At 44.0% G+C, this 144,179-nt stretch overlaps 1 long non-coding RNA gene across 1 annotated transcript; it reads right to left on the bottom strand.

Moving 5' to 3' along the window:
• Nucleotides 1-27,862: 27,862 nt before the first annotated feature.
• Nucleotides 27,863-29,760, bottom strand: LOC118148388 (uncharacterized). The gene is made up of 3 exons (XR_004735198.3): nucleotides 29,623-29,760; nucleotides 28,490-28,736; nucleotides 27,863-28,013 (listed from the first exon to the last, which is right to left on the bottom strand). It is a non-coding gene; the product is annotated as an uncharacterized LOC118148388 (long non-coding RNA).
• Nucleotides 29,761-144,179: the final 114,419 nt, after the last annotated feature.

Here is a 144,179-nt window from a genome sequence, read left to right as displayed (position 1 = left end):
TGTGAAGTGTCGGGCTCTGTCTACTTTTTATATTGTACACAGTGATGTGATAAGCATGTCTGTAAATCTTCATGTATATTTCAAATTCCTTCCATATATTCTGTTTTCAAACTATGTTCACATGCAGGATCACAGTTTTGGGGTTAAAGTAAACCACAGTGATCGCCTGTGGTTTGATACTCCGTTCTCTCTGTGGACGGTTAAGGATGGCGCCTCATTTTACAGGTAATCAAGCACGAATATCAGGGAACATTTGGCCATCTCTTGCCCACACGCAGACTGCAGAAATTCCCTTCCTGCAAATCACTTTTTGCTAAAGGGAGGCTTTCTCACTCGTGCCAGATGACATCATCTCCAGGCCCAGCTGTCCACAGAAACTCAAAGCTGTGAGCTCTAGAAGTCACAATTTCCAATCCTACTTTGAGCTTCTGAAGCTATGACAACAAAAAGTTACACACCTTGTTCTTCCTCTCCACAAGTTCTGAATGCTTAGAGAGTTCAGATGGTTTTAGAATTCTGCTCTCAGCAAGATCTGAGGCGCACAAGATAAGCACTGTATTATATTGGTTGGGCCGTTTCCCTCTTTAAAGCATGTTTATATCCGGAAACACATCTGATCCCCATTCCATCTCTGCAAGGTCTCAGAGCCAGGCTTGCTGTCCCCCTTGATGATTAAATGGTCTCAGAGTGGGGTCAAGGTCACACAGTGATTTCAGGGCAGATCTGGGTCCTGATCCCCGGCCTTCCCAGCCTACCTCCAGCTGGTTTTGCTAGGTAGCATAACTGGGGTGCTTTTTGAAAACAGAAAGAACCATCAGAGAATCAGATAGAGTTACTGGTTAAAATAAAAAAGACTTAGGATCTCTGGAGTTAGGAGGGACCTGGGTGTGAATTCTAGTAAATCTCATCCTGTCTGAGTTCCATGGTATGTATTTTTTTTCTGCAAGAAGAGAATAATGCCCCCTGTCCCCATTTAAACATGAGCATCAGAACATCTGTCATAGAGCCTGTCATATAGCTCGTATCCCAGCCTTTCCAAATGTCCTATTAAACATGGTGGCTCACGGCTCCCAAAGGCATGCATCCTGACAGAGGGTTGGTGAGCTGGGGGAAGCCTACCATGCAGCATCTCTCCTACCAGATTTTAGTGGTTGAGGCAGTTACAGAAGTTTGCCTAGGTTCAAAGGGAAAGGGGGAATAGGGCCTCCTTCTTGATGAAGGGGAGTCACATTGTAAGAACAGTATATGTGATGAGATTTATATTGGTGCAACCATCTTTGGAAAGCACAATCTGCACCCCACCATTTGCATCTCTCTTGGCTCCTGCACCCACAAGTTTTCTAGCGATTATTTTCCTGGACAGGGATTGTAGTTGTCTGCTCACCAGCCATTCTACTTCCTTCTGGCAGCTGCACCCTGGTTTACATTTGGGAGTTGGTCTCCTGTATGTGAAGTTTCAGTGGGGCTGTCAAACATGGACATCAGCCTCAAGCTTAGCCAGCATCTGAGGACATGAATAAAGTTGTTCTGTGAGGGATATGTAAATAGAAGTAAAAGGCTTGAGTCAAAGCCCTCACAGTCATGGACTGCATGGTTAGAATGGGTCTCCCATATGGCAGTCCAGACTTAGGAGAGAGGAGGGGCCCCCTTAGGGGTTAGAGGCAGAAATTGGATTAGAACCAAGTATCCATCTTCCTGTCTGCTGTTCTTTATAGCACCCACAGGGACGGCTGGACCAAGTGTCCCCCATGACCCTATTGTGGACAAAGCAATGGACACTGCGGCTGTCGGCCTCCTCGGTCTCTGCCTGCAGCATTTGGCCCTTAGGACCATTTCTGTCTTCTCATGATGCTCTCCTCCTTGGGCTCCTGTGACTTTACAGACTTCTCATTTTCATCCTGCTGCTTTGCTGCCCAATTCCATCTTGATTGGATTCCTCTTTCTTTGTCTTCCTGAAATGTTCCTATCTTCGTGGCTACCAGAGTCCCTTCACTTCTCATCTCAATTTCTGTCCCCAAAGGTCTCAGCCACGTTCATGGCTCCATGGCCCCACATTTGCTGGTCCCTTAGCCTGTGCTTTTGCCTCAAGAGTTCCCATGGCTGGGTCTACCCTTCAAATCTCACGGTAACTGTCATTTCCCTGAGAGGCCTTCCTTCACCCCACCTATGGAAAGGAGGCTCCATCTCACCACCTTCTTTATCTCTTCTGTAGTGCTTTGCACGATCTGATCTTGCTGATTTATTTAGACACAGTCTTATTTGTTGCCTGCCCAACTGGGATGTAAATTTGGGAGCACAGAGGCCTTATCTGTCCTGTTTACCAGGGCCTGGCAGTCAGTGGTTTGTGGTTCAGATTCACGAATCTAACTCTGTACTGAATGGTTCCAGCACTGTGTGAGCTACTGCTGCCACACAAGTGATTATCTTCCTGGTCCTGTCTCAGCAAGAAGCATTGTCAGCTGGGTGCGGTGGCTCATGCCTGTAATCCTAGCACTTTGGCAGGCCAAGGTGGACAGATCACCTGAGGTCAGGAGTTCAAGACCAACCTGACCAACGTGGAGAAACCCGGTCTCTCCTAAAAATACAAAATTAGCCAGGCATGGTGGTGCATGCCTGTAATCCCAGCTACTTGGGAGGCTGAAGCAGGAGAATCGCTTGAACCTGGAAGGCAGAAGTTGCAGTGAGTGGAGATCATGCCATTGTACTCCAGCCTGGGCCATGAGAGCGAAATGCTGTCTCAAAAACAAACAAACAAAAAACAAAAGAAGCATCATCATCTGCCAAGTTGCATGTGTCAGAACCTCGGAAGCACTTTTTAGCTCTGATTTCCAACCACCCACCAAGCTTTGATCATCTTAGCAAAGCTCCCAACTCAGGGGAGGCAGTGCTGCCACCCAGGGAACATCTGGAGGGTCTTTTATGGGTTGTCACAAAAACTGGAGTGAAACCAGCAGTTGGCAGGCAGGGGCCAGAGATGCTGAATGCTCCTTCATGCGTGGGGCAATCCTATCCCAAATGGTAGTTGTACCCCCTTTGGTAGATACTTATGAGGGTCTAGCTCATTCATATCTCATGAGTTGGTCCAAATATTTCCATTCCATTGTCATGACCGTGGTTCAGACCATCACTGTCTCATGCTAGAACGTAGCCCTTTGAGCTCTGGAGGCAATGAGTTCAGAAACAAGACACAAGGGCCCAGGGCTGGCCTTGGGGAGCACTGGGAATATGCATGTGGAGGAGAATTGTTGGTGAAGGAGGCTTTGGAAGAAGATCCTCCCAGTGGGAGGATGCATGTGAAAGTGCTTTATGAACTGTAAAACATTTGACTAATGGATGAGTATCACATAACGTGATTGCTAACTCACTGTTAAAATCGCAGTACTGCCTGTTCCAGTTACTGCAGTTGGGTAAAAAGTCACCTCAAAACTTAGCGGCTTAAACCACAATAATCCTTCTTTATATCTTACACTTTCTGTGTGCCAGAAAGGTAGAAGCAGCTCAGCTGGGGGTTCCGGTTTGGGTTGTCAAATGAGGATGCAGCCAGATAGTGGCTGAAGCTGGGACAGTCTTGAAGTCTTCTGCACTCATGTAAGTGGTACTTGGGCTGGGGAGACTCAAATCCCGAGGCTCTTTGGACTTCTGTCTGTGTCTCTGTGTAAGCTTTCCATATGTCCTCTTCAACATGGTGGCTCACAGATCCTAAAGGCATGCATCCTGGCAGAGTGTGGGTGAGCCAGGGGAAGCCTACCATGCAGTATCACTTCTACCACATTTGATTGATTGAGGCAGTTACAGAAGTTTGCCTAGGTTCAAAGGGAAAGGGGGAATAGGGCCTTCTTCTTGATGAAGGGGTGTCACATTGTAAGAACAGTATATGTGATGAGATTTATATTGGTACAGCCATCTTTGGAAAGCACAATCTACACCCCACTATTTGCATCTCTCTTGGCTCCTGCATCCACAGGTTCTCTAGTGATTGTTTTCATGGACAGGGGTTGTAATTGCCTGCTCATCAGACATTCTACTTCCTTCTGGCAGCTGCATCCTCAGTCCCATTTGGGAGTTGCTTACCCTGTAGGTGAAGTTTCAGTGAGGCTGAACTTCATGTGAACATGAACCTCAAGCTTAGCCAGTCATGTTCTCTTCCTCAAAAATTTGAGTCTTGAGTAGAGTTACAGGAAGCAGAAACTGGGAAACAATAGATGTCTGGAGCTATTTCTCCTGGTGGTGCCCAGGACCTGCACACTGCTCTCCTGGCTGACCTTTCTGAAGCTGGCTGTTCCGCTTTACTGTGGTTGCTTAGAGTTACTCCATATCCTTCCATGAGTTTATTTATTTATTTATTTATCTTTTACTAAAGTTAGCCAGAATTACTTTCTGTTGCTTGCAATGGCACCATTGTTTTAAACTTGCTATTTAAAATGCTAATAAACCGTCATCATTACAATGCAGTTAACTGCCATTAGTGCTGTGTTTCACCAACCAATAGCTAAAACAAAAGAGTGAGAGGCTTTGCCACCTGCTCCAAAGTGAAGATGGGGACGACCTCCTTCCCTCTGGATTCACCGCAGTGAGATGTGTGGAATGAGCACTCCCAGATGGAGGCAGGAGACATGGTCCTGAATTTCAGCTGTTTTGTTTGACTTAGAACAAGTCATCACACTTCTCTGAGCTCAGGTTTCCTCACTGGCATATGGGTCCGGAATCTTCACCAGATATAAATGTAACAAGAGCAGGCATTATGTCTTATTTGCTCTGTATCACAAGGAGTAGCATATAAAACATGTTAAATAAATAATGGTTACTTTCAGGAATAATGGACATTGAAGAACTACTTTACAGAGCCACCAGATAAGCCCCCCTTTAAGTAGGGACTTTTTCTGTTTTATTGGTTTAGGTACAGGTCCAAGCACAGCCCTGAAACATGAAGTAATTAGGCTAAATATATTGTATACTTATAATACATTTGTTAATTTATAGATTATATTATGACATAATATAGTAATGTACGTACCAGGTGTGCATTTGCAGGTGCACAGACTCTTGCTTAGGAAAGACAAACTTGGAGAAAGTATTCATTTCCAAAGTTTGCTTTTCCAGTTTGAACAGTGCATCAGTCAGGATGTCAGAAAGGGAACTTTTAAAGACAAACTCAGTTGTTTCTGCTTTTATTTTCCTCCTCTGATTCCCATCTTAGGTCCTCTCAGCTCTAGAATGAGTTGGAGTTGCTTTGCTCTGCTGCCAGTGATGCAAAAACTGTATGCGTGTGTCCAGATGTGTGTGCATGTAACATGTGTGTGTGTGTATGTGTATATGTGCATATGTGTGCATGGGTGTGTGCAGGGCAAATGGAAGCCCACCAGTTATCTTTTCTTCTTTTCCAGTGCTCAAGGTTTTGGTGAGAGCTGACCCTCTGAGGGGTACTGGACATTTCAAGGCAGTTCTTACCTACAGCACTCCATGCAGGTAGAGAAAAAGAGGAAACGATCTACTTTCCCATTTTCATTTTCCCAGGCTCACAGGAAGGAAGGCTTTAGGGGATGACTGGCTGGAGTTTATCTGTGACAACTTTAGGTTACCTAATTCTCAGGAAGGTCTGTCATGGGTGACTGTACACATGTGTCAGTTAACTTTTGCTGCCTAACAAAGCATGCCAAATGTAGTCAGGGAAGGTAGCAAGCATTTCTTATTCTTTTTAAAAAGTTATTATTCTGTGGGTTGGCTGGGTGGTATTCTGTTTTGAGCTGGTGTGGCTGTGTTTGAGTGGTATGGAATGGCTTTCCTCTCTTGTCAGGGTCTCTAATGCAATAGCAGGGACTCTCCACATGGTGCCTCATCCTCCAAGAGGCTAGCCCAAGCTTGTTCACATGATGGCAGAAATTTCCTCAGGAGCAAAGAAGAGCAGATTCTTCCTCAGGAGCAAAGAAGAGCAGATTCTAATGTACATACGCTTTTCAGGTATCAGGTTGTATTATGTTTGCTGTTGTCCTGTAGGCTAAGTCAAGTCACATGGCCATGCCTAGATTCAGGGGGAGAAATAAATTCCACTATTTGATAGAAACAATGGTAAGGCCCATTGCAATGGATCATGTGCAGAAGTGGAGGGAATGCACAGCCACTTGCAAGCTACGACAGCATGGATAGATGGGCAGCGCAGGCAGTAGGATGTGCAGAACAGGGCAAGGTGACAGCCATCCACCTGGTTAGCTCTGGAGGACACAGAAGCATGCCATCTGTTTGTTAATCAAGCAGAGAGACAAGCCTTGCTTTCTTCTCTGTTCTCGGTTGGATACTGGAGAAGCAGACAGTCCTTGCCCTTAAGGAGCTCTCAGCCTGGTGAGGAAGGCACAACTCTCCCTAGGAAAGATCATCATGGGCAGCTGTCAGAGACCCTGGAGAAACAAGTTGGGACCTCCAGGAGCTGTGGGAGCAGCCAGCATCTGTAGGGGCTGAATGAGGCAGGAGTGGATAGCAGGCTGAATCCATAGGGGATCCAGGGACGAATTCCAGCAGCACCTCAGGTTTGACCAAGAACATCCCTGATTAAGGCCTGGAGAATGCTGAAATCTTTAAACTCTCCAGCTTGAAGGAGGTTGGATTTTATTCTTTTCAGTTATCTTGTTCTATAGCACCATGACCATGGTTCTTATTATGTATTTTTAGAACATGGTTATTAGTCAGGATAGGTTAACTGCTATAACAAGCCAACCCCTGAATCTCAGTGGTTTACCTGTTAAAGGTTTACTTCTTATTCTCACCAAGTCTGTTGCAGATGCTCCTGGCCACGGATGGCCTTCTATGGAGTCATTCAGGGGCCCAGGTCCTTTCCATGTTGTGGCTTTGCCCTTGTCCTGGGCCTGGGGATCCTCTGTTAGACCCTGCACTTGGCCACCAAAGGAGGAAGAGGCTGTGGGAGCATTTTGTGGGCCAAGCCTGACCACATCCCCATCATATACATTCACTGGGTGGAGCTCAGTCGTATGGCTCACATTGCAAATAAGCCAGGGAATGTGGATTAGCTGCATGCCCATGAATACAGTGAGATGGGCTAGGGCACACATAGCAGTGCCTACATGTGAACACCTCTTTGCCTGGAAAGCAAGTTCGTTAGGTGACTGGGAGTGTGTCATATTCATCACACAGTCCCAGGAGCTGTCCCAGCCTCTTAGGCAAGGGAAGGTGCTTGCCCTACATGGACTGAAGGCACCCAGCTCTTGAACCTTGCCTTGACTTTGGGCCCTGTCCTCATTCATTGGACTCAGTGCCTAAGCCCAGCTTTCTGCTATTCCCTGGCCATAGCTTTCTCGAGGCTCATGCCACTCTAGCTATTCTTGATCCTAGCCTCTATCCTGACTCCAGCTTCTTTCTTGCAAACCCCAGCCCTGGGTCTATCCAACTCCCTATGAAGGCCAAGACAATCAGACAACCAGGAGTTTCTTCCATCAGCCTCTCCTCTACTAAAGTGTCATGTATCCATTAGTCGTGTCAAGCTTCTAGCCCTGACCAGGGCTTCACCAAAATGACACACCCAGAAAATTTCTCAGGAAGAAGAGAAGCCTGGTCCATCCCAGGACTGTCTCTGTCATATCAGAGATGTGCCTGCTAGAACACATAATCAGCCTGACCCACAAAGCTGTCAGGGCCCTGAGGCGTCTGCAGCGGCAGCGAGGCCTGAGCAGACAATGCCCCCTCCCCAGGTCATGCCAGTGGGCAGTCTCTCCCCCTGCCAGTCCCTTGTCAGCCTCAGACCCAGAAAGGGCAACTCCAGGGAGGAGAGATAGGAAACAAAACACTCCCAGCACGCTGCCCAGTGTTATTTCTCAGCATGAAAAAAGAATGCCAGTTCAAAGGGCTGCCCCAGTTTCCAGCAACAAGGTTTCCCTCGGGGAGGAAGGGGCATGTTGTGTTGATGAAGCCCAGGGGAACCATTAAAAGAGATGTTTTGGAGACAGTGAGCAGGCTTGCTTTTGATGAAGAACTTCGGCTTCTTTTCTGAAAACAGATATTTGGAATTAAAGATCAAGACAGCATTGGAATAAATAATAGCTGCCATATTTTTATCTCTATATGCCAAGTACTTTACTTCTTATGCTATTGAAATAATCTTCCAAAAATCTTGTGATTTAGGCATATTAACAATATTCTATAGATAAGCAACTGAAGTTCAGAGAGTCTGAGTAACTCTGTCAGGGTTATATGCTTCCATATAACCAATGTCCCAGTGGCTGGGACAGGGCTGGAACCTGGAACTTTTTTGATTCCAAAGCCCATTTCTCTTCTACTATTTCATACTTTCCAGATTCCAGGTTTTTCTTCCATAGTCAGAAAGGGTCACTGCTGCCCTGACTTCGGCCTTATTATCTTGGGGTATTTGTGCCTAGTGGCACTTTCCACTGTACCTCAGTTAAAGCTTACAACAGTCCTATGAGAAGTGCACTATTATATTCCAAGCCTTTTGAGGATAAAATAAATGTAGAAACCTTAAATAACTTGCTCAAGGTCTTGGGGCCAGGACGAGGTAGAGGCAAGAATGGAACGCAGCTGCTGGATCCCAAATCCATTGCTCTTCCTCCACACCAGGGATTGTCCAACTACAGCCCCCGGCCAAGTTTGTTGAGTTGCCTCTTCTTATAAGGCCTGTAAGCTTTTCTTTTTCTTTCTTCTTCTTCTTCTTTTTTTCATTTTAAGGGGTTAAAAAAAATCAAAAGAAGAATAATATTTTGTGGCATGTGAAAATTACATGAAATGAAAATTTCAGGGCCCATAAATAAAGTTTTATTGGCACACACCCATGTCTTTTTGTTTCTTTATTGTCCATGATGCTGTCCTTCTGGCTGTTAGATATAGTAAACCCCAAGTTTCTCTTCAAGGAATCAGTATGTTCAGCTCTTATTATTTAATTCTCAATTTTAAAGATTAACTTCCTTGTAGTTTCAGTAAACAACCTTTTCCACCAGTTCTAATTGGTAGTTCACATCTGTTCCCCTGGTCCCCTGCTCTGTCCTGACTCATTGCGCTCATCTTCTCTGGTCACCTGCTTTGACCCCTGTTTACCTGCTCTGACCTGCCCATAACCGTCCTTCCCACCAAACTACCTACCCCACCATTCTGGCTCATACCTCTGTTCCCTTTGAAATAGCCAATTGGAATTAGACTAGACTGTGCAGTCTCACCCTAGCCAACAGGGGAACAACACAGCAGTAGGGACAACCTCTATCAGGCATAAGTACCCCTTCCCCTCCCTTGTCCAGGTGTGTGCTAGCCATTGTTCCATCTGTGAGCTGCACCTTTCTATAGAAGTAAATTGCCTTGCAGAGGAAATTTATATTTAAGTGCTACTTCTTTTGTGGCACTGAAAATTTTACATATAACAAGGCTCTGCTCTCAGATAGTTCTCACAAGCACCCTGGTTGGAGCACTTCCTTCCTCTCTGTGATGTGCTGGAATGATGGACCATACCTGTTTCCCCTCACTTTCTAGGAGATCTGAAGAAGGCTTTCTAGGAAATACATTGTTCTGTAAAATGTTTAGGCTCTGGGAGTAGTGAATAATCAAAATGCAAAAGTAAGGAGGTGAGGACTTGAGAGAGGACAAACTTCTGGGAGCAGGAAGAGGTGAAGACTCTGCTGGCCAGACTCAGAGATTTCTCTGAGCAGGGTTGGGTAGGGTAGGAGGAAGGCTAAGGGTCTAGGCTCCCAGAGAATGAGGAAAAAATGGTGTGGCCCATGACCCCAGCATATCAAAGAGAGGAAGGAAGGACCACAGCAAGGGTGCTCACAGAGCAAGCAGAGCCTGGAGAGGAGGAGGAGCAGAATGACAAGAAAGGATGTCGCAAAACAGGGCCCTGGGTCTTAGGGTGCTGATGTCATCAAATGTTCCCCCATGCCCATGCTGTGCAGCTGCAGCCACACAACTCTGAGGGGCCACCATGTGCTTGGAGGATGAGAGTGGCATTGGCCACCAGGAATGAGTGTGGAGGAGATGCTGCTTGCTGTTCTCCGGGAACCACATGGGATTCCTGGAACTGGGTCCACCTTAAAAAATAAAGGGGCCTAAAAAATGATCAAAAATAAATTTCCTGACAGTCCATATGGGATAAAAGGTACAATGCTGAAATTCAGTTGAGTTTCAAGAAGATACATATTTCTTAAAACAGCTGACTCTTTGGACTGACAGCCATGTCTGCTACAGCTGTAAATGCTTTGAATAGCCAGGCCCATGCTGGACGCTCAATATTAGCTCCTCCTCCTGGTCCCCCTCATTTTTATCATTATTATTGCTAAGACAAGACTGAATTTTGACTCCTAGTTTTCCTGATATTGTGGTTCCTCCTAAATCAATAGCTACTGAGAATGTCCTGGGTGCCCAGTTGTTTGGTAGGTCTTGATGGGAAGATCTGAATAGAGACATGGTTTCTGGGTAGATCAGAAACTCTGGAAACTGGAATAATGATGAATGATGTAAGAGAGCATAGATGTGTGTGGCACAGCCCAGGGAGGGGTGTTCACAGAAAGGATGGGTCAGCGAGGTCTGCAGGAGAAGCTGAGTCTCAGGATCAGGGATTGTTAAAGGAGGAAGATGTGAAAGGAAAGGAAATCTTGGGAGCTCCAAATCAGTAAGCTAAAGGGAAAAGTGACGTTGGTAACTGCTTAGGGCAATAATGATGATAATAGTTAACATCTATCAAACACTTACTCTGTGTCAGTCATCATGCTCAGAACTTTATTCGAAATCATCTCCAGTGAATCCTTAGAAACTCCCCCGTTTATAGAACAAAACCTGATTTCTTTAGCGAGAGCCTCATAGTCTGACCTCAGCCAGCCAATTCTTCCTTTTCTTTTCTTTCTTTCTTTCTTTCTTCCTTTCTTTCTTTCTTTCTTTCTTTCTTTCTTTCTTTCTTTCTTTCTTTCTTTCTTTCTTTCTTTCTTTCCTTCTTTCCTTCTTTATTTTTTAATTTTTTATTGGATTTTAGGTTTTGGGGTACATGAGCAGAGCATGCAAGACAGTTGCGTAGGAACACACATGGCAGTGTGCTTTTCTTTCCTTCTCCCCTTCACCCACATTTGGCATTTCTCCCCAGGCTATCCCTCCCCACCTCCCCCTCCCACTGGCCCTCCCCCTTTCCCCCCAATAGACCCCAGTGTTTAGTACTCCCCTTTCTGTGTCCATGTGTTCTCATTTTTCATCACCCGCCTATGAGTGAGAATATGCGGTGTTTCATTTTCTGTTCTTGTGTCAGTTTGCTGAGGATGACGTTCTCCAGATTCATCCATGTCCCTACAAACGACACAAACTCATCATTTCTGATTGCTGCATAATATTCCATGGTGTATATGTGCCACATTTTTCCAATCCAGTCTATTATCAACGGGCATTTGGGTTGATTCCAGGTCTTTGCTATTGTAAACAGTGCTGCAATGAACATTCGTGTACATGTGTCCTTATAGTAGAACGATTTATAGTCTTTTGGATATATACCCAGTAATGGGATTGCTGGGTCAAATGGAATTTCTATTTCTAAGGCCTTGAGGAATCGCCACACTGTCTTCCACAATGGTTGAACTAATTTACACTCCCACCAACAGTGTAAAAGTGTTCCTTTTTCTCCACATCCTCTCCAGCATCTGTTGTCTCCAGATTTTTTAATGATCGCCATTCTAACTGGCGTGAGATGGTATCTCAATGTGGTTTTGATTTGCATCTCTCTGATGACCAGTGATGATGAGCATTTTTTCATATGATTGTTGGCCTCATATATGTCTTCTTTCGTAAAGTGTCTGTTCATATCCTTTGCCCACTTTTGAATGGGCTTGTTTGTTTTTTTCCTGTAAATCCATTTGAGTTCTTTGTAAATTCCGGATATCAGCCCTTTGTCAGATGGGTAAACTGCAAAAATTTTTTCCCATTCTGTTGGTTGCCGATCCACTCTAGTGACTGTTTCTTTTGCTGTGCAGAAGCTGTGGAGTTTCATTAGGTCCCATTTGTCTATTTTGGCTTTTGTTGCCAATGCTTTTGGTGTTTTGTTCATGAAGTCCTTACCTATTCCTATGTCCTGGATAGTTTTGCCTAGATTTCCTTCTAGGGTTTTTATCGTGCCAGGTCTTATGTTTAAGTCTTTAATCCATCTGGAGTTAATTTTAGTGAAGGTGTCAGGAAGGGGTCCAGTTTCTGCTTTCTGCACATGGCTAGCCAGTTTTCCCAACACCATTTGTTAAACAGGGAATCCTTTCCCCCTTGCTTGTTTTTGTCAGGTTTATCAAAGATTGTATAGTTGTAGATATGTTGTGTTGCCTCTGGTGCCTCTGTTTTGTTCCATTGGTCTATATCTCTGTTTTGGTACCAGTACCATGCTGTTTTGATTACTGCAGCCTTGTAGTAGAGTTTGAAATCCGGTAGTGTGATGCCCCCCGCTGTGTTCTTTTTGCTTAGAATTGACTTGGCTATGCGGGCTCTCTTTTGGTTCCATATGAAGTTCATGGTGGTTTTTTCCAGTTCTGTGAAGAAAGTCAATGGTAGCTTGATGGGGATAGCATTGATTCTGTAAATTACTTTGGGCAGTGGATAGCATTGATTCTGTAAATTACTTTGGGCAGTATAGCCATTTTCACGATATGAATTCTTCCTAACCGTGAACATGGAATGTTTCTCCATCTGTTTGTGTCCTCTCTGATTTCGTTGAGCAGTGGTTTGTAGTTCTCCTTGAAGAGGTCCCTTACGTTCCTTGTGAGTTGTATTCCAAGGTATTTTATTCTCTTTGTAGCAATTGTGAATGGCAGTTCGTTCTTGATTTGGCTTTCTTTAAGTCTGTTATTGGTGTAGACGAATGCTTGTGATTTTTGCACATTGATTTTATATCCTGAGACTTTGCTGAAGTTGCTTATCAGTTTCAGGAGTTTTTGGGCTGAGGCGATGGGGTCTTCTAGGTATACTATCATGTCGTCTGCAAATAGAGACAATTTGGCTTCCACCTTTCCTATTTGAATACACTTTATTTCTTTTTCTTGCCTGATTGCTCTGGCTAGAACTTACAGAACTATATTGAATAGGAGTGGAGAAAGAGGGCATCCTTGTCTAGTGCCAGATTTCAAAGGGAATGCTTCCAGTTTTTGCCCATTCAGTATGATATTGGCTGTTGGTTTGTCATAAATAGCTTTTATTACTTTGAGATATGTTCCATCGATACCGAGTTTATTGAGGGTTTTTAGCATAAAGGGCTGTTGAATTTTGTCAAATGCCTTCTCTGCGTCAATTGAGATAATCATGTGGTTTTTGTTTTTGGTTCTGTTTATGTGGTGAATTACGTTTATAGACTTGCGTATGTCGAACCAGCCTTGCATCCCCGGGATGAATCCTACTTGATCATGGTGGATAAGTTTTTTGATTTGCTGTTGCATTCGGCTTGCCAATATTTTATTGAAGATTTTTGCATCTATGTTCATCATGGATATTGGCCTGAAGTTTTCTTTTCTTGTTGGATCTCTGCCGGGTTTTGGTATCAGAATGATGTTGGTCTCATAAAATGATTTGGGAAGTATTCCCTCTTTTTGGATTGTTTGAAATAGTTTTAGAAGGAATGGTACCAGCTCCTCTTTGTGTGTCTGGTAGAATTCGGCTGTGAATCTGTCTGGACCTGGGCTTTTTTTGTGTGGTAGGCTCTTAATTGCTGCCTCGACTTCTGCCCTTGTTATTGGTCTATTCATAGTTTCAGCTTCCTCCTGGTTTAGGCTTGGGAGGACACAGGAGTCCAGGAATTTATCCATTTCTTCCATGTTTACTAGTTTATGTGCATAGAGTTGTTTGTAATATTCTCTGATGATGGTTTGAATTTCTGTGGAATCTGTGGTGATTTCCTCTTTACCATTTTTTATTGCATCTATTTGGTTGTTCTCTCTTTTCTTTTTAATCAATCTAGCTAGTGGTCTGTCTATTTTGTTGATCTTTTCAAAAAACCAGCTCTTGGATTTATTGATTTTTTGAAGGGTTTTTCGTGTCTCAATCTCCTTCAGTTCAGCTCTGATCTTAGTTATTTCTTGTCTTCTGCTGGGTTTCGAGTTTTTTTTGATCTTGCTCCTCTAGCTCTTTCAATTTTGATGATAGGGTGTCAATTTTGGATCTCTCCATTCTCCTCATAATGGCACTTATTGCTATATACTTTCCTCTAGAGACTGCTTTAAATGTGTCCCAGAGGTTCTGGCATGTTGTGTCTTCATTCTCGTTGGTTTCGAAGAACTTCTTTATTTCTGCCTTCATTTCATTGTTTACCCAGTCAACATTCAAGAGCCAGTTGTTCAGTTTCCATGAAGCTGTGCGGTTCTGGGTTGGTTTCTGTATTCTGAGTTCTAACTTGCTTGCACTATGGTCTGAGAGGCTGTTTGTTATGATTTCAGTTGTTTTGCATTTGTTGAGCAGTGCTTTACTTCCAATTATGTGGTCAATTTTTGAGTAGGTGTGATGTGGTGCTGAGAAGAATGTATATTCTGTGGATTTGGGGTGGAGAGTTCTGTAAATGTCTATCAGGTTTGCTTGCTCCAGGTCTGAGTTCAAGCCCTGGATATCCTTGTTGATTTTCTGTCTGGTTGATCTGTCTAATATTGACAGTGGAGTGTTAAAGTCTCCCACTATTATTGTGTGGGAGTCTAAGTCTCTTTGTAAGTCATTAAGAACTTGCCTTATGTATCTGGGTGCTCCTGCATTGGGTCCATATATGTTTAGGATCATTAGCTCTTCTTGTTTTATCGATCCTTTTACCATTATGTAATGGCCTTCTTTGTCTCTTTTGATCTTTGTTGCTTTAAAGTCTATTTTATCAGAGATGAGAATTGCAACTCCTGCTTTTTTTTGCTCTCCATTTGCTTGGTAAATCTTCCTCCATCCCTTTATTTTGAGCCTTTGTGTATCGTTGCATGTGAGATGGGTTTCCTGGATACAGCACACTGATGGGTTTTGGATTTTTATCCAATTTGCCAGTCTGTGTCTTTTGATTGGTGCATTTAGTCCATTTACATTTAGGGTTAATATTGTTATGTGTGAATTTGATACTGCCATTTTGATGCTAAGTGGCTGTTTTGCCTGTTAGTTGTTGTAGATTCTTCATTATGTTGATGTTCTTTAGCATTTAGTGTGATTTTGGAATGGCTGGTACTGGTTGTTCCTTTCTATGTGTAGTGCCTCTTTTAGGAGCTCTTGTAAAGCAGGCCTGGTGGTGACAAAATCTCTGAGTACTTGCTTGTTCACAAAGGATTTTATTTTTCCTTCACTTCTGAAGCTCAGTTTGGCTGGATATGAAATTCTGGGTTGAAAGTTCTTTTCTTTAAGAATGTTGAATATTGGCCCCCACTCTCTTCTGGCTTGTAGTGTTTCTGCCGAGAGATCTGCTATGAGTCTGATGGGCTTCCCTTTGTGGGTAACTTGACCTTTCTCTCTGGCTGACCTTAATATTTTCTCCTTTATTTCAACCTTGTTGAATCTGACGATTATGTGCCTTGGGGTTGCTCTTCTTGCAGAATATCTTTGTGGTGTTCTCTGTATTTCCTGCATTTGAGTGTTGGCCTGTCTTGCTAGGTGGGGGAAGTTTTCCTGGATGATGTCCTGAAGAGTATTTTCCAGCTTGGATTCATTCTCTTCATCCCCTTCTGGTACACCTATCAAACGTAGGTTAGGTCTTTTCACATAGTCCCACATTTCTTGGAGACTTTGTTCATTCCTTTTTGCGCTTTTTTTCTCTAATCTTGGTTTCTCGTTTAATTTCATTGAGTTGGTCTTCAACTTCAGATATTCTTTCTTCTGCTTGGTCAATTCGGCTATTGAAACTTGTGCATGCTTCACGAAGTTCTCGTATTGTGTTTTTCAGCTCCTTTAATTCATTCATATTCCTTTCTAAGTTATCCATTCTTGTTATCATTTCCTCATATCTTTTTTTAAATTCCTTAGTTTCTTTGCATAGATTTAATACATGTTCTTTTAGCTCACAAAAGTTTCTCATTATCCACCTTCTGAAGTCTAATTCCGTCATTTCGTCACAGCCATTCTCCGTCCAGCTTTGTTCCCTTGCTGGTGAGGAGTTTTGGTCCTTTCTAGGAGGTGAGGTGTTCTGGTTTCGGGTATTTTCCTCCTTTTTTCGCTGGTTTCTTCCCATCTTTGTGGGTTTATCCACTTGTCGTCTGCGTAGTTGCTGACTTTTCGATTGGGTCTCTGAGTGGACACCCAGATTGTTGATGATGAAGTATTTCTGTTACTTGGTTTTCCTTCTACCAGCCTAGCCCCTTCGCTGTATGACTGCTGAGGTCCACTCCAGGCCCTGCTTGTCTGGGGTGCACCTCTAGCAGCTGTGGCACAATGAGGGATGCTACCAGTTTCTTTTTCTGCTATCTTTGTCCCAGGATGATGCCTGCCAAATATCAGTCTTTTGGATATAGAGGGGTCAGGGAGCTGCTTGAGGAGACAGTCTGTACTTTTTAGGAGCTCAATTGCTGAGCTGTGAGCTCTGTTGTTCATTCAGGGCTATTAGGCTGCTATGTTTGATTCTGCTGCAACAGAGCTCATTAAAAAAACCCCTTTTTCCTCAAATGCTTTGTGTTGGGGGGTTCGGGCTTTATTTTTCGATGTCCATTGAGGTGTCCTGCCCAGCTAGGAGGCGGACTAGCCACTGTTTGCCTGCCGAGGCTCCGCCCTGCTGTTGTGTGATTCGCCCTGTTCCTGTAGGCTCTGCTGTGGTCTCCGCCACGCCCTGCGGCGGAGTCTCTTCGTTGTAGCATGTTGCCTTGGCAACAGCAGGCTGCATCAGCAGTGGGCGTGTATCTCAGTAGGGACGGGTTGCCTCGGCAACGGGAGGCTGCGTCAGCAGTGGGCGTGTATCTCAGTAGGGACAGGTTGCCTCGGCAATGGCTGGCTGCGTCAGCAGTGGGCGTGTATCTCAGTTGGGGCGGGTTGCCTCGGTAGTGGTGGATGCCCCTCCTCCACAGAGCGTTTCAGACCGTCTGCTCAAGATAGTTTGAAATCGTGGTTTTGTTCGTCCCACTGGGTACCCCAAACGCTCTGTCCCTGCAATCCCCTTGCCTACTGTCCAAGTCTCATTCAGTCTCAAGTCCAGCCCTCTCAAGTCTCAGGTTGCCGGTTCAACAGGGCACCCGGACAAGCGCGCCCTGTGGGGATTGCTGGGTAGGGCCGGCCGCCGCCGCCCCGGCTGCCGGCTTTGCCAGGCAGACGTACTGCCTGGCATCCCGTGTCTTTTTTATACTTGCGAGTTTCCCTGTTCTGTGGGCAACAAAGATCAGTCTGGAAATGCAGCTCTGACTCACCTCTTTGTGGATTCAATGAGAGCTCCAATCCTGGGTTGTTCTCACAGCGCCATCTTGAGTCCTCCCTTGTTTTTTTTTTTTTTTTTAGAGACAGATTCTTGCTCCATCGTCCAGGCTAGAATACAGTGGTGTCATCTCAGTTCACTGCAACCTCTACCTCCTGGGTTCAAGAGATTCTCCAGCCTCAGCCTCCTGAGTAGCTGGAACCCCAGGCACACATTACCACACCTGGCTAATTTTTTGTAATTTCAGTAGAGACAGGGTTTTGCCATGTTGCCTAGGCTGGTCTTGACCTCCTGACTTCAAGTGATCCACCTGCCTCTGCCTCCCAAAGTTCTGGGATTACAGGCATGAACCACTGTGCCCGGCCCAGCCAGTCAATTCTGGCATATTTTCTATCACTCCAACTTCTGCAGTCTGTGCCTGTGTTGACAGCTCGCTGACCCATTAGTGTACATATTTGCATCCTTCACTTTTGCCCTGTTCCTTCTTTCTTATTCAGGCAAGGCCAGCTGGAGCTTTGACTCTCCTTTGAAACCTCCCTCTCAGGACTTGGCACCTGGCAGGTTTGAAAGTGCACATCTGCAGATGCTTGCAGGAGAGTGCGGGAATGGTGCTTCTTGGCTGAGCAAGAAGGTACGGGCAGAGTGGAGGATGGTGGAGACAGGTCAGAGGAAACTGGAAGCTACACAGAGCAAACATTATCCCTCTCTTCCTTTGTGCGCTCATTCTATGAATATTTACCAAGTCCCTGCTGCTCCACGCAGTAGGTAGTTGGGGAGTGGGAGAGGTAGCAGGCATAAATGATTCTAATGCAGGAAAGATAGTGCCAAGAGCCATAAGGGAGCTCATTCATCATGAAAGCTGAGAAGGGATTGGATATTTCTGTCTTTGCTGTGAGAGATGCTTTCTGAAGAACTACCATAGCTTCTGAGTCTGGGTGGAGGGGTAGGTTACAGAGGTGCAGAAATTCAGGGGAAAGGAACTCCAAGTGTGGTTATTAAAGGCACATAGGTTATCCAAGGTGCAGGGGTGGAGGTGTGTGAATTGTGGGAGGGTATGTAAGGTGAGAGGAAAGCCGAGAAGGACTGGAGTATAAGACTATGCAACTAAATTGGATACAAGCGAGCTGAAGGCATCTGTGAGGTGGGGATAGCAATAGAGACCTCTCATCCTTACTGAGCCTGTGTGATAAGCTAGACACACTCCTAAGAGCTTTCAAAGTGGTAGCTCCCATTTTCTGTACGACATGGTCCCCATTTTACAGATAGGAAACCAGAAAACAAGTGAAGTGGCCTTCAGCCAGGAAGTGATGGTCACAGAAGTCAGACCCGAGCAGTCTGGCTCCCACTACCTCTGCTCCACCTCCACTTAGCATGGGGTAGAAGCGGATGGAGGCAGAGAGGCAAAATGAACTTCATTCAGAGGAATGGTGGCTACTTCTTATGTGTAAAGTGGATCTTCCCAACCAGGAAAATCAGGGTCATTGGAATCACAGGCTCAGTCCTGTCCCTGAGGGTTGCCGGGTTGCAGTCCTGCAATAAATCAGGTGAGGAGCACCAGGAGGACTGCGGGCCTCAATGACCTTCCAGTTATACATCTGACAGAGCCACAGCTCCCCTCGCTCTGTCATCCCTAAGCCCCTGTCTGTCTCCCTTTGTTTTTGGTGATTACTAAAGGCATTTGCATGAAAACAGGCTTTTCTCAGTCTTCTGAGGGCTGGGCTTCCTGCAGGTTTCTCACCTGAAGCCATAATTCTCCATTTGTGGCTCTATAACCATCTCCCAGGTGGCTAATTACAGGCCATGTGCTCCTGGGTGTGTGTTGGAAAGGCAGTGGATCAGCTTCCATGTCTGCTTGCTTCCCATTCCTGTTTTGGACTCGCTTGCTCGAAACCTGTCCTCCACAGCATCTCTGCAGGGCCTCCGTGAGACTGTTTTCCTCTGCAGGTAGTGTTCCATTTTGCAGATGACCCCAGCTGGGCTTAACTGGGCATTCACAAGTCAGCTTGCCAGCATCTCAGTGTCCGCCAGTTGGCAAAAATCAACAAAAGGGCAGGTGACGTCTGCTGCTTTGATCTCATGCAGGTGGGGTGATGAAGTGGAAAGAGCTTTGGCCTGGGATTTTGGAAGTTGAGTTCTGGCCTTAACTTTGGAGAAATCTCTTTACCTCTCTGGTTCTTAGTTTTTCCTGTTGTAAAATGAGATTTGATTAGATCAGTGGTTTCTAACCTGATTCCTAGGTGTCTGGAAGATAGTAATGGTCATGGGGGGCTTTAAAACAGCTTTGAACTCCTTCCAACTGCAAACTCCTGGAGAGAGAGAGAATGGCTGCTGATTCATCTCTGAATCTCCATTATCTAGGACAGAGCTTGGCTCAGAGGGTGCAAACAATAACGTTTGTTGAAACATGAAGGCCTTTCAGAAAGTCTAACAAAACCTGTTTCTTGACCCTGACGAAGCTGGGTAGGCTAACAAAACTTTGAAATCTTTAATGATTAGAATTACATTAAGGCTGAGCTGCTCACGGGTTTTTTGACTGTGTAACTGACTCTGCATAACTTAAGCAAGAAGATGACCTCTGGGAAGTGTGCTGGCGAGATACGGGACTGATGAAAAGGCTGGGAACCAGGCTCACAAAAATGACAGATGCCATGGGAGGGAAGGGAGCTGAGAACAAGGGGGAGCCACAGAATCCAAGACAGGAGAGTCCCGTTGGATAAGCCCAGGCTGTGTGGCTGCCCAGCTGCTGGGTGATGTGGAGAGGGGTTACCCGGGCTCCTCAGGTTTCTATATACTCTGCTTATCCCCAGGACTACAATACAGTTTTGGGATTACTGTCAAAGAGGAAGGAAATTTCCATTTTGTGTAGCCAAAACATGATAAAGGACCACTGCACCTAGTGCCTCTGGTTTTTTCCGTTTATCTGGAGCTCTGCTTGGTAGTTATGAGTGGCTTTGGTGAAAAGGAATGGAGAAATACATTTACACATGCATTTTGATATATAAAACATTTGTGTTCTTCGAGTCTACGCAAAAGAAATTATAACAGGATGCTTATGGATAAAGATGGGCATATTTTTAGTCTACAAGGCTGATGTTGTCTATCTCTGGGTCCAAGATAAATGCCCATGGAATCCCCTGTAGAAATGCAGACACAAGGGCTGAGGGAGACACCTTTTCTTTATCTCTAGATGTTTAGCAGGGTCTCCTGTGATGGCTATCTTGTCTATTCTGACCTCTCTCTGAGCCTCAAAATTCTGAGCAGTTTACTTCACTGAGATTTCATGAGGTCCAATGAACAGCAATGTCAACGATACTTATTTCTGTTGTGGTATTATTCTGGACAGGGTAGGTAGGTGGTCACTGGGGAGAAACACCTTCACTTTTTCTTCTCACTAATTTGTATTAATTATGTTCATTTTGTCTCTGAGTTGACATGTCATTTGTAGCTGCCCAGTGTCTTTTAAATAGCCTCACTATCTCTTAATTATTTCTCCTACTTTCTCAAAATAGAAGCCAGATTATTTTATTCTGAGGCCTGCTTCCAGCTGGATAAAGGCAGGAGACCTCAGTCCTTATAGTCAGATGAACCTGGTTGAGAGGTGGAATCCGAAACGAGCAATGTGAAGCTTTAGTCTGGAAAGGGAAGGTTCTCGTTCTGAAAGTGGTGGAGTTATCGGGTTCTTCTGGGGCAGTGGTGATAGGATGGCTGTCATTCAGCCTTGATTATCTAGCTGCTCTGTTGCAATGGTTGTGATGACTTGGTTAGGTAATCCTCATAAGTATGTTTGGACTTCGTAGCTTCAGGGTCAGTTTTTGGCTCTTCTCAGAGATGTCTTGTGCTATCCACCAGCTTTTTTTTTTGAGACGGAGTTTCGCTCTTGTTACCCAGGCTGGAGTGCAATGGCGCGATCTCGGCTCACCGCAATCTCCGCCTCCTGAGCTCAGGCAATTCTCCTGCCTCAGCCTCCCGAGTAGCTGGGATTACAGGCACGCGCCACCATGCCCAGCTAATTTTTTGTATTTTTAGTAGAGACAGGGTTTCACCATGTTGACCAGGATGGTTTCGATCTCTTGACCTCGTGATCCACCCGCCTCAGCCTCCCAAAGTGCTGGGATTACAGGCTTGAGCCACTGCGCCCGGCCTCCACCAGTTTTTACTATGTCTGTCTCATGCTTGTATTAGTCAGAATGAATTACATTGTTTACACTGAAGAACCCTCCCTGATACACGGAGTGCTCCTCCCTGGTATAGGAATTGCACTTGGAGTGGGTTCTGAAAGTTACAGAACCTTATACCTTGTGTGGAAGTGGCTTCATTGAGGTAGTCAGGCAGCAGGAGGCAAGAACCCACCTACTGCCGGCTAGAAAGGAAGTCCTCTATGCTGTGTCGGCAAATCCGTGCAAGTGTCCCCTACATGATAGTCCTTTGTCTGTTGTTCTTTGGAACTCTGACCTCTGCCAGTGGGGGCTGAAGAATTAAGGGAAAAGCAGGAGAAGCATTTTCAGAAACAAGTCATCGGTCTTGTCTCAAGCAGTGGTCTGGGCATCTCCTTTGTTGCTTTGGTTCTTGCTGAACTCATACTTCGCAGTTTTCTTCTTTCCCAAGTAGCCTATTAGGGGTATGTCTAGATATTCTCTATATAAATCTTTCCTTGGTGCTAGCTATGAACTCTATAAAATTTTTCTCTCTTTTACAAATGGATGTTGTAGACCTTGGAAAAATGTAGACAGATAAAAACAAATGGAGGAGCTATATGTGGCAGGGGAGAGAGAGAGAGAGAGAGAGAGAGAGAGAGAGAGAGAGAGAGAGAGAGAGAGAGAGAGGAAGAAAGTGACATAGACAGAGAAAGGGCCCTGGCCACGTCCAAACTTACCACCAGTTAACTCGCTTCTGTGGTAGTCAGGCTTTACTGTGGCCTTGGTGATCCCCGCTTCTAGTGTTTATGCCCTGTGTAGTTCTTTTCCACAGGGAAACAGGGCTGGCCTGTGTGATCAACAGAATATGGTGGAGGTAATAGTGTGTGATTCCCAGATTATGTCATAAAATGTATTGCAGCTTGTACCATGGCCTCTTAGATCATTTTCTCTGAAAGAAGCCAGCTGCCATGTTGAAAGGACACTCAAGCAGCTCTGTGGAGAGCCTGCCTAAAGAGAAACCAACTGGCCAGTTCCAACTTGCTGGCCACGTGGGTGAGCATCGTTGGAAAGATGTGGGGCTTCTAGCTTCGGTCCATGGTTATAAATGACTGGAATGCCACCTGCTGTCTGACAGCAGTCATCCAAGAGACCATGAGCCAGAAGTGCCCAACTGAGCTGCTTCTATGTTCCTGATCTGCTGAAGTAAGAGAGATAAGAAATGATTGTTGTTTTAAGCCATTGAATGTTAGATTATCTGTGGCACGGCATTATATACTTGATACAGTTCTCCTGCTGTCCTTCCCTTTGATAAAGAAGCTATGGTGTCTGAAGTAGGTGCGTACAGTGGAGACGTTTGGGAATCTATCTTCTTGCTGGTGTTATTTTTATGCTTCATAGACTTACTCATTGTTCACTTAGTAGAAATTCCTCTTGGGCTGTGGTAGATAGCTGAATATTATTTCTGGCTTTCACTGTTATTCTACCTTTAGCTCTCTTGGGTCTATTTTCATAAGTATTTCAATGGGAAGGTAGATGAGGATGAATCAGGTGCTCTTATCTTGCTGTACTCTTAACCAGGAAATCTAAAATCTCTAGGATTTTGATTGCACATTCTATCAAATTTTTGAGCACATATCTCCAAAATATATTTTCTTGCATATTCCTTCATTTATTATTTACAAGTGCCACCGTATTATTTTATTATACAAATTATAAGGCATACATAAAATACGAACAGAAAATAAGAGAGAAAAATAAATAGAAGTTTGAATATTTTCTTTTTCTATCCAAGCCGTCGTCTTGGGTACTGCTGGTAAATGTGCCCCTTCTTCTGCTTTGGAGACCCCTGCTCTATGGTTAGCCTTTTATGTTATTGTATCATCTGCATGTTCTTTAAGGGAAAATATTGTGCCTTATTTATTTCTTCTAAGATTTCAGGGTAGCTGCTCTATTCATGTTTTTTAAAAGACAGAAAAAAGGAATGAATGAATGAGTGCATGGCTGAATAGAGGAATGACATTTATGGTTCAGCACAGCAATAAATGCAAGATGAATAAAAATTGGTAACATATATGACATACATGAAGCTTACTTTGTTTTTTTTTTTTTTTGAGACGGAGTTTCGCTTTTGTTACCCAGGCTGAAGTGCAATGGTGCGATCTCAGCTCACCGCAATCTCCGCTTCCTGGGTTCAGGCAATTCTCCTGCCTCAGCCTCCTGAGTAGCTGGGATTACAGGCATGTGCCACTGTGCCCAGCTAATTTTTTGTAATTTTAGTAGAGACGGGGTTTCACCATGTTGACCAGGATGGTCTCGATCTGTTGACCTCGTGATCCACCCGCCTCGGCCTCCAAAAGTGCTGGGATTACAGGCTTGAGCCACCGTGCCCGGCCGCTTCCTTTTTTTTTTTTTTTAGCTCCCTGTATATTCTCAGTGGTTAGGATTTAAGCTTGGGTGTATGATTCTAAAATCACGTTAACTGCTGAGCTAACCCAAAATTAAATTAAACCCCTCTCTACCACACTCACTGAGAATTGCCCCTGTGCAAACTACACCATTGGAGGAAAGGTTCTGGACTTATTTCTAGGACAAATAGTGGTCTATTTTCCCTACCCATCCTGACCCTCATGCTGACATACACAGACCCCACTTCACATCACACCCCCCCACACAACAGTTTTCTCCTTTTCCTTCAAGCTGTCTTCCAGGCTTGGCTCTCTTGTGAACACCCATCCTCAGTGAGGACCTTTCTAGTGAGTACATACGTCGGGGAGGATTTTCCTGGCCCTTAACTAGCTTGCCTCACCAGGACTCAGGCTGTCTGGATTTGTCTTCTTACATTTCCTGGGGCTGCGGAGTTGTGGCAGACACAGTTATAACCAGCTTGTCAAGTCTATTTGTTCAGCTGAGCATCTCTCTTTCCTGTCAGGTGACTTAGCTCTTCATCCCCATTTAGGCTTCCGAGAACCTAGCACTGTTGTCATTTCTCTTCTGCAGTCCACTGGATTTCCTGGCCTGGGGTGGTGTAACAGCTGGGAACCTGGAAGAAGGTAATGAAGGAGCAGCTTCTCTGTGATGATGGATAGCCTTGTTCTGTGTGTGTGTGTGTGCATGCATGAATGCATTCAGGAGTTATGGGAGGGCATGCCAGGTTGCATTGAGAAGATTTAACCTTTTGAATATTTCTAAGATTGACCTTTGAATTCTTTAATTGTTGCTGGATCTTGACCGAGTTAGCTCCATTGCAACCACTGGATAACGGTTTTTAGAGACATACGTGGAACCATACAATTACAAAATAATGTGTAGTAAACATGCTTTTGGCTGTCCTGAATATTTTGAACACTGGAATGGGCTCATTTAGGCCCCCAAATCTTAGTAGCTTAACACAGCAAAACTTATTTCTCATCAATGCTGCTTGTCTATCACTGGTCATCTGGGGGTTCTGCCTCACTCTAGGACTCAGGTTGGTAGAGAGGCTGCTGTTTGCCAGTGAGTATGGTGGGAAACAGAAAGAGCATGATGAACTTTGCACTGCTAAAAGTAAGGCTGTCATCCACTTCTGCTTGTGTTTTGATGGTTAAGGCAAGTTGCGTGGGTATGATTCTTTTCAAAAAGGACAAGTATGTAGAATATCCTATGTAACCAGAAAGAAACAGAAACATAATACATGTGTAAGCAGCACTAGTAAAGTCACTGATTTTTCTCCCATTTTTGAAGACTTTTCTATTTTCTGAATTCTATCTTTCTAAGATTAAAGTTAGAAATTCACTATGGTGGGCAAAATAATGGCCACCCAAAAAATGTCCATGTCCTAATCCCCCGAACCTATGAATATGTCAACCAGCATGGCAGAGAAGACTTTGACGATTTGATTAAGTTAATGATATTAAGATGGGGGACTATCTTGGATTATCTGGGTGGGCCCAAAGCAATCACATGCATCCTTATAAAGAAAGGAAGCAAGAGAAGCGTATTCAGACAAGGAGACATGAGGATGGTAGCAGAGGTCAGACTGATGTGAAGGGGGCCATGAGCCAAGGAATGCAGGCAGCCTCTAGAAGCTGGAAAAGGCAAGTAATGTGTTCTCCCTTAGGGCTTCCAGAAAAAAACACAGACCACGCAATATCTTGAGTTTTAGTCCATTGAAACTTGACCTTCATACTGAAAGAAAATAAATTTTTGTCACGTAAGCCACCAAATGTATAATTATGGTAGAAATAGCAAACCAATCTACTTACTTTTCAAGATTTCTTTAAAGGTAGGACATAGCATATGACCCTGTTTCTACTCCTCAGAAGGAATGACATCAAATTTGGATTTAAATGTGGGACATGAAGAAGGAGATAAAACTTGAAATCCATTCTAGTGATCATGATGAAGAGACATTCAGCTTAATGGGTGGACAACTTGGCTGTAGTATACATGGTATTAGCCAAGGTGACCATGTTAGCCCAGCAACACTGGGACTTCATCAGAATCGTCAGTGACATAATTAAGATTTTGTTACAGGATATATAGCCTTCAGGCATGATTTTACAGCCCTCTTAGAAATTATTCCATTGTCTACATTTCCTTTAATAAAAGACTGAATCAATTCTGTTGTTTGCAACCGAGAACCCTGACAGAAAGAGGTGTTTAGGTTATATCTCATTGCATAATGAACCACCCTCAAATTTAATGGCTAAAATAATTAGTGGCATGTTACTATTAATGATTTTCTGGGTTTATTGAGTAACTTTTCTTTTCCACATTGCCTTGCTGGGGTGCTGAGAAGACTTTCCTAATCTAGAAACTCAACTGGGAGCTCGGTTGTGCTGGAACTTCAGGGGTGTCTAGAAGACGGGAATCCTTGAGAGGCTTGACCAGAGATTAGCTGGAGTTGTCAGGCAGGGGCCACAGTTCTCTCATTCACGTAGTCCTCTCCACATGGCTGCTTGGGCTGCCTCACAACATGGTGGCTGCGTTTCTAGAAGAAACTTCTAAGAGGGAGGAAGCAGAAGTTGCCAGGCTAAATTAAAAGCTAATCCTAGAAGGGTACAATGATAATTTTGTTATAACCTATTAGTGGGTTATAGGGACTCTGTAGCCTAGGCAGTAGCCTACCACAGAACTGGGTACATGCTCAAAGGATTATGAACTGTGGGAGCTAGAGGAGAGAGTGGCTGGCTCTGCCTAAGGAAGGCAGAAGCAGCTTCATAGAAGAGGTGGCACTTGGGAAAAAGCGATGCCTTGTCTAAATACACAGAGGGTAAAGGTTTTGAGGTGGTTAGGGAATCATTTTTAGTGCAGTTTTGGCTCTTGGGAATATGCAGTGAATCATCCATGGGGTGAATGAGAGGCCAAAGAGAAGGTGGGAGAGGCGTGATGAGACCACGTTGAAAGCCGCCAGTGCCTGACAAGGCTTCTATGACACCTTGTAAGTAACAGAGAGTTTTAAGTACAGAAGGGGCATGAGCAGATCTTTGTAAAAAGACTGAAGTAAGGCATGAGGTAATATAATTTACTTTACTCTTTTGTTTACATTTAATTGTGTTCTTCTTTTCACTTCATTTGAGACCCATTTGAATTATTTACCTAACAACAGTAAATAAATGCCTTACATTTGTCATATGTTATAATGCACAAGAGACTGTGTCTATCATGACTTCTGATTCAGAGCCTGTTGGTAAGAGTTCGTCAGAATTGATGCTGCCCTCATTCCACCAGTATTTAGTCTTTTCTGCTGTGTAGCAATCAGCCATAGACTCCCACTGGTATAAAACAATGAGTATTTATTCCCCTTGTTCATGGGTTTTCTGATTGACCGTGGATAGGCTGATCTCAGCTGGGCTCAGTAGGGTGGCTCTGTGGGTTTGGCTGAGCTTCGTTTCAGCCTACAGATTGAACTCAGTTCTGAGTCCTGGGCTGAAGAATAGATACTGCACCCCAGGGAAGCTCGGGTCAAGGCAGATCACCAGAGCACAGAAGCAGGCACAATGGCAGCCCGGTCTCGTTTCAATTCTCCCCTCCTATCATAACAGCTAACTTTCTGTTGCCTAAGGCAGGGCACATGGCCGAGTCAAGGAAAAGGGCTGGCAAAGGAGGGTGGATGCAGAGTACTTGTACTGGGGTGTGAGAGCTGGTCCAATTCAGTCTGCCACTATGGAGAAAGAAATTTAGGCTTGAAGAAATTCAGGTTATTTCCATGGATTACATAGGATCAAAAGGTAAGTCTTCTGAGTCAAAGCTACTTCTCCATTCATTACCCTGCCCCACCACCAAGCCAGATCTCCAGAAAACCTCCAGTAGTATTTATCCCTGTGTCTGACTTACTTCGCTTAGTGTAATGTCCTCCAACTCCATCCCTGTTCTCACCCCTGGCAAGATTTCCTTACTTTTAATGACTGAATAATGTTACATTGAATGTATGTAGCATATTTTCTTTATTCACTCATCTGCTATTGACATGTTGGTCATTTCTATATATTAGCTATTGAGAATAATGTTGCAATAAACATGGGAGTGACAATAGTTCTTCGAGATCCTGATTTCCATTGCTGGGTATATAGATCCAGGAGTGGGATTACCAGTTGCTATAAAAGAAAGACACAAGTTAAAAAAAAATAAAGGGAGCAGGACACTTTTGGAGGTGGTGGATATGTTTATGGCATTGACTATGGAGATGATTTCACGAGTATATACTTAATCTAAAGTCATTAGGGTGGCTCACACCTGTAATCTCAGCACTTTTGGAGACCAGGGTGAGAGGATTGCTTGAACCCAGGAGTTCAAGACCAGCCTAGGCAACATAACAAGGCCGTCTCAAGAAACAAAACAAAACAAAAATACAACTTATCAAGTTGTATACATTAATTGTGTACAGGTTTTGTATGTCAATCATATCTCAATATACTTGTTTTAAAAAAGAAAACCTCCAATGACTCATTTTGTTCTAATCTTGTCTTTCTGTTTCTGGAGGTTTATCTGTTTTCAAACTACAGAGCATGAAAACTACAGCTCACTGTTTATCCCTCTGGGGGACCCCTTCTCTCTACAGTCAATTCCATACCCCATTCTTGAGATGAGAGATGACACATCCCTCTCCAGGCTTTTTTCTACTCATCTGTAAAGAGATTTATTTTTTATCACATGGTGGTGGAACAGCAGCTCTCTCCATGCACAGGAAGCATTCCGTTAGCTTTAGTCGGCTGCTCCAGAGCCTCTTCCTTACAGGTCTGTCCCAGACTACAGGCAACGAGGTGATGGTGCTGTCAGAGATGGTGCTTGTCCCAGGCACATGCAGAGAAGAAGGCAGTCTACAGGGGAGAGAAAAGTCTTGCACTGAGGGCCTTGGGCTGCTCAACCTTTTGTGGAGTATTGTGTTTGGATGGGGTCACTATACAATGGGGACTTGTTCCCTAAAGCGACTGTGGGGTCAGGAGGGCTGAAGACACTGTGGTACTTTTGGGGAAGAGAAAACTCAGGAGTGGTGGCATGCCAGGTGCTGCTGTCAGCAGATTTAATTCATTTCAACCATCTCTTGAGCTCTAGCCACATGCCAGGACCCATGCCAGGAACTGAGGTCTCAGATGTGCACAGGACAAAAGAGACTCAGCCCTTGTGAAGCTTAGGATCCAGCAAGGAAGATGAGGGCATTAAACAATTACATTCCCTTCTTCACGCCTGGCCAAAACCATGCAGACAACAGCAAGGGTGTTGTCCAAACAGCTTATGGACCTCGTCTTCAAAGGATAAGCAATTCCTTTTCAGTCTTGTTGCAAAGTGAATGACTGCATTGCTAGGGAACTATCTCCAACTCTTAGTGTTTCTGTAGGGAGAATGGAAATCCTACTTCTCAAGAGGAAAAGGTTTTGGAGGAGCACTTCTGGCACCTTTCTCCACACCTACAACCCACTCATTCCTCACCAGAGATTAAAAAAGCAATTGGAATCCAATTAGTGAATTCAAGGGAAAGAAGAGAGGGGGACCTAGAGTTTCTGGTGAGTGATAAGACCCCTGACGTGAATAGGAACCTGTTTGGGAACTGAGGTTCAATGAGGTGAAGTAACTTCTTTGCCATGTGTAGCAGAGTCTGGGGCAGCCATCTCTCATGATTGCCTGTATGCACAAAGAAGGGAAAGGCTTGTGTCTGGGAACTAGCTGGCCACCATGCTGATGATGGCAAGATAGGTGGGTACACACCAGGCAGGTCCAGGAGATGAACAGAGGACTTGAATCAGGAGAGGTTCTGAGAGTCAGTGGATAGGGATTTGGAAATGGATCCAGCAGGAGTTGAAGGGAGGAGTTGATGGAGAGTGCAGGTTCCCAGCAGAAGTGAGCATGTGGAAAGATGGCAACACCAGGGGCCCCAAGAGGGCTCATTATGGCATCACTTTAGAATCACGATGCTGGTCTTGGGTTCCTCTTGAGCAGCTATGAGACATCTCCCCAAGTGACTTCAGAATAGAATTAATGCAGTGGGGTCTTCAGATGTGTTGTATTGAATCCAAACAATTTTTTTTAAGATGGAGTCTCACTCTGTCGCCCAGGCTGTAGTGCAGTGGCATGATCTTGGCTCACTGTAACCTCCGCCTTCTAGGTTCAAGCAAATCTCCTGCCTCAGCCTCCCAAGTAGCTGGGATTACAGGCATGCACCATCACACCTGGCTAATTTCTTTTGTATTTTCAGTAGAGATGGGGTTTCACCATGTTGGCCAGGCTGGTCTTGAACTGACCTCAGGTGATCCACCCACCTCGGCCTCCCAAAGTGCGGGCATGGCAGGCATGAGCCACCTCACTCAGCCAAACCCAAACGATTTTAAAGCTGTGAATTAGCTAAAGGAAAGAAAAAAGGTAGATGATTATAAATAAAAATCTGGATTTTCTTCTTTTGTCTTAAAGCCAAACAAAGACAGACTGAGCAGAATGGCAAAACCCTATCTCTATTAAAAAAATACAAAAATTAGCCAGGCATGGTGGCACACACCTGTGGTCCCAGCTGATCTGGAGGCTGAGGTGGGAGGATTGCTTAAGTCCAGGAGGTCGAGGCTGCAGTGAGCTGGGGTTGTGCCACTGCACTCCAGCCTGGACAATGGAATGAGACCCTGCCTCAGAAAACAAACAACTGAGAAAACAAGGAATCGGGCCCTTGAGCCCACATTCCTGATTGACAGTAATCTCAGAGCCCAGCAGTGGCTATTGCCTTTTGTTGGGCCCGGAGCTCCCAGGTTGCCACTGTCCACACTGGTCCATTTGTTTGGTTCCTTGCCCAGCTTTCACCCAAGGGCACCTACCTGGATTTGGTGGGCATCTGAGTTTGAAGCCTCCTTCCCCACCTAGAATGTTGGGTTAAACTCTCTAAATGCTTTTGATAATTTTCCCCCAGCTTTATTTAGGTGTAATTGAAAAATGAAAATGGTATATATTCAAGGTATACACGTGTTGATCTTATATATGTATGCATTGGGTAATGATCACCACAAGCAAATTAATTGACACACCCTTCACTATACATAGTTAGCATTGTGTGTGTCTGTATGTGTGTGAAAACACTTAAGATCTGCTCCCTCAGCAAACTTCAAGTAAACAATGTGGCATTATTAACTATAGTCTGTGCTAAACACTAGATGTATATGTAACCCATGCTATACGTTAGATTCCCCTGAACTTATTCACCTTATAACTGAAAGTTTGTACCCTTTGAACAACATCTCCCCATTTCTTTTTTCTTTTTCTTTCTTTTTTTTTTTTGAGACAGAGTTTCTCTCTTGTTTCTCAGTCTAGAGTGCAATGGTGCAATCTCAGCTCACTGCAACCTCTGCCTCCTGGGTTCAAGTGATTCTCCTGCCTTAGCCTCCTGAGTAGCTGGGATTACATGTGTGTGCCACCACACCTGGCTCATTTTGTACTTTTAGTAGAGACAGTGTTTCTCCATTTTGGCCAGGCTGGTCTCGAGCTCCCCACCTCAGGTGATCCACCTGCCTCGGCCTCCTAGCATGCTGAAATTACAGGCATGAGCCACCACTCACTACCTCCATTTCTTTTGAGATTTTGATATAAGTTAAAGACCTTCTCTCTAGAGAGATGCACCCTGCACTTCAAATAATGCATATGGTTACAGATAGTTCTCAGGCCCATTAAAGCTCTTTAGATCTTCAACCTCAAGTTAAAAACCCCTGCTTTAAGAAGGATCCCTCAAGGTCTCTGAAATGTCACTTGCATGGGCACCTAACATCTCATAAAAGAATCTCCCACATTTCCATGCAAAACATGTACATGTCCCTGTCTTATTTCCTTTGCCAACTCTTCCTCATCCTCTCCATGCCCCATACTTGCTCCCTCTTTAGGGAGGTGGGCGGGGGGACATGTATCCTCCTTTATAGATTAGGACTTGGGGCCAGAGACTGAGTGGCTCCTCCAGAGCTGCACAGCTGGGAGCTGGAGGGGCTGGCTCTCAGCTCACCCCACTAATCTCAGATTTCTTCTTAGCTCCCATCCCACTATCTTCCATTTGCCAGTCAGTTATAAACAGCTCTAAGATTTTATTTTCAATTCTGAAGTGACATGTGCTGTCAGCAACACCACAAAACACTTCATTGATGTTTTCAAGGGGGTGGGGAAGAGGAAATAAAATTGCTTATTTGCCCAAAGCAATGTTCATTGAATGAAAATCCATTGACTCTTTGGGAGTCTCAGCTTTTCCCCAGTGAATGGATTTTCAAATTTGGAGCACAGGTGGCCTTCAGGCTGAATGGCTGCCATCCGCCTCTTGGATTAATTCAGTCAATGCCACAGCTCAGGGATGGTTAGGAGTTGGCGCTCCCCACCCCCGCCTCCGCCTGGCCCCAGAGCTTGGGGAAAAGCACCTGTGATTGGGAGCCGCGGAGCAGGAGGGGCAGGCAATTCCTAGCAGATTTGGGGGCTTGTCTGGAAAGGATAAGTCTTTGTTTTTCTGTCTCGATGCTTGTCAGGGCAAAGGCAGGAGAGGGAAGGCATTTCTTAATGTATGGAATCTTCCTACCAGAAGGGAAAATCACAACTGAATCTTTGCGATCACAGAGAGAGAGAGAGAGAGAGAGAGAGAGAGAGAGAGAGAGAGAGAGACAGACAGAGAGAGAGAGAGAGAGAGAGAGAGAGAGAGAGAAGGGGTTATGTTAGACATCAGGGTGAGACTGTGGTGAATTGGCTAAAGGAAAGAAAAAAGGCAGATGATTATAAATAAAAATCTGGATTTTTTGCTTTGTCTTAAAACCAAATAAAGACAGATTGGGCAGAATGATGAAATCCCATCTCTACAAAAATTTTGGTGATATTATCCCAGGAATAAACAAATGGAGCCTTAGAAAACAGCAGTGGAGGAAGGAACATAGGCACTAATCGAAATGGGAGGCAAACAGGCCAGGATTGCCAGCTGAGCCTGACAGAGCCCAGCATCGAGTGCCGATTTGTGGGGGATGCTTTGACTTGATTATGGCCTCAGAAACTTCCTGCCCTGTTCGACTGGAAACACCTGGCAGTTAAGTTAGAGCAATCCATGAGCTACCTCTCCGTAATCCTTTGAGATGAAAATCACTCTTATTGCACCCATTTGACAGATGAAAATATTGGGCTGTGCAGAGGCTAAGTCACTTTCTCAAGGTCACAAGTGACTGAAGCTGGCAGTTTGGCTCTGGAGTTTGTCTTCCTAACCTTTTTTATTATCTCACTGGGCAAACCTTAGAATGAATAAAGAGCAGCCCCAATACCTAGTGGGAGAGGAACATGGAGCAGGGGGCAGTTGGGGAAGAAAGCGAAAGAGAGACAGATGGCTGCCCACTTTCATATCTGACCCTGAGCTGGCTGAGTGTGCCTATAGGAGGAGAAAACCTTGGGAGGGAGGGAGAGATAATGAGACCTGAGCTCAGGGCAGCTGGCCTAACCCTAGCTCTTAGCACTAACCCTAGCTCTTAGCACTTCGGATTCTCAGAAGGAGGAGAAACAAGAGCTCATTCACGACCTGACCCTTTAACTCTACTCTCTGAAATCTTCATCACTGGCGACATTGGTTTGTTGTCCTGGAATCTGCTAACCAGAGTGGCCTTCATCCCTCCTTGGAGAGATGGAGAAGGGTAGGAGCAAAGAGGGACCTGAAATACAGCTCCCAGTTACTATTTCTAGCCCCTGTTCCTGCCTCTGCCTCCTCCTTAGAAACCCTTTGTGTCAAACCTGGGGAGGGGGAGGGGAAGAACCTAAATGTATGCACCCCAAAACCTGTGCAGGTGCTTCTCCTGGCTGGGCCATGAGGAATGCCCACTTTTCCCGTTTGACAGATGAGGAATCTGAAATGATGGTTTTTATTTATTGGCTTGTTTTTATCTCCCCCACTGGAATAAGCTCCACGCAGTGATGACCTTCATGATCTTTATGTATGTTTTTCGTGGCTCACACAGTAACTGGCACCTTGCAGTTGCTCATGAAGAATGAATGCATGAAGTAATTTGCCCAGTGCCAGGGACCATAATGTAAACACAGGTCTGCAGGATTGCACTGAAAAGAATCAGCTGCATGTATTCCTTTCTGGGTGCTCAAGATAGTGAGAATCAGCCAAAGCCAGGTGCATGCACCTGGGTGTAGCTAATTTGCAGCACTTAGGACAGCAGCCCTTTGGTTCCCCTCAGGACTGGGAAGTCTATAGCATTACTATTCAATTCAACTAAATGTGTATTTATAGGGCTCCAACCATGTACCCAGCCCTGAGTAACATCAAAGAACTATATGACAAGTGAGGTAAGGAAGGGAGGACAGTCTTGTTGAGTGGTGACTGGTGTCAGCAGGTGACTGGGACTTTGTCTCACTGGAGACCTCTGGGAGACTTATTCCGGTGCTTCCTAATAAACTGTTGCTTGGGATTGGCAGGAGAATTCAGAGAACCTGAAAAAGCCAGAGCTCAAGCCCAGTTTGCTCCCAGTGTGGCAAGGATGGACAGGGGAGGCGACAGGGAGGCAACAGTGAGCCACAGAGGGCTGAGAGTGCACAACTAATGACATCTGAGAAAGTTCTGGCCCTCATTTCCTCACTGGAATCTTAGGAGACTTGTTTTACCGCTCTAAATGTGGTTCCTTATTTGAAACGTGGATCTAATAATCCCTTGCTTGTTACTTTCTTAAAGAGTTGTGCCTAATGGATGAGAAAGGGCTCTGTGGAATGGAGTGAGGGGGTGTGTGTGTCAGGTTATTCTTGTTATTGTTGTTGCTGTTGAATTTTTCTTCTCTCCGGCTCTTTTTTTTCTTTCCACTAACACTACCTTGATTTTTCTTTGTGGGGACCACTCCTCCTCGTTCTGAATTTATGAGATCTGGATTAGGCTACTCTGCTCACCTGGATTCAGGAGGGACACAGTTTCAGCCAATTGTCAAATTTGATTTCTCTGGATTTATCGATTGGTTTAGGGATGGATGTGAATCCCAAATCAGTCTGATGACTGAGTCTATGTTGGAACAATCAGGAAGAGAGTCTTTCTGCTGCAATTACAAGCTGGCAAGATCCCACAGGGGTGTGGTTAAAGGTGCCTGTGAGTTGTATGGGCTGTGGAATCAAACTTGGGTTCTTACTTCAGCTCTGCCATTTACTAGCTCTTTGTTCATTCTTGCTGCCAGAACAAGGTGCCTTAGACTGGGTAATGTACAAACAACAAAAATTAATTTTTTTGCCATTCTGGAAGTTGGGAAGTCTAAGGTCAAGGAGCTGGCAGATTTGGTATCCAGTAAAGGCCCGTTTACTTTCGGGAACTCTTTCTGTGTCCTTGTTGCAGAAGAGATGGAAGAGCAAAAGGGACCAACGGCTTTCTCAAATTTCTTTTATTAAGTCATTAATGTGATTCCTGAGGGCTCCACCTTCATGACTTACTCACCTCCCAAACACCCCAACTCTTAATCACACCAACAATTATGTTTCCATATGTGATTTTGTGGGGGGGACACATTTATACTGCAACATTAACTGCATGATTTGGGGCAAGTTACTCAACCTCTCAGCACCTCAATTTGTCATCGATAAAAAAGGTTAAAAAGCACCCACATTATGAAGTTATTTTGAGTTCTAAATGGCTGAATGTTTAGAAAACATTTAGAATAGTGTTAGATGGGGAAGGCAATCATGCATGTTAGGTAATACCAGCTGTTAGGTTGGCCTCCAACTACCTGCAGGTGCAAGGAAAGGGTCTTTCTGATGTTGAAGCTAGTACAGATCCTATGCACGGTGAGACTGAGTCCTGGTGTTCTCACTGGAGCACCTGAATTCATGTATGCTTGAATGCAACTGAATCTCGAGTTTCCTGTTTTAAGCCAGTTAGAGTTGAGTTTTTGTAACTTGTGACTGGAAGAGCATTAACTGTTGCAATGAATATTTCCACATAAGAAGGCTACTTGCTATTACAGTGTTAGAACTTCTTTTGATCCCCTTGTTTCTTCAGGCTAAAGTTCCGATTCTGTCACTAAGCCTCCAAGCTTCACCGCCCTGCCCTGCCTCATGCGTTGGCCTCATTTCTCTGCACCTACTTGTCTGCAAACCTCCAGCCTCTCCACACTTTCAGTATTTCAGTGTTTCAAATCCAACCCACTTTATCCTCCTCTGTGACTTTGCATAGGCAGTTTCCTGCTCCTGGAAATGCTTTTCCTCGTAGGTTCCTTCTTCCTTGGGTGTTCTTGCTTTGAGAAGCTCTCTTAAACCCCTGAGCTTGAACACCCTCCTCTGACTCTGCATAACAGACCCTCATCCCCAACCATCACACTCTTCCACAAGGGTCAGTTTCCTTCTTGGCTTCCCTCCAATACTCAGATTTTCTTGAGAGCAGAGACTTTAGATATGAATAAAATAACTCTGTATCTCCAGGGTATGGCACAGTGTCTGCTACATCGAAGGTGCTCAACACACATTCATGAAATGACTCACAACCACCGCTGTGACTGGGAAAGGAGAGATGAAGATAGATGCAAGGTGCCAGTATTTGGATATGCTAAGAACCCTTAATGTGGTTTGTTATAGTTGAGCCTTTAGGGTGCTAACAGAGGCAGGCTGTTCAGAAGCTTGCAATTGGGGTGCCTGCTGGATATCCACTGGTGGCCGGTCTGGTCAGGCATTGACAGTGAAACAAACTTCCACCTGACAGGTGCTTGATTTAATAAAAAACCCTAAACTCACATCAGCCCTGACATGCCCAGGGAATAGGATGGCAAATGAAAGAGACAGAAACTCCACTCTGGTGCAAAGCAAGATTTAAAAGGCCCTAATAGCCCTTATTTATTGAGTTTGGATTTCCCTTTAACCCTTGGGTGAGAATGGGAGAACCTGCTTGCCCTAAACACTAATGAATTTTGTGCCGTGTTCTGGCTCCTGGCATGAAGTGCCTGATGAATGTTCCCATCTTTCTGCAGGGAAATTTCTCTCTCTGCTAATTGCTGTCAGCATCCATCAGGATCACTGAGAAAGCAGTATCCCAGCCAGAGGGATCTTAGGGCTGAGCTCTGTCACCAGGAGGCAGTCTCTTTGGGGGGATGAGGGACTCATAAAGGGCTGCACCAACAGGACATGCCCACCATAGCCAAGGAGTCTAGACCAGTAGCTTCCAAACTGTGTCCCATGGAGCCACAGGGCCCTGGGAGAGGCCTGAGAAACGTGTGGAGGCCTCTGGGGCACTGAGCTGTAGCGTGCTGGATTCTACCAACCTCTTAAACCAGCCCCATTGATCTATTTTATATCTCAGACCAGCACCAAAATTTTGTTCAAAAGGTTCTGCTAATTCAAAAAGAAAGATTGGAAAACCACAGATTTAGTCCACCTTTGGCAGGTGAATAGACACAGCCTGGGCGGTGGGAGGCAGAGAGGGGGGAGGTACAACAAGGTCACATAGAGGATCCAGTTCAGACCTGAGCTGTGTGCACAGACCTCCTGATTGCACAGGCACCTTTCTGCCTTTGTGTTTTTCACTTTCCACATCCCACGTCTGCCTGTTTTATACTTTGACTAATGCTCAAGCACCCACCCGCTCTGTCGACCTCAGAGATTACAAGTGAGGAAGAATGAGGGGGGTTGATCTTCCGCAGAGGAGGGCATCTCACACATGCCAGACGCAGGCTAGGAACTTCAGACTTACTCTCATTTATTTAACAAAGGTTTACTGATGCATATAATGCGTTGGGGGTTCAGTGCAAAACAAGATGCAGGTCCTGATCTTAGAGCCTTTGTGTTTCTGTGAGAGGGAAGGGTAAGGAAACAAATAGATGAGTGAACACATACACAAAATAATTGCAAGTGCTGTCTGGTGCAGTGGAAGAAGGAAACTGTGTGCATTGTGATGGAAAATAACGGAGGGCTGGAGGAGGCTGATGTGTCACAGGAAGGTCATGGTGTGGTAGAGGAGGGGGCTCCTCTGAGAAGGAGACCCTTGAGTTGGGACCTGAGGGTAAGAAGCAGACAATTCAAAGCTGGCGATGAGGATCCAGGGCAGAAGCCTCCAGGCAGAGTCTAGCACCTGTAAAAAACAGTACCCCGGAACTCACTGGTCTCTGCATTCCACCGCCTCTTCCCCTAGCCACTCACTCCAGGGCCACACCCTGGTGTTTGCAGCATCTTTGGAACCTCCCTTTAGAATACAGTGCTTTCTGGGTACACCCTTGACCCTTGCAGGTGACAGGTGACACATTCAGTGCCCCAGCTCCCAGTGGCTCCACTTCATTGGCATTCATTCATGTGCCCCATTTTCATGATCAGTCACTCCCTCAGTCCTTTTATCTTCTAAGGACCATCATTAAAATCACTCTTTGAGGCTGAGCGTGGTGGCTTATGCCTGTAATCCCAGCACTTTGGGAGGCCGAGGCAGGTGGATCACCTGAGGACTTTGAAACCAGCCTGGCCAGCATGGTGAAACCTTATCTCAACGAAAAATACAAAAATTAGCTGGGTGTGGTGGTGCATGCCTGTAATCCCAGCTACTCGGGACTCTGAGGCAGGAGAATTGCTTGAACCTGGAAGGCAGAGGTTGCAGTGAGTTAAGATCGCACCATTGCACTCCAGCCTGGGCAACGAGAGTGAAACTCTGCCCCTCCCCCCCCACCAAAAATCACTCTTTGCAGATACATCTAATGTCCATGCACCTCACCTCTGCTTAACTGACCCAGCCAAAAACCTCAACCCTGATTAAGCCTAGATCTATATTTCCGTTTTATCTGTACCTACGTGGCTGAATTGACTGGAGATGGTGCTGAGATGGGTCCTGCAGGAAGACCGTGGCCTCTAATTGAAGTGGAACACTCAAGCGTGACTGACAACCTGCTACACTTGGATGTTATTTCTCATGCTCAGAAAAGGGCTCTTTTTGCAATACCCCACTAGGCCTTGCCCATCTTCCTTCTCAGCTGGTTTAAATTGCTTACGAAATTAATGAGAAGCAGTCCCATTGAGAATCCTCTTCCCACCACCAGGCCCACCTTCATTTCCTGCCTTTTCCGCATGTGACTGGCCCCAGCTTCTATCAAAGGGAAGACTTTCACTGTGCTCTGGATTATAGGACTTTACTCCTATATTTAGAATTATTCTTTCAGAATAAGTAACGTGCTACTATCTCCTGCCTTTTCATGTTCCCCACTTGCTTCGTGGCTGTCCTCTCCATCACAGAATCACTTCTTTCATGCGTTTGTACTTCTAATCTCCCATTTCCTTTCGCACCTCCTCCGGTTGGGCTGAATGGGACCCTCCACTTGTGCTTTGTCAGGTCACGGTCAGCCTCTAGACCAGCAGCTGAAAGGGTCTCGTCGGTCATCTCCTTTATTTCCCTGTAACATTCCACGTGGATAATAACGTTGGCTTCACGCACACAGCACTGTCCAGGCCGTGCTCTGCCTTCCCTGGCTGCGTTCCCTCGTTGTCTTTTCTGGATCTCCACCCTCTGCTCTGGGTCTGAGTCCCAGTCTGAAGACCATGCCAGGGTGCAGTTCTGGGTCCTGTTTTTCTTCTTTACCTATGCATGCTCTCCTCAGGTGACCCCGTCCATGGCTTTAAATACCATCTTCATGATAATCACTTCCAAATTTCTATCTCCAGCACTAACACCCTGCTGCAGATTCACATCTCTTGCTACTTGACATCTCCACTTAGATGACTAATGGGGACCTCAACTTAATACATCAAAAGTCTTAAGTTTCCCACCTTACCTCCACAGATGTTATACCCTTAGTGTTTACCATCTTGAAATGTCACCACCATCCCCCAGATCACTTAAGCCCAAGTCCCAGGAATCCTCTGTAATTCATGTCACCACTTCACCCCCACATTCAGCCCACAGGTGAGACCTGTGGGTGCTATCCTTCAGAGAGATTCGGAATCTACCTCCTTCTCTTCATCTTCCCTGCTGCTCTGAATGTGCCAAACTCCACCAGCACTCACTCCGACTTTGACAGTGGCCCCTTAACGGGTCTCTATGCTTCCTGTGTTGCTTTCTATAATCTATCCTCTACACAGAAGGTTGAGTGCTCTTTTAAAAATGTAGATCTCATCATCACTCACCTGTCTGAGGGCTTCCGAACACTCCTGCTGTGCTGCTCTTTACAGCGTTATCACCACTCACTTTGTCGGTCCTGGAAGGAGTGGCACACAAGCCACTGAATGGTTTTAGAAATTCCACAAGAGCTAAGCACATTCCTTCCATCTTACCTGATGTTTGGGGTTCAGAAGCTATTTTGGTGTGGAGAAAGAGCAAACACTTTGGAGCCAAGCAGACTAAAGTTGAAATCCTAGCTATGTTAACCACGATCTCTGTGATTCAGACAAATCGCTTTTCCCTCCGAGTCCCCATCTGTAAAGTGGAGATGCAGATGATGATATCTGTTTCACCGAATGACCACGGGGACATGTGAGGTGTCATATGGTGCCCAGCATGTGTTCCGTAACACCGGCTGCTGTTCTCCCTGGTTCCCAATCTGACATGGGTAATAAGCCATCCCAGGGGTGTGGGGTGGGGTACAGGGGAGAGCTTAATAAAGGGGCCTGAAGAGGGAGCAGATTAAAGGCATCTAGAACCTTTTTTCTTTCCTGAACTCTTTCACAGAAATAATGCTCTGTGGCTAATCATGAGCAGAAGTCTTAAGGGCAATGGAGGACAAGGGGGAATAAAAATGTTACATGAGGATAATGGCACCGATCTGAGAGCCCCATGGTGAGGAGTCTCTCTCACTCTGTAATTGTCACCAGGCTGTGTCAGTGCCCACGGCAGGGAGTCACTTCAGAGGGCCTGCCAGGAGGAGGGATGTCATATCTGCGGGGGATGCCTGCACACAGGTCAATCCTGCAATAGTGATAGGCCAGCTTCTGCTGCAAGCGCAGCTCTGTGCCAGCTGCTGACAGGGCAGGCAATGCCTGGGGAGAGACGGGAAGAGGAGATCAGCCCTTTCTGGGCACCTTCTATGGCCAGGATGCTGGGTGCAATACTCCAGCTCTCAGCACCAGCCAGGCCAAACAATGTGCAGTTCTCTGATATGACCAGCTTGTATTGACCATCTGTTTGGAAGATATTTCTTCATCCCTGCTCCCTGGAGAAACAGTACAGATTCTTTCAGCTTTTCTCTGATAGTACACCCCACAGGGAGCCTTTTCTGACTCTCTTCTATCCTAGTCTGGGAGAAGTGCCTCTCTATGCTCCATATCCTCCAAGAACTTCCTTCTCTCTCACTATAGCTTGCTGCTTACATTTTCTGAGCTTCTAAAGGCCAGGGACCATGTCTTTTTTCATCTTTCTTGCATCAACACAAAGCACATTGCTTGGCAATTAGTAGGTACTCAGCCTCTGCTAGTGTAATAACTTTCTTTTTTTTTTTTTGAGACGGAGTTTCGCTCTTGTTACCCAGGCTAATGTGCAATGGCGCGATCTCGGCTCACCGCAACCTCCGCCCTCTGGGTTCAGGCAATTCTCCTGCCTCAGCCTCCTGAGTAGCTGGGATTACAGGCACACACCACCATGCCCAGCTAATTTTTTGTAATTTTTAGTAGAGACGGGGTTTCACCATGTTGACCAGGATGGTCTCTATCTGTTGACCTCGTGATCCACCCGCCTCGGCCTCCCAAAGTGCTGGGATTACAGGCTTGAGCCACCGCGCCCGGCCATAACTTTGTTAATGCTACTTTCATGGTGAACCTGACATATAGCCTGTGAAATAAGCACTGTAACCTTCACATTTGAAATGAAGAAACAGCATGACAGCGGTAACATTATCACCGAGGACATAATGTTAATGAATCATGGTGCTTGAATGAGAATCACGATGTTCATGGTGATGGTTTCAGTTTGCTATCTGCTAGGCATTGTGTTCCGTTCTCACATGTATTATCTTTTGTCTTCCCACTAACCCTGGAAATTATATGTTATCCCCATTGCATAGGTAGAAAAATCAAGGCCTGAGGAGGCTTATTACCTTCCCAAAGTTATATAGAGAATGTAGTGGTGAGATATAGGATCTGGCTATGTCTGGTAACTTATTTACCCTCCTATTGCTGTAACATGCTTGTTTCCATTCTATTAAGGGGAGGCAAGGTAGATTCAAAGAGGGAACAGCAGACGTGGTTGATGAGTTCAGGGTGTGATGGCTGAGTGTCTTCAAAGTCAGTGTATGATATGAAGAGACAGAGAATTGTATAATCTTTACTGACGGTCCCTTGATTGTAGCTTAACCAATGATAGCTTAACCAATGATAGAAGATAATTAGAACAAAGGATGTGTTCCCCAAAGGGATTGGTGGTCAGCACAAGAAAGATTGCAGTTCAGAAAAGCAAAATTGATCAGTGTGTAGGGCTGGGAGATGTGGTGCTTTGGGGCATGAGTGTGGATGCTGCTTAGTTGCTGCTGCTCTCTGCCAGCCATCTCTGCTGGAGTTTGGAATATTGAGAGCAAGGTCTTCATTGTTGAGTCCCCGACATCTAGCACAAAAATAGTGCATAGTAGATACTCCATAAATAGTCTGTGGACACAAATGAGCACAATCCTTCTGTTCACCACAGGATGTTTTCTGGTCTGTGACTAAATATTTCACTGGGTTTTCCCAAGTGGAGGTGAACTATTTTTGACCTTTACCACACCATTTTATGTTTGTTGCTATTTTCCATGCTCCATACTGCTGAGGTATTTTTTTTGAGACAGGGTTTCATCATATTGGCCAGGTTGGTCTTGAACTCCTGACCTCTCAGATAATCTGCCTGCCTTGGCCTCCCAAAGTGCTGGGATTATAGGCATGAGCCACTGTGCCCGGCCTGAAGTACTTTTTAAGAAATGACCTTTAGTAAGGCATAATTGATACACTGTAAACCGCATATATTTAAAGCACAATTCAGTGTATTTTGGCATATGTATTGACAAGGTCTGAATGTGTCCCCCCCCCAAATTCATGTGGTGGAAACTTAATCTCCAATGCAAGTGTTGAGAGGTGGGGCTTTCTGGGAGGTGTTTAGGTCATGAGAGCTCCACCTTCATCATAAATTAATGCCTTGATAAAAGGGAGTGAGTGAGGGAGTTTGGTTCCTTTTTCTCTTCTGTGTTTTCTGCTATGTGAGGACACAGCGTTTCTTTCCTCTGGATGATGCAGTAACAGGGTGCCATCTTGAAAGCAGAGAACAGTCAGCATCAGACAGAACCTCCAGGTGCCTTGATCTTGGACTTCCAGCCTCTGGATCAATGAGAAATATATTTCTATCCTTTATAAAGTACTTTGTCTCAGGCATTTTGTTATAGCAGCACAAACTAAGACATACATATGCTGTGAAACTATCATCACACCTGAGGTAACAAACACATTAGTCAGCCCCAAAAGTGTTGCTCCAGGCCCCTTTGATTTTCCTCTCCTGCTCCTTTTGCCATCCTCTCCTGGCAACCACTGACTAGCTCCCTGTCACTGTATGTTAGTGTGCATTTCCTAGATTTTTATACAAATGTATGATATGTTCTCTTTCTTGTCTGGCTTTTTTCACAAGTATAATTACTTTGAGATTCATCTGTGCTGCTGTGTGTATCGATAGTTCATCCCTATTTACTGCTGAATGGTATTCAGTTGTGTAGATGTACCATAATTGTTTATTCATTTGATCAGCTTTGGGCTCTGTCCAGTTTTTGGCTGTTACCGGCACCACTGCTATGAAAATTCATATACAGGCCTTTGTATGAACACATGCTTTCATTTCTCTTGGGTAGTGGAATGATTGGATCATATAGTGGGTATATATTTAACTTTTTTCTTTTTTTTTTGAGACGGAATCTCACTCTATCACCCAGGCTGGAGTGTAGTGGTGTGATCTTGGCTTACTGCAACCTCTACCCACTGGGTTCAAACAATTCTCCTGCCTCACTCAGCCTCCCTAATAGCTGGGATTGCAGGCATGTGCTACCACATGTGGCTAATTTTTTATTTTTATTTTTAGTAGAGACAGAGTTTCACCATATTGGCCAGGCTAGTCTCAAATCCCTGACATCAAGTGATCTGCCCACCTCGGCCTCCCAAAGTACTGGGATTACAGGCTTGAGCCACGACACCCAGCCTGTATTTAACTTTTAAAGACATTATCCACTCTTTTACAAAGTGGTCTTACTATTTACATTCTCATCAACTGTGTATAAATTTCCAGTTTCTTCACATCCCCACCAACTTTGGGTATGGTCAGATTTTTAAATCTCTATTTGAATAGGTGTATAGAAGTATCTCCTTGTGGTGTCAATATGCATTTTTCTAATACTAATTGAAAAGTTGCTAATGCAAATTGGAAATTGATGTTGAGCCACCTTGTGACCATGAGGGTGTCTGGTCTGAGAAACAAGCCATCAGATCGACGATGGCATGCTGAAAATACGATGCAGGGATCGTGAGTTGTTGTTAAGGTCTTTGAGCTTTGATTTAACCTGTGCAAGAAAACCTAGGTTGAGATTTGGATTATGTGAACTCCCTTATTGCCTAAGCATGCTGAGGCAGGTGCTCTGTTCCTTGAAGTAGAAAGCATTGTCATTCATTGATCTGCTTGGTTTACCCAGCCTATTCCTCACAGGCTGAAAGGGGTGAAAGCAACAATGACTTTCACCCTAAAAAGGCCCCTGGTGAGGTCATGGTGATAAGGACACTTTCTTACATTTTGATAGCTTTCCATAGCCCTTATATCTTCACTCTAAGCTCCCAAGAGTGTGGTATTATCTTTGTTTTGTAGATGAAGAAACTGATATTTCATTCAAATTAAAGTGTAACAGCTCCGCGATAACAGTTTCAAGTGTGACTCCAACCAGGATGTTTTGTTGGAGAAGCAATCAAAACCGTGATCTTGAAATTTCAGGCCTCAGCCTGCACAGGGGAGAAAGAATTTGAGGGGAATTAGGACTATTTGTGTGTCCCTGAGAAAAAATCATGTAAGAAATTGTGAGCTATGCTTCTCTGGGTGGATCTGTGGCTAGGAATGATGGAGATTCTCCTGGATTCTTATGGGCTCTGCAGGAAAATGAATTTTTGCAATTTTAGAATAGTGTGTAATTTCACAGAAAGCCTGAAGACCTAGAGCAGAAAAGAAGCTGCCTCTGACTTGGGGAGAGGTGGTCCAGTCTGCCCATCACTCTTTTGTGAGGATATTTCTAGTTCCAGTGAAAAGGCTTTGGAGTAAGGGATATCTTGGCTCGGGCTCTGCAGTTGCAGATCTCTATTGGAGAACTCGCATGCAGGTGATTTATTAAGAAAGTGCTCTCAGGTGAAGCTGATGAGGAAGTTGAGGAGAGGAAAATACCAAGCAACGGTGCAGTTTCAGCAAAGCCCTGAGATGGGCACCTTCAGCCTGATCCCATAAAGAAGCTATGGACACTCTCAGCCTCAGAGTGGCCATGGCTTGAGGCAAGGGGAACAGGGCGGTCAGTCTCCGGCACCCATGCTTGTGGTCATGGTCATTGGCTAAGGGCCACCACCAGGGAGATACGAACTCCCAGGCACATCCCACTTTCCTTGAGCATGGGACAAAGTGGTTCCAGTACCTTGAGGAGACTCTTATTTTGAAGTTTCAGGTTTAGGGTTGCAAACACAAAGCACACAGAAGCCTGGGGAAGGATGCTCAGGAGAGTTCCAAGGGGCTTTGGGTGGAAGACGCCAGTGCCTCCCACAGAGGAGGGAGCCCATCTCCTTCAGGTGGGCCAGAAAACTAACAAGGGGATATATCACACTCCCCATGTAGGTGAGAGGTATAGAATTAATGCAAAGACACACAGACCTGGCAGGTAAAGATTAGTGTTTGATTCTTGGCTCTGTTACTCATAATGCAAATATGTTGGGCAAAGTAATTAATCTGAGCCTTAGTTCTTCATCTGTAAAATGGAGACAATCACACGTTCCCTCCCAGGGTGGCTGTGTTAAATGAGACTAAGTGCTGTGTAACCCGTTCTTTAAACATCAGGTATCAATGTTTTATTTTATTTTTTATTGATATATAATAGTTGCATATATTTTGGGGGTTGCAGCTGATATTTTAATATCTCTATACAAAGTATAATGGTCAAATCAGGAAAACTGGGATATTTATCACCTTAAACATTTATCTTTTCTTTGTGTTGGGAACATTATAATTCTCTTCTGGATATTTTGAAATATACAATAAATTATCAGCTGGGTGTGGTGGCTCATGCCTGTAATCCCAGCACTTTGGGAGGCCTAGGTGAGTGGATCACCGGAGGTCAGGAGTTTGAGATTAGCCTGACCAACATGGGAAAACACCATCTCTACTAAAAATACAAAATTAGCTGGGTATGGTGGCACATGCATATAATCCCAGATACTTATAAGGCTGAGGCAAGAGAATCACTTGAACCTAGGAGGGTTGCAACACTGGAGGTTGTGGTGAGCTGAGATCAGATGACGCCATTGTACTCCAGCCTGGGCCACAAGAGTGAAATTCCATCTCCAAAAGAAAAAAAAAGAAGCAATTATCAATGTTTTCTATACATCCTGAGTGGCTAGTGGAAATCGACTCTTGCTGTAAACCAGGTCATTCCCAGGGGAGATTCTGGGTGAAGAGATGTATCCTGATTTGGGTTGAGGCAGAATCAGACAAGCACAGGGTACGGGGTTCTGGTGGAAGAAGGTCTAGTCCAGCTCCTGCATGCCAGATGCCACAATAAGACATTTGCATATGTTATTTTGTTGACTTGTCTTGATAATCCTATAGCTATTGTTCTCTTTTACGGGTGGGGAAACTGCAGTTTAGATAGAGTAAGCTGGATGTCTCCTGCCCTCTCTCCAAATTCTTAGCCCTGTGCTCCCAGAGCTGACCTCTATAAACTGCTTCCACAGGCCCCCTGGTCCTCTGGCTTCTGGTTGGGTTTGTCAGTGGAAGAGAGTATGCTATGGGATTATGCTGTGGGTTGGCTGTGCCCCTCTACTGAAGGCCACAGCTCTCGTCAGGCAGCTGTCCCCAAACAGTAGCCACTCCTCTTAGCCCTTGGAGCCTTGGATGATAAGCATCCCTGCTTGTCATCCATCCTTTAGCTTTCCTCAAATCTGGCCTTTCCTTGTAAATAGTCCTCTGTTAAACTCTCCTCACCATACTCAGCTTGGGCGAGACACCTGTTTCCTGCTAGGAAACAGAAACAAAGTAATTGACCCAGGTCATGGCTAGAGTGGTGGAGCTGGGATTGGAGCCCAGGTCTTACTTTAGGCCTCCACATTTTCCATGTGGCATCACCAAACTGGTGTTGGGGCGGTGCCTGGATGGCCGTCAGTGGGCTGATTAGCTGTGGTTCCCATTCCTGTCACATCCAACACATCTGTGGGTTCAGTCAAAGCAAGGAAAAGAATCACCATGACGAAGAAGAGAGAGAAGACCTCGATGGGAGGCAGTGAGGGTGACAGGTGGCCTGTTATTTTATTGTATAAAGAGTGTGGAACCAATGCATGACAAGTTAGAAGCAGGTGTCACATGTCACCTTGGTCATCTCCTGGATAAAAGGCCACCCAGGCACTAGACCTAGACATGGAGATCTGGCCTGAAGCTTGGTGTTGTCATTCACGTATGGTGTGACCTCAGGCGGGTTGCTTAGTTTCTTTCGATCCACTTTCTTTATCCCAAACATGGGGCACCATAAATAGAGTGTTGCTGAGGAATGAATGGGATTGTACTTCTCCAAGTGGGGGGTGTATTAGGCTTAGGGAGGACACGGATGTGAGAATGCTGCTGAGTCCTCAGTGTTGGGATACTCTCACAGCCACAGGCCAGCGAGGCTCCCAGGGAAGTTCTGGGTTTTGTCCTTACTGCCCCCAACCCAGTAGGAAACATGAAACAAAGCAAAACAGAGACCTGGGATGAAGTTCTAAGGCACCATAAAACATTCATCTTTACTACTCTGATGTTTGGGGTTCAAACTGAGGAACCATATATGTAAAAATCAGAGGTCAAATGAGAAAGTGCAACTTTATGACTTTGGGCAAATATATTAGGATTTCTAAAATATGGGGCCTCTGTAAAACGGAGTTGGAGACTATGGCTTCTAATTGAGATGAAATTTCTAAAATATGGGGCCTCTGTAAAACGGAGTTGGAGACTATGGCTTCTAATTGAGATGAAATTTCTAAAATATGGGGCCTCTGTAAAACGGAGTTGGAGACTATGGTTTCTAATTGAGATGAAATTTCTAAAATATGGGGCCTCTGTAAAACTGAGTTGGAGACTATGGCTTCTAGTTGAGGAAGAATGCCAGGCCTGCAGAGCAGTGCCCTCTGACTTACCCACCCACTTGGGGGCTATCTGGGAGAGCCCAAGAGGGCCAGCCCCTCTGGGTCCAGGTGGTAGAAGAGGAGGTCTGGCCTGTGGACCCTATTCATCAGCTCCATTTTTTGGCTACCCCATTGCAGCCCCCTAGGTATGCAGACAATTTCCATCAACATTGAACATCAAAAGATTCAGAATTGGGGTCTAAATAATTTTATTCTCAAGAGGCTCTTGGGTCCCTCAGGCATATTCCTGTGTCCTTCTTAGAAGAGAAAGACCATGTTAGTCAAGTTAAAAAAGGACCATGTTAGTCAAGTTAAAAAAGCCCCAGTGTCATGCTCTAAGACTTTAGAAGGCTGTAGCTTGCGGCCAGGAGGGGTTGGAGAAGGCCTCACAGAGGAAGGAGAAATCACCATGTGTCCTCAGTAACAGAGAGACTTCAGAAAGGAAGAACACGGGGTGGTACAGAGATTCTCAGAGGCACAGCATCTTTAAGGCAATTCTCAGAAGTATAAATGCTCCGTGTGTGTTTGGGGAGGTGCTATGCAGACCGTCTTGTTCAGAATGGAGGGTATGGGAAGGTGCTGGCTTTGCTGGGGAAGGCTTGAGACCAGGAAAGGAGTATGACCATAGATGTCTGTGACGCGTGTGTTTTCAACCTGACTATCATCATTCATGGGTCACCTGAGCCCAGTTGTGACTTAAGCCTGAACACCCCTGTACATCTCAGGCATGGGAGTCAGTGAATTCTTCCTGTTCAGCTTGTTTGAGTTGGGTTTGTTCCAACTGAAATTGCTCTATTTTAGCAATGATGGGAGAGACTGGGGGAATGTGTGTGTTGGCTTCATGGTGGGGAGACACACAGGGCAGGGGCTCCAGCAGTCTCTGGTGGATTCCTCTCTAAGATGATCAGGATAGAGTGTGGTGGGGAGGAAAGACCGTATAATTCTAGGAACATGGAGTTGATTTCCAGTCCCCCTGAGCCTAGCTGGGGTTCTCTGGGAAAGCCACTACAGTAGTGGAGACTCAGTTTCCACTTTTGTAAGTTGGAGGAAATATTAAAATATTGATATTGTCCAAGGGCCAATAAAAGATGAAGCAAAACGTGTGCAGGGGCTTCGGTGCTCTGCAGTGCCATACATACATACACACATACATACATTCACATATACATACATACACATACACACACACATACACACATACATATGCACACATACACACATACATACACACATACACACATACATACATACGCACACACACATACACACATACATACACATATACACACATACACGCAAGCAGCGAACACACAGGCTCTGGGCACTGCACTTTTCCTTTGTATGATGCTTGTTTTTAATTTTGTTTTCTTCCATAGTAATGATGGTGATTACACTTTACACATTGGAGTTTTACTCATCTCAGAGAACCATCCATACAGCATCTTGTTTTCTTTCAAGATTGCATTTTCCCTGGAGCTCAGGTGGCTGCTGTGCCAGGGGGAAGTAGCTGGGAGATGGAGAACTGACATTTAGAAATAGTCTCGTGTTCTGGGTTTCATGCATACTTTGCCTCGTCTAGTTGTCTCAACAGCCCTGTGAGGCCGGGATTACCACTTGCATTCTTAAATGGGAAACTGGGTTTCTGTGGGGTTGCTTGATTGGCCTTGGGTCATGCACTTGGCAATAGTGGGGTCTGGATTCAAATCCAGGCTGGAATGGCAGCAACGTCCCACCTACAAGTGGGAGTGAGACTGGAATGGTGTTGGCTCTGTTTTGCAGCTTCATCCAAGGACAGAGTCCCAGGGCTCCCAGGAGAGGTGTAAAGTGGTAGTGGATCACATTGCCTTCCTGTCTTCAGCTTCACTAGGACCCTTGGGCCTGCGGTGCTGGTGCCTCTGCTATGGGGTTGGCACACACTTGTCTTCCGCACCCCTCTACCTGGATCTCTCTTGGACCTTCCCTGAGATAGTGGGAGCGGCCCCAATCTCCGCCTAATGAAGGCTTCCTTTTCTCAGTCTAAACACTAGCAAAACCACCTCCCCTTCCTCCCACCTCTCAGGAGGCTGCTCCAAAGCTGTTGAGTTGACAACTCAGAAGAGAAGGCAACTTAGGCAGCTGCAAACTTTCTCTGGCAACTGCCTGAGGGAGCCTGAAGCAGGAGAGCCATATACTCTCCAATTGCTTTTGTTTTTAAGAAAAAAATTTAAACAAGCCCCCACACACCCTCTTCTACATGGAATACATTATAAATGTATCTACTTCCCTGAGGGAAGACTGTTGGTGGAATCTGCTCCCTGCACGTATCACTGCTGCTAGAAGGACGCCTGCCCACACTATGTATACTGATATATATTAATAAAATGTTATATATGTTAGTATAAATCCACCTACCACACACGGGGCACTGTGCCAGATATTAAGGGCATGAGGGTGACTTCACATATAATTCTTGACAATAAGAAGGTCACCGCTCATAAGGATGTAGGATGGGAGACAAGTAGGCAAACAGGAGACTGTAGTCAAGGTTGACGCAAGTTTAGTGGGGGGTTTTAGGGGAGCTTGGAGGGAGGGTGAGATGGTGGATGGTCACCTTGCCTTGGAAGGGAGCCTGGGAGAGCTAGAAACTGAAAAGTGCATAGGAGGTAGGAACTAGCAAGGTACAAGAGTGGTAGATAGAAGGTGGGGAGGAAAAGATGCTCCAGCCGAAGAAACAGCCCAGCCAGAGGCTCAGAGGCAAGGAAGAGCATTGCTTTGGGGGTATGAAAAGATCTTGGCTAGTTCTCCATGTGTGACTCTCTAAGTAGGTATGAAGCCCACTCTGGGAACTTTGTGGTTAAGTGTGTGTAAGGAAAGGGAATGCTACCAACCAGCAGCCTTATGGTGTTTGGCAATTTACAAACCCTCCTGAGGCTAACATTTCAGTGGGGCTTGCAATGGTCCTGTGAAATAGGGCTGTCTGATCCTGTTATGGTTCCAACTTTACACGTGGGAACACCATACTTGTTTCCCCACAGTTTGTATTAAGTTTCCATTGCTGTGTAGCAAATTGACACAAACTTAGTAGGTTTAAATTACACATATTTATTATCTCAGTTTTTGCAAGTCCAGAGTCTGAGCATATCTTAGCCAGGTTCTCTGCTTCAGAATTTCACCAGGCTGTAGTCAAGGGGACCCCTTAATGTCCGCCTGTCTCACACTTCTACCCCTCTCCCTATACAGGAATTCAAGACCAGTCTGGGCAAAATGGTGAGACCCCCATCGCCATGAAAAATAAAAAATTAGCCAGTGGAGTGTGTCTGTAGTCCCAGCTACTTGGAAGGGTGAAGTGGGAAGATCACTTACTCTGCAGAGGTCCGGCTGCAGTGAGCTGTGATTGCAACACTGCAGCCTGGTCAACAGAGTAAAACACTATCTCAAAAAAAGAGAACAGAACTTTTTCTGGTGTGATGCTTAATATTGAGTGTCAGGTTGATTGGATTGAAGCATACAAAGCATTGTTCTTGGGTGTGTCTGTGAGGGTGTTGCCAAAGGACATTAACATTCAAGTCAGTGGAATAGGAGAGGCAGATCCACCCTCAGTCTGGATTGGCACCATCCAATCAACTGTCAGTATGGCTAGAATAAAGCAGGCAGAAGAAGGTGGAATGAGGAGACTTGTTGAGTCTCTGGCTTCATCTTTCTCCCGTGTTGGATGCTTCCTGCCCTCGAACATCAGACTCCAAGTTCATCAGCTTTTGTACTCTTGGATTTATATGGGTGGCTTGCCAGGGGCTCTTGGGCCTTTGGCCACAGACTGAAGGCTGCACTGTCGACTTCCCTACTTTAGAGGTTTGGGGACTCGAACTGGTTTCCTTGCTCCTTTCGCTTATTGTGGGACTTCAACTTGTGATTGTGTGAGTCAATTCTCCTAATAACGAGTCAACTCCCCTTCCTATATATGTATGTCCTATTAGTTCTGTCCCTTTAGAGAACTCTGACTAATACACCTGGGTTCTCCGTGGCAAGCCCTACCCCATTCTCTAAATTGCCGCTCCACCTTTGGAAGCCTCTCCATGTGCGGCGCTGGTGTCCTTTCCTCTCCCGTTCTCACTGTAGCAGTTACTAGGAGATGCTGAACTCTTACTGCCAGTTTGCAAACCCCTCACCCTGTAGGTGGGAACTGAGCCTTCTTCTCACTTTGGCATCTCCAGTGGCTAATGATGGTCATTGTTCAGTAAGTATTTGTGACTGATGAAATTGATCAACTAAGTTTGATTGATGGATGGGTGGGGCTTGCCACAGAGAACCCAGATGTATTAATCAGAGTTCTCTAAAGGGACAGAACTAATAGGATAACATGTATAGAAAGGAGAGTTTATTAGGAGAATTGATTCACAGAATCACAAGGTGCTTTGATTTGCTTCAAGTCCTAAGTCTGTCTATTTAGGGACTTGGTCTCAATTCCAGGCCTTATTTATCACACCTCTGCCTCTCCAATTTCTCAGAAACCCAAGTCAAAGTATAGGATCATAGATGTTCCTGTTGGAACTAATTAGGTTGAAAGGACCAGCTCCCCATAAGACATGATGGCAATGAGTGATAATATATAACATTTAAATTGTGTTATGTTCCAAAGCACTGTGATAGTCAATATCCCACAGAATTCCTTCAGTATCCAACTGGGTTTGGCCCCTAATCTATAGTTTAAGTAACAAAAGCTCAGACAGATGAAATGATTTGCTTAAATCTACACAGATAAAAAAAAACTGTAAAGCTGTGACTCCACCCAGGGCTTCTGACTCCAATCATTCATCAAATGCTTACAGTGTTCCAGTTCTGTGTTAGGCATCACTGGGCTGCAGATGTAAATAGGATTACTGTCTTACCCACGTACAGTTCATGCTCCCTCATGATGGAAATAAGTAGCTAAGATTGTAAATATAAGACAAATTGGCAAGTGTAGTGATGGAGTGATACACAGTAGGGTTTGGGAAGTCAGATGAGAAATATAGCACCTAGGAGGGGAAGGGGTGTCCTTAACGTGTGTGCATGGAGTCACTGGGAGTTAGTAGGCAAAGGATAGTAGAAAGGGCATTCATAGGCTGGGTGTGGTGGCTCCCTCCTGTAATCCCAGCAGTTTGGGAGGCTGAGGCAGGAGGATTGATTGAGTCCTGGAGTTTGAGACCAGCCAAGGCAATGTAGTGAGACCCTCTCTCTACAAAAAATAAACAATTAGCCAGACATGGTGGTGCACTCCTGTAGTCCCAGCTTCTTGGGAGGCTGAGGTGGGAGGACTGCTTGAGCCCAGAAGGTTGAGGCTGCAGTGAGTCATGAAAGAGAAGAGTCAGAGCAAAAACTTGCAGAAAATACCACTATGAGGTATTTGGTGAATTGTGAGAAGTCTGGTGCCAAGTCGTAGACAAATGGCAGATGAAGCATCTAAGACTGCCTCTCTTCTCCCTCTCCCTTTTGTCTCTAGAGCCTCTCCCTCTTATCAAGGCCACCTCCTCCACTTTTCCTCTGAAGACCATCCTTTCCTGCCTTCTCACAGCTTCATAGCTGGTGGTTTTCCCTTTTTCTCTTGCATCTGCAGCCTACCTCTCCCTCTGTTTTTATTGATTCCTTTCAACCCAACCTGGGCTGGCTTGACTGCCCACATCCCCCACCCTCTGCACTGTGCCAGGATTGGTCCTCATCAGACCATCCATGACCTCACACGGTGCTGAATCGTTGAATACCAGAGCCCTCGCCTTATGGAAGCTCTGGTTGTGCTGTTGAGTACAGCAATCTTTCCTTCCTGCACGTTCCCCTCATTGGATTCCTGGCCCCACTCTCTCTGGGTCACTACCCCACATTTCCAGTTGCTCACCATCATTGCTCTTTCATTGTGTTTCCCCCTCCTACTCTTTGCAGTCCTCTGCCATTTTCTCTTCCCCTCATCTCAGAAGGAGGGAAGGGCAGCCTGTGCAGAGGCTCTGAGGTGCTGATCTCCTCATGTTTGATGACTGGGTAGGAGAAGGCCTGTGACAAGAGCTTAGTTGGTGAGAGGGTAAGTTGAGTCTCAGCTGATGCTGGAGAGATTGCCAGAACCAGGTCATGATGGCTCTTGTAGGCCATTGATAAAAAATATTGCATTGATTTGATAAAATCAGAAGTGTTTAAAAATACCTGAAGAAGTGTGGGAGAGATGTGGTTCTCTGTGTTGCTCTGATTCTTCTGAGGAAGCTTGGCAGGAAGGAGCAAGAATGAAGGCAGAGAGACAAGATGATGTACCTTAAAGGCAGAAATGACAGTGTAGTGTATGCCAATGGGTTAAATGTGGGGGCTGGTCAGTGAAGCCATCCAGTCCCTCTGTTGTTCTCCTAGTTGCACAAAACAATTTCCTTCTCTTTGTTAAGGACAAGGCCAAGTCGAGGCCAAAGTCCTGATGGATTTGTCCAGTGAAGGAACAACAAGTCATGCTTAGGTTTGAGCAGTTAATGACTTATATAGTGAAAGGAAAGGCAGCCAAAAGGGCCTCTCCCTGTGGTCTTTGTCCCACACACTAAGAACTCCCCAGCCATAGGGGCCAGAGGATAGTGCAATACAAGTGGTGGAATACCCATTGCTGAGTGCAGCCCCATGGTTCTATATTCTCAGGCATACCCTCAAGGGGTGGGGTGAGATGCCTCCTACCTCATCAGAACCCAGAGTTCATAAGAGAGTGCCTCCAGACAGCCTCTTGGGGATATGAGGAAGTGAGTAAACTGTTACAAGCCATGTATCCTCCCGTGTTCTGGAAGGATCTGTAAGTGTTCCACCAAGACTCAGATTAACTTGGGCCTTTGTCTACTTGGTTTAAGTAGGTATGCGTGAGTTTACCAGGACACCATGGAGGAATCTACATTCTTTAGTATCACCTACTGCAACTGGAATTAATATGATAGCAGACACACAGCACTTGCTATGTTCCAAGTGCATACATTCTAACCCATCTGATATGGTTTGGCTGTGTTCCCACCCAAATCTCATCTTGAATTGTAGTTCCCATAATCCCCATCTGCCATAGGAGGGACCTAGTGTGAGGTAATTGAATCATGGATGCAGTTACCCTCATGGTGTTCTTGTGATAGTGAGTTCTCATGAGATCTGATGGTTTTATAAGGGGCTTTTTCCCCTTTTGCTCAGCACTTCTTGCTGCTGCCATGTGAAGAACATGTTTGCTTTCCCTTCTGCCATGATTGTAAGTTTCCTGAGGCCTCCCCAGCCATGCTGAACTGTGAGTCAGTTAAACCTCTTTTCTTTATAAATTGTCCAGTCTCAGACATTTCTTTAAAGCAGTGTGAGAATGAACTAATACACTATCCACTGAGTCTTCACAGCAATCCTCTGAGGTAGGTACTATTTGTGTCTCAAGTTTTTAGATGAGAACCCTGAGTCACACAGATAATACATACTCTGCCTGAGCTAGCAAGGGGTGAACTGAATTTGAACCATGAGGGAGGGCATTATGTCCATTTTGGCCACCATGATTTTCCTAGAGCCAGGAGAATGCATGGACCATGCAAGAAACTCAATACATATCAAGGAGTTAAGTGAAGTCTAAGAGAAAAGATTCTCAGCCACACCCTCAAGGGGTCCTACATCCATCAACCCTAAATCTCAGAACCTCCTGACACTTGGCTCCCTGGCTTTTTAGAACCTGGTTCTAAGATTTAGGGCTGATGGATGTAGGACATGGACAACTACTGTTTGATCCTCTTCACCTCACTTCCTGCCTGAAACGCTCCCCTCTTTGGCATCCTCCTCACTCTTCGCTTCTTCTCTGGATGCAATTTTCCTTTGATTCTTTCCTCTTTGTTACCTAAATCTTAGGGTTAATGGATGTAGGCCATGAAAGGGTGTTACTCCTCACCTTCTTGCCTGGTGATTGGGGTGTCTGTGGTGTCACCAATTGAGATAGGGTATTAGGAGGAAGGACAAATCTAAGAGGTAGGTAAGGAACTCATTTTTCTATGTTTTGTTAGATGGCTGTGGACCAATTGTGAGATGTGGAGATGTTCAGCACATTTTTGTAAATAAAAGAAAAAGAAATATACTTTCTCTCTTTAGAGTGCTTGCAGAACTATCAGATATAATCGCAATTCAATGCTGCAATAAAACTGGAAAGAGAAGAAGGGGACAAAGGGTGAGAACAGGTGGAGTGAGCCTCTCATTTTGTGTAGCTCTTTATTATCCTACCTTAAAGCTCCTTTGGTGTTGAGGAGGAAGTGGAGTCATTGATCAGACCTGAGGAGCTATTCTGGTCTTGACACTTAAGCTGTGGGGTGTCTGGAATTGAGTCTATTCTGGTTAATAGTTCTTCCCAATTGTTCTCCCAATTAGGCAATGTTTCATCTCTCTGTCATACCGGATTTCCTTCTTTTTTGAATAGAGCCTCCCTACAATAACCCACTTTCCTTAATTAACTTAAAATTCTGTTCACCCACCTCCTAGTTGATATCTATGTGATTAGGTAGTCAGATGTCCTGCGGAGGTGGGCATGGGCCAGAACCCATGATGTCTACTGAGACACAGATCCAAGCGGACTCCTTTATGGGCATAGGTAAGTGACAGTCATCACAAGAGATTCAGAGCTCCGAGAAAAGAAGGAAGGCTTTTGAAGATAAATACTTCAGAAATGAAGGCGAAGACCGCAGTGGGGAACTTTATTCCTTCCATGATTTCTGACCATATTTTTCTTTATCCTCACCAACAGAGGTGGGTTTTTATGATGGAAGATTTTGAAATTGGGAGAGGGCTTGGAAGGGTTAAAATGGGAGACTTTTGATTAACCTGGACTGTTTCTGTGCCTCATACTTGAGGCAGTTTCTGCCTCTTTGGGGCCCTTCCCTCTGGGAGGTAGAATGGCGATCATTAAAAAATCTGGTGACAACAGATGCTGGAGAGGATGTGGAGAAAAAGGAACACTTTTACACTGTTGGTGGGAGTGTAAATTAGTCCAACCATTGTGGAAGACAGTGTGGCGATTCCTCAAGGCCTTAGAAATAGAAATCCCATTTGACCCAGCAATCCCATTACTGGGTATATATCCAAAGGACTATAAATTGTTCTACTACAAGGACACATGCACACGAATGCTCACTGCAGCACTGTTTACAATAGCAAAGACCTGGAATCAACCCAAATGCCCATTGATGATAGACTGGATTGGGAAAATGTGGCACATATACACCATGGAATATTATGCAGCAATCAGAAATGATGAGTTCGTGTCGTTTGTAGGGACATGGATGAATCTGGAGAACATCATTCTCAGCAAACTGACACAAGAACAGAAAATGAAACACCACATATTCTCACTCATAGGCGAGTGATGAAAAATGAGAACACATGGACACAGAGAGGGGAGTACTAAACACTGGGGTCTATAGGGGGGAAAAGGGGAGGGCCAGTGGGAGGGTAAGGTGGGGAGGGATTGCCTGGGGAGAAATGCCAAATGTGGGTGAAGGGGAGAAAGCAAACAAAACACACTGCCATGTGTGTACCTATGCAACTGTCTTGCATGCTCTGCACATGTACCCCAAAACCTAAAATGCAATTAAAAAAAAAAAAAGAAAAAAAAAAAAAAGAAAATTCTCCCAGATTACTACAGCCTGTTGAGTAATGTTTGCATCATCCTGGCAACCCTGAAGACATGAGTTGATAACTGGGGATGACTCTTCCTCTAATATACATGGTTCTCGTTTTAGCTGCCCAGCAACGCTGGGGGTAAATTATTATTTATCCTATTTTATTGAATAAGAAATGGATGCTCAGAATGATGAGAGACTTCTCTAAGAGAATACAGCTGGTAATGGCGGAATTAGAACTTGTTCTTGTAATTCTTGATTTTTGGTCCAAGGGTTGTTTCCACTACACTATAGTGCATTAAAAAAGCACCCGATTCCCTGTGCATTCTCATTCTCTCTTTCCTTTACTTCCATGACTTGTTTTACCTAAGTAGGTCAAGTGTCTGATTCTTGGTTTGGGACTCCAAGAAAATAGAATTCCCTTTCCCATGCCCACACAAAAATCTGGCCCAAACTACAATGCCCCTGGTATATGGGCATGTCACAGTCCTACTGTGCAATGACTGAAAGGCAAATGCATGTTTGTACGATGTCCAGATAGCCATGTCACGGGAAGAAAGCATGCTGGAGGAGTTGTCAGGAGGCCTGGGCCTTAGGCTAGTGCCTGCCAATCCCACGAGCTGGGTAATCTCTTTGGGGCTCAGTCCTTGTGTGTCAATTAGGAAAACCATCCTGCCCCTCTCACAGGCAGGGGAAAGAACTGGGTAAATCTGTCAGGCTCTATACAGCTCTAAAGTAGTGCTGTAATTATCCTAGAGGCATTTGAACCTGAAACCTAATATATAATTGCTTCTCTCCACATGAGAAATATGATGAGGCACTTACTTGATTCTCTCACTCACCAGGGAATAGCAGTTATCTAGGGGGCATTTGGTTAGGTTTTTAATCATGCACAGGTGTTGTAAGATTCTGGCAGCATAGAGCCTCTCTAGGTGCCCCTTTATAATCTCTGCATGTAGAGACAGAGATAAGATTATTTACACACCATTCCATTATTCACAGCGTCTTAGAATGTAGCGTTAAATAATTCAGAGACCATACAAGCTTGAGGATTGATGGTGAAGCTGATAGTTTTTGCAAATACAGCATGCAGCAGCCACAGAAAAGCCAATTCCAGTACAAGTGCATGCAGGAACAATTGTTGGGTGCCGTATACTCATCAGAGCCCTGGAGAATGGCCTTCCCTGTGGTCCAAAACACACTCTGGATCACAGGGATGGGGACCTTTGTCTCTGTCCACCCTCCAGCCACCTTCTAATCTAATGCTCCTTGGAGGCCACTCATAGGAATTCTCCATTGCACCTGGTGTTGTCCAGTTCCATAGAAGGTGTCTGATGAATGTCTTTGACAGAGTGGTCTCTGTTTCATTAGCTGCGTGCTGTCTATAGAAGTGGAATTAGCAGAGTCATCGGGAGTTAGAAGACCCAAGTCCTATTCTTCCAGCTACTAGTCTGGTGACTGTATTGGCCATGGGAAATCTGAAAGGATGAAGAGGAAAGAATCAAGGGAAGGTTGGGTCCAGAGAAGAAGCCAGCAGTGAGGAGAATGCCAAAGAGGGGAGAGTTTCAGGCAGAAAGTGTGGTGAATAGGATCAAACAGTAGGCATGCATGGAGGAAGAGTTCAGGGAAGCAATCACTGGGTTTGGAAATGAGGAGGTTGTACATGCTTGTTGCTGGCTTCTGAAGTAAAGTCTTCTTTCTCTGCAGGCCCGTGGGCAGAAGCTTGCTTGAGGCCCACTTGACACTTGGCTGCCTGGCTTCTCACTTTCTGCAATTGGCTCCTGGGCTCCAGGACTCTCTGGCCTCATGTGCTGGCTCTGAATCCTTTCCCAGGTCCTCCTCTCAGCTTGGCAAGCTATCCAGACCTTTCTTGGGCTCACTGATCTCTGGACCTCACTCCTGCTTGACTCTAAATTTACTCTCGATTCAGTGCTGCCTGCCGCTCTGGATGAGAGGCCCTGCTTCTCTGCCTGTCTCCTGGCCCCATGGAATTGTTACTGGCAGAAACTATCCAGGTTTTTGGCATCTCAAACCAAGAACTGGACAAAACACACAAAGAAAGCAAGGAAAGCAGAAGCAGGGATTTACTGAGAAGGGAAGTACATGCCACAGTGCAGGAGCAGCCCGAGCATGGGGGCTCTCCCGTTACAGAGTTTTCTGGGGTTTCAATACTCTAGATGTTTCCCATTGGTTACTTGGTGTATATTCTATGTAAATGAAGAGACTGAAGTTACAGAGTCATTTACTCAGAATGCGCCCTATTGTAAACGGAGAGTATGTTACTTGGTGCGTGTGTAATCTACGTGAATGGAGAGGATGAATGTGAAGTTATGAAGTGTAAATGGTGTGAATGCAGAGGATGAAGTGGTTACAAAGCTGTTCACATTCCTGTCATTGCTGAAGTGGTTTCATTTGATTTGGTTCTAGGAAGACAGCATGGATCGGCCTTATGTTCCCTGCCTCTAGGCCCAAGCCTCCTGCCTCAGAATCTTCCAAGGCCAGGATGGCTCCTTGTTTTAGGTTTCACATGGACATAACTGATCACCACCGAAAGGGAGATTTAGGGGTCTTATTAGTTCACCTGCTAGATTTTATTTTATTATTTATGAGACAAGATCTTGCCCAGGCTGGAGTTCAGTGATATGAACACAGCTCACTGAAGCTCCAACCTTATAGACATAAGTGATCCTCCTGCCTCAGCCTCCATAGCAGCTGGGATTATAGGTAGGTGCTACCATGCTGGGCTAATTTTTTAAATTTTTAATAGAGACAGAGTAGCCCTATGTTACCTAGGCTGGTCTTGAACTCTTAGGCTTAAGTGATCCTCCCTCCTTTGCCTTCAAAAGTGCTTGGATTACAGGCATGAGCCACTGTGACTGGCCTGACTTGCTAGATGTTAAAATATTAGGAGTACAATAATCAGCACTCTTACGTTACAAGTGACAGAAAGCTAGTAATGGAACATAGTCACAAATAAAGAGTGGGCGTTCTGTCAAGCCCTTCCTGCCAAGGGCTGGGGACATGGCCCTGCTGGATGAGTGTGCTGGGCAGTGGCCAGGGCAGACCTGTTGCTTCTCAGAGCCAAAGAACTTGGGCATTGTGGCCAGGGTAAAGAATTGAGACATTAAGGGACAGCCTGGAGATGCAAGCTCAATGGACTTAAGTTGAGAGGCAAGAGGTGGGTTCTGTTTTTCATGAGGAGGGATAGAGGAGCCTAAAAAGGAGGCTTGTGGGAGAGGCCCTCTGAGGCATGTTAAACAGTAGAAGGAGGCCTGTAGAGGGTGCCTGCCCCCCTGTTAGAATGTAAGGAGGGAGGGGAGAACCAGGGAGAACATAGGGTGGATTTAGACCAGCCAGGCTCGAGGGCATGGGCTGAGGGGCTCACCTTAGTAATGAACGATATAAATGATCCCTGAAAGTGCAGCCTTGAGGTGCTGGTTGGATAGGAGAAGAGATACTCTTAACTGAGGTGGGAAAGGAAGGCTGCAGACACAGGAGAATGCTGACAGGAAGAGGCAGGAGCTGAGGGTGCTACTGCTTGTGGGTACATGGGAGTTTGGGGGGTGCTAGATATTTGTCTTGCCCAAATCTCATGTTGAAATGTAATCCCTGATGCTGCATATGGAGCCTGGTGGGAGGTGTTTGGGTCATGAGGGTGGGATACTCATGGGTTGGTGCTGTCCCTGTGATAGTGAGTGAGTTCTGTGAGATCTGGTTGTTTAAAAGTGTATGGCACTTGCCTTCTGCCATGAGCAAAAGCTCCCTGAGGCCTCACCAGAAGCCGATGCCAGCACCATGCTTCCTGTACAGCCTGAATAATTATGGGCCAATTGAACCTTTTCTATGTAAATTGCCAAGCCTCAGGTATTGCTTTACAGCAATGCAAGAACAGCCTAATATAGTAAGTTCTGCAGAGATGAGCATGATTCCTTGGTCAGAAAATGCTTGGCCATGTGAGATGGCTAAGGGGCTGGGGCTCAGGCGCGCAGATGCGTGGCAGGGAAGCTCATGTCCCTCACAAGAATTCACACATTTTTGAGCTCCTGTGATACTTCAGGCACTTGTCATGGGCTGTAGCTTTCCAGTTTTAGAACAACATGCTACAGGAAATGTATTTTTTTTCACTGTTTTACAGATGAGAAAATGGCAGCTTAGAGAGGCGAGTTAACTTCACCAAGTTCACACAGCTAAAAGTGAATGAGATGAGATTTTAATCCTAATCTTTCTGTCTGCAACAGTCCTTGTCTTTCTATTATGCCCACATGAAGGGAACTGGGAGTGACTTTTTTATCAGCAATTCATCATCATAATGTATCATAAACTCCATTAAATGACATGGTCCAAGCTAGAAGAAAAGAATTGTGGTGGTCCCAAATAAAAAAAATAACATTTGAGGTGATAAACATTCCAATCACCCCGATTTGATCATTACGTATTGTACATAGGTATCAAAATATCACATGTACCCCCCAAAATATATATAATTATGATATATTGATAAAAAATACAAAAACCCCAACATGGCCCAGCTTCCAAACAACAACAAATATACAGCAGTTCCCCTTTATCTACAGTTTTGCTTTCTGTGGTTTCAGTTACCATGGCCCAAAAATGTTAAATGGAAAATTCCAGGAATAAACAATTCATAAATTTTCAATTGGAGGCTATTCTGAGTAGCAGGGTGAAATCTCACACTATCTTGCTCCATCCAGCCCAAGACATGAATCATCCCTTTGTCCAGTGTTTCTGTGCTGTACACGCTACCTGCCCATTAGTCATCTAGGAGCCATCTCAGTTATTAAATCGGCCATCATGGTATTGCAGTGCCTGTGTTCAAGTAATCCATCTTTTACTTGATAATGACCTCAAAGAACGAAGAGTAGTGATGCTGGCATGTTGTTATAGCTCTATTTTATTATTAATCTCTTATGGTGCCTAATTTTCAAATTAAACTTCCATAGAAGCACATGCATAGGAAAAAGACCCCAGTTTATATAAGGGTTCAGTGCGATACTCAGTTTCAGGCATCTGCTGGGTGTCTTGATGCATATCACCTGTGGATAAGGGGGGAATACTGTAAAGTCCGTTATAAAAGCATGAACCACATCCACTTCAATATTCTTCCATTGCTTGTAATTTACTTGTTTCATCAAATTCTGATCTTTACAAGATTAATTAACACAGGAAATTGGTCCCCCAGTCATGATTAAAACTAGATTTTTTTTTTTTGTATTTTAATATAGGCCACTTTGGGCCTCATTCTGCTTCCTGCATATTATCGGATTTACTGCATTTACAAGGGACTGATTAAAAGAAGAGTGTCTCAGTGACTGTGCGCCTCCCCATTACTACTCCAAGTCCAGGCCTTGCCATGTGCTGCCACCTGCACTGATGGACACAGAGGACAGGGATGAGTGTGGACCAAATACCTGCAAAATACCAGATTCAGAACTGACACGGGCCAGGTGCAGTGGTTCATGCCTCTAATCCCAACACTTTGGGAGGCCGAGGCAGTAGGATTGCTTGAGGCTAGGAGTTCAAGACCAGCCTGGGCAACAAAGCAAGACCACATATCCACAAAATAAAAATAAACATAAAAATATTAGCCTGGAATGGTGGCATGTACCTGTATTCCCAGCTACTTGGGAAGCTGAGGTGAGAGAATTGTAGGAATTTGAGCCTGCATTGAGATGTGATTGTGGCATTTCACTGAAGCGTCTAGGCGGCAGAGTGAGACCCTACCTTTAAAAAAAAAAAGAAAATAACAGACATGATCTCTTTTAATTCTCAAAAAAATCAGAAATAAAGCTGGAAAGTAGGTCTTGCTAGTATACCCATCTTGCAGATAGGGAACAGCGTGGCTAGTAGATGGTGGTGTCTGGTCTTGTTTGAATCTGAAACCTATCCTTGTCCCACAGCCTCTGGGTCCCGACCATGCTTCTTTCAAAATGCTTCCAGGCATTGGATGTGGAAGATCTGCTTTCAAACTGCATGGATGAGGGTTGGAAATATCACTCTCCTGGCTTAAGAATTAGGCTTCCTCTGCCCAACACTTATCAAATTGATTGTAATGGCTGATTTCATTGCTTTTCTTTCCTGCTAGACTGTAGGTTTTATGAGGCAGGGACTCCGTTTGTTTTGCTGACTATGAATTCTATGTCTCTGGTACATTGTAGGTGCTCAAGAAGTATGTGTTGAATGAATAAATCCCATTTTATAGCTGAGGGGCCTCCATTCCCAAGAGGTTAATAAAATGTGGTGTCAAGATTCAAATTTACTCTCTGCCTCAGAGTTGGCCTACTTCCCACTCTTTAAAAGGTTTAGGGATGAGGTGTTGTTGGTGTTTGTAAAGAGGGAGGAAGAGGCCAAACTTAGGAATAAATAATTAAAAAGAAATGTCCTGGGGAGACTTTTGTGTCAGCCCCTCTTCCGATGGTCACCCTGAGAAATGGGCCAGGAGAATTCCCATCAGAGCTGCTACGCTGAGGAACAGGCAATCCCAAGGCCTGTGTGCCAGGAAGGTAGCCACTGATTTGAAATGTGACAGGGGCTGGTGCTATCTGACCCCTATTTGCCTAAATTCCTGCTGTCCCTGAAAACTTTAGGCTGCATGGGGCATTGTGGAAGCTGCTCACTTTGGACCACACAGTCAAGTAGAAAGAGCCAGAGCATCGGAGAAGGGGCTGGAGCCCCAAATTCAGACCCTGCCTGTGTCCTCTGTGCCTTTTTGTAGCTAGTCATTAATTCTTTGAGCCAAGTTCAATAGCTCCAGCCTCGAGTGACCCTGGCTTCCATCTGCCCCACCACTCCCAGGATGGCACAGAGGAGGCATTAACAAGCCATCATGAGAGCCAGCAGTTGGGACGGTTTGTCTTATAACGTGGGCCTCATGTTCTCCATTGACCTCCTGGGGCTTCAGTCCTCATCCTAGCGAGAACTCACTAATGGACTTTGCTTGATGTCACATGGGTGGCACATGGCACATGCATGGTACAGGGTGTGGTCTTGGAGTCAGCTGCTCAGGCATGAATCCCAGCTCTACCCCTCTGTTGCTCCATGACTTGCGGCAGGTTACTAATGGTCAGTCTGCTAGGTGGGGTTAGGAAGAAAATCTCCTGCAAAGGCCTGATAGGAAAAGTGAAATTATATATACAAAACACCCACGTGGCTGGCATATGGAAAGTTCTCAGTTCAAGTACTAGTCTCATGGGCTTTGGACTGTTTTCGATCAAATGAGATAATGATGACAAAAATACTTTGCACAGAATTACAGGATCCGCATGACATCCTGTGCACCATGGGACCCTGTTGTCAGTTACACAGGGGTCCCTGAACCAACCAGAATTTTCACACCTTATGACCATATATTGCTTGTCTTCTCTGACCATAATGATAATCCACCACCTTGTCAGTCTGGCAAACTCTTACTCATCCTTCAATATTTGTGTCACCTCCTCCATGCAGCCTTCGTTGACTTTCCCAGGCATTGCTCCTTGTTTTGTCTGCTATTTACAAGGTCCTTGGTGTACAAATTCAGACTCACACAAGTCGCATGGTTCTGTGATGATCTGGGTAGTGTTGGCTGTCTAAACCCAATGCTCTCTGAGCTCAGAATACTCCAAGCTCTTGGGAGGACTCACCAATGAATCCCACTCAGCTCTGTAGCCAGTATAGGGGCTGGCACATGGAAGGGTCTGTCATCCATGCTGTCTTTAATTCAAGTCTGATGATTCACAGAAGTAATTTATGAAATTTGAAAATAATATCTGTTGCAGGCCTCAGTACAGTACTGGGCTATGAATAGAGACTTAAATTATTTGCTTTCTTAGACTTTTAAAAAATCTTTTTATAATGGAAGAAAATGCAGTAACAGGTTGTGTGGATATATGCAATTTTTTTTCCTCCAAGAATTTGTTTTCTGCCTCATTAATAGAAATCTCCCACACATTGTGAGAACCTTTTTCTCCCCCTTGCCAGAAAGGACAGCTAAGAAATGACTTGTGCTCCCCCCCGCTCCCTGCCATGGGCTTGGAATAGATAATTGCTTAAAGCTGAATTTTGGGCTGCTGATAATCCAATTAGGGTCTTGGGCATAATTGTTCCTGCATAACCTGCTGCCTTTTATTCTCCATGGTTCTGACTTCTGAAGCTGGTTCTCTTGGCAACAGCACATCTTTCTGTGGGAGAGAGGAACACGGCTATTTGGGGGTATTCTTTACTCAGCAGATAAGAAAGAGGTAACACCTGAGAAAACAGACAGGAAATTGTGGGTATTACTGGATAAATGATTGAGACTTTTATGAATATGCAGATACATCAATGTCTGAACCAGAAATAAATTTCCCTGCAACTGTGACGTGAGCCCAGTGTCTCTTTCCTCCCACGGGTTACTCCTGGCATGTTGGAAAATGAGATATTGAATCGTCTCTTTTGTGCCTTGTACTCTGGCCAAATGAAACTTTCAGGCTGAGAGGTGAGCCTCAGGTTTGCTGCTTTCTAGGTTAAATTTATAATCTTCCATTTTCTAGTCCCCTCCAAGGACTCAAAGGAGAAGTGGCAAGGTGCTATGAAAAAGGCTATAACTGGGTGATAGGATGTTGGGTTATAGACCCAGACACAAGAGGCCACTCCATTCACTTCACCAAAGCTCAGTGTCTTAGCCTGGGATGGGAAGGGTATGGGTTTGAGTCAGAGGGTGCAAACCATTGGCCCAAGTTTCCTTATCTAGTCTCAGACCTGTGTGTTTAGCCTAGAGAGTACAAAAAATAAAAAATGGAGTTATTTGTTAACACTAAAAATTCAAATAAGTTTCATAAAATATCCAATTTCTATCTTATTTTGGTAATGGAGAAATGCAGAAGTCCTAGGCCCACATTTCTACAATAGAGCTGGAACTGAACTGTTCTTTTGATGAATCTCCTTGGTTTACCACAATCCCCACTGCTCCATATTGTATTACACTGACGTTGTTTCCTTCATTTATGTGGCCAGCCTTGCTCCTAGAGGCATTCAGTTTATGACCCCTGGAGCTTAGGGATCTCGAAATTCCCTTCTAACCTTTCAATATCTGGCTAAGACACATGGGGGTAATATTATTTCATCCTTATTTGACAGCAGTTCAAGTTTTATGGGCCCAGCATGCTTCTGCTGTGCACCTCTGCTATCTCAGTTCCCATTTTATGGATGCAGAAGTTGAGGTTTGGCAAGGTCAATGGTCATGTCTAAGGTAAATGATCACATCCACAGTCATGAGGGTTATCAGTGGTGGAGCCAGTAACAAGACTGTGGGCTGTTGACCCCGGTCAGTGGTCATCTTTAAGAGCTGTCTCTTCAGTTTCCTTCCCAGGACTTCCTTGGTCTTGTGTCTGCCTATACCAAGAGAAGATTCAAGAGGTATACATCTAAGATCAAATGACCTTTAGAAACCACTTGGAATGAGCCTGAGTTACCACTTAGCAAAGCATTCCGGAGGCAAAGCTTCCAGTTCAGATCAATTCTGAATCTGAGAAAAACCCCAATCACTTTGGATATGTAGAAAAAATACCACATCTTTACATTTTGAGCACTTGGCAATTTTTATAGTACTTTTGGCATTTAACAGCTCTAATACTTGAATTGGTGAATTGTGTGTAAACTTTGACTCTGCCACTTTCTAGCTCTGTAACTTGGATTCTTGCTTTGTACCACAGGGATGGTGACATGAACTCCTGACCTCACGTGGTTGGCATGAACACTCCATGTAAAGTGTCACATGAAGCTTATGTCACCTGCATAGCACAGTACCTGGCTGATTTTAAGACCCGATTGTGCATGCAGTACTTGTTCACTGTTTTCCAGACATTTCTTCATGGGTAATATTATCCCAATTTACAATTGTAGATTTGAGTCTCAGAGCCAATAAGACATTTTATTTAAGGTTATATGGTTAAGAAATATTAACATTCTGTGTAATTTCAAATCGCGTAGTTGTTTTACAATACCCCAGTTGTTTCTCCTCAATCTCATCCTTATGCTGTTTCCATTACGAAATTCTGAATCAAAGCAGAGTTGAGTTTCAGTTTTCTTTCTGCAAAAGGAAAGGATTGTACCAGATGAACTTGAAGGCCCTTCCCAAGCCTGAGAGTCTGTGATTTCACTAATGAATTAAGAGGAAAAGGATAACATTAAAAAATGCTTATCCTTAAATTATAAAAAATATAAATCTAAATTTTGCTTACTCCATTCCTTAAAAAAAGGATTAGGTAATTAAAATAATTAGCATGAATGTAAGAAACAGTTTTTTCTTACATTTCATTTTCATTTTCTCTATTCTGTCTCCCTTTAAAAGTTCTTTTGTACAGGACAGACACTGGAACTGGTCAGAAATCCCTCCTTCTGTTCCGTGCCCCCATTTTGGTTCAAGAAATAGTTCCAAGAAGCCATTATTGACAAAAATTAGCCCAGGATTCCAGGAACAAAAGCCCAGATCCTTGTATTAGCACTCCTCCAGCAGGGGACAAAAGGGGAGTCAGTATAAAAGGAAATTTAAACACACCCTCTGATTTTTAAAATTAGTCTGGATATCTGTTCTTTTTCTTTTTTTCTGAGCAGATTATTACAGTGGTAGCAACGAATAGTCCTCAGTGATTTCCTTTTTCTTTTTTCTCCTTTATTTCAGTAGTGAAAACATTTGTTATATTTAGGATTAGTCAGCAGGACTCTGTTATATGATAGCAATTTTGGTAGTAACATCCAAAGCAACTTAGTCAGGGCAGATCAAATGCACTCCTCTTCCCTCAATCAGACCAGATCAGGGTGTCGGTCTTGGCTGGTCAAGGTCACAGAGCTTCATCACAGCTTGTTTGATCTGGTGCTTATTGGCCTTGAAGGCTACAGTGACCGTGAATGTGTGGTTGCCTTTGATCTTCTCCATGCCCAACTCCACTGTCAGGGGAAATGTGATGATGGAGGAGTGGTCAGGCTTGTTTCTCCTGTTGGTGCTCTTCTGGGGTATCTGGGCTGCCTCGAGAGCCACAGTATCTTATTCCATTCAAATGTGGATGTTATGCAATTTTCATTTATTTTTTAGCATGAGTGTTTTTCACCATTGCCTTCTTGTCCTTTAAAACCTCTGTTTGGCTTTAGTTTTAGGAGAGGCCAAAGCTTCCTTCTTTGCATTTAGTGCTGTCTTTGTGAAAATATCCTTTTCTTTTTTAAAATAACTTTTCTCCACCTATAAAAATTAATAAAAATAGTATTATTTGTGGTAGAAATTTTAGAAAATAGTAAACTTTTAAGAATGTTGCTTTTTAAAAAATGGTAAGCATATCCCTAGATAGAACCATGACATAAATACACTTGTATATATATTTTTCTTTCCATTTATTTTTCCTATATTGAATATATGCTTTGTTGAATATCTAGGCTTATATTCAGATTTTTAAACTTAACTTTATATGTGAGCATTTCTCCCATGTCACAGCATATTTTTAAAAAACAACTTTGATGATTGTATCCTTCAGGCATGAACCGGCTACAGTGTACTCCATATTTTTTTCCCTCTGAGACAGGGCCTCCATCTCTCACTCAGACTGGAGTGCAGTGACATGATCTCAGCTCGTTGGAACCTCTGCCTCCTGGGTTGAAGTGATTCTTGTGCTTCAGCCTTGAGTATCTGGGAACACAGGAGTGTGCGACCACATCCAGCTAATTTTTTGTATTCTTAGTAGAGACAGTTTCACTGTGTTAGCCAGGCTGATCTTGAACTCTTGGCCTCAAGTGATCTGCCCACCTTGGCCTCCCACAGTGCTAGAATTACAGGTGTGAGCCACTGTGCCTGCCCTCAATCTTTTGCTCCACATTTAGTTTATAGTTTTTCACCAACATAGATGATGCTACCATGAATATGCTTGTACATTTATCTTGACTTACATCTCTGATTATTTTCAGCTGGTATTTCTCAAGACTTTTATTGTTATAAATCTTTTTATTTTTTATTGATATGTAATAGATATACATACTTTGGGGTTATGTGTGATAATTTGACACATTCAGGTAATGTGTAAACATCACATCAGGATAACTGGGATATTCATTACCTTGAATATTTATCTTTATGCTAGAGACATTCAAATTATTCTCTTCTAGCTCAAGATTTTTAAAGTATTGGACTGAAAGTTTCATTTGCTTGACCCAAATCCTAATGATTTTAGATTCTGTCTTCTCCCCTATGCATTGCCCTTGGAGGAAACCCCTAACTAATTGGCAAGTGTTTAAAACCGTGTATGATATGGCTCCTTTCCAGCCACTCAGCCTCTTCCTCATACTATCCCCACATATAGTTTATAGTTCTGCCAGTTTCAACTGTCTGCAGCATCCACCTCACCATGCCTTTTTACACCTCTCTTTTAGCTCAGTGCTTCCCAAACTCCAGGCATTCAAATAGCACTTGCACAATTTTGCCACTTTTGTATACCAATTGAGAAGCTATTCAGTTAATATTTAAGATTGTTGCTGAAAAAGTAGACTTTGAGGCCGGGCATGGTGGCTCACGCCTGTAATCCCAGCACTTTGGGAGGCCGAGGCGGGTGGATCACGAGGTCAAGAGATCGAGACCATCCTGGTCAACGTGGTGAAACCTCGTCTCTACTAAAAATACAAAAAATGAGCTTGGCATGGTGGTGCGTGCCTGTAATTTCAAGTACTCAGGAGGCTGAGGCAGGAGAATTGCCTGAACCTAGGAGGCAGAGGTTGTGGTGACCTGAGATCACGCCATTGCACTCCAACCTGGGTAACAAGAGCAAAACTCCCTCTCAAAAAAGAAAAAATGTAGACTTTGAGCAACAGTAGGTGTGAGAGCATGGGTTTGATGTAGTGGACGTGTGTATATGCATATGGTGTGTGCATAGTTTTTTGTAATTCATGTGAAAATAAATGTATAAACAATGAAATAAAAATATAAAGGTTTTGGCAGGGCATGATGGCTCACACCTGTAATCCCAGCAGTTTGGGAGGCTGAGGCAGGAGGGTTGCCCAAGCTGAGGAGTTGGAGACCAGCCTGTGCAACAAGGTGAAACCCCGTCTGTACTAAAATACAAAAAATTAGCCGGGCCTGACAGTGTGCACCTGTAGTCCCAGTTACTCCAGCGGCTGAGGCAGAAGAATCACATGAACCCAGGAGGTGGTGGTTGCAGTGAGCCGAGATTGTGTCACTGCACTCCAGCCTTGGCAACTGGAGAGAGCAAGACTCCCTCTCCCCACCCTCTTCATATATATTAAGGTTTTCCTGTGCCCCCTAAAATTATCTTCCCTGATGGCATATAACCTCTATATTGGAAAACACTACATTAGTTTCATCTTTCTGATATGTCATTCTTTCCTTCTGATAGATTAACTGTTATTTATCTCATGGCTTTAGGAAGGATGCCCTGACCTTAAGTTTAAGTTAGAGCCTTGCTTCCTTGGGGTCTTTGAGCATTTTGTGCCTTTTTTTTTTTAATCTCAGCACTCAGCACATAAAATTGCATTGGTTTACTTATTTTCTTTCTTTTAAACAAGCATTTATTGAACTCCTCTATGTTCCAGCCTCTATATGAGAATGTAGTGGTGGGAAAATAATGCCTTTTTTTTTTTTTTTTTTTTTTTTTTTTTGAGAAGCTCATAGACTAGTGTTGCTTCTGTTTTGGCAATGAGAACCCAGAACCCAGAGAAAGACTTCCAATCTAGTCAGGAACATGGGCTAGATTGGGGGCTGTGTCAGGAAAGGATTCTAGGTGGAGGTAACTCTGAGCTGAGTTATAGAGAGGAATAGGTTAGTAAACATCTATTTAACACAAAATAAGGCAGTAATGAAGAAGCAGAGCAACAAGAATGACAAGAAACATAGAAAATAAACAACAAAGGGAAAACATAAATCCAACCACATCAATTGTTATATTAAACACTCCAATTAGAAGGCAGAGATTGTAAGACTGGGTGAAAACATCCCAGGATCTGACTATATGGTGTCTACAAAAGAGTCACTTTAGATTCAAAACACAAATAGGTTGAAAGTAAAAAAAAAAATGTAAAAAGATATATTATCAAACAGCATCCACGTTGGAGTGTCTTTCCTAACAAGCTGGAATGGCTATAGCAACATTAGACAAAATAGATTTTAAAACAAAATGAATGTTACTAGACACAAACAGGGACATTTAATAGTGATACAGATTCAATTTATCAGGAAGCTAGAACAATGATAAACATGTACGCAACTAACAGTGGAGCTCTAAAACCAAAAGGGTTAAAAGATGCAATAAAAAATTTGACCACAATCATTGAAGATTTCAGTACTTATTCTCAAAAACTAGTAGAAAATGTGGTAACAAAAAAAGAAAATGTAATACACAAAAAAATCAGGAAAGACCTGGAAGAATTAAAATAATGCTATCAACTAACTCAGCGAACATGACTTAACTGACCTCTGTAGAACACTTCACCCAATGATAGTAAAATATACACTTTTTTTTTTTGAGACAGGGTTTTGCTCCATCACCCGGGTTAGAGTGCAGTGGCAGAAAGGTAACTCACTGTAACCTTGAATTCCTGGGCTCAAGTAAACCTCCTGCTTTGGTCCCCTGAGTAGCTAGGACTACAGCCATATGCCATGATGCCTGGCTAATTTTTAAATATGTGTGTGTGTGTGTGTGTGAGAGAGAGAGAGAGAGAGAGAGAGAGAGAGAGAGAGAGAGAGAGAGAGAGAGAGAGAGAGATTTGGTCTCACTATGTTGTATAGGCTGGTCTTGGACTCCTCCCCTCAAGAGATCCTCCTGCCTAGGCCTCCCAAAGGGCTTGCATTATAGGCATTAGCCAGTCTTCCCAGCCTCAAATACACATTCAGGAGTATATTAAACATTCTTTATGTGCTAGGCCATAAAACAAGTCTCAGTAAATTTAAATAAATTGAAATCATACAAAATATGTTTTCTGATCATAAAATAATTATGTTAGAAATCAACATCAGAGGAAAATTGGAGAAATCAGTTCTTACTGGGGTTTGCAGCCCAGTTTGCATCCTCTCTGGGTAGTTCAACAAAATTTTAAGCCAATAAATTAATTTTAAATGGCTCTGAGTGGACAGAACTTCCAGAAGACTATTATAAGGAAATACAAATTATTTCTGAAAGAACTCATCTTTAACTCAGGCCTTAAAGAATTTCTACCAAAATTCCAAGAAAGAAGTTCCAAGAAATATGAGCTGATGTTAATAGTCACAAAGCCCACAAACAAAAAACCAACCAAACGAAAAAGCCCAAGATGTATTGAATGAGAACCGGTAAGAATAAATAACAGACTGCGAGATCAGATATTGGAGTTATCAGAGCCAGGATAGGCAATAAAGATGTTTCTGTATTTAAACAAATAACAAAATTGAAAATGAGGAAAGCATTAGAACAATAAATGTGACCAGAGAGATTTGAATAAAAAACAATTTCTATGAATGAAAAATAATTGAAATTAAAAACTCAATAGATAGAATTTGACAGCATATTATATACAACTGAAGAAAGAATCAATTTGCTAGAGGATAGACTTACAGAAATTACTTAGGGTATACCCATGAGAGATAAAGAGATGGAAAAAAGAAAGCAAGATTAACTTGTAAGGTGTTTAAATGAAAAGCTATAAACATGCCAATTTGCCATTTCAGATGGAGAGGGGACAGAGAGGGTAGAGGTAATATTTGAAAAAATAATGGTTGAGAATTTTCCTACATTGATGAAAGACACACATCTGTAAATGTGGAAGTTCTGGTGAGTCTCAGGCAGAATAAAATAAAATAAAGGGCCAGGTGCGGTGGCTCGTGCCTGTAATCCCAGCACTTTGGGAGGCCGAGGCAAGTGGATCACGAGGTCAAGAGATTGAGACCGTCCTGGTCAACATGGTGAAACTGTCTCCACTAAAAATACAAAAATTAGCTGGGCATGGTGGCATGTGCCTGTAATCCCAGCTACTCAGGAGGCTGAGGCAGGAGAATTGCCTGAACCCAGGAGGCGGAGGTTGCGGTGAGCCGAGATCACGCCATTGCACTCCAGCCTGGGTAACGAGCGAAACTCCACCTCAAAAATAAATAAATAAATAAATAAACAAATAAATAAATAAAAATAAAAAATAAAAACACACCTAGGCAAAGCCTGATTGAATTGGAGAATGCAAAAGATAGAAGATCATAAAAGCACAGAGTAAAAACATACAGGTGATTTATAAAAAAATGGCAAATACACCAACAGCTGACTTCTCAATAGCTACAAAGGAACATAAACAGTGGAATAATATCTTCAAAGTGCTATAAAAAATAACTTATAATTAAAAAATCTCTCAAGGTGAGGAGAGAAGAAAGGACTTTTTTAGATAGGCAAAAACTGAGAAAATTGACCACCGACTAACATTCAGTGAAGCAATCATGAAGACTGTATTTTAGGCAGAACACAAATAATTCCAGACGGAAGGTTGGAGATGCAAGAAGAAATGGTGGTAAAGAAAGCAGTGAATATCTGGGTAAACCCAAACAAACCTTAACATAAAACAGTGAAAATAGTATCTTGTGGAATTTTAAAGAGTATAATTAAAATACACAAACATAATATAAGATCAGAAGAAAGTGAAGGGAATAAAAATGTTCCAAGATCTTAGATTCTGAAATGTTTAATGTGCTAAATAAACATAATAGAATATCTAGGATGGGATAGAAATATAGGACATAACTTCTCAACTGGTAGATAGAAATGCATGGAATGAGAAAAATAGCAATTAAAAAGTAAAATAATAAAAGTAAAAGGAGCAAAAGAAACATAAAAATACACATAGCACAGAATTTAATGATGGAGATAAACCCAAGTATATCTGCAAGTGCTATAAAGACAAACATTACCACACTTGTTTAAAAAAAATCTGTCAACGTGATATTCATAATGACCTCAAACATAGGACATGAAACAGACAAGAATGCCCATGCCCATAATTACATTCTTGGCAAATACTACACAAACAAATTTGGCAAAACTGTTGCAATATTGGGTAAAAATTAGTTTAAGAAAACATTTTTGCTAGAGATAGATTCACTATGTAAGGAAATAACTGCCCATTCCTAGGAAGATACAACTGGCTTGTGTCTATCAAATTACATAGCCATGATGTATATGAAGCAAAGATGGACAGAACTAGAAAAATAGACAATTACAGCATTACAAGAGATTTTTAACACTTTTCTCTCAATAACTGATGGTTTAAATACTCAAATAATCAGTAAGGATAAGTAAGATTTGGACAATACAATTATCAAGCTTGAGCTAAAAGATACAACTAGAGCATTTTACCCAACAATTGCAGAAAAAAAGCAGGTTTTCAATCATACAAGAAGCATATGAAAACTGGCATATATTAGGCCACAAAACAAAACAAAATAAAACATTCAGATACTTGGTATCATAAAGCCTTTGTTTTCTGATTTCAATGAGAAGAGCAAGAAATTCTTAACGAAAATTTAACTAAAACCTTTATAGGTGTGGAAAAGAAATCTTTGATTCTGTACAAGTCATGGGGCCAAGAAAAAATATTAAAGAGAAAATGATATAAAAATATTTCATTTGAAAACATGGCATGCATCAAATCGGTTACTTGGAAGTAAACTGTAGACTGAAATGTTTGTAATAGAAAAAGATAAAGGCCAAACAGTTAGCTAAGATTCCAACTTAAGAAGTTAGAAAAAGAACAACAGAGTAAACCAGAGAAGCAAAAGAACAAAATAATAGGGATATAGACAGAAATGAATGACATTAAAAATAATAGCAAACATCAACAAATCCAAAAGCTGGTTCTTTTGAAAATATTAACAAAATGGACAAACCCGTGGAATGGGTAATCAAGAAAGTAAAATATATTTAAAATACATATTGAAAATATATTTAGTGATAGAATTTGCAGCTCTCATAAAAGAGGACATTATCAACAACTTATGCCGATGTATGTGAAATGAAAGCCATATTAAACAGATATATGTGTTAAAACAGCAATTGGTGGTGTAGTAAAAGGAGGGTGGGGGGAAGACACTTTCTTACTGTCATTGTTTAGAATTTCTAGAACATGGTGTTAATAAACAGCAGACACACATTTTGTCAACTTTACTGAAGGTTTTAAATTCTCTGCAGGTAATACACCCCTTATTCCATGCAACTGGAGAGGACTGATCTCCTCCTCCCCACCTCCCACCTTAACATTTTACAGCAAAGAAAATAAATGAAGACCAGCTGTATCCGACAATACGCCACTCGCTGGCTATGTTACTGCATCTGACTCATTGAATTTTAGGGCTTCAGTTTTATCACATGCAATGCAAGGGAGAATTCTAACCACCTGAGCATTTCCGCATTTTAACCACCTGGGTCTCTTTCCTCAGCAAAATTTCCATGGTGTAAATACTTCCAACAATGGTAGCCAATTTTAAGCTACCAACAAGAAGTCACTTGACTACAGCATTGGAATGAGGTGTGCACAATCAGCTTTCATGAGCTTGTCTGAGCCAGCTCCAGCACATCACTGTCACCCTGTTTATGTAGTTGTCAGGAACTAGCATGGCTGCCAGCAGCTGTCACCTCAAATGATGTCATAAGAAGAATAGCAAAGTTTGATCCTTAAATCAGACAGAATTAAGTTTGAAGTACAGCTCTACCTCTTACTAATTATAATCCTGGTTAAGTCATTTTGCTTTCTATGCTGTAGTTGCCTTACCAAGAAAATGAAAGCGATGATAGTACTTCAACCCAAAGTCCATTCATTCAGTCATTCAGCAGTGTTACTGGAGCAAGAGGATGTGACAGGCACAGTGGTAGCTTATCGGGAGGATTACATTGAAGTGCTTAGCTAAATGTCAAGTGCCTTAACTTCTTTCAGCTAAGAGATTTCTCCTATATTTGGTCTTTGGCTCATGCTGCAACCTTTCCACATGTGATGTCATCTACTCCACTGCATGGTTTGGATTTGCTCACACTTGGGTGACTTCCTTGTTATAATCTCCCAGGGTACTTCTCTGAGCTCCAGATCCTTGTATCCATCTCTTACTGGCCACCTCCCTTGAGGCACACTCCATATGCCCCCAAATGAACTCATTATTTCTTTCCATCCACTCCATCTGCTCCTCCTCCTGGGTTTGTTCCTTTTCTCAGAGAATGAGGCCACCAATTCCCTAAGTGCCAGACACTCTTCATCAAAACCTTCCATGGTAAAGTGTTTCCTTCCATATGAAGAGTAGCTCTGTCCACTGCTGTGCTTAGGTGGTAATGCTAGGCTGGACTCAACAACAGTTTCAAGTTTATCTTGCAGAGTTCTTGTCACAATAAGTATTTTTGAATTAAATGAGTAAATTAATGGTGGGAATTTCATGTACCATAATGGGATTTGAGGGAAGCCATTTTGGGGTCTAGAGAGAGATATTGATTTCTCTGAAATTACATCACTCAGACAATAGTACATTTTATCATTCCTAAAGTGAGAGCTGGGTTGAATAAACAATTGGCTCAAAATTGGTTGACTAATTGACTGATTCATTATTTCACCCAACATACACATTGTGAATACCCGCTGATATTGTTTGGCTCTGTGTCCCCACCCAAATCTCAGCCCAAATTGTAATCCCCCTGTGTCAAAGAAGGGAGTGATTGGACTATGGGTTGTTTCCCCCATGCTGTTCTCGTGATAGTCAATTCTCACAAGATTTGATGGTTTTATAAATGGTAGTTTTTTCCTGCACATTTACACTCTCTTCTGCTGTCTTGTGAATATGTGCCTGCTTTGCCTTCTGCCATGATTGTAAGGTCCTTGAGGACTCCCCAGCTATGTGGAATTGTGAGTCATTTAAACTTCTTTTCTTTATAAATTACAGTCTTGGGCAGTTCTTTATAGGAGCGTGATAATGGGCTAATAGATCTGCTCATGTGCCAGATGCTTTTCTGGATTCTGAGGATATTATGATGAACAGAATACAAGTCCAAGGATTTCATTGCCTACCTTAGGGGAAGACATGTGAAACATAATGAAATGTGCGTTCCGAGGAAGGGTTGTAGGAAGTGCTCTGTGCACAAACAGGAGAGAGTGATGACTTCTGCCTCTGACAATCAGGACACACAGTACGAAAGTGGTCATATTTGTTTGGGACCTTTTAAAATGTGGAAGAGTCTGCTAGTTGAAGAAAAGAGTGAGGGTGGAGGAGAAAACGGAAGTCCTAGGCAGAGGAAACAGTACATGCACAAAACGGAGGTGGGAAATTTTCTCCTAGGACTTATACAAGTGTGTCCGTCAGGAATGAGGCCAATGTGGTCCATGTGGACCAAGGACTGCATGCGTCCCGTTCAGGGATTCTCAGGGTTAGCATGCATCAGAATCATCTGCACATCTAAAGAGGGGCACTCCTGGGTCCACTCGGGCCTGAGGACTCACAATCACTGGGGTGGCACCTAGGTATCACTATGGAGAAATTCTCCAGAAGTGATTCTAAGGCAGAATTAAGCCTGAAGGTTAGCAAGGTTCAGCACCCTGTCTGTGGTCATACAGAAAGTGGCAGGAATGGATGTCCCACTCAAATCCCTGGGGTGATTGGTTATTGAGAATCCTGAGGTCCAAGGGCTGTTGGTCTCAGCTACCTTTGTGGGCAGTGAAACTGCCTGCTGGACTCCACAGACTATCACAAATCCTGATTTTCTTAGAAAGGCAGCGATTTCGCTTGTCTGCCTCGAGGAAGGGCTGCAGCTGATCTAGAGATTGGCATCCTCCCCAGCTTCATCAAGTCCTTAGATAATGACAGATCCCTTTCATTTGCTCTCCATTATTTCGTTGTAAATGAGAAAGTAATAAAGCAAGGCTGTGACTGGACTAATTAAATCAGCCATTTCTAATCCCATCGATCCAGGGAGAGTTGTGGAGGGTGGACAAAGAGGCTTTTGATTCAGAATAAGGCAAATGCATTTCTGTCACAATGTGGGGGGGTTGAGGACTGAGCAAGAAGCAGCTCTGGACCTGGGATCTGAACTCTGTGGGAGGAGAGGCACGAAATCCCTGGGGTGGAAGGCAACCCCACTCCACCGGGGGGCGAAGATGGAGCACCAGATAGAAAAGCACATTGTTTTCTTAGGACACCACAAGGGGAGAGGCCGTCGAAGTGAGAATCTTAGGCTTTGTTGCTGGAGAATGAATGTTGGGAGTTGGATAATCAGCACCAAAAGTGGCAAAAGTAAGTACACGAATAAATACATAATTTTTAAAAAAGAGACCTGAAGGAAGCCAGCAGGTGTGAGCTTCAAGGGCTAAGCAGCACTGGGCAGGCTGAGTTTAGAAATATCTTTTCTGTTGTTTTTCTGTGGAAGGTCATTTTTGTCAGTCACATGGACGTGCCCAGTTCCTCCCAGCTGTGGTCTCCTGATTCATCTCCCTGGCCACCCCCTTCTGAACTGCTTGCAGTTCTTTGACAGTGCCAGAGTGCTCCATACCTGCTTGATTTTATTCATGCTACACTACCTGCCTGGGGGGCTCTTCCCTACCCCTTCTTCTGGAGTTTCTCAAAGTGTCATCTGTGTGCCATTTACCTTGGAAAAACTTAGGAATTTTGCTGAAAATGCAGAACCCAGACCTTAGCACACTCCTGCTGAATCACGCTCTGGGGGCTAGAGCTCAAGGATCTGGATTTTGGCAAAAATGACGGGTGATTCGTAGTAATACCATTGTGTTAGAATTGCTGGCTGCCCTGTTCTTTCTGTGTGGGAACACCTATTCATCTTTCTCTTCACTGCTTCAGTGTGTAGAAATATAAACAGGGCTCCCTGTTGCTTTAGGCTTAGAAATGGTCAAAAGCATTTTTATTTGATTCAAGCTTGTTGTAAACTTCTGCAGAAAGAAAACAATGAATTGTAATGTCCACCTCAAAAACGAACAGATTTTATAGTGGCTAGAGAACAAACATCTAGAGAGGAAGAAGAAAAAGTTTATTTTAAACTGGGCAATTTTGACTTCAGCAGTGCCTGAATGAATAACAGTGAGTAGAATTTATGAACTATTATTGTGTCTTACCTTAGCTGTATTTTACTTTCCAAAGTAAGCTAAAGCATATCTTACAAACTTTGACAAACCATACAAACATAAAAATTTACAACTTAGGTGAGTAAAGACTGACTCTGTAATAAAATAATTTGACTGTAAAGAGCGCTTGCCTTTTAGTGAACATTAGTCATGTTGCCTGATAGATGGGAAACCTCTCAATGTTTGGGAGGAAAGTCTCGCCCTATGAGTTTCCCATCATCAGCATAGAATGAGCAAATTTGATTTGGCAGCCTCCCTTGTAGCTCAAACTCAGATCATTTATACTTTTAACAAGTTCTACTGAGGTTAGGCCCTGCACAAGATGGGATTTGAAAGTGAGAAATAGAAATCTGACTCTCCTCTGGCCCATTTTGCTGCAAAAGGTCACGGCAGAAGCACCAGGTTTGGGAGGGGCCTGGGTGCCCATCAAGTTCCTGGTTCAGAAGTTACTTTTGCCACGTTTTCCCAATCCAGTCTATCATCAATGGGCATTTGGGTTGATTCCAGGTCTTTGCTATCGTAAACAGTGCTGCAATAAACATTCGTGTGCATGTGTCCTTATAGTAGAATGATTTATAGCCCTTTGGGTATATACCCAGTAATGGGATTGCTGGGTCAAATGGAATTTCTATTTCTAAGGCCTTGAGGAATCGCCACACTGTCTTCCACAATGGTTGGACTAATTTACACTCCCACCAACAGTGTAAAAGTGTTCCTTTTTCTCCACATCCTCTCCAGCATCTGTTGTCTCCATATTTTTTAATGATCGCACATATACACCATGGAATATTATGCAGCAATCAGAAATGATGAGTTCGTATCATTTGTAGGGACATGGATGAATCTGGAGAACATCATTCTCAGCAAACTGACACAAGAACAGAAAATGAAACACCGCATATTCTCACTTATAGGCGGGTGATGAAAAATGAGAACACATGGACACAGAGAGGGGAGTACTAAACACTGGGGTCTATTGGGGGGAAAAGGGGAGGGCCAGTGGGAGGGTGAGGTGGGGAGGGATTGCCTGGGGAGAAACGCCAAATGTGGGTGAAGGGGTGAAAGGAAACAGAACACACTGCTATGTGTGTACCTATGCAACTGTATTGCATGCTCTGCACATGTACCCCAAAACCTAAAATGCAATAAAAATAAGAAAAAAAAAAAAAGAAGTTACTTTTGCTGGGGGCCTTTGGTTCCTGTTTTTTAAGCTAGGGTACCGCTAAAAGGCAGTGAGAGCTGCAGCTGTGGTTTCCCTACCAGCTGTTCAGGATGTTCCTGGAAGCTTAAGCTGGAAGCTGACTCACCAACTCCCCTTGCCGTCACTGAGCTACCCCTCCCTCTATCCCACTTTCTCTCATATCACCCTTAGTACAATGATCAAAATCAGGAAATTAATATTGATATAATTCTATCACCCAAATCTATAGATGTTTATCAAATTCCGATTAAAATCAAAATTGTCCTATAAGGTAAAAACCTTAAAAACAAAACAAAATCAAAACACTAAAACCTAAAGACAACGATAAAATCCAAAAAACAAACCGCCATTATTTTCTGTTCCAGGATACGATCCAGAATTTTGTATGAGATTTCATTGTCATAAATCTGTAGTCTCCTTCAATCCAATTGGTGCCTCAGTATTTATTTTTCCATAATGACCTTGACACTGGTTCAGAGTGCAAACAGGAGTTTTATTTTGTAAAAGCTTCCTCAGGTTGCGTTTGTCTGTTATTTCTTCATGATTTAAGTCGTATCATTCATTTTTGGCAGGAATAGCACAGAAGGGATGTCATCTTCTTCTCAGTGTGTCACACTGAGAGGCACCCGATGTTGATCAGCCTCTACTCCTGGTGTTTCTTTGATCGCTTGATTAAGGTGGTGTCAGCCAGGTCTCTTTCTCCGCTGTAAAGTTACCATTTCTCCTTTGTAATTATTATGCATCCACAATTCTTCCAGTAACTTATTTATTGCTTTATCAGTCAGAATTGGCTTCTGTTGCTTGCAACAAAGAGCTCTGACAGTGATATCTCTTTATAATAAAAGAAAAGGGAAAACCGTAGAGGACGTTTTCTGCTTAGGATCAACATCTGAACATGGTTAAATCCTACTTGAGACCTTCGCTTCAGCTCAGTTAATCCGTGTTTAGGGAAGAAACTTTGTTTGGTTGCTTTCTTATTGGTGTAACCTAAAATATTTTATAGCACATCCAAATAACAGAGCATTTTTAATCTGAGTGATTTGCCTCGTAGGTTCCTCATAATTAAAAGCCGATTCTCTTCTTAGAGGAAGACTCACATTTCTGATGAATCTTTTGCTCTCTCAAGCAAGGGGCTTATCTTATCCTGTTATCACAAACATCACCTGTTTCTAAGAAGCTTTCCTCACTGCTTCCTGGGGAATAAACGCCTCTGAGCTCCTATTCTGCCCTATGAAGATATACCTGAAAGCCCTTGGACCTTTCTGCGTAGACTACCACCTTTGAGGGCAGGAATTTACCCTTTCCACTTGGGCATGCTCCGCACACTCAGCACTCAATGCAGTATGTCCCTGGAATAAGTGCTCAATGGATGTTTGTTGAATCAAAGAATTTATGTAAGGAGATATGATTGTGGCAAGTTTGGTGTAGCCCATTAGGGCACATCCTTGTAAAGTATTTAAAAGACTAGGTATTCTCGGCTCTGGTGGTGCCCAGCTCTTCATATTCTCTTAAACAGTGAATTCTATGGCCCTTTGGAACTATTATGGGGATTTAAGCAAAAAAAGTGGCATGACTGTGTCTGGGTTTTGGGTAACATTTCTTTGACTGTATTGGAGGATGAATGGGAAAGCCAAGACTATGGGCAGGTAGACTTGGCAGGTGATTCTGCAGTGGTCCAGGCATGAGATGCAGAAGGGTGGACAGAAGCAAGAGAGATTTTAGACTGTCATAAAAATGTTACAATTTATCAGTGGGCTGCTCCGAGCCAGGTTGTTGCATATGCTGTTTTGTTCTTCATAGTAGCCCAGGACATTGTGTTTGAAACCCCCGTTTCCTTGTGAGGAGGGAAAGGATGCTAGATTTGTCTAAAAACACAGCAAATGAGGGTAGGGCCAGTGGTTAATTTGGAGATATCTGGCCCCAAAGCCCATGCACCTTCCTGTGGATCTCATATCTGAACCCGGTGCTGCTCTGATGGCCTCTGCAGACCGCCTCCCACTCGATGTGGCAGTGACAGAGAGACATAGCTTTGCTGTACCAGGGCTGAGCCACCTGTAAGGACAAGAGGGATGCTGCAATAAACGTGTGGCTACTGCTCAAGGGGAGGAGAGAAAGAAAAGGCCTGTGGTGTTGGCTACTGCATAGGACTGCAGCTCTGGCTGAGGATTTCTGCTCCCCATCTGCCCTGGTCCAGGGAGGATAGGTTTTGCAAATGTAGCCGATTGGAAGTAAAGCAGTCATTACAAATTCAGATGTCCCCTGTGAGTTGGGAAAGAGTCACAAGGGTCATCTGTAGGGCAGGATTAAGAATGGACATTCTGTAAGGTTCCTGCTACTTGAAATTCTACAAATCATCTCCAAGTTTTTCTCATCATCTCCCGTGGTGTTTCTTCTTTCTCCAGTGTTAATTAATATTTCAGGAAACCTTGGTGTTTGAAGCTTAACCTTGTAATTTTGACTATTTGGGAGAGTCCCTGAACATACATGTGGTATGATAATTTGTAACTTTGTTGAGGCAAAGTTTGAATTTCAAGGGCTGTGAGACCAACTAAGAGCAAGCACTTAGCTGGTGAGTGAGCCTCAGGCAGCCCCTTCGCCACTCGCTGCAGCCGTGTGGCGTCTATGCACTATCATGTAATAATTCAGAAGAACTTCTGCCATTCTCAAGCGTAAATTCTGGGCCAGACACGGCATTAAACTCCACATGCATTGTCTCACTCCTCACACACACCTGGCAGAGTGGTAAGTGTCTCATTTTGCAGAGAAACAGAAGCTCAGAGGAGCTAGGTGATTTTCCCATAGTGTCACAGCCATTAAGTGGCAGAGCCTCTATTGTTTCTCTTCAGTCTTAGGAAGGTTCATGGTTGAGGTGACTGCCATTAGGATGTCATAGAATTCCTATATTCAGTCGATATTGAGTGAGAACCTGCCCTGTGCCAGGCACTGTTCCGTGAACGGCTTTATAGCAGTGAACAAAAAAGGACACACAACCCTGTTCTCCCAGAACTTTCATTCAAGTCGGTGGAGTGGGCAATAAGCCATATAAACGATAGACATGTTCTGTGTTGGATGGTGACTGGTGCTAGGGAGGAAAATACGGCAGTGAAGGGGGAGGGTGCAGGGCAGGGCAGGTTGAGGTTGGTGGCTCAGTTTTAAATAAGGGTAGAACATGCAGGGACCCCCACAGAGAGGGTGACAGATACACAAAGGCTCAGAGGACCACAGGGAGAGCATGTGAGGGCCAGTAGGCCAATTAATTATACTCGATTCAGCCTCTACTTGGAGGGTGTGGGAGGTCACTGGAAAGTTTGCAGCAGACAATGCCTTGCTCTGACCTGTGTTTGGAAAGAATTCCTGTGGCATGTGGAATATTGATGAAAGGTGGGGAAAGATGGGACGAAATGAGGAGTCCAGGTTGGAGGCTCTTCCAGGCGTTCTTTCAGTGTCAGGATTTATTTAAATAGATTTTAAAACATCCTGCATGGTTTCCTAAAAGGATCACTAGAGGGCTAACTGGGTATCTTCAATATTTTGGTGATATGTTACTGCATTTGGAGAAAAAAACAATTTGCCACCACAAATGTGGGGACTGGGCAAGGTCTTGGCTTGCAATCCTCACAGATGTCTACAGCGTATGACTATTACCTGATTCTGGGCTTGGGTCAGGGACAGAAAATAGTGCTGGGATCTGAGAGTCAGAAGCAGCAGCACATCTTGGAAGAGGTGAAGACCCAGAACCCCCGCTGGGAACGAGCTGTGGTGGTGAATGCAGCCTTTCATGCTGGGAAAACCAGGAATCTGTTGTTCCAAGGAGAACGTGTCTGTGGAAGGGGTGGGGGTACGGTCTTGGCAGCACAGACCCGCAGATGTCTTTAAGTTTCAGAGCAGCAGAGTTAAGGGGTGTATGGCTCAGAACCGTAAGGGCAGGACTGGGGAGCCTAGACTGTCTGTTCTGCTAACCAAGCCGGTGGAAAGGAAACTTCTCTGAGTGGGTACTATGGTTACTAATTTGCTTAGGGTGGCCAGCACACAGAGCTTAGTGTCCACAGAAAGTGTGTTTCTTCTTGGGCATCTGCAATGGCATTTCCAAGATGGATAATCACTTAAATTCATTTTGGGTCATAGTGAAATGTGCCCTAGACTTAGGAGTTCAAAATCCTGATTTTGAACTTCTGTTCTGCCACCCTAGTTTTGTGATCTTGGACAAACCACACAACCTCTTCATACCTTTTTCATCTCTACCATGTGATCACCTGTCCTGTATGCTCCCCTTCTGCAGGGGGAATTACCCTTGTGAACACATGGTTTGCTTTGACCAATGAAATGTGTCCAAAAGTGACATGTGACACTTCTGGGGAAAAGCATAGCCTGCCACGTGTTTCTTTCCTTGTCTCTGTGACTGTGGAAGAATGAATCTAGACAGAGCCTCCATCAGCCTGGGGCCCTGAGGAATTACAATATGCAGAACACCCTGCTGACCTGTGACGGTCATGTAAATATGAGAGAAATAAATGGTGACTATTTGCTTTAAATCTTTAAAGATTTCTAGGTTGTTTGTTACCACAGAATAACCTAACTTGTCATGGCTGATACGAATGGAAATAATAATCTCCTATATATATAGCATAAGATTGTTCTGAGAATTGAATAATTATTCCTTTGTTCTGGAACTAATTCCTTCACCATGCTGGGCTCTTGTTCACTCTAGGTATCAGCTGAGAAGTCCCTTCCTGAGAACGTCTTTCTGGCCCTCAATGAGTTAGTTCCTTCTGCTGTTAGGGGATCCTTTGCAATGTTCAGCCCACCTATAACCCCTCCTTGTATGGTCTGTGACACTACTCTTCCTTGACATCTAAGAAGGTGAGCCCTTGCCTGCCTTGTTCATATTGGCCCCCACTCCCTTGTACAGAAGCTGGCACAAAGTAAGTGCTCAAAGATTAATGTGTGTATGACCAATTAATCTAAGTATGACCAAGAAATGGAGTGCCTGGCACGGGGACAGCAGCCTCCTTTTTCTCTTGTCACCACCAAAGATTCCTTTACATTTCTCTTCTCCCCTCAGGGGCTCCATATTTGAAAATATTTTTGACTACCAAACAAACTGCATTTATTAGAAAGCAGTGCATTTGACCATTCCTTATTACTCGAAGGCACATGCAGCTGCTGATAAGAGCTTCTGATCAGCAGGAGATAATCACCATGGCCACATCAATGAATCTAATTCCAGCCCCAAGTAAAGTAAACAGATGTTTGCATTTGTACAGCTTTACAGGGCCTTTAGTTAACAGTTGCTTCAACCAAAAGGACATTTAATGTTTGTGTAACTAGAGGTCCCCAGGGAGGCGTTTCCGGGGTTGGTCAGGAAGCTCCACCATGTTGTGGAGGATTTCAGCGGTTTCTGTCTTTCCCTGCTGCCATCTTTGCTTTCTCTCAAGCCTGTTGCCTCCTGGTATTCCCACCATGTGAAGCTGCTCCAGGAAGCCTGAGCATGTTGGTCAGGGTGAAGGGGCAGAGCCTGGAATCTCTTGTCTCCTGTCTGTTCCTTTCACTTGGAAATCAAAAGCTTTCCCAGAAACTCTTTTTTTTTTTTGAGATGGAGTTTTGCTCTCGTTACCCAGGCTGGAGTGCAATGGCACGATCTCGGCTCACCGCAACCTCCGTCTCCTGGGTTCAGGCAATTCTCCTGCCTCAGCCTCCTGAGTAGCTGGGATTACAGGCACGTGCCACCAGGCCCAGCTAATTTTTTGTATTTTTAGTAGAGACAGGGTTTCACCATGTTGACCAGGATGGTCTCGATCTCTTGACCTTGTGATCACCCGCCTCGGCCTCCCAAAGTGCTGGGATTACAGGCGTGAGCCACCGCGCCCGGCCAGAAACTCTTCCTCAGACTTTGCTGTAAGTCTCTTTAGGCAAAACTGGATTCCAGGGCCGTCCCTGGCTGCAAGGGATTCTCGGGAAGTGGCTGGCAAAGGGCCCGGCAGTCCCCCTGAGCTGTCACCTGGGACTGACATATGGCATCCTGGACAAAACTGGGGGCCCATGGGCAAGGAACAAAGTCAGGAGAGCGGCTTCTGGGTGGCAATGAACAGCATCTGCAGTACCTGCTGTGGTAATGAGGCCTCCTCATGTCTTCCTCATTCATTTAGTCAAACCCACTCGGTTAACAGGTAAAGGAGAGAGCAGTGCCCAAGCACGAGGAAATCTTCAAGGTCTCATCTTGATTGAGGGGCAGATAGAAGGTAGGCTCTCAGCCCTCAAGATCTCTTCATTCTTTTAAAGAAAAAATCAAAAGAGGCTTCCAACATGACATGTTGCTCAGCACAAGCAGAGAGGCCATCCCATGGGCCCTGTGGGGAAATAGCACAAGGTAGGTAGTCTGAGTTCCGGTCCAGCTTCCACTCCTATCTAGGGGCACCTTGTTGGGCAGTTATGTAATGTACTTTAGGCTTGATTTTGTTTCATCAGCCATCTTATTTAATTTGATTTTACAGATGAGGAAATTGAGAGCTGGAGAGGTAAAGTGACATCCCAGGGTCACGCGGCTAGTGAGTGGTGGGGCAAAGACCTTGTGACCTCCTGTTTGGGCCTGCCCTTGATAGATGTTCTTGGAGAGCCTCAAGTACTCCCCGAGTAAGGGGTTAGGGCTAGACACTCTCCCCACTGTTTAGGATGTAATTCATTGTGTTAGGAGGAGTTGTCGATCATTTGTTTAAAAACCGACTTACAAAATTTGGCTCTCAAGTTCTCAAGTTGTGTTTATGCAGTGGCTCTTGGCAGGTGGATATATCTGGGTATTATTGATTATTGCAAAATGCTGTGTTAATTTATGTGTCACTGAGTCACCCACTGCTGCAATGATGGAATGGTAGGAATGGGGTCATTTTGATCTTTAGTAACGGCAAAGAATGTCAACCCGAGATGGCAATAGTTCCCTCGCCCATCTGGACATCTCTCTTGGGGAGATTTCTTCTGTTAAATACAGATTCCAGGGCTGCATCCCTTGGAAAGCCCAGACAGGGCCTACACAATTGCGTCTTTACAGAGTTTTGATTGGAGATTCTGAAAATCAGCCTAATATTTCAATCACTCCATGGACAGAATGCGACTTCTCAAAGCAGCCCTTGAACACCTTTGAATTGTTTATTTGCTTTGTGTGTTAGTACCAGGTAGAAGGATATAGCACAGTGAGGACCAGACGGTCCAACTTCTGAACTTCACAGAAACATTATTAACCATGGAGGTGATCTGCTTTTGCTTTAAATCTGTATAATTAAGAACACAAAGTTCCTCAGTAAGAGAACTAAAGATAAACTTTGAGTGTCATTATTATTCCATTCCAATTGAGAATGCTATCAAAACAATGTTTAAATAAATGCTGAACTGAACTCATGGAATATTACCAATTATCTTAGATCAGTGGTTCTCAATGGAGGTAAAGTGGTATTCAACAATGCCTGAGACATTTTTTGGTTATTGTAATTGGGCAGGCGTAGGGGGTACAAGTATCTGGTGGGTAGAGATCAAGGATTTTGCTATATATCCTACAATGCACGGGACATCCCTTTGAGTTTGGCATGTGGGTATGTGTGTGTGATGCTGGTCATACCATCTATGACTCTAGGACAATCTTGTGGGAATTTATGTGTGAAACCTTCTGCTGTCTTTAGGCCCTGTCTGGAAAGACTTTTGGTCTCTACTTCTCCTTCATTTTGATGTGGCCATTGGAAGCCCTAGGCATATAGTGATCTATTTCTTTTTTGGGTTCCTAGAGCTACCCAGACCCCCTGTGACTGCTGTAATTGTACAGGTGTGGCCTGTGGACTGCTCTTTCCCAAGACTAGTTCTGTTTACCACTCTTCTCTCTTACTTGGTTGAGACCTCACTTTCACCTCCTCTTCTCTGGCCTGTGTTACAGCACCTGCTTGCAGTCTTTTGCTAATCAAGGGTTACTAGAAAATACTTCCTTTTGTTTTTGAAAGGCTTAGGAAAAAACCCACAAATTGGAAAATTTCAACCAAACACAGGAGGTGTTGAAGGCACAGGCACTTATAAGTGCACATTGCAGAAGCTGATGGCAGAGGTCTGCATGGGAGTCGAGAGTCCTGGGTTAGAGCTCACTGTTCACCATCAATGTGCTGAGTGGCCTTGGGCCACTTACTTCCCTGCTGTGGTCCCAGCTCTGCCCTGGATGGCTGAGAAGAGTTATCAGGTCCCTTCCTGTTCTGACATTGAAAACTCTCAAGTTGTCACAAGTTTCTCTCCTACAGAGACCCACAGAATGACCAGAAAGGACACATCCGGTGAGCCATAGCCTGCACTCATGTTTTCCTCCTAAGTATTAAGAGGAATGCTCAAGCTTCTCATTCTGGCAGAATCCTATGCCCACACAGATGGATGTCAATTCTGGCATTTATTAGAATGCTGGTAAATCTTGAAAACAATAAATATCTTATTACTTTGCTGATGATGTGTCTTTAAGTGCTACTTCAAAATGCCCCTCTTTGCTGTGCTTGATTTACAACACAGACTCATTTTAATCTTGTAATCTTTCATTTATTTGCGAGCACTTTTTTGGACCCTAATCAGATTTCTATAAATTTCCTAGAGCAACTGACAATGAGGCAGAAGAGGTATTGCAGGGATGGTGCCGCCCCACATCCTGACAGGTTTGACATCTGACTCTCTGACCTGTGATTTTCAGTGTATTGCAGATAAAATGATATAGACTATAATGTCAGGCAGGCCTGGATCAATATTCCATATCCCTTCTCTGTCAGGGGCTAGCTGGGTCATCTTAGACAAACTAACTTAACCTCTCTGAGCCTTAGTCCCCTCACCTTTGCAATATGGAATGATGGTTTTTTTGTAGATCTAAGGCAAAGAGGAAATGAATTGACAGATGCAAAGCACCTATTCCGATGGCTGGAATAAAGGCAATGCCCAGGAAGTAGTGAACTATGAAACTGATTATTACTCTGAAGAAAGAATATTCAGAGTTCCTACTCAGAAAGCCCTGGAGGCCAATGTCAGGGGTTGTAAATCAACTCCTCTTCTGTTTTAATACTGAATTAACAACCAGGCAGGGGGAAAAATGGAACATTTAAATATTTAAACCAAACATTTAATTTTTAAACATGAACATTCTTTTTATAACTTGGTCTGCTCTTCAAGGCCTGTGGAAAATTCCCCGAGCCTTTGCTGTCTACCCTCCTTCATGGCTCTTGCTAAAGAACTTTGCTAACCTTGGATATCTCTGAACTCGGCAGGGGATAATACATTTGTCTTATTCAGAAGAAGTCACATTTGTGTCCTAATAAAAAGATTTTTGACAAGTTTATTTAAAGAAAGGGGGATAAATATCTGTATAATAAAAATGAAACTAAGTCTGATGAAACTGAAGGAAATTATATTTCATGTGATGCTCTTGATTCCTACTTTCTGCTGGAAACTGTTCTTGGCCTTGTATGTAATGTATTTTAAATTGCACGAGAAACCCTGCAAAGTTTCATTGGTCATCTTTCTGTCCATAAGCAAACTGAGTTTAGGTGAGGCTAATAAAGCCACACAGGGTCGTGTGTTTTGGGTGGTGGACATTGACGCTTGGCCCAGCATCCGTATGCTCTGCTTCTTGCAAGAACCTTTGATTTTTGCTTGGGGATCCAGTCTCCTTTCCCTCCTTGGTGGTGTTTGTGGAACCAAATGCTGAGACTGTTTGTGTGTGTTCTAGATCCTGTGATCTAGAACAGTGGCCACAGTGAATGGTTCGGGGACAGACGTTGAATGCATCAGAGCCAAGAGGTGCGTAAGACATTGCTGGGGGGTTGGAAGAGGGCCCTGAGTCTGCTCTTGGCCATCTTACCACCAGGAAGGCTCTGCAGAGGAGGAAGCTGGTAGGAGCTGGAAGAAAGAGATGATAGCTAGTCTAGTTGAATCACTGAGATTATCACCTCCCTTTAAGAAAAGGAATTCCTCTCCTTTTCATGACGTGTCTTTTCAGGTATTACTTTTACCTGATTAATTCATTTAATAATCTATGGAGCCCAATTATATATTGAGTGCCCCATGAAAGTCATGTATATTTGATCTGCTGCCAGTCTCACTGATTTCTGACTACAAAATCCCATGGTACTGTCTGTTTATAACCAAATTACTGCATGAACTCACCCTTCCTCATCTGGCTGATGTCCAAGCAAAGTATCCACAGGACATTGCCTCTTTCTGGGGCACAGCGCTCCTCTGAGGCTAATCAGCACCTATGTCCATCCTGGCCTTGATAAAGGAGGCCACATCTCTATTCCCTGGGGTACCTCCTCTAAGAATGGCACACACATTTCCATTGCAGCTGCAGACAACTGTCCTTGGAGTTCAGAGGCCTAAACCCTATCTCACGGTCTCTTATGCAGTTGCTGTCTCCCCACCTGGCTCCAGCCTGCCCTGTAAGATGGGGGAAAACATCCGCTAATCTTCCAACCAGCCTCTTCTCAGGACCTCCAGGTATCTCTGAGTCTCTGGACCAGCCCAATGACTCCTGGGCCCCTGGGAGGCCTGAAGCTTGTTTTCACAAGAACAATGGGTGGGCATCTACCTAATCTATGAAGCTCCTTCCAGAACAAGGGGAGAAGTTTGTTCTATAGACAAACAGGTCACCAAACTAGAAGACAGAAATCACTGAAATTTTACAATGGCCATTTTGATAGCTTCAAAACAAAATCCAGAAGAAAAACCAAACCAAACCAAACAGCAAGAGATATAACTGCAATAATGACTGGACAGTAATTCCAGAGCATTCCCATGGGAACCTTTGGATGGACACATGCATGGCTTTAAGGATGGGACTTGCTTCTCTCACGATTCCTTCTCTCTTACGTACAGTCTGTCCCACAATGCAGACTTCCACATCCAAGCACAGAGCTGCTTTCCGTGAGAAGGTGATTTTGTAGGTGTGTAATACTCCATTTCCTATTATCAATCTTAGTTGGTTGCAGAAAATCTTTCATCTCTGCATCTGCCAGTGAGTTTTGGCATCTCTCTCCTGACCTGTGGCACATTGGACCTTGGTTTTCTCCTTTACTCATCTCTAAGTGTCTTGAAGCAGGAACCCACCTTGCTGGTCTTAGAGATCCTCCTCAGGGCTGAACAGGATGTTCAGCCATATTAGCTGCTCTGGATTTACAAGGAAGAGTCCTGGGTTTCTGTCCCAACCCTTTCACTTTTGAGCTGTGTGGCTGTGTCTCTGGAAACTCTTATCTCCTCAGCTGTAAACCTAGGATAACATCACTTGGTAGAATGCAAAGCAGTGACTATTTTTCATACTTCTGTACATGTGTATTCTTTAAAATGTGACTTTGCAATTTTTTCCTTCAATTGGCATGAGTGTCCCCACCCCTAGAGTGGGATCAAGCTTTTTGACTTGCTCTTGTTAGTGGAAAGCAGTGGAAATGACAGTGTGCCAGTTTGGAGCCTGAAACTCAAGAAGCCTTGCATGCTTCTTCTAGCCATCCTGGACCCTTGCTTCCTGCATGAGATTAAGCCCATGCCACGCTGCTGGTGGATGGGCACCCATGTGGAGCAGAGGCGAGTTATTCTCAGTGGAGCTGCCTTTGGCCAGCTAGCCCCCAGCTGACTTTGCAGCCCATATATATATATAAATTATACTTTAAGTTCTGGGGGACATGTGCAGATCATGCAGGCTTGTTACCTAGGTATACACGTGCCATGGTGGTTTGCTGCATCCATCACCCATCATCTACATTAGGTGTTTCTCCTAATGCTATCCCTCCCCAATCCCCCACCCTGCTATCCCTCCTGTAGTCCCCCTAACCCCCAACAGGCCCCGCTGTGTGATGTTCCCCTCCCCATGTCCATGTGTTCTCATTGTTCAACACCCACTTATGAGTGAGAATATGTGGTGTTTGGTTTTCTGTTCTTGTGTCAGCAGACCACATATTAACGAGTGAATTCAATAAGAACAGAAAGCCTCTAAGATAAGTCCAATCTAAACCACTAACCTGCAGAACCATGAGCTAAATAAATTGTGGTTTAAAGCCACTAAATTTTAGAGTTGTTTGTTATGTAGCAAAAACAAACCTACACTTACTCACTTCTCAGATGACTATGTGCATTAAGTGACATAATGTGTGTGAGTCCTTGGTACAGTTAGTAAACCTCATTGACTCTCTCTTCTCACTCTCAAGGACCCCCTCCTTACATCAGTAGACTCATAGGCCCTCATTTCTTAATGTGGGAGACAGACGGAGACCTGGCCACAGAAGCAGAATGACGTCGTCACCTATTTATTCCCCCCTGATGCTTGGATTCGACTTCTCCATCTAGTGAAATTTCACACCTTCTGCCATATACAGACTCTAGTAGTTGCTCAACCCTTAATTTTTGCCTTGTTGGACTGATTTCCTTAGTAGAAAAAAAGAATTCCAAAAGGACAGCCCAGAGAGTTTTTTCAAGATTCCAAGTTCCAACTAGCCAGTTGTGGGACCTTGGACTAGCTCTCCAAGGCTCAGTTTCTTCATATGCAGAAATGGGTCCAAGCTTCTTACCAATCCCTCAGAGAGGTGCCCTGGGAATCATGTGATAATCATGTATGTGAAAGTGCTTTTTAACCAGAAAGCCCTATATAAATTCACAGTATTAGTTGTCCATTCTACAAATATGTACTGAGTGCCGCTGTCTCCAGGCACTGTCCTGAAAGCTTAGAGTAGATCTGAAAATGAAGCAGACAGCAACCCCTGCCCTTATGTGCTCATGGTATCATTATTTGGCCTTTCCCAGCTCTGCCGTGACCTCAGGTCTAGATGTGACTTTCACTAGAAGTTACCTCTGCCTTCTCGTGGGTTTCTTAGGAAACAGAGCCTGAGGCAAAACACATGTGCTAAGGCTTTATTGGTGAGTAAGATCTCCAAGAAGAAAGGCTGTAGGTAAAAGGGGAACTGAGTCAGGGATGGAGAAAAAAACACATATAAGGTGAGGGACTGAGCTGCCCACAGCTTCACGAGAAACCCAGCCATTTGCTGGGTCATGTAGATCATGTTTGAGAGGGCCACACAGAAACGTTGCATCTTGGAAGAGTCAATGCAGAGAAGGAGAATAAAACTCTGGCTTTTTCCTGTCTGCCATCTCTAAATGGCCACAGGTCACCCAGTAGGAGTTAATTCTCTGGCACTGCTGAGTTTCCTCTGGAAAGCGAGGCCCATCCTGGCAGTGGTAATGGTGATTGGGTGTGAGCCAAACATTCCCAGCCAGCCTGCAGCCTGCTGGACATACCTGGGTGAGCTGGAGAGCATAAAAGGGGCTGCCAAATGTCTCACACCTTAGTGTTGAGAAAGTCCTGCGTATGAGGCGTGAGGCTGGTGCTGTGAGGCGTGAGGCAGGGCACTATTTGGTCAAGCCACATGACATGGAGGACCATGGTGGCTGGTTAAGCCAGGGGAGGGAGTGACAACAGGACTGCTGCTGTGAGGCTGGTGAGGAGCACATAGCCTCTCTCTATGGATATCTTCAATTTTGATCTCCAAGAATATGACTGGTGCCAGGTGATCTTCCTGGAGGCAAAGCACGGTTGAGCCAATTGGGGAAGGGGCATGAAGAGGATCCAGGAAGGCTTTCAGGACTCCTTTGAACAGAAAGCAAAGTTGGTGTAGCAGGAGGAATGTCTTCAAGCCAGAAGTCCTGCATCCTACTCTTCTATTAACTTGCTTTGTAACCTTGAGCACATTTCTGAACTTCTCTGTGCCCCGATTTCCCATGTGTGAAATGAGAGTGGTATCCAGGCAGAGCCCTTTGAAGCTCTTCTGTGCTGGAGCCCTAGGGCTTTATGCAGATTCAAAGTTATACTTCCTTAGCCCCTGCCTGTGTCCCTTGTTCTGCGAGTACAGGGATTAAAGCAGAGCAGAGGAGAGGCAGGCTCACCAGGAGGGAGTCACAGATGGTAATGAATAGCCAAGGTCATGGGCAACTTTGCTCCTTCCGGCATTATTACAGTCCAAGTTAAATATAGCCGTCCAAGACTTCCATCCAACACTGACCAACTGCAACTATTTAACACATCCTGCGGTGGAAGAAAGAGCCGCCAATCACCAGCAATCATCAGCAGTGACTCTGTAAAGGAAGCTGAGGGCAAAATTTCACTGGTGTCAACATTCTCAGCCAGCATCTGTAATGACTCAGAAATGCCTGGAGCCCTGCTGACTGTGTCTTTGAATGAGACTATTATTTATGAGACTGTTGGGTCTTTTACCTTTTGAACTTTCTGATGGGTCAAGCCTGCCAAAACATACTCCAGAAGCATTTTGAGCAAGTAATTATATTTTCCAAAAGAACTGATATCATCGATTAGTAATTATTCTGGATTCACTCTGCATCAGGCATATGTTTTTATGTGCACCACTGCTTTCACCTTCACGGCAACTCTTCAAAGTGTGTCCTGATTTATCCTCACTGTATAGATGAGGAGCCTGAGATCCATAGAGGTGGAATAATGTGCCCAGGACTAAGTGAAGAACTCAGGATTCAGAATCCAAGCTTTTGACCATTTTCTCATCATCAAATCTCTACTGTAGAACTACTGATTGTAGGGGGATCACAGAGCCGTGGAGCATCTAAACCAGTACGCTCGTGGGAGTAAGGAGGAACCTATTACTCAGAGTAATCGCAGTAAGCCAGAACTGCTCCTGGCAAACAGACATCTGGTCACCCGAGAACCTAAGTTAGAGGGAGTCAAGTAAAAGCTGGAGTCAGTCTTGGTGACCTTATTCCTCCTCTTTATATGCCATCTGAGATTAGTGTCAGGCATTCAAGGCCTATCTCTTACTGAAACCATTGTAACTGGCATAAATGTGAAGCTCTTTGTAAACTGTGAAACGCTACAGGTTCAGTTAATACATGTAAATGCCCATTGATTAAAGTTGGTTATGTGTTTGGCATGGTGGCAGCACTTTACCTTTACCTGGGTTTTTTCATCTTTGCAACAGCCTCGATGCCGTACCTTATTAAATTTGGCAGATAAAAAAACTGGGGCCAAGTTAAAGTGGACCGAGAGAGAACAGCACGGTTTGAGACACATGGTCTTCTGTGCAAACATCTAGTGCATGCTTTCTGCATAGCTCGCCTTATTAGAGGGGACTATTGTGCTTAAGCAGAGTCCCTGAAAGAGACTCACCCCACCCCGGATCTCAGCTTCATAGAGTGCTACTTCCCTGACAGGTCAGTGGCGCAGACATGAAGTGCTGAGCCTTCCACGCTGACGTGTTTGTGACCATTCCTTGTCTTTCCTGAGAAACCTTTTTTTTTTTTTGAGTTTTTTTTTTTTTTTTTTTTTTAATTGAGTTTCGCTGTTGTTACCCAGACTGGAGTGCAATGGCATGATCTTGGCTCACCGCAACCTCCGTCTCCTGGGTTCAAGCAATTCTCTTGCCTCAGCCTCCCGAGTAGCTGGGACTACATGTGCGTGCCACCATGCCCAGCTAATTTTTGTATTTTTAGTAGAGACGGGGTTTCACCATGTTGACCAGGATGGTCTCGATCTCTTGACCTCGTGATCCACCCGCCTCAGCCTCCCAAAGTGCTGGGATTATAGGCGTGAACCACCGCGACCAGCCCCCACCTGGGAAACCTTATGCTGTGACTGTGAAGGTCAGCTGCCAGGGTTTTGAACGCCGTAATATAGCAAGGAGGCTTTCAGGAAAGGGCGGGATGCTACGTGTGCTCCAAACATTCCACGTGTGGGAGGCAGCACTGGGTTTTAGAAAAAGTGAGAGGCTCTGAGTTGGGGCAGCTGGCTGCAGTTCTGGTTCCAGCTCTGATGGGCTCTGGGGTCTTGTCTTCATATTCTTTGCCTGGGCCTCGGGAACATGAAGCCCCACCTTCACACAGCATTTGGGCGAGGGCTATAAATATGTTCATAGCCTTGGACTCCAGAATTCCCCCTAAGGAGCTAATTCTAAGTACAGAAGTGGTTTTCTGCAGAGAGAGGAGCAGGAAGCCAACAACGTCAAGGAGCTCAGAGGGCCTGCGGGTGAGCAGGTCCTGGTGCAGCAGAAACGGAAGGGCCCAGGGGCCGGACTGACATGGTTTTGATTTTTACTCTGCCCTTGATAATACCTGTGAGGTAGTGGGCAGGTCGCTTCACCTCCCTGGGACTATTTCCTACACACATATAAAGGAGATAATGAAGCCTTTTTTCTTGGGTTGTTGAAAGGATAAGTGGGATTATTGATTGATTAATACCTACCTTTACTTCACCATGTATTTGAGGTAAAATACGTAAAATTTAGATAATGAAACAAAACATAAAGGAGTGAGATAAAATTGAATGAAAAAAAGATATAAATGCGCAAGCCTGGGCATTCCAAGGAGTCATTAGATTCGGGCCATGACATGGGCTATCTGCTGCCTGTGGTTCAGTGTGAATGAGGAGGCATCATCCACAGCATGGATCCTTTCATCTTTAATTCTGAGGGGCACACAACACATAAGAAGGTCCTGGTACAGAACTGATGCCCACTGACACGTTTTCTTCCCTTTCCCCAACCTGGCTTATAAGTGTCTTTTGACCACTGGCTCATGTGTGATAGACTAGGTTTCTGTGGCTCACAGCTAGTGTGGACACACAGTGAGGGAGGGGGCCTTGGGAGGGTCCCCGTGGTCTGTTTGTGGCCTTTTCTTTGTTAGCCAAGCCAGTGAGGATGCCCAACAGAGAGGCTGGCCTCGCCTCCCACCAAGAGGAAGATTAGGATGTGGGACTTGATTTTTGCATGTTGTAGTTCCCATTGACAGAGCCCTCACCTTGTGTCAGACACTGAGCTGAACAATCATCCTTCCTCATCTTTCTTACACCAGCCCTTTGAAAGAGAATTTTATCACTCAGTATGTAAATAGAAGATGGAGGCTCAAAGAGCTTAAATTACACATTAAGGTTTCTCTGAACTGGGCTTCCCATCCATGATTCTCTGGTCCATAGACCTTACACTTACCATCTGAGCTGCACTGTCTTCTTTATCTGTTAATTTGATGAAGGGGGGAAAGTGAGTTTTGTGGATAGCATCTCTTTCGAGTTTCTAAGCTACCCTCTGGAGAGCAAAGAACCTCACCTGCATAATACCTTTGACCAGTGACCTAAGAGTAGTCTATCCATTCACGCTACAGATGGTTGTTTCCTCTTCATTCAGCCTTTCGGAATACAGCAGCAAATAAAACAGACCAAGTTTCTGCTCTTTAAGAAACCTGCGTTATATTGAAGGGACTTATGGATTTCAGGAAAAGACATTCTTGTCCGTTGCTACTTGGGAAATATCCATAGCTCTTGCTTTCTTTGCACCACTATCTCCATTCCCACTTTGGCTGTGGGAATAGTATGACTTATCTCCTGTTGAGCACCTACTGTGTGTCAGGAAACCTAGTAGGGGCTTTCTACATGCTCTCTCACTTAAAATACCACAATGATCCTACAAGAAAGGTAAGCCAGGCCTTTTTAAAGGATGGGCAAACTAAGGCACAGAGAGGTTGGGTACTTGCCTCAGGTCACACAGTAGTGACTAGGAGAACTTGGCTGGATTTTTATAGATGTGGCTGAATCTAAGGACCATGTCTCTTCTGTTATACTGTGGTACTTTCATCCACACAAGTCTGAGCACTGCTGGAGTTGGGTAAGTATCCTTTCTTCTTGGACTTCAATCATCCCTTCTATGAAATAGTGGAACTTGACAATGATTTATCAGGTGCTTCTAAGTTAGCTGTTCTCTGATGGTGAGTCTTTGAGAAGGGCAAAGGTGGGACCTCCAAGGGATGCCTGAAGCTTCCAAAAAGGCTGCCTGGTTAGAGAAGTGGAAAGACCTGGCTCTTTAAAGCCAACATGGGGCATCTACTCCCAGAAAGTGGAGGAAGTTATAATCCCTCCATGAAGAGGCCTAAGGTCCACAGAAGACATGAGGGTTTCCACCTTTCTGTTAAGATCAGCCCACGTTTGGAATTCAGTCAGCTACCTGACAACTCAGGTAGAGACAGAACATCCATCACCCAGGTAACCACAAAGCCAGCTTTATTGCAACTGACTCATGGATCCTATTAAAATTACTCAACTTTTGGGTTTGTTGTGACCTAATATGAACCATGCATCTAATTAAAACCAATTAGGGAGGTGACTGTATGTTTGAAGAACTAAACCTGGAAAGTAGTAAAATAAAGCTGCTTCCACCTCTTCAGCAGCCTTGAAGATGCCTTGGAGAATGAGAGGGGAGAGGGAAAATTTTCTATCTATCCATGTGCAGCTTCAGGATATTTGCATAAAGACGATTTTATTGATTTTATAAAATCTGTTTTGTTTTCCTTGAGGTACTAAAATAGTACTCCAAAAAAGGGCTCCAATTTTGATGTGATTCAGGTCTGTAATTGAATCCTGTCTCTGTCGTCACCAGCTGTGTGTGACAATAGTAGTTAAGGTGACACTGGCTGCTATGTAGCAGGTTGATTACAAAGATGATCTCAATTCTCACCCTCTCTCAATGTGATCTGGCCGCTTCTCCAGTGAAGAGAATGGACTACTATTTCCTCAATCCATGAATATGACTGGCCTTGTGACTTCCTCTGGTTAATAAAATGTGACAGTAGTGACACTGGTCAATTCTAAACCTAGCCATCAAGAGGCCATGCATGCTTCACTGCGTCTTTTGTACTCTTGCCACTGCCATAAAAACCAACCTTGTTAACCTGCTAGAGCATGAGAGAGCACAAGGAGTGAAGTGGAATAATCCCCAGCCAAGCCATTCTCAACCAGCTATCCCACTGCCAACCTAGCAACTGACCTCAGACAGATGAGTGAGCCCAGCTGAGGTCAAATAATGCCAAGCCAAGATAAGGAAAACTGCCCATATGACCCATTGATTTGTGAGCTATAATCAATGGTTGTTTTAAGCCACTGTCCTAGTCATTCCAGGCATCTTTAACAAGATACTATAGACTGGATGGCTTAAACAATAGAAATTCTATTTTTCTTACAGTTTAGAAGCTAGAAGTTTTAGAAGTCCAAGATCAGGATGTCAGCAAGCTTAGGTTCTAGTGACAATTCTCTTCCCGGTTTGCTTCCTTCTTGCTGTGTCCTCAGGTGGTGGAGAGGAGAGACAGCAAACTCTCTAGTGTCCCTTTCTATAAGGGTATCCATCTCATCATGAGGACTCATAACCTAATTATCTCCTGAAGGCCTTACCTTTAAATAGCAGCATGCTGGGGATTAGGGTTTCAACATATGAATTGAAGGGAGGGACACAAACATTTAGTTCTTAGAAGCCACTGAGTCTAGAAGTTGCTTGTTTCATAGAAATAGCTAACTGATATATACTACAGTAAATAAACTTCCAATTCTCAGTGAACACTTAAACGTTTTTCTCATGTGGCATTCAATTGGTAGAACTCCCTGCAGCATGTAGACAGTCAGAAGCTGAAGCTGGAGGATTTCAAAATTGCCCTCACCACTCAGGACAGAAGGTAGCAGGGGACAAAGAGTGGATGTTTGATGAGCATTTCGATGGGTAGCCCCGTGTGTGCTCTGCCTACATCTTTTATTGCCTAAGTCATATTATATCATATTACCTAAGTTTTACAGGGAAGGTATGTAATGGCATTGTTTCCATTTTAAAGACAAGGATACTGAGGAAATCAGAGCTTAAAATAATTAGCTGAAGGTCCGCAGCCACCTATTGGAACATTAATTGACCTGGTTCCGAAGTTTTGCATAATTATGCCTCTCTAAACATAGCTTGGCTGGGCTTTGGACTTCACACAGTGTATCTCAAAAGAGTGAGAAAAGTAAATAAGTAAATATTCCTTTCTCTCTCCTACAAACAGGTAAGGAGCAGTTGTCTGAATTCTGTTCATAGGACCAGAGAACATTGAATCTATAATGCCTTCTACAGATTAATAATTAACACTTGTAGAAATTAACACTTCTACAAGGAGTGTATAGGAAGGTGTTATTTTATTAATCACTGCTCATTCTTAATGAAGTTACTAAGGTGAACTAAGTGACCATCTGAGTTTCTGATAAGATGAAATGCTAGTGGCCAGTATAAGACTTCTTAGAACCACAGTTTCCAATCTCACCAGGGGCAATTCAGTTTTCTTCCCTTGAGCAGAAAAAATAATATTGATGCCCACAGCTGGCTTGGCATAGAGCTGGGATTTACCCCTAGATCTTCCTGGCTCCAAGTCTTTGGTCTTTTAATGCTATTGCACTTAACTTTTATCAGCCTGCACCCTGAGAAATGGCTGCCCTGGGGCATCAAAGTCATCTTGTTTTGCTTTCTTAACACTGTCTTCCTGAGAAATGGATGAGTGGTAGGAAAGGTATTTCAGAAAAGTTGTCATTGGCTTGCAGAATGATGTTGGCAATGACTTGTAAAATGATCTAACAGTTCAAGGAATCTGGGTCACCTTAGTAATAGAGAAGGGGCCAGGTGATTTGCTGCAAGGATCTTATAATTCCCAAATGTTTAATGAATTCAAGTATCTAGCCAGGGAAGGGCAAACAGCCAGTTCTGTTTCTCTCTTATCCTTGTTTCTTAGATTGCTTCTTCCCAAACCTTCCACCAGAAAACTATCACTTCTACTGCAGTTAGTTGGGCTGGAAGTGAGAGTGGTGGAATAAATAGAGAATCTTGGGAAATAGACAAACTAGAGAATAGAGAAACTAGAAAGTTTCTCTACACAGGTTGTCCTAAATTTAGTTTCCTCTGAAGCTCTTATTCTTCAGTAAGGACTCCCCAACAATGTTTCTGAGAGGGAGGAAGGTTGCAGGGACTCATTGTTCCACTTTGCAGATACAGAGTCTGAGAAAGCAGTGCTTAGGCTTCAGGTGGCTTTATAATCTTTCCTTCAAACGGGAATACCTTTAAAAGTGAAAAAGAGTATTGTTATTAATTATGTTAGGATAACAAGTATAAATATTGTCCCAGACAAGGTCCTGGACAAGGCAGAACTTAAGGTCAACTTTTTCACTGTGGGCTTCCATGGGGCCAGAACTGTGATACTCTCCTGAGAAACAAGGGCCTACCTCGGATTTAAAATCAGCTCTACTGGGATAGATTGGAAAATACTCTGGATTCAGAGTCAGTCCTAATGCCTACTTAGGTACTTGGCAAGTTACTTATCATCAGTGAGTCTTGCGTTCTTTACCTATAAAATTGTATAGATATTTATCCCACATTAAAATGTATTCTCAAAATTAAGTGACAGGAGCTGAGAAAAGACTATGTAAATGTAGTTTCTCTTCAAATATTGTGTCCCACCCTAAAATCCTCTCTCACAAGTTTTATTGCTCTTTTTACTTTTCTAAATTCCTTTGGCATTTTCCATAATGATATGGTTTGGCTGTGTCCCTACCCAAGTCTCATCTTGAATTATAACTCCCACAATTCCCACATGATGTGAGAAGGACTCAGTGGGAGATAATTGAATCATAGGTGCAGGTCTTTTCCATGATGTTCTTGTGATAGTGAATTAGTCTCATGAGATCTCATGGTTTTATAAAGAGGAGTTCCCCCGCACAAGCTCTGTTTGCCTGTCACCATCCATGCAAGATGTGACTTGCTCCTTCTCGCCTCTGTCATAATTGTGAGGCCTCCCCAGCCATTTGGAACTGTAACTCCATTCGACCTCTTTTTCTTCCCAGTCTCATGTATGTCTTTAATAGTGTCATGAAAATGGACTAATAGAGTAAATTGATACCAAGAGTGGGGTGTTACTTTGGAACTGGGTAACAGGCAAGGTTGAAACAGTTTGGAGGACTCAGAAGAAGACAGGAAAATGTGGGAAAGTTTGGAACTCCCTAGAGACTTGTTGAATGGCTTTGACCAGAATGCTGATAATGATATGGACAATGAAATCCATGCTGAGGTGGTTTCAGGTGGAGATGAGAAACTTATTGGGATCTGGAGCAAAGGTGACTCTTGTTATGCTTTAGTAAAGAGACTGGAGACTTTGAGACTTTCTCCCTGCTGTAGAAATCTGTGGAATTTTGAACTTGAGAGAAATGATTTAGGGTATCTGACAGAAGACATTTCTAAGCAGCAAAATATTCAAGAGGTGACTTGGGTGCTGTTAAAGGCATTCAGTTTTATAAGGGAAAGATCATAGAAGTTCAGAAAATTTGCAGCCTAACAATGCAATAAAAAAGAAAATTCGATTTTCTGAGGAGAAATTCAAGCCAGCTGCAGAAATTTGCATAAGCGAGGAGGAGCCAAATGTTAATCACCAAGACAATGGGGAAAATGTCTGCAGGCATGTCAGGGATGTTTGTGGCAGCCCCTTCCATCATAGGCCTGGAAGCCTAGGAGGAAAAAATGGTTTCCTAGGCCAGGTCCAGGGTCTTTCTGCTGTGTTCAGTCTAGAGATTTGGTGTCCTGCATCCCAGCCACTCCAGCCATGGCTGAAAGGGGCAAATGTAAAGCTCAGGCCGTGGTTTCAAAGAGTGCAAGCTGAGGTCCTGGCAGCTTCCGCATGGTGTTGAGCCTATAAGTGCACAAAGTCAATAATTGAGGTTTGAGAAACTCTGCCTAGATTTCAGAGGATGTATGAAAACACCTGGATACCCCGGCAGAAGTTTGTTATAAGGGTGGGGCCTTTATGAAGAACCTCTGCTTGGGCATTGCAGAAAGAAAATGTGGGGTCAGAGCCCCCACAGAGTCCCTAGTGGGGCACTGCCTAGTGGAGCTTTGAGAAGAGGACCACCATTCTCTGAACCCCAGAATGGTAGATCCACCAACAGCTTGAACTATATGCCTGGAAAAGCCATAGACACTCAATGCCAGCCTGTGAAAGCAGATAGGGAAGAGGTTGTACCCTGCAAAGTTACAGGGTTAGAGCTGCCTAAGACTATGGGAACCCACCTCTTGCATCAACATGACCCGGATGTGAGATCTGGAGTCAAAGAAGGTCATTTTGGAGCTTTAAGATTTGACTGCCTGGCTGGATTTTGGACTTGAATGGGTCCCATAGCCCCTTTGTTTTGGTCAATTTCTCCCATTTGGAAAGGCTTTATTTACCTGATACCTGTATCCCCATCGTATCTAAAAAGTGACTAGCATGTTTTTGATTTTACAGGCTCATAAGTGGAAGGGATTTGCCTTATCTTAGATGAGACTTTGGACTGTAGACTTTTGAGTTAATGCTGAGATGAATTAAGACTTTGGGGAGCTGTTAGGAAGGCATGATTGATTTTGAAATGTAAATACATGAGATTTGAGAGGGACCAGAAGCAGAATGATATGGTTTGGCTGTGTCCCCACACAAATCTCATCTTAAATGGTAACTTCAACAATTCCTATGTGTTGTGGAAGGACATTGGTGGGAGGTAATTGAATTATGAGGGTGGATCTTTCCTGTGCTGTTCTCGTGATAGTGAATAAGTCTCATGAGATCTGATGGTTTTATAAAGAGGGATTCCCCTGCACAAGCTCTCTTTGCCTGCTGCCATTCATGTAAGATGTGACTTGCTCCTCCTTGCCTTCTGCCATGATTGTGAGGCCTCCCCAGCCATGTGGAACTGTAAATCCATTAAACCTATTTTTTCTCCCCAGTCTCAGGTATGTCCTTATCAGCAGCATGAAAATGGACTAATAAACATCTGGACCACAGAGTCAAGGACTTGAATACATACTGGCTCATGCCCATCTCTGCTTAACTTTCATAGTTTTGAGTTTAATAATAACCTTACACATGTGATAACTCTCTTCTAAAATGTATGCAGCTTTTTAAGCCCTATTATTCTAATTAATCCTCTCTACTACTTAACAGCTCTGTGGCTTTCAAGAAGTTACTTAATCTCTGTGTCCCTCAGTTTCCTTAGAATGGGGATAAAACCATAGTACCTGCCTCATTGGATTATTGTGGGTATTAAACAAATCAATGCAGGTAATTCTTTACAGTTAGTATAGCACCCATAATGTGGTTCTCCCTCTACAAACTCTAGATCTGGTGTTTGCTGTTTAAGTAGATTTCTCATCCAGAAGATGTGTATCTCATGACTTCCAGGACTCCCCTGCAAAGCATCAGGTATCTCCTGAGGTTTCCAATTTGAGAAGGACCATTGTATTTCATGTCTCAGCACTATCTAACCCCGAGTTACAGTCTCCCATTCACCCAGGGGAGAAAGTAATTTTGTACCTGGTAATATGCCACTAGCACTGACTGGCAGAATCTCTTCAGGGGCTGCCAGTTTTGAGAAGCATTACATTTTCAAATCAGGAAAGCTGAGTAATGAAGAATGTGACATTGGAGGGACAAGTGGGACCTTTCAGGGGTGATCTGGTCACTAGTAGTTGTGGGTGTGTGTGATTTTTGGGCACTGAGTCTCAGCAGAGGGAACCCATTTGGCTGGTTAATTACCCTTGAAACAGTATTGAGGTCAGAGGATGGCCTGGCTGACAAAGTCCATTGAGCCTGCTGGATGGAGGCCAATTCCAATCCACTCTGACCTCCTCTTTCTCCTGTGGAGGTGGCCGAGGTTGTTTAGGGTGTGGGTATTGAGCAGGTACCCTGATTCCTCAGAGATGGCTGTTCCAGGGAGCTAGAAACCCTGGTGCTAAGCCTTCCTTTTTCACTACCTTCATGTGTGACCTTGAGGAAAGCCAGTTCCGTCTCTGGGCCCCAGCTTTCTTTTTTAAAAGGAAAGGTTCATCCAAGATGATGCTAGGAAGGGCCTCCTTGCTCCATCACTCCTTGACTATTAATTTGGAGAAGCAGAAGCAGCACATTATCAATCAGAGGTTTGGGAATCATCTCTTAAAAATCTGCCAAGAAACCAGATTGACCATATGTTAAACATGATTGAAGCCAGGTGATGGGTACATGGGGGTTAACCATGCTATTGGTTTACTTTTATATGTGTTTGAAATTTTCTGTAATTAAGAAAGTTTTAAAAATCTGCTAAAACCTTTTAAAGTTAATGACAAGAATAATTGGATTTATTTGTGTACCAGAATTTCTGAAGCATTAGCTCTGGTAGTATGTGGTATAATTCAAGGAACATCTACTCTGTAAAAACCTGTCTCTACTGTCCACTTTCATATAGCCTGGGAGGCTCCCAACATCTACTCCTTCAAGAGGGAGTATAGTATGATGGGAAACTATTGATACATATTTTTGGATAAGCTTGAATCCTAAGCTTTAGGTTTTTTGTTTTGTTTTTGTTTTTTATTTTTAAATTCTGTAAAATGGGTCGGGTGTGGTGACTCATGCCTGTAATCCCAGCACTTTGAGAGGCCGAGGCGGGCAGATCATGTAAGGTTCAGGAGTTTGAGACTAGCCTGGCCAACATGGTGAAACCCCATCTCTACTAAAAAAACAAAAAAATTTAGCGGGGCATGGTTGTGGGCACCTGTAATCCCAGCTACTTGGGAGGCTAAGACAAGAGAACTGCTTGAACCTGGAAGGTGGAGGTTGCAGTGAGCCAAGATCACACTAGTGAACTCCAGCCTGGACGACTGAGTAAGACTCCGTCTGAAAAAAATCTGTAAAATGATAATTGTAGTGACAGAGTGGGTTTTGGTGAGGATAAGGGATGGTATACAAAGTGCTAAGACAATGGTAGCTATCTTGGAAATTCATAATGCTGATTCTTTAAATTACAAACTATTCCGAGAAAGGCCAGCCTTATAACTGAACTTGAATGAAAGTTACAAACTGTAAAACAACATCTCTTAGTGGAGACTGATGTCTCTGATTGCTGGGGGTGGAAAGGCAAAGGGAGACAGACAGGGGGCTGGAAATAGAGGCAGGAGATTGGTGTAGAGATGTGAGGAGCTGCTGAGACATTTTCCGACACAGCTGCACAGTGAGCATCTGTTTCCACATTGAACCTGGGTGCCTCTGTTCCTATCAGGAGCTTTAAAGCAGCGTGATATTGTCAAAAGAGCATGGATTTCAGAATGGAAGGGATTTGGGTTCAAATCCAAGACCTGTCACTTCTTAGTTCTGTGAGCTTGATCAAAGTCACTTCACCCTTTTGAGACTCATCTCTTAAATATGGGAGATAATGTATTATTGAGAGCACTAAATGAGAAAATGTCATATTATCTGATTCATGGTGGGTGCTCAGTAAAAGTCTGCACACTTCCCCTTACCTATTATGGGCAGCTCCAATGGTTCAAGTGCTCTCCCTTTGCCTCATGTGGCTTGTACCCATTAGACCATAATACTTCTATCTAAATGCATTCAACATATGCCATTCTTCTTATCTATGATGTCACTTTACAAATTTGAGAACAGTGTTTACATTTTACTAACCTCCTATTTCTTCCAACATCCCCTTACCACCAGTCTTCACTTTTCAAGGTGAAATCTCAGCAAATTTAATCCAATTCCATGAGTCTAAGTATGGTAGCTTGTAAAGCTGAATGCAAACACTTCCCCTCCACGTATCTTCAAATTTATATAACTTTTTAAGCTCCTCCCATCAAGAACTGGGAACTTTCTCTATCCTTAGAACCTGGAGCAGCCATGGGATTTGTTTGGCCAGTGGAATAGCAGCAACCCTGAGATCTGAGAAACATCTACTTCCTCAGCACTCGTACTACCCACATGTGAACAGTCCTGTGCTCACAATAAGCCCCATGAAACTAGGATGAGCTATTACAGCCAAACCCCTGGACATGAGAGTCCAGCCAAGACCAAAAACATCTCTCCCGGTCCCTGACCCAAACCACTGATCTATAGAAGAGTGAGCTAAGTAAGTAGTTGTTAATTTAAGCCATTAAGTTTTGGCGTCATTTATTTTGCAGAAAATCTGATACATCAGACTTCCAGACCATTCATTCTCATCTGTTTAACTGTATATTCTCCGTTGTTTAACTGCCCCCAATTTTTTTATAGATATTTTTGAGCCTTCTCTTTTCTTGAAACTTTCTCAATTATTGGGTGCTTGGCACAAGAGGCTTGTTCTGTCTGTTCTTGACTTCTTCCTACTAAACTCAAACCATATGGTATACAAGTACAGACAAATGTCCAAAAAGTCTTTAGAGCCTCATTGGAAACTTAAATAAAATCCCACCCAAGAGTTTTGCAATGAAATCGTGCTTGGCCAACGAGAAAGAAACTTGAACAGCTTGAGTTCTGTTCAGTTCTTCCTGCAAGTGGTAAATGATTCTATACTTAGGAGAATTTCTTCTCTAGGTTTGAATTAATAAGGTGGCCTCTGCATGACATCCAATTCTAGAGGTCTGCATAAAATTTTGGAGCTCAAAGAAGCCTCAGATTTTTCTTTGGCCCAGCATTATTTTTTAACATATGGAGAAACTAAGGTTATGATAGTAGGCTGTGGAAAGGAACACTGGAGTGGAAGAACCCTAGGTTCCTTGCAAAGGTTAGTGCTTACAGCGGTTATATTTAAGTTTCTATGGGCATAGCCTTTGTGATTGAGGTGTGTATGTAATGGCTTGGGTATGATGGCACGGAGGGAAGGAATATGGAGTTGTTGGCACAGCTGCTGGACCCGACCATGAGCCCTTCGAGAGAGTAGTTCATTTCTCAATACATTTTCTGGCCTAGCATGGTGCTTTGCACAGTGCAGACATTCAGAGTATTGAATGAAGCAATAGGCTCTAGGGCCAGCTCTCAGGGTTAGAACCTTGGATGAGTCTTAGCAATCCTTGGAACAGTAGTTCCTTTCCTTTCTTTCTGCTGTAGGCCCTTTATAAGGCAGGTGCACACTTATACAGAATGCAGTTATCCCATGAATGCAGAGATGAATAAGACCTGACTCTTGCCATGAAGGAGTTCATGGTCTACCAGGGAAGATAAATGGATGATTAAAAGGGACTCTTGACAGCAGTATGGCACCTGAAACCTTATGAATAAGCATCTTTCCCCTAGTGAAACTAGAGGTGAGTGGACCATTGTTTAGCCTCATTCTTTGCAATATGGAGCTGCTCTCATTCTGTCACTGAGATATCAGTGAGGTCTGGGATTTTGGACCTGACAGAATACTTCACAGGCTGGAAAGCCATGAAAAGAAGAGTGGAAGAACTCAAAGGCAATCATAAAGGCCATTATTGTTCTTAAATCCCTACTCCCATACTGGGTTATGATATCATTCTTGAATTTACTTAAATAAGCACTGGTTTTGGAGACAAACAAGTCTGAATTTGAACCCTGACTTCTGTACCCACCCACCATCTCAGTTTTCTGAGCCTTCATTCTGGACTCTAAAGACACTCTTGGTTGTCTTTTATCAGTTCTTTAGACACGTGGCCAGTGAACCACTACCTGTATGTTTTAAAAATCCAGATTCCTTGGCAGTATTCTAGAACTAATTAAAAAAAAAAAAACAACAACAATAGTGTTCCTCAGAATACAATGAAGCTTAAGAATTACATCTTGTTGTGGTAATGGTTTTATTGGTTAAAGGAGATGGCTAGGTGCAGTGGCTCATGCCTGTACTTTGGGAGGTCGAGGCAGGTGGATTGCCTGAGGTTGGGAGTTTGAGACCAGCCTGGCCAACATGGTGAAACCTATGTCTACTAAAAATACAACAATTATCCAGGTGTGGTGGTGGGTGCTGTAATCCCAGCTACTCGGAAGGCTGAGGCAGAAGAATCACTTGAACCTTGGAGGTGGAGGTTGCAGTGAACTGAGATTGTGCCACTGTACCCCAGCCTGGGGCTACTGTACTCCAGCCTGGGTGACAGAGTGAGACTCCATCTAAAAAAAAAAGGAGAAAGAATAGTCAGGAAGGGTTAAGCAAGCATAACTGTTTCTAAAGTGGAAGACATCAGGAAGAGGGGGAAAAGCTAAGGAAAGACCCACAGATAATATTATGTTAAACTGTGCTGGGGGTAGAGATATGTCACCAAGTTAGGAGCATGACAAGGACATGGAGATATTTATGCTTTAAAAAGAACAGAAGGACTGCAAGGACGTGGTGGAGAATGCTGATGCACATTCAACAGTCACGAGCCACTCTACGTTCCCAGCTTTCTGGGAAGGCAGGTTGGAGCCATATTATGGAGTTCTGGCCAAATGGAGCATGGGCAGAGAAATGCAAGCTATTTCTAAGGCCTTTCTTACAAAGATCTTTTGTTTCTTTCTTCCCCTTCTGTGAAGAGCTTGGAGGCCACATACTTCAGAGAGTACAGAGAAAGGGTGGAAAAAGCTAACCTGACTCAGATCACACGATGGCATGAATAAGAATACTATGTCCCTGAGATTCTGGGGTTTATCTGTGTTTGCGGCACAGCCTCTCCTATCCTGACTATCTCAGGGGAGACAGAGAGACCAGTTAAGGCAGTGGAGAGTAGAAAGAAGAAACAAATTTCCAGAACTTTGTGGAAGTAGTGTAGTCAGTTTCCTAATCTCTTGAGCAACTTGCCTAGACTAATATAATAAACGCTGACCCATGGCCTTGCTTCCACCTCTTCTATCTTTAACATAACAGTAAGAAATATTTGGTTAAAATGCAAGTCATATGATGTCATTCTTGTGTACAAAACTCATCCACTGCTGACAATCTTTGGCGCAGAAGGTGAGAGAGTCATATGAGGCCAACAGGATGTATCCTTTTGTTTTCCTTTTGATGCAGTCTCCCATCGCTGCCCCTCTCCCGCTGCCTGCTGCTTGTCCCATCCATCTCCCTGTTGTTCCTTGAACATGCTGACATGCCTCAGGGCCTTAGGTACATCCTACTCCCTCCACCTTAAGGTATCTGCATAACTGGCTGCTTCACGTTCTTTAAGTCATCGCTCAAATGTATTTCCGGTGAGTCCTTTCCTGAGTGTTCTATTTAAAATGACATCCTACTTTCCTCCAACACGCCTGACTTCTCTAAATTACTTTAATCCATACACTTAACACTTTCTAAAATATTATGTATTTTACTTGATATTTTGTTTAATTTCTGTCTCCATCCACCAGAATGCAAGGTCCAGCAGGACACAAATTTTTTTGTCTTTTTTTTTGTACATTGCTCTCTTCCTAATGCCTGCAGCAGTGCCTGGCACATAGCAGGCATTCAATAACAACTTCTTAAATGGATATTGACTAAATGAATAAACGTAACCTGAAGAATATTAAGAGCATTTAAGCATGGGTAGAGGAACTGTACTTTTAAAACAGCATGTGCAGTGGGTGGTAAAGTTAGCGAGAAGGACTGGGAAAGCCTACTTTGCCTTCAAAGAGATTCTGTTTGACAGTTTGTACCACGAACACAACTTTTTTCTGGCCATTTTGGGCTAAGTGGCCAAGAGATTGAATCTGTTACTCCCTTAAGATGCCTTTATCTCTTCCTTACCCTAGCAGCTGCAGAAGGAGCATCACTAGTTGGTGATGGTGATGAGGTAATCTCTCAAGAATGCCCTGGGAGTGATACGGCAGAACATACCTAAACTTACGTCTTAATGGTGCATAACATATGGCGGGTGGTCAGTTTACCTCCGTTTCCTTCTCCACATTTTCTCCATCATTTCTTCCTCTCCATCCACCTTTTCTTCTTCCTTCTTCTTTGTTTATTTCAGCCACTCAACAGAGAATGGATTGAATACTACACTTACTCCGAGGGTAAGAACGGAGGCTGAGAAACAGGGAAGCAAGAAAGGAGGGAGAAAGAGAAGAAAAGGAAGAGGAGGTTTTGAGAGCATTGCTTATGATTAACAACTGTTTGAGTATCATGTCACTTGGCTTAGCCAAGTATTAGGCCATCTAGTCGTGGTTAAAAAGATTTAATTCCCAGCTTTAGAAAGATGATTGTATATTCTCCAGTCACTGTGACACTCAGCCTGCCTGGGCTGTTGAGAACCCCCACTGCAGCATTCATTGAATTATCTCAGTCCTGATAAATTCTGCCATCTCCATCCAGGATTCAATTTGGATGTTGCAGTTGCAGAAGAGATGATGAATGTGGGGACGAATCTAATTTCATTAGCTGAAGCCTTTATAGTCCACATTTCCAATAAATATTGAGGCAGGTATGATGAAAATGCATGTAGCTGATGGCGTTTTTCCAGCCTCATGTTTCCAGTGTTTCATACAGAAACCACAATGGGAAGCAGAACTAGATTTAGCTCAAGAGCTTTGGCTTTAAGTCCTGGATCTATCAGTTACTGCCTGGCTGACTCTGTGGGATGAGACTTAGCGTTTTCATCTATAAAATGGGAGATCAATTAGTTCTCAGAAGATCCAGTAAGAGAAAATGTGCAAAGTGCATGCTACTTTGCCTCTAATGTATAGTAGTGCATAAAAATGTGATTTCCCTTTACTCTCACCCTGCTCCAGTGACTTCAAGACCGTCCAGTGATCTGGTCCACATTGCCAATGAAATTAAACCCATTTTACACATGCATGAGGCCCGTCAACCTCTGTGGGGCTGGCTTCTATCAATGCTGCTTCTGAATAGATACTTAAATGATACTTAAAAGTGTCCCATCAAGAATATCGTGAGCTCTGATAGGACATCAAGCATGAGGACTAACATTTTGTTTTCCAGGAGTGGGAGTGGACTGCTATGGGCCATTGCATCTTTTAATCAGATTCTGCTGTGGCTCTTTGTATCAGTCAGCATGGACTACATAAAGTGCACTGACAACCAATCCCCAGGTCTCGGTGGCTTACAACAACCAAAGTTTGTTTCTCACCCATGCTTCACGTTCATCATGGCTTGGTCATCTCCATTCCATGTCACCTTCCATCTAGAATCCAGTCTGATGGGGAAAGCTCTCTCATAACGTGGCTTGTCTCACGGAGGAAAGAAAGGGGGCACAGCAAACTACATCATGGCTCTTAAAGTTTCTTCCTGAAAATGACATACGCTACTTCTACCCACATTTCATTGGCCAACAAGTCACAATACCACTCCTGATTTAATCAGGGTAGGCCTGTATAATTCTCCCATAGGGTGAAGAATTTTACTAAAGAATCAGCAAAGAGTAGCACAATACAAGGTTGTAATTTTCCTAAAATTAAATCATTCATGCCCCGCCCTTAAATTTTACCATACTTATGTGCCAGCTGACTTACTATTATTTGCAATTTTTCCTTAAAAACCAATATTATTATGTAAAGAGGTCACCATAAAAGGTAAAAATGGGAATAACAAAACAATGGCATTAGAGTCTCCCTGGAGTACATGTGATACTTTGTTATCCATGCATGGAATGTGTAACAATCACATTAGGGTATTTGGGGTACCCACTTCCTGGAGCATTTATCATTTCTGTTTCTTGGGAACATTTCAAGTCCTCTCTTTTAGCTCTTTTGAAATATACAATACGATGTTGTTAAGCATGTTCATCCTGCTCTGCTATTTAACATTACAACTGATTTCTTCTTCCTAACTTGAACTTTGTGCCCATTAACCAATCTCTCTTCATTCTTCCCTCACCCTCATGCCCTTCCCAGCCTCTAGTAACTAGCATTCGACTCTCTACCTCCATGAAATCCAGTTTTTAAGCTCCCGCATACATATGGGAACATGAGACATTTGTCTGTTTCTGGCTTATTTCACCTAACAAATATTACCTGTCATTTAAAAAATGACAAAAAGTCAAGTGTCACCTAAATGCTAACCAATTCTAGCAAAACCTAATATATATAAAAAGAAAACTACATTTTTTCAGATTTTGTTTTCAAAAGCTTTGAACCTAAGGCAAATTTTTTTTCTCTCTCTCTGTCCCCTCCCCCACTTAGAAAAGAATATTAGCAAGTTTTAAGAAGATGTTACTGGCCAGGTATGGTGGCTCATGCCTGTAATCCCAACACTTTGGGAAGCCAAGATGGGCAGATCACGAGGTCAGGAGATTGAGACCATCCTGGCTAGCATGGTGAAATCCGGTCTCTACTAAAAATACACAAAAATTGGCCAGGCATGGTGGCGTCTACCTGTAGTCCCAGCTACTTGGGAGGCTGAGGCAAGAGAATCACTTGAACCTGGGAGGCAGAGGTTGTAGTGAGCCGAGATAGTGCCACTGCACTCCAGCCTGGGCAACAGAGCAAGACTCCAACTCAAAAAAAAAAAAAATGTTACTGTTACACGGCATGAGACTCAGGCTTTATTCTCAAAGTAATCAGGATGTTTGGTAAAATGAAAAAGTGAATGAATTTCATACTGTGTAATTCAGATATTCAAGGCCCTATCTGTGCATAAAGAAAGGTTCTCCATGTAGCAGTTAAAATCTAAAACCACGTGTGTCCACTTAGGAGAAATCCCACAGAATTAGGAACACTCTACCATGGGCACAGTGGAATGGCCTAGATCCTGACTTGGTCATGTTTATCTCACAGAGTACCTGGCAAGTGTGTGTTCCATAAGTGTTTGTTGAATGAAGCAATGACTAGTTACTTACCTGGTATAATTCTTGTGTATCAGAGATGCACATAATACATGTTTATTAAATGAATGGAAAGACTCAGAATCCTTATAGTCCTTTCTGTTTCTGCCCAAGGTTCAGGCCCCCCCCGCCATTTCCCCTTTTACTTCTTCCTGCCTGGCCCAGCAGTTCAAGTGCTGAGAGGGCCCAGAACACCACTAGCTATCAAGGCATTGAGCTGTTGCATCCTGCCCTAAGGACAGTAATTGTTGATGTCTGGAGGTAACACCTCCATGCCATCAAGCCAGGGGCACCCAGGTTGATTTATGGAGCCACCCTTTGAAGTCTTGCAATACATGGGTTGAGAAGACTGTGTTTTGAACCCTAATCCTGTATCATTTCACCCATCCCCCTGCCCCTAGTTAGGGTGGTTCCTCGTTGCTTAGTTTGGGGAGAGAAGGGGGCAAGGCAGTGGGGTGAGAGAGGCAGGAGGAGGCTGAGTGGTCACTTGTGAGAAGGCCTCATGAGTGGTATGCTGTTGCGGATTTGACTCCACCAAGAGCTTCTGTAGGTTCTTGAACAGGAATTTTCAATATAGGAAACTTGTAATGATGAGTGACATGAAACACACACGCATGCGCGTGCGCACGTGCACACACACACACTTACTCTTATATATCAAACCAGATACTCAAACACTCATTTACAAAGAAGGCGAGAAATATGAATGTCATCTGCATAGAAGCTTGTGGCTTTTTACATTCTGGGATGTGTCCTCGTAATCTAAAACCACTTGCAGATTCTTCCCTTGATGGGCCAGATCAACCAAACACAGGTGCAATGGGACTGTGAATGAGAGTTCTTGGTTCTTGTTAATTCTTAGAATTCCATTGCTTTAAAGCTCACTTGCCCAAGCTCATATAGTTCAGGTCTCTCTAGCGACAAAAATGGTCTTGTCCGCAGTATATGGTGTCTCTGCCTGGACAGTGTTAGGTATACCCAGCTAAAGATAGCCTTCTTTCCCATTTTTCCATGCAGAAGTAAGATGCTTAAACATTGCTGACCAAACACCTCCCAAAAAATGTTTCCTCATGGGCCTCATAGATACATTGTCTCTTTCAATTATGTATTTGATTATTTTGCTTAAATCTTGGAGGATGTCTCAGCTGAAGCATTTTTGCTTGTAAGTACAAGAAGATCCAGCTCACACTGGAAATTTATTGACATTTAGCTGAAAAGCAGGAAGGTGGGGCTTCTGTCTGAGAGGCTTGTTCAATAGCTAGTGATGTCACCAAGTCCCTGCTCACAGTCTGTCTCTCTACTCTTCTCCTGATGGTCTCTACTTCATCCTCATGTTGACATTTTTATGGCCCCGAGCTGTCTGCCCTGATCTCCTAGGGCTCCAATTTTTCCTTATTTACATTCAGCAGAAAAACTGGATTGTCATTTCCCAGAATTCCAAGGAAAAGTTATCTAGTCAAATTGGACTGGCTTATATCAAATGCTCATTTTATCATCTGGGGGAATGGAATGTTCTGACTGGCTTAGTGAAACCTGCATCTTCCATGCCTGGAGCTGAGGTCAGCTTCTTGGAAGCTGTCATGAAACAGTAGGGGGAAACTACTGAAGAGATGTCGAGGAGACCAACAGGAAGTCTCTGCTGAAGATGCTAAAAGTATTTCCTCAACTCTAAGTACCTGGTTAGGGTATGGAGGGGAGGACTCACTGCCTTTTTCCTCCATTGCCCATCTTTTTTTCCCTCCCCGTCTGTCTGCAGTAAAGAATTGCCAGTGAGGCCAAGACCATAAACTTTAAGGGAAGTCAGGGGACGCTGGCTGTAGGAACTGCGTCAGTAGATTCATCTGTGCTTTGACTTACAGTTGCCTTTGACCAGTAGGAAGTTCAGGGGGAACCTCAAGGGAAGGAGAGGAGTGGGGTTGGGGAGTTTTCTCTCCTGGTACCCTCTCTGTCACCAGCACTTCCTTACCAAAGACTCCCGCTCCTATTGGGAGGCATTCTCCATGCAGCTACTATCTGTAGATTCTGGTAAGTTCTCCCTTCACCCCTTTGCCTCTGGATGTGGGGGTGATAACCGCTCCCTGCATTTGCTAGCCGATAGAGTCCGTACCATCTCCTGTTGGTACCTTCCTGCACAGTTCCGTGATTACGCTGTCAGACATCCAGTGTGCATGTGGCTATTGTTTCTCGGCATGACTGATGCCTTCATGATGTAGTCGGGGATATTTCATGACAGGTTAAAAAAGGTGCCATCTTTTGCCTACATTCTCTTTGTCTCAGGGTCTTGCTTTCTTATCAGTGGATCATCTTTTCATTGTGCTCTTAACAACACTGTAGGCTACAGCATTGCAGTCTTAATAACATGATACTTTACATAGCTACAAGACCACCACTTGCAGAGAATGTGCTAGTTACCTTGCCACAATGACTGAAACAGGTGCAGTCATCCAAGACTGACTTCTAATGGTATGAGTGGGTTGACTGAGCTGAGTGGATCGGTGACCAGATGGACAGAGAAAACACACATTTTGATATTTTAAATGTTGAGACAGGGCTAAAGCTTGTGCTGAAAGGAAAAGCTAGACAGCTCAAGTCAAGGATGGAGCCTCCAGTTTCCAGCCTCAAGGGACCTCCTGTTTTAACTGCAAAATGCACCATTTAAAAAAGCAAGACTTTCTGGCAGTTCCTGGTGGGGGTGGTATGATTGGGGGAGGAAGGATAGGATAATGGCTTGGAAACTGTCAAACTCACTCAGACTCCATCCCACGGAGCCCCATGGGCCCAAAGCCCTAGCCCCGGGAGACATGCCATTTCTCCTTTGATGCTGGGTCCTTTGTCACCAGAGCTCATTATCTGCTCAGTGTGAGTCACCCATGTCCTGCTCAGCGGCCCCCACACCCTGGAGCTGGAGGAGGCTCTGTGAGCCTTCCTAGTGGGAGGATTAGGAACAGGTAAGCCCTAGGCTTAAGCCTCCTGGGATCCAGGAGGAACGTTGGCTTTCTCCTTTTTGCTTTGTAGAGATGTGTGAAACAAGGGAAGGGAGAGGAAGGAGTGGGAGAGTGGGAGAAAGAGGAGCTGCCTGTCGGTACCTGGGCTCCTGCCTCTGGAACATTCAAGTTGCAGAGTGTCAGAGCAGCAAGGGACCAGGGAGACCACATGCCCCACGATTCACAGAGGAGAAAGTCTGGCTCTATTCAGACCCTGTCCACATTGCATCAGTTACAGCCACAGCCTTACCCTCCACTCTATGCCTGTGTTGGAATGCTGTTGGGCTCATCTCCTGTGTCTGTCCACACCCCCCAGCCTGTCTCCTGTTCCTGTTCATTCTCCATCTCGTCATGGTTGCCTCCTGACGAGAAAAGGACGTGGAGGGGGCATTCCCCACCCACTGCCCCCTCCAGCCCACCCATCTTACTGCAGTGAAAGCATTCTAATATCAGACTATCCCACATGCCAATGTTTTCCTGCTCTCATACCTGCCTAAGATAAATATTAGTTCTCACGTCTGAGCCTCTAGACTGGAAGTTCCAGAGGAAAAGCCTTGTTCCATTAATCTCTATTTCCCAGTACCTGCCATGGATTAATTCAGCAGTTTTCAACTAGGCCGACTGTCCACCCAGGAGACACTAAGCTGTATCTGGAGACACCTGTGGTGCCAGAACTTGGGGAGTGATGCTGGCATCTAGTGGGTGGAGGTCAGGGATGGTGTTAAACATCCTCTGCTGCCCAGGACTGCCCCTACAATAAAGAACTAGCACTATCTCCTTGCTGCTGTTCTTGTGATAGTGAGTGAGTGAATTATCATGAGATGGTTGTTTAAAAGGACGTGGATGAACCTGGAAACCATCATTCTCAGCAAACTGACGTAAGAACAGAAAATCAAACACCCCATGTTCTCACTCATAGGTGGGTGTTAAACAATGAGAACACATGGACACAGGGAGGGGAGCATCACCCACTGAGGTCTGTGTGGGGGAACTAGGGGAGGGACAGTGGGGGGTGGAGAGTTGGGGAGGGATAACATGGTGAGAAATTCCAGATATAGGTGATGGGGAGAAAAACCACATTGCCATGAATGTACCTATGCAACAATCCTGCATGTTCTTCACATGTACCCCAAAACCTAAAATGCAATAAAAAGTGTGTGTAGCATGTCCCCCCACCTCTCTCTCCCTCCTGCTCCAGCCACGTGAAATGATAGCTCCCCCTTCACCTTCACCATGATTGTACGTTTTCTGACTCCTCCCCAGAAGCTAAGCAGATCCCTCTTTGTGTTTCTTGTATAGCCCATGGAACTGGGAGCCACTCGAGCCTCTTTTCTTTCTAAATTACCCAGTCTTATGTGTTTCTTAATAGCAACACAAAGCGGCCTAACACACTGAGGTTTTCTTACTGTTTGAAGTCTCAGGAGTAAACTTAGAAAGCTCCCTGAACTTGGTTAGAAGATCTGTGGATAGATTTGTCTCTGCCACTCTTTGGGTAGCTTTGACCAAATTACTTGAACTTTGTGTCATTTTCCTTATTAGTTACGTGGAGGTCGTGTCAAAGTTGTGGTGAGGCACACAGGCGGTTAGGCATGTGAAGCTCCTATAATCTCTACAGCTCTATGCCCAGGTGTGAGCTCAGTGTGATGGGTTGATCTTTGTATTCAGTAGAGATTCTGGTTATGCCAAGTGAAATAAGCCAGATATAAACAAAAATACACATTGAGGCCAGGTGCAGTGGCTCACGTCTGTAATGTCAGCACTTTGGGAGGCCAAGGTAGGCAGATTACTTGAGGTTAGGAGTTCGAGATCAGCCTGGCCAACATGGTGAAACCCTATTGCTACTAAAAATACAAAAATTAGCCATGCATGGTGATGCACACCTGTAGTCCCAGCTACTCGGGAGTCTTAGGCAGGAGAATCCTTTGAACCCAGGAGGCAGAGGTTGCAGTGAGCCCAGATCATGCCACTGTACTCCAGCCTGGGCCCCAGAGCAAGACCCCGTCTCAAAAAACAAAAAAACACAACCAAAGGATTTAAAAGAATACACATTGAATACATATGATTCCACTCATATAAGACTCCTGGAGGGGTAGATCTAGTTTGGATATTTGTCCCCACCCACATCTCATGTTGAATTGTAATCTGTAATGCTGGAGGTAGAGCCTGGTGGGAGGTGTTTGGGTTATGGGGACTGATCCCTCATGGCTCGCTGCTGTCTTTGTGCTAGTGAGTTCTCAAGAGATCTGATTGTTTAAAGGTGTTTGGCAGCTCCCCCGCCCCGCCACAGCACTCTCTCTTGTTCCTGCCTTTGCCACATGACATGCCTGTTCCCCCTTTGCCTTTCACTACGATTGAAAGCTCCCTGAGGCTTCACCAAAGCCAAGCAAATGCCGGCACCATGCTTCCTGTAAAGCCTGCAGAATCATGAACCAATGAAATCTCTTTTATTTATAAATTATGGAGTCTCAGGTATTCCTTTATAGCAATGAAAGAACAGCCTAATGCAACAGTCAAATTCATAGAGACAGAAAATAGAATTGTGGTTACCAGGTGCTGGGGGTTGGGGAAATGGGAAGTGGGTATCTAAAGGGAACAGGATTTCGGTTTGAGAAGATGCAAATGTTATGGAAATGTGTGGTGTTGATAGTTGCCCAGCATTGTAAAAGTACTTGATGCCACCAAATTGTACGCTTAGAAATGGTTAAAATAGTTAAATTTTATGTTATATACACATTACTACAATAATTAAATTAAAAAAAAACTGAGTTTTGTTTTTTCAAAAGGATTGGAGTATTTGGTCTTGTAAAATAGACTTCGTAATTCAACTTTTCATTTTAAAAATTAGGTTGTAAAAGAAGCCAAATGACTGGCCTAGGGACACACATGCTAGGTTGGACCATAATGAGAACAGGACCCCGGTTATATGAATTCCAGCCTGCTGCTTTCCCCCTTGTCCCATGTGGAACCTCCTTAGTGAGTGAGTGCTGATCTCCAGAGAAGCTGTCTGAGAAGGTGCTGGGACACCCTTTCCACTAAAGAGGAACCAAGGACAAAGAAAAGGAGTTATTCACAAAGACTCGAAACCAGGTGGACATGGCCTTTCGGGCATCACGTTATCTGCTGCACTAGGAAGTTGCACTTGTTTCGTTTCACAGCCGCATCTGCACAAGGATGTTTGGATCAGATGACTGACGGCTGGACGGGGCACAGCAGTCCTGCAACTGCATGTCTGCCCACTGTAGTGTTGCTTTGGGCTTGCACCGAAGCATCTGTAGAGTGAATGCAGAAGGAAAGAAGCATGTTGAATGGGAGGAGCTGGAGTCACACCTAGCATTGACTCTCAGGTCTGCTGCCTAATAGGAGTCCCGGGTTCAAGTCACTTACCCTTCCTGAGACTCAGTTTTCTCATGTATAAAATGGGGATAAAGATGTGCTTACCTCACAGGTTCATTGCAAGGAGAAAGTACAGAATGCCATCATTTTACAATAACTTATTTATTGATATGCAGTGGGCAATAACAAGTATTAAACATGGGCTCTGAACCCAAGATTCTTCTCTGTTCAATATGGAGCCAAAGATCAGGTCTTTGAGGAGCATCCAGGCTAATCAGGGAGCTGCACTCACTATTCGTAGCTGACAACATTTGAGGATGATAAAAGGCCACATTTGAACACAGCTATCCAAGGTGGTGCAGAAAACACAGGACTGCATTTTGGTTCCATCTTTGGCTTTGTGATTTCTTAATTGTCAAGGAGGCATGAGGTTCCTTTCTTCCCTCAGCCTGGCCCTCAGAATTGCTGAGATTTTCACAGGAGATAAAATCTGTAAGAGGGTTGTATAAAGGGTAAGGCACTGTTATCATGTCGGATGCTGGGTGAGGGGTCAGGCCACACTCGGTGTCTCTGGTGCCTCTGCTTTTTCATGTTTGCAATGGTAGATGGGGCTCCATTACCTGAGAGGCTGGGGGCCCAGGCGACATTGTTCCTCATGAGCTGCTGTTCCTAGAATAGCAGTGTTTTTGAACTTCTCAGGCGAAAAGCTCTGGCTGCTTGCAAGACAAGTCTCGAATTACAGTTTTGGATTTAGAAAGTACAATAACTCAAGCTTAAAGTGGCGGGTGATGTGGGTTGGTACACCTTGGTTTCTTTCCCAGAAAGTCCTCAGCTAGGTACAACACACTTTGATGAATGTACAGTAGTTTTTTCCTTTACCTGATTTCGAAGACCTCATTAATGCATTCAGAATATTAATTAATTCTATTTTCAGCTGCAGAGCATGAACCTGAAGCTGAAACTTTTCTGGCTGTTTCCCCACCCCAAGCAACTTTCTTTATCAGCCATCCTCAGCTTGGGTGCTATTAACACAACAAGGCGATGAAAATAGGAGGAAAAAGGACTTGCTGGGGTTGAGGGCCTACTATGCGTGTGGTGCTCTATTAATGTTGTTTTTTAGACCCCCAGACACCCCAGAAAGTTGCTTTTAATATCACTGATTCAAGTCGGGTAGCTGGAGCTCAGGGCAGCGAGGTGACTTGACTGAGATCCTGTGGACAGTGACAGATTGGCCTGAGAGTCAGGTTCCACTGGACACAAGGCCTGTGCCCTTTCCAGGGCATCACACAACCCCTGCAGCTGGCATGGATGGATGGGTGGGGGAGGGAGTGGACAGGACACGTACCATCGGATGAGGTAAATGAGTGGCTGGCAACAGACACAAAGTGGAAAAGCACCCCAGACAGTCTGGGATCAGCTGCTTAAAATAGGCAAAAAAAATTCTTTGGCTAATGCATAATCACCACAGGGATTAATGCTGTTCTGCTCCTTGGGGTTAATTTATACTTCATGAGCCCTATTAGACGAAATTTCTAAAATGTGTAAGAGCACAGGGCTCGTTAGGGACTTTCATCAAAGCCTGGTACAGGGAGAAGAAAAGGAGCTTGGTGCCGTGACACTGGCCCAGAATAACCTGGGCAAAGCTGCCTTTGGAGGCAGGTGAAGAAGTCAGCTTTGGACCTGCGAGGCTGTGCCTCAGCTCTTTCTGCCAGCAGAGATTCCATTCCTCCTGGGTCTTTTTAGCACTGAAAGGAAGCAGTAGGGGCAGAGAGCAGAAAGTTTGGGTTCTCATCAAATCCCAGAATAGAGGAGCTAGAAGGGACTTAGGGATCATCTAGCCCACCCTTCTCTGCCACTCACTGATGGACAAACGGAGAAACTGAGGCCCTGAGGAGATGAAAGCCCACTGTCGAGTGCCCTCTTCCTTCTCCTTTCTGGATACAGCTGAGCACACTTCACTTCCGTCAAATCATTCCTTGCTCCCACCCACTCCCCTCAATCAGTGCTGATCCTCAGGGTGACTCACTCAAGGAAGCTGTCACTCATTGATTTGTTCATTCACTTATTCCTTCACTCATTCGGGATGAGCATACTTATCGCCTTATTACTGAACATTGCGTTCAGCTTTGAAAAACGTGGTTGAACGCAACACTTATTTGCCCTGAGAGAACTCAGTGTAGTATGCAAAGCAAAGTCACAAACAAAGATTTCTAAATTTTCTTCTGGCCCTTTCTATTCACCGAGTCTCTGCTGCATAATTAAAGTGTCTCCTAATTAGTTACCTTCTCCAGTCTGTCTGTCACTTCAGGAAACACGAGCTGTCAGATTAATTTCTAGAAAACAGCTCTGATTAACTCAAAATCCTCAGTGGTTTCCCATTGCCTATGACAATCTCCTGCATCCCTTTAGATCTCCAATCCCTCATATCCTGGACAACGTGGAATTCTTGGTTGGCTCCGGAGCATGCCCCATGCTGTGGGTTCTTGTTGGTTGATGAGCTTTTGTCTCTCCAGGTCACAGTTTCTTCACCTGGCAGGCTTAGTTCCCTTTTTACTCATAGAAATCAGACCCACTTTTTTTAAACTTTAATTTTAGGTTCAGGGGTACATGTGCAGGAGTGTTATATAGGTAAATTCATGTAATGGGGGTTTGGTGTACAGACGATTTTATCACCCAGGTATTAAGCATCATACCCTTTAGTTATTTTTCCTGATCCTCTTCCCCTTCCCACTCCCCATCCTCTGGTAGGCCCCAGTTTGTGTTTTTCCCCTCCACGTGTCTATGTATTCTCATCTCTCATCATTTTGCTCCTACTTATGAGTGAGAACATGCAGTATTTGGTTTTCTGTTCCTGTGTCAGTTTGCTAAGGATAATAGCCTCCATTTCCATCCATATTCCCCCAAAAGACATGATCTCATTCTTTTTTATGGCTGCATAGTATTCCATGATGTATATGTATCACATTTCCTTTTTCCAGTCTATCACTGGTGGGCATTGAGGTTGATTCCATATCTTTGCTATTGTGGATAGTGCTGCCATGAACCTATGTGTGCGTATGTCTTTATAATAGAATGATGTACATTCCTCTGGGCATTTACCCAGTAATGGGATTCCAGGCTGAATGGTAGTCCTGTTTGTAGCTCTTGAAGGAATCGCCACACTGTCATCTCCATGAAGGCTTTTCTGAACATTTCTGAGAGGGCAGACCCCTCACATCTCTGAATTCTTTTCTGAAATGTGCTCAGGTTTCGGTTTTATAATGCTAGAATTCTTAGCTCATATGTAAGCCCTATATACCTTAGTTTCTTCATCTGTAAGATGGGAGACTAATAATGCCCTTGTCACCTGTGAAGACTGAATATAGGCATGCCAGCTATAGCAGCTCATCTGACTCAGCAAGCATTAGTTACTGGAATAATTATTCCTGCTGTTGCTATGGAGCTTTCTGATTAGCATCACACCCATTTATTGTTACACTTCACAGCACCCGTAGGCTGCTCCTTCCATGTAAGCGAGACCTGGTATCTGGCTGTTAAATGATACTGGTGTCATTTAAAATGCTCATCCATTCATTGAAGAAGAGTGCACTGGTTGATGATGGTGATATCCTGGGTGCTGAGGACAGAGAGAGGAAGGAGGCACAGGCCTGCCCTCCAGCAGCTCACAGTCTGGTGGGAACATAAACATGCAGCACAAAATAGGATGCCCTGGGATGGGGTCAGGGAAGGGACAGGGTGCTGAGGGCCTGGGGAGCTCCAGTGGAGGACTCATTCTGCTTGGGAATAATTACAGTCACAGCTAACCTAATGAGAAGGCAAATGGTGGCTTTTTGTTACCTAAATTTTGGTTAAGCCTCCAAGAAAAAATGGTATTAAGAGGCTGCAGATTCTAAAAAGTGATGAATAATTTACAAACTTACTAAGGTGTGGCCCCATATCAGTTCAAAAGCTCTAACTCACCACTTCCCTTAAGGGTAGGAAAGAGTCACCTGTGAAGTTGGTCGGGAGGGGGAGGAAGGTGAGGACTCTCTCTTTAGAGAGAATGCTAAGTGCCACATGCTGGGGATTCCTGTGCCCTCCCCATGGGGCAGGAAGGCAGGCTTTCCCTACATTATGCCTGGTGAGGGTTGGCAGGGGTTCCTGAGCACGCTGTGGAGAGCTCTGCCTCTGGCATTTGGAGGTAGGAGAGGTTCCTGGAATTAGAATGAGGGCAGGTGGAGGTTGCAGGGCAAGGGCCAGCTATGGGTCCAGGCCTGTCCTGGGATGGTCCCCTGGAAGCCAGGGGATGAGGACATCAGTAACCATGAGCCAGAGGTGGCATCACAAGCTCTGGGGCTGCAGTCAGGGGTGCCCAGTGTATGTATCTCCAAGTGGCTCACAAAAGAGCTCCACGAGGGAAGGGGTGAGCATTTAGACAGCTGTCTCACCCACGGCATGCCCATGCTGGATGGCAACTAGAGTCAAAGAGGACATTTTATGCCTCTGATCTTTCCTCCCAGTCATTGCCCTCCCTCTTCCCATCCATGCCTGGAGGATCCAGCAGCAGCCTAGAGGCTGGGGGATCCTGACAGGGCTGGCACTTCTCCCTTTGCAGAACAGGTGTCTCCGCCCAGGACAGGTGGATATTTGGGAAGAGATGTTTTAAATATAATGAAGCTTTCAGGCTTTGATGTTGAACTGGACTGGACATTTTAAAAGCTGCAAAATGAAATGATTTGTTAGTACTTAAGGATTGTCTGAGAGTCAAGAGTCCTTTCCTCCCCTGAAACTGAGGAGTGAGTCAATCCCACAGGGAGGAAAGGCAGAATTGGGAAGAACAAAGAGGACTTCTATGCGTGCCCTGCTGAAGCTGGCTCTCTTGGCCACAGTTACACTCTCTTAGCGGGCACCTCTGATGCCACCCACCAGGCTGGATATTCACCTGCAGTGATCTTCACACAACCTTGCAAGAACAGTCTGACAGTCCAAATCTTCACCTAATGGAGGAGGACAAAAGCCCAGAAAGGTTAAGTAACCTGCCCAAATAGACACAGCAAGGAAGTGGTGAAACTGGGTCTTGAAGACAGGAATGACTTCCAAGCTCTGTTGTATACATGGTGAGGAGGCAGAGGAGCAGACAGCACCCAGGGAAAAGTCACCCCTTCCCCCAGGCTCAAAATAGAACCTTGTTTTGACACAGGGTATCTGGACAAAGAATGATTCCAAAGTGTTGAGCCAGAGACCAGTCCATAAACTCTTGGAGCGAATGGAGAAAGGAAAGGGGTCCCACTCTGAGTGGGCACTCAGGTACCCCCCAGCAGTGGGCCGCAACTGCGTAACCTTTGCTTGCTGTGAACTTGGAGAGTCTTGACCTCACGTCCAGGAGGAACGCCGCTGTTACCAGTGATGGGGAAATTGATGGTAGCTGGAACCTGATCTACAGAGCAGCTTTCTCACCCGGAAGCACCTTAGTCAGACCTGAGGACAAAGCAAGACATGGGAGGAGGTTGCTAGACGTAGCTGGTATCCCTGGGAAAGGGAAGGGCTCATGGCCAGGCCATGAATCATAGGTGCTCACTGCTGGGGCTGTGAATGGCATCAGCTGCAGGGAAGCAAATACAGAGTTGTCAGGGGAGAACTTGGTGGGTGGGGGCAGGGTCCTTCCTGCAGCAATTGCCTTAGAAACTTGTTCCATCTCCAGGGCTGTGACAGGGGAGGAGCCAGCATTTGAGGTTTGAGGGGCCCTCACATAGGCCCACCTCCTGTTTATTTACCATTCCTCTGGGAGGTCACATTGTACCATTCCCTTTTGGCAGAAGAGAAAAGGGGGTCTTAGGAAGAATAAAAATTACACCCAAGGAGACAGAGGTATTGAGAAACACAGCCCAGATTTGAATTCTGGTCTGTCTGACTCCAAAGCTGGTGTCCTACTATTAAGGGGGGAAAACAGGGCCATGAGGCTAGCTCAAACTGCACCCCCATCAGTGACTTCAAGGGCCAAAGATTGAGAAGATGGGAGAGAGATGGGCCGCCCTGTAGACCAGCCTGACTCCTGGGTGCTCTGCCCTCCCTCCTTTTGTCTTCTAACCTGGGAGGTTAAGTAACCTAAGGTCACAGGGCCATGAAGAGGCCAAGCTGCAATGGGAGGGTCTCTGAATGACCCTTATTCACTTGTAAAGTGGGAATGATAATCCCCTCTCCCTTAAGATTAAATCAAATGTGGAAGCAGAAGTGAGCCTTAGAATGATGGAGTGAGATGGATGCAGAGATGTGGATGTGTTTCGAAGGAGGGTGGGGGATCTTGGCCCTGAGGTCTGCAGGGTCCCTGCTCATAGGAGATATAGTGGCACCTCCTCCCCTGGAGTCCTTTCCTCTTCAATGCAGTGAGCTTGGCATAGCAGAAGTTTGGGGAGAACAATTTCCAGGGATTTTCTAGCACTTCATTCAAGTGTTGTTAGGCAAAGCAGCAGCTGTTCACACTGATACCGTAAACGCTGGAGAGCCTAAGTGTCAAAACCCAAGAGAGCAGAGACAGAAGAAAAGTGCTAGAGAAAGATACAGCTGAGCAGTTCAGTCATTTCAGAGCCACTGAGTCAAGCACTGCTATTTGAGGTGGCTGGAAAGTGAGGCTTCAGGGAGCACAGGCAGGGTGGGGTGAAGGGAGAAGTTACCTGATTTGGGGAACTGCAGCTGTCAACACACATGTGTTGTGAGCTAAGCCTTGGAGGACAGGAGATGGAAAGGATGTGAGCATAGCCCTTGATGAGCCCTTAGATGAGTGAGGGAGTCAGAGAAATGAACAGAAAATTACAACACAGAGTAATAAGTAGGAGGAACACAGGGAGTGCAGGTGCTCAGGGGATGTGCAATTAAAATAGAAGAATGCAAATAGTCCTCAGCCCAGGCTGCATATTAAAATTACCTGGGGAGATTTAAAAAGATACTGTTGTCCAGGTCCTGTCCCAGATCAATCAATTCACTCTCTCTGGTGGCAGGACCACAGTGTCAGTACTTTTTTTTTTAAAGCTCCCCACAAAATATTGTTTTGCAGCAAAGACTGAGAGAACAGAATTGGGCTGAGGGATGTGGGAATGATTCTTAGAAAAGGCAAAGCTTTGTCTGGTCTTTGGAAGAGGGGAGGAGGAAGATGAGGCTATCTATGTGAAGGGCTTTTTTGGAGGAGGGGTCAGGGAAGTGCAGGACATACCAGAGGAAAGGTTGGCAGCTCTGTATGACCAAGAGCAGACTCTGGTGTGAGAGTGGTCAGAGGAAGGGGTGAGTGGGAGCTGGAGACTACACCAGGAAAGGTCTCCTGTGTTCAGCCAGAGTTGAAGACTTTCTGAAAGCTATGGGTTTCAGATGCATTTTATTTATTATTATTTTTTGAGATGGAGTCTTGCTCGGTTACCCAGGCTGGAGTGCTGTGGCACCATCTTGGCCCACTGAAACCCACACCTCTCGGGTTCAAATCATCGTCTCACTTCAGTCTCCCCAGTAGCTGGGGCTACAGGTGTGTACCCCTTGTGGCCAGGTTATTTTGTTGTTGTCGTTTTTAATTTTTTTTCTTTTTTTGTAGAGATGGGGTTTCACTATGTTGCCCAGGCTGGCCTTGAATTCTCAGGCTCAAGTGATCTATCCGTGTCGGTCTCCCAAAGTGCTGGAATTACAGGCATGAGCCACCATGCCCAGCCTTGCATTTTAAGCTAGGGCATGATCTAATGACGTCATAGGACTTGCGATTTTTTTTTTTCAATTTTCATTATGGATTCGGAGGTACATATGCAGGTTTGTTACATGGGTATATTGTGTGATGTTGAAGTTTGGGGTGCAATCGAACCTGTCATCCAGGTAGATTTTCAGCCCCTGCCCTATGTCTCTCTTTCTCCTCTTGGAGTCTTTATTGTTTGTAGTTCCCATCTTTATGACCATGTGTACTTATAAATTAGAATATGGAATATTTTGGTTCTCTGTTTCTGCATTAGTTTGCTTAGAATAATGGCCTCCAGCTGCCCCCATGTTGTTGCAAAGAACATGATTTTATTATTATTACTTTTATTTTGCAAGTATATTACTTTAATTTTTAAGTTTTTCTTAGTTTTTCTTTTTTTTTTATTGTAGTTTAGGTTCTGGCGTACATGTTCAGATCATGCAGGATTGTTGCATAGGTACACACACGGCTTGTGGTTTGCTGCCTCCATCCCCATCACCTACATCTGGCATTTCTCCCCATGTAATCCCTCCCTGACCTCCCCCTTGTGGCTATCCCTCCCTTCGCACCCCACAACAGACCCCAGTGTGTGATGCTCCCCTCCCTGTGTCCCTGTTTTATCATTGTTCAACCTCCTCCTGTAAGTGGGAACATGCAGTGTTTGATTTTCTGTTCTTTTGTCAGTTTGCTGAGAATGATGGTTTCCAGATTTATCCAGGTCCCTACAAAGGACACAAACTCATCATTTTTTATGGCTGCATAGTATTCCATGGTATATATATGCCACATTTTCCTTGTTCAATCTATCATCGATGGGCATTTGGGTTGGTTCCAGGTCATTGCTATTGTAAACAGTGCCACTATGAACATATGTGTGCATGTGTCTTTATAATAGAACAATTTATAAACCTTTGGATATATACCCAGTAATGAGATTGCTGGGTCAAATGGAATTTCTATTTCTAGGTCTTGAGGAAGCACCACACTGTCTCAAATAATGGTTGAATTAGTTTACACTCCCACCAACAGTGTAAAAGTGTTCCTATTTCTCCACATCCTCTCCAGCATCTGTCTCCAGATTTTTTAATGATTGCCACTCTAATTGGTGTCAGATCGTATCTCAATGTGGTTTTGATCTGTATTTCTCTAATAATCAGTGATGATGAGCAGTTTTTCATGTGTTTGTTGGCCTCATATAAAATCTTCTTTTGTGAAAAGTGTCTGTTCATATCCTTCACCCACTTTTGAATGGGTTTGTTTGTTTCTTGTAAATCTGTTTTAGTTCTTTGTAGATTCTGGATATTAGCCCTTTGTTAGATGGGTAGATTGCAAAATTTTTTTCCCATTCTGTTGGTTGCTGGTTCACTCTAGTGATTGTTTCTTTTGCTGTACAGAAGCTCTGGAGTTTAATTAGGTCCTATTTATCTATTTTGGCTTTTGTTGCCAATGCTTTTGGTGTTTCAGTCATGAAGTCCTTGCCAATGCCTACGTCCTGAATGGTTTTGCCTAGGTTTTCTTCTAGGGTTTTTATGGTATTAGGTCTTATGTTTAAGTCTTTAATCCATCTGGAGTTAATTTTAGGGTAAGGTGTCAGGAAGGGGTCCAGTTACTGCTTTCTGCATGCTGCTAGCTAGTTTTCATAACACCATTTATTAAACAGGGATTCCTTTTCCATTGCTTGTTTTTGTCAGGTTTGTCAAAGACCAGATGGTTGTAGATGTGTGGTGTTGCCTCTGAGGCCTCTTTTCTGTTCCATTGGTTTATATCTCTGTTTTGGTATCAGTACCATGCTGTTTTGATTACTGTAGCCTTGTAATATAGTTTGAAATCAGGTAGCATGATGCCTCCAGCTTTGTTCTTTTTGCTTAGGATTGTCTTGGCTATGTAGGCTCTCTTTTGGTTCCATATGAAGTTTAAGGTGGTTTTTTCCAGTTCTGAGAAGAAGGTCATTGGTAGTTTGATGGAGATAGCTTTGAATCTATAAGTTACTTTGGGCAGTATGGCCATTTTCACAATACTGATTCTTCCTAACAATGAGCATGAAATGTTTCTCCATCTGTTTGTGTCCTTTCTTACCTCCTTGAGCAGTGGTTTGTAGTTCTCCTTGAAGATGTCCTTTACATCCTTTGTTAGTTGTATTCCTAAATATTTTATTCTCTTTGTAGCAATTGTGAATGGCAGTTTGCTCATGATTTGGCTCTGTTAGTCTGTTATTGGTATATAGAAATGCTTATGATTTCTGCACATTGATTTTGTATCCTGAGACTTTGCTGAAGTTGCTTATCAGTTTTAGGAGATTTGGGCTGAGGCAATGGGGTCTTCTAAATTTACAATCATGTCATCTGCAAATAGAGAAAATTTGGCTTCCTCCTTTCCTAGTTGTTTACCCTTTATTTCTTTTTCTTGCCTATTTGTTCTGGCTAGAACTTCCAATACTATAATGAATAGGAAGAGTAAGAGAGGGGATCCTTGTCTAGTGCTGGATTTCAAAGGGATTGCTTCCAGTTTTTGCCCATTCAGTGTGATATTGGCTGTAGGTTTGTCATAAATAGCTTTTATTATTTTGAGATATGTTCCATTGATACCTAGTTTATTGAGAGTTTTTAGCATAAAGGGCTGTTGAATTTTGTCAAAGGTCTTCTCTGCATCTGTTGAAATAATCGTGGTTTTTGTCTTTGGTTCTGTTTATGTGGTGGATTACATTTATAGATTTGCATATGTTGAACCAGCCTTGCATCTCCAGGATGAAGCCTACTTGATCGTGATGGATAAGCTTTTTGATGTGCTGTTGCAATTGGTTTGCCAGTATTTCATTGAAGATTTTTGTGTCTATGTTCATCATGGATATTGGCCTGAAGTTTTCTTTTTTTGTTGAGTCTCTGCTGGGTTTTGGTATCAGGATGATGTTGGTCTTGTAAAATGATTTGGGAAGAATTCCCTCTTTTTATATTGTTTGGAATAGTTTCAGAAGGAATGGTACCAGCTCCTCTTTGTACATCTGGTAGAATTCTGCTATGAACCCGTCTGGACCTGGGCTTTTTTTGGTTAGTAGGCTATTAATTGCTGCCTCAACTTCAGCCCTTGTTATTGGTCTGTTCAAGGTTTCATCTTCTTACTGGTTTAGGCTTGGGAGGGTGCTAGTGTCCAGGAATTTATCAATTTCTTCCAGATTTACTGGTTTATATGCATAGAGTTGTTTGTAGTAATCTCTGATGGTAGTTTGTATTTCTGTGTAATTGGTGATATCCCCTTTTTTATTTTTTATTGCATCTTTTTGATTCTTCTCCCTTTTCTTTTTTTGTTAATCTGGCTAGCTGTCTGTCTATTTTGTTGATCTTTAAAAAAAAAAAAACCAGCTCCTGGATTTATTAATTTTTTGAAGGTTTTTTTTTGTGTCTTTATCTCCTTCAGTTCTGCTCTGATCTTAGTTATTTCTTGTTTTCTGCTAGCTTTTGAGTTTTTTTGATCTTGCTCTTCTAGCTCTTTCAATTTTGCTGATAAGGTGTGGATTTTAGATCTTTCCTTACTTCCCATGTGGGCATTTATTGCTATAAATTTCCCTCCAGACGTTGTTTTAAATGTGTCTCAGAGATTCTAATACGTTGTGTCTTCATTCTTGTTGGTTTCAAAGAACACCTTTATTTCTGCCTTCATTTCATTGTTTATCCAGTCTATATTCAGGGGCAGATTGTTTGGTTTCTGTGACGTTTTGTGGTTCTGAGTTAGTTTCTTAATTCCAAGTTCTAATTTGATTGCCCTGTGGTCTGAGAGACTGTTATGATTTCTGTTCTTTTGCATTTGCTGAGGAGTGATTTACTTTCAATTATGTGGTCAATTTTAGAGTAGGTGCAATGTGGTGCTGAGAAGAATGTATATTCTGTGGATTTGGGGTGGAGATTTCTGTAGATGTCTATTAAGTCTGCTTGGTCCAGATCTGAGTTCAAGTCCTCGATATCCTTGTTAATTTTCTAACTTGTTGATCTGTCTAATATTGACAGTGGAGTATTAAATTCTCCCAGTATTATTGTCTGGGAGTCTAATTCTCTTTTTAGGTCATTAAGAACTTGCTTAATGGTTGCTCCTGTTTTAGGTGCATATATATTTAGAATCATTAGCTCTTCCTGATGCATTGATCCTTTTACCATTATGTAATGCCCCCATTGGGCTCTTTTATCTTTGCTGGTTTAAAGTCCATTTTATCAGAGACTAGGATTGCAACTCCTGCTTTTTTTTAACTCCCCATTTGCTTGATAAATCTTCCTCCATCCCTTTATTTTGAGTCTATGTGTGTTCTTGCATGTGAGATGGGTTTCCAGAATACAGCAGCACACTGATGGGTCTTAAGTTTTTATCCAATTTGCCAGTTTGTGTCTTTTGATTGGGGCATTTAGCCCATTTATATTTGAGGTTAATATTGTTATGTGTGAATTCGATCCTGCCATTTTCATGCTAGCTGGTTGTTTTGTCCATTAGTTGATGAATTTTCTTCATCATGTCACTGCTCTTTACCATTTGGTACATTGTTGGAGTGGCTGGTACTGGTTGTTCCTTTCCTTGTTTAGTGCTTCTTTCAGGAGCTCTTGTAAGGCAGGCCTGGTGATGACAAAATCTCTCAGCAATTGCTTGTCTGTTAAGGGTTTATTTCTCCTTCACTTATGAAGTTTAGTTTGGCTGGATATACAGTTTTAGGTTGAAAATTATTTTCTTTAAGGATGTTGAATATTGGTTCTCACTCTCTTCTGGCTTGTAGGGTTTCTGCTGAGTGATCCACTGTGAGTCTGATGGGCTTCCCTTTGTGAGTAACCTGACCTTTCTCTCTGGCTGCCCTTAGCATTTTCTCCTTCATTTCAACCCTGGTGAGTCTGATGATTATGTGCTGTTGCTCTTCTTGAGGAATATCTTTGTGATGTTGTCTCTATTTCCTGGAATTGAATGTTGGCCTGCCTTGCTAGGTTGGGGAAGATCTCCTGGATAATACTCTGAAGAGTGTTTTCCAGCTTGGATTCATTTTCTCCATCACATTCAGATATACCTACCAAATGTAGATTAGGTCTTTTCACATAATCCCATATTTCTTGGAGGCTTTGTTCATTTCTTTCGACTCTCTTTTCTCTATTCTTGCCTTCTCATTTTATTTAATTGAGCTGATCTTTAGTCTCTGATATCCTTTCTTCTGCTTGGTCAATTTGGCTATTGAAACTTGTGTATGCTTTGCGATGTTCTCGTGCTGTGTTTTTCAGCTCTATCAAGTCATTTATATTCTTCTCTATGCTGTTTATTCTAGTTAGCATCTCATCTAACCTTTTTTCTAGATTCTTAGTTTCTTTGCATTGGATTAGCACATGTTCTTTTACCTCTGAGAAGTTTGTTATTACCCACCTTCTGAAGCCTGTTTCTGTCAATTCATCAGATTCATTCTCTATCCATCTTTGATCCCTAGCTGGTGAGGAGTTGTAATCCCTTGGAGGGGGAGAGGTGTTCTGGTTTTTGGTGTTTTCATCCTGTGCTGGCTACTTCCCATCTTAGTGGCTTTATCTACCTGTGGTCTTTGTAGTTGGTGACTTTTGGATGGGATGTCTGAGTGGACATCCTTTTTGTTGATGTTAAAGCTATTTCTGTTTCTTAGCTTTCCTTCTAACAGTCAGGCCCCTCTGCTGCAGGACTGCTAGAGGTCCACTCCAGATCCTGCTTGCCTGGGGACCAACTGTGGGGGCTGCAGAACAGTAAGGGTTGCTGCCGGTTTCTTCCTCTGCTATCCTCATCCCAGGAGGTTACCTGCAAGATGTCGGCCTGAGCTCTCCTTTATGAAGTGTCTCTTTGGGCATATGGGGGTAGGGGAGCTGCTTGAGGAGACAGTCTGTCCCTTATAGGAGCTCAAGTGCTGAGCTGGAAGCTGTGTTGTTCCATGCAGAGCTGCTGGGGAGGTACCTTTAAGTCTGCTGCAGTGGAACTCATAACTACCTGTTTTCCCAGGTGTTCTGTCCTAAGAAGGTAGCTTTACTTATTAGTTCCTGATGGGCTGCTGCCTTTTTTCAGAGATGTCCCACCCAGCACAGAGTAGTCTGGTCACAGTCTGCCAGCAGAGCTGCTGTAGGCTCTGCATAGCTGCTGTGTGAACTGCCTCGGTATTGGTGGACTGCCTCAGTAGTGGTGGATGCCCTTCCCCCCACTGATCTGAACTGTCCTGGGTCCAGCTGCGCTTGCTGGGAAACTCTTAATCCAGAGCGCTTCAGATTGCTTGTTTTGTGGGATTGGTACCCACCGAGTCAGATAGCCTGGCTCCCTGTCTCAGCCCCCTCCCTTTCAGTTGAGTGGGTGGCTCTGTCTCCCTGGCGTTCCAGGTGCCAGTTGAAATGGCTGCCCAGATTTGTATGAGTTTCTGTGTGCCTACCCATGGCACCAGCCGTGCTGAAAACTCAGGGCACTTTTCAGCCTGGGAATCTCCTAGTCTGTGGGCAGTGAAAACTTGTTTGGAAATGTGGGGAGCACTCACCCTCTGCATTGTTCTTGCTGGAAACTGCACTCTGGAGCTGTTCCTATTTGGCCATCTTGGATCGCCCTTCTTATTTCATTATTTTTATGGTTGCATAGCACTCTATGGTGTATATGCACCACATTTGCTTTATCCAATCCACTGTTGATAGGCACCCAGGTTGGTTTCATGTCTTTGCTATTATGAATAGCGCTGTGATGAACATACAGGTGTATTTGTGTTTTGGTAGATGTATTTTGCTTCTGGTAGATACCTAGTAATGAAATTACTGGGTCAAACGGTAATTCCATGCTTAGTTCTTTAATAAATCCCCAAATTGCTCTCCACAATGACTAAACTACTTTCATTGCCATCAACAGTGTAATAAGTGTTCTCTTTTCTTCACAGCCCCGCCAACATGCTACTTTTTGACATTAATAACAGCCAGTCTGACTGGTGTGAGATGGTATCTCATTGTGGTTTTGATTTGCATTTCTCTAATGATCAGTGGTAATGAGCATGTTTTTCATACACTTTTTGGCTGCTTGTATGCATCAGCCATATCTCTGATCCACATGGTCTTCCTTCTGTCACTGGAACTGAAGGTGGAGCACTGCCTTAGGCTTGTGGTAGAGAGAAATAACAGAATGGCCCTTGAATGACTTCTGTTTAGAAGTGGCACATGTCATCTCCACTCATACACCATTAGCCAAGAAGAAGTCACATGGCCAAGCCTGGCATTAATGTGACAGAAAGTCTAACTTTATCTCAGAGAGGTGCAGCAAATATTTGGAACAAAGAAACAGGCTACTAGGAGGTGCAGGAGAGAGAGGGAAGAGTCACTCAGTGGCTGATGATGCTACCCTTCTCTGGTGGACTCAGCTCCTGTGAGGGCTAGGACACTTTCTCTTTGCATTCATGGTACTACAAACAGCAGAAGCTCTCCATGTCCCATAGGGTAGCTCTGCTTCAGCCTGCAGTGGCTGGAAAACTCTGCCTCATGGGTCTCCCATCTTTCCCCAGGACCAGCAGGCTAGCTGGTGCATGCCCCTCTCATGGAAAATGGTAAAACTACGTGCAGAAACACGTGAGGCCTCTTAGAGCTTAGGCTCAAGATTGTGGTTTTATCACCTTTGCAGTTGACCAAATCAAGTTATATGGTGAAGCCCAAAGTCAGGAGGTGGGGAGTATACTTTTCCCACAACGAGGCCATGAAAGATGAAGCTGTGTGTGCCATACTGATGGTGAAAACCAGGGTCAAAGATTCAGTGTCCTCCAAGTTCTAATATCTTTTCCAGACAACAGGTCTTTAAATGTGGAAACATTAGCTTCTTTTTTCCCTTCCATCATTTCTTATCACCAAGGTATCTTGGGGCTCTGGATGAGGAGCTGGAAGTTCCAGGAGAATAAAATAGGTCTCTTGCATCCCACAGGGTTGTAGGAAGGACCAAGTGAGGAGATTGTTATATAAGTATTTGGTAAATTATGTTGGTCAATGCACATGTTATAGTTTTTCATGGCATGAAATACAATATTTTATCAGTATCATATCACGGAATATAGTGTTCATGTATTTTATCAGTATCATATCAGAGCACCCTCTGGTTGTGATATGATCTTACATGTTCACCCCTTTCTGGACCTGATGTCCAGATGTGACCTCATCTGTGTGGCATTACCCATCTTGTAATGAATACAATATACCCATCAATCATATGACATCATACACACTCATGTCCTGCTTCCAGCAGTGTGGTGGTGCCGGGAAATGCAGACATGCTGGAGAAAATGAGCTGGATGAACAAGAGGCCAGGCATTGCCACCCAAAGTGAGAGGAGGAAAGAACCAGGGGAACAGTAAGGGAACGGGTGGTACAGAGCCACAGGCCTGAGATGAAAATCAAAGCCCAGTCTTGCCCAGATGCACATAGAGGCATTATCTTAAATAGGAATGACCCTGAACACTTTAGAGACTGAGGTACTATGCTTTGCAAATTTCAATGTGTTTCACACTTATGGCCTTACCGATTAGTAAATTACCAGGAATTATAGTCAGAAAGGATCAAAACATTTTCAGTGGAAGGTGGGCAAGTTTGGGACACAGGCAGGAAGGATGAGGGATGTTCTACAGGGTGCCTCTGTCTTGGGCCAAGGGTTATACTGAAGGCCCCTTAAAGTCCCGCTTGATTGGAGTTCAATGACTATGTTGGCTTCTGCCACATCATCTAGAAGCTCCATCATGTTCTCCAAAGGCAGAAAAAGTCTTCTACTTATTAGTCAAAACTGTGATATTAGGAAAAGCTTCGGGTAACTTGGGCTATAGTCCCAAATCTGCCCATAATTTTCTGTGTGACACGGAGCAAATAGTTTGGTCTCTCAGACTCATATTTATGACCTCTAGCATGACAGGACTGTTAGGGACATGGAGGTGTGCCATGTAGATCCTCCTTCAAGGCAAGACTTGCTACTCAGGGCCAGAGCATGATCAGAAGATGGCCAGATTACAGTAAGAAGACAGTGTTGGAAATAGATACTTGGTGCCACAAAGAAAAATAGCACTGAGACAAAGAATCTTTAACCCATGCAATTCTTACTTCCTGGACTGCAGGAAGGGTACTCTTACTAGTCATCTTGCCACGAGAGTACAATGAACAAAGGAAAACATACATTTTTATTTTCTGTGTGTCTGATAATCCCCTTCTCAATATACCTTCCTCCCTTAGCTGGAAGGGTTAAATTAAGTCAAGCCTTGACATTTCTCTATCCTGTCTTGAAAATAAATCAGGGCTGGGTGTGATGGCTCATGCCTATAATCCCAGCACTTTGGAGTTCAAGACCAGCCTGGCCAACATGGTGAAACTTGGTCTCTACTAAAAATACAAAATTTAGCTGGGCATGATGATGTGCACCTGTAATCCTAGCTACTTGGGAGGCTGAAGCACAAGAATTGCTTGAACTCATGAGGCAGGGATTGCAGTGATCTGAGATCCTGTCACTGCACTCCAGCCTGGGTGACAGAGTAAGATTCTGCCTCTAAATTGGTCAATCAACAGTCAACAAGCCAATCAGATCCCTGTGCTCATTTTTAGGTTTCCTTCTTTCTCTTGCTTTCTCTCAACCTTGACCCCAAGCAGCAAAGAAAGATGCAAAGCAACCCTGGGAAGCTGGCACTGCAGCTGCATCCATGGATCCCAAATGGCCCTAGACGCTCAAACTGAAATTATGCAATGACTTCTTGAGCTTTGCAGCCTTTGAATCAGCTGCACCCTTTGAATCTCAACCAAGTTAAAGCTTATTTTCAGAGAAGAGGAGGAAGAGGAATCCTCTATGGCCTTTATGACCTTACAGTGATCAAATACCCAAATAACCATTGCAATCACATGATAGTTAGAAGTACGAGATCTAGAGTTAGCTTTCCTGGCTTCAAATGCTTGTTACTCTTCTCCATAGCTCTGCGACCTTGGGAAAGTCTCTTAACTGTTCTGTGCCTCAGTTTGGTCATCTATTAAATGGGGATAATAGGGTTCTTGCCTTCTAGAGTTGTGAGAATTAACTGAAGGCATAAAGTACTAAGAATAGAACCTGGAACAGGGTTAAGAAACTACAGTAGCTTATGTTCCCCTCCTCCTCCACCTCCTCCACCTCTTCCTTCTCTTCCTCTTTCTCATCATCATCATTTCATCATCCTGGGGTTCCACACTCCCAGGACCCCTGGCTCATGTCTAGGCTCTTTCACATGGAATTTCAGCTGCCTGACCAGTTGTTTCCACCTCTTCTGAAAAGTGTGCTTTCTGAGGACTGGGGATACTGTGTCAATTGGAATTCTTATCCTGGATCTTTTGAATTCAGGGCTTTTATTAACTTGGGTGGGAAACTTGCATCTTTATTTTCATAACCATTTCTATGTCAGTGGTTCTCAAATGCTCAGAATTATATCAGAGTCTTCCTCAAACATATACTGGTGGATCTCCACTAGGGTGAATAACCATCTCAGTTTGCCTGTGTCTAAGGTGTTTCTAGGATGTGGAATTTCAATACCAAAATTAAGAGCATCTCAGGCTAATCAGGATGAGTTGGTCACCTTACCCCTAATCCCAGAGCCTCTGATTCAGTCTGAGATGGGGTTTAATAACTTGCATTTGGAATAGTTCCTAGATGATACTGCGGTTGGGATCACAGTCTGAGGACTCTATCCCAAATTTTACATACTACTATTATAAATAGAGCAACATAGCAACATATAGCAATTTTTTTTTTGGGGGGGAGACAGAATCTCACTCTGTTGCCTATGCTGGAGTGCACTGGTGCAATCTCGGCTCACTGTAACCTCTGCTTCCCAGGCTCAAGCAATTCTCCTGCTTCAGTCTCCTGAGTAGCTGGGATTACAGGCATGTGCCACTACCTCCTGGCTAACTTTCGTATTTCTAGTAGAGGTGGGGTTTCACCATGTTTGCCAGGTTGGTCTTGAACTCCTGACCTCAAATGATCCACCTGCCTTGGCCTTCCAAAGTGCTAGAATTACAGGTGTGAACCATCACACCCAGCCCTCACTGCAATATTATTAGTACTTGTGACTTTACCACAACCAGAAATTGTACATATTTTCTTTCTTTTTTTTTTTTTTTTTGAGACAGTCTTGCTCTGTCAGCCAGGCTAGAGTGCAGTGGCATGATCTTGGCTCACTGCAACCTCTGCTTCCTAGGTTCAAGCCATTCTTGTGCCCTACCCACTCGAGTAGCTGAGATTGCAGGTATGTGCCACCACACCCAGTTAACTTTTATATTTTTAGTAGAGACAGGGTTTTGCCATGTTGCCCAGGCTAGTCTCAAAATCTTGGTCTCAAGTGATTGGCTCGCCTGGGCCTCCCAAAATGCTGGCCAGAAATTGTATAATCATATTATACTTGTCACAGATAGCTCAAAATATCATTTACATTTGTTATGTTGAAGTTATAGTTGTTAGGAGACAGCTTGCTCAATTTCATTATTTAATGAGTTAAATAAAGATGCACATATATTACTGTACTACCACTTCCATTTTTGTTACTTTGATAGCTACATTGATTTCCTTTGTGATCTTAAATTTACTTTTTAAAGATATTTGTTCTGAGAAAGGGTCTGTAGAAGTCCATAGATTGCCAAAGAGGTTGATGGAACAAAAAGATTAGGAATTGCTGCTCAGGGCCAACTCTGCGCTCTGGCACCAGGCGTAGGGACTAACATGCAGCAGGAACTCCATGAAAGTTTGATGAGTGAATGAGACATCTGGGATGGTTGTCTCCTCATTAGTACACAAAATATGTATGGAGCACTTAATAAGTGTTAGGTGTATAACCGTGAATAAGCATTCCCACTTCCTGCTCCTCAAGCGTTTTAATCCACCCAGGGACAACTATAGAGAAGCAACCAGATGACATGAAGCCTGGAGGCCACGCAGTGCCAATTTCTTACCTGAAGTTTTTGTAATTTCAAATGCCTTCCTCAAACTCCACTTCCACACCCTCATGTGCCCTCTGTGCTCTGCCAGCACATGGAGTCCTTTCACGTCAAACCTTAATGCCATCAGGAGGATCTCTCAGTCCAGGGCAGAAAGCACATAGTTGATGGCAGGGCTCACCTGGCCTCCCTGTCTGTCTCCTACTCTCACCCTCACCCCATCTGGAGCTTATGGTGGTTCCAGGCTTCAAGCTATCCACACCTTCATGCCTTTTCTTAGGCAGTATCCTCTGCTAAGAGTGGCCTCCCAATTTCTTACTCTATTTTAGCAGACTGACCCCTACCTGTCTTTCAAGACTCAGATCAAATTATCCTTTTCTACTGAAACTTTCCTTTTCTCATGCTTCCTCCCACCACAGTGGAACTGACCCCTCATGGGGTCATGACCCATCATGGGACTCCTTCTGGGTCTCCTTCCTCTTCTGACACAGCCCCACCACCCTTCATGGCACAGATTGTCCTTACTTTCTATGTCCCCTGTGCTGCACTGCCCATCATTAGGCAGGTGATCCTGAGTTGGAGCTTGCAGTGTATTGCCTGACACCCAAAGGGGCTTGCAAATGTTACCATAATCATTATTACATCAGTTCTTTTTCTACCTTTCCCCCGCCAAAAGACAACAATACTGGCAAGTAACCATGCCTGACAGTCATTTTGCTCTGCCCTTTGCCCAGTCCAGAACCTTGGATAGCATCTTTCTTTGCTTGTCAGAACCTTCTTCTCAAGACAGCTTTGAGGGTGCTGTGATCAGCCAACATCCTCCCTAGTTTTTCCCACTTTTCTGCTCCAGGAAAGCAAGCCTGCCTCTTCTGTCTCCCAGGGGCCCACCAGACTGACTCTTTGCTTCCATTCATGGTTGAAATGCTATCCTCTCTCCTTCCTGACTAGTCAGAAAGAATCCCCTCCCATTAAGGTAGGCTCTTTCCAATGATTTAGTGATCTGATGATGGTATTTGTCCATCCATGCTGCTATATAGGAATACCTAAAACTGCCTAATTTATAAACAAAAGACGTTTATTTGGGCTTATGGTTCTGCAGCTTTACAGGAGGTGTGGTACCAACATCTACTTCTGGTGAGGGCCTCAGGAAGCTTACAGTCATGGCGGAAGGTGAAGGAGAAGCAGGCATGTCACATGTTGAGATGCAGAAAGAGAGGGGGAGGTGCCAGCCTCTTTTAAGCAACAAGATTGCATGTGAACTCATAGGGCGAGAACTCACTCATTACCACCAGGGCAGTACCAAGCTTTCATGAGGAATCCACCCACTTGACCCAAACACCTCCCACTAGATTCACCTCCAACATTGGAGGTCAACATTCAACATAAGATTTGGAGACACAACATTCAAACCATGTTAAAGATCCCTTCAAAGACCCTGGTATTCACCATCTCCCTGCCTGCTGTTCCTGGTTGCTGGCATCATGCTCACATTAGGAATAGGTGACTTGCAGGTTTCATGTGTCACATCCCAAAAACAGATAATTTAGGAGAAGAAAAAATGTTCCTTGTTGCTCTCTCTTATGAAGGAAGAAGATTCTCCCAGATATCCTCCCAACAGGCCCCATCATTTCTCAGTGGTCAGAATTAGGACATATGCTTATCCCTGGACCTATTATTGGCAAGGGTCAGGATGAGCAGAGAGGCTTGGGCCAGTTTTCCTAAAAGGTTAGTCAGTGGAGCATCAGTGTCATCATCTCCTGGGAGCTGATCAGAAATTCAGATTCTCAGACTCTAGCCAAGAACTATGGAATCAAAATTTCTGAGTGTGGTCTCCTCCCCAAATCTGCATGACTATTAACTAAAGTGGTGATTCTGAGGCTAATTTGAGCATCTGTTTGGATTGACCTCCTGGGATGAAAGGTTTGCTGTGGAGTTAGCCATAATGATGAATTCAACTGTCTTTATTGCACATTGCTCTCCCTCAATACCAATCCACATGCAGCTTCTAGAATTCACCATATTATTCCAGCACCCTGACTTTACCCGAGTTGTGTCCCCTCCAATATGCAATATCTCTCCTTGAACATTGCACACATTTCTGTCTATCCTTTAAGATACAGTTATCAACCCTCCTGTGATGAACCTCTCCTCTGCACCCCACAGACCCCTTCCAACCCCAGCTTTTGGGCAGCCAACATTGCTTGCTAGATCTCTTTACAGACTTGTTTTTTCTTCAGTGAATTTGATTTTAGAGAACATATCCTTCTTAACTTTGTGAACTGAGCACTGAAAGAATGTTCCATACTTACTGGTGGAATGAAGAAGATGGCTTAAGTTCTTACTTTGGGCCTTGGGAAGGTTGGTGGGTGAATGTTTATCTTACCTTGTCCACATTTGATGAGGATTTTTATATATTCACAGCGTATTATAGTGGGGAGACCATAGGCTTGAGAAACAGACCAGCATGACTTTGAATCCCACTCTGCCTTAAAAGCTATGTAGCCTTGAATTAATTCAGCTTATTTGAGCCTCAGTTTCCTCAGCTGTAAAATGGGGCTGGTGCTCTTGATCTTCTTTGGCTTCTTTGTGGATAAATGATAAAGTGGTAACAAAAGCCATGGAATGCAGAAGGCATTTGGCCAACAGTAGTTGATTGATTCTCTGCCCACTCATGACTGAGGCTTGTACCTTCAGCCCTCTCAATCCAAGTGGTAATTTTGGTAATTGGATGCTGGAAAATATGTCATTTCTTGCATTTCTTAGCCCTCTCAGTTGACTGTGGGCATCTACGTCTACTTTAAAAGGTGGGTAGTATCTGAAATAAATTGCTCGATGATACTCTCTCTCTTGTGTGTGTGTGTGTCAGAGAGAGACATAAGGACACACACACACACACACACAAAGAGAAAGGAGGAGAAACAGAGTATGACAATCTTCCTTTTGCAAATCTAAACAATAGAGTTGAATGCTGTCAATTGCACACTGTTGTGCTTTGCCAGGAAACAGGTACGGTTCCTCCCCTGAAGGCATCGGACTGGATGCTTCTCTGCCTGCAAGGTCTTTGCCTCTTGTAAGTTGTCACCATGCTTGAGAACTCATGATTCCAGTGGAGAGTTGGTAGCTGGCTTGGCACAGACCTCGAACTGGGTAATTGATCACCCATAGATGTTGAAAGGCTTGGTGAAGAATCACTTGTCAGGAAACCCAGCTGTCACAGTGTCTTCTTCTGGGAGCCCTGGACAAAAAGAGGTGTGGTGTGGGATGGTGGCAAGAGCCCCAGTTGAGGAGTCTGGAGACCCTCAAACCTAGAGGTACCCTCTGGTCACTCACTGTCCATGAGAGTTCGATAAGTTTCTCAGCCCTCTGGGCTGCTGGCCCTTTGTAAGTACAAATGGGAATAGCCATGTGGCCAAGCCCAACCTTGTGAAGTACTTAGGACAGATAAAATTCACAGAATTGGTGAAAACGTTTTGAAGTGCATACACACCTGGAAAATAACAATAAAATGGTAACAGCAGCAACAACAGCAACCTTATCACTAGCTACGCCTGAGGCAAACATTTGGTTGAGTGTTACGACAAACTTCTAATCCGTCAGTGTCTGAACTTTACTGCTTCCTACACCCTTTGAATTCCCCCCCTTTGCCTCAGACCTCAGAGATTATGTGTTCATGGACATGCGGCTTCCGGTGTGGGACTGTTTATCTTCACCTACCTCCTTCTCAGGGTTTCCCTAACATCATCCAGAAGGTTTCCTTTCTCCTGATACCCAGGTGCTGGACTAAAAGGGAGCTGGGAGAAAAAGGAAAGGAGGGAGATGACAGTTTTAGAGGCAGGATGGTTTTCAAGGAAGAGTTTTTTTCTCCATTTGCAGGTGAAGTAAAGCAAGTGAAAGGGTAAGTGGGGAAATGATTGGAGGGGGA

This window comes from Callithrix jacchus, chromosome 16, assembly GCF_049354715.1.
Source record: "Callithrix jacchus isolate 240 chromosome 16, calJac240_pri, whole genome shotgun sequence".
In the NCBI taxonomy this organism is placed as follows: domain Eukaryota; kingdom Metazoa; phylum Chordata; class Mammalia; order Primates; family Cebidae; genus Callithrix; species Callithrix jacchus.
Note: the sequence above shows the minus strand (reverse complement) of the source record. Positions and strands in the feature narration are given on the sequence as shown.